Raw genomic sequence first — 144,179 nt, forward strand, 5'->3', positions numbered from 1 at the left:
ACTGCTGTTAGTCTACATTAAATATGTAATCAAGGTGTCTTATCCTCACATGAAGAAACAGACCAGTGAAGTTGCGTGTCCCAGGGAGAAAAGTAAACCCATGTTGTCTAATATATTTCCTTTCCCCTGCTTGTTCTTCCTAGTCTTCATTAACTGAAATGCACAGAATCTGAAAGCTAGCATAATCATGTCACTGTAAAAACTATTAACTTTAAACTAATGTTTAGATTGGTCTTATTCTTGCGAGTAAAACTAACATGAAGACTGGAACTGTGCAAAGTCCATCTCAACAGGCCTTTTGGTACTTTGTTTCAACAAGCATGACAGTATCAACATGGTTTTAACTGCATATATTCAAATATGAAACACTTTGTCAGAGATATTCAAAACTGTTTCTGGAGATATTCAAAACTCACCTGGATGCATTCCTGTGTAATCTGGTGTAGGTGATCCTACTCTGGCAGGGAGGTTGGACTAGATGACCTTTCGAGGCCCTTTCCAACCCCTGAAATTCTGTGATTCTGTGATACTCCAAAGCTTCAGAGGTATCACAAGTATGTTTAATTAGGAGTCGATTTTAACAGTGAACATAGAAAAGATGAAGAAATTATTTGAAATGTAACATACATCTTGGTATTGTTGTAGATCTCCATAATAAAAGCCTTTTAAAACAAACAAAACAAAACAAGCCATCTTGTGATAAAGCTAAAGAAACAAAGGTAGGCATTGTGGAAAAAGATTGTAATGGGAAACACATGCAACTTGAAGTTCAGTGTATTCACAGTGTGGTCACTTGTGCAACTTGGAGATGAGACAAATTGCAGAAGCCTACACCACTGATTGAAGAGGAATTGTATAGTGCTTGGGCACCAATTACATACCCCACTGAGATGATATAAAGAGCCTCAATTATATTGGAGTATTTTGTCAGTTAAAATAGCATATGCATATTAGAATAAAAAATAGTAAGATACTATTAAAGGTACAAAAGGTATTATACAATCCTTCATCTAACTTCCCATTTTCATGAGTACTGAATGATAATGCACTAACAATTGCTGTAATATACATACATAAAGGAGGCAAATAGGATTGTATGTAGTGTTTTTATTAAATTAAGTTTTAAGTGAGGTGAACTGATATACTAAAAACCATATAGAGATTAAGATCACCTAATCAATCTCAACATCCGCCTGGTTTGCAGGATGGCAATTCACAGACATTTCTTTCCAACCATAGTAGAAATAGCCCACCATATCAAATACTTTTAAAGAACAGAAAGGCCACCCTTTTATGCCAGTAGCACCAAATTACTGGTAAATAGCATAAATAAGTGCTTAGGAGATGGCTGAAATTTGTGCATGCAATCAATTACGTATCTGAGTATACAGAGCACTGAGTATACAGAGTGAATAAGTACATCATTAAAGTGGGCACAGTATATCATTTTTATTTATTGTACCAGTATTTATTTACTGTAACAGTATATTATATTTATTGTACTTCTTTCAATATCCTGATGCTAAAACTGAGTTAAGGTACCCTTGCTCTCTTTGGAAGTGATAAGAAGTGGCAGAAGGGTTAGAAGGTATGGAAAAAAAGTGGCATTAATACCTGTAGGATTTCCAAGGTACTACTGTCACCATCAACACTGCCTTAAGTCTTCCAACACATGGTGTAAGCACACATATAGACAGAGAGAGGACCAGTGAGAAGACACATGGGGGCTATTTCTCTAATCTTTAATTCAGTTTTGGGAGAAAGAGTAAGATCTCTGGTATAAGATCCATTCCGTATTCTGTTGACTTTCAGAAAATCACGAGTGTTGACCAAAGAAGCTTTACTGTTGGAACACATCAATATAATTGACATTGCTCTCCAAGAACACATATCAAACATTCCAACCATAAAGACTTTTTTTTTTTCCTTTCTTTTTTGTTAATGTATGAACAGCTCAGAAAAGTTTCTAATTTAGAATATTTTATAAACTATGTCCCGTCAAACTCAACAAACAGTTCTTAACATGAATAGGATGGCTGAAATACAGACATTATTCAATCCAAAAGCTCCCAAAAGGTCCTGATCATTCTTCACAGAAGCCATTCTTATTTTTTTTTCTAGAAATATGAGGTATTATGGATACTGGCTAGAACACTAAGTCTCAAATGGCACTGTCTATGCATTTAAAAGTTCTCTTAAATGATTACTTTGTCATAGTTTCAATGGTGAGACTTCACAGTGCACACTCAAGCACAATTTATGTCAGTTTTAACATCTTACCTCTAAAGGCCCACATATCCACAGACATGGTACAGCATTCAACAAATTTAAAACAGGCATAGAAAAAAATTACTGCATAAGACTGTGAACATGCAGTTTCTGCAGTATTAAACTAGCATAAGCATGTTCACAAGCAGCTTAAAAGCCAACATGAAAAAAACCCACTTTGCTTAAATCACAGCTGAAGCAGTCTGTTCCACATGTGCTTAACTGATTTTAAAAACATACCTTTCTTTAAAATGCTGTTACTGCATGTAAGCCTTTGCTTTACAGGCCACATAGGCCATTAGACCCTAACATCAGTCTACTGCAATACTGTGTAGCAACTACACTCTTGCCCACCTTGGTTTTAGCAAACTGAAGACTCTTGCTGTTGATACACTAAAGCAATTCTAATTTAATTTAATCATTGATGGAATTTCACCTCATTGATACAATATCACTAAGGAATGAACTCGCCCCCTTCATGACAAACGTTTTTACCTTTGGAGAGTCATGTTAACACAGCTTATACCACCTGAGCTGGTTTAGCTCCATCTGTAAGACAACTCACGTACACTGGCTCACCCTCAGTGCAAATCACCTAAAGGCCAAAGCCTTCAGGAAGTGTTATAACAGGGGAAAAAAAACTAATAAATCATAAATAAGACATTAAATTATCATTCAGAAGAATAACAGGTCAAGACCACACGAAGAAGACATCCCAAAGTTTCAAAATAGATCTTTATTTCAAAATAGTGTTTGAGAACAGCACACCCAGTTGATAGAAAATACAAATAGTAAGTTACCATTCTTCAAATGGACCAGTTTGCAGAAATATATACTGAGACACTGTACAAGTTCACAAGAATTATTATAAAATAGACAGCTAAGTTCTGATGTTTTTATTTTATTTAAACTATATTTTCACATTTGACTCCTAATTCTGCTTATTTTAATTACACAGGGTGCCTACAAGATTGCCTATATAGTAAAAATTACAAAAGAGAAGAATATAAATATAGAAAAGAATTCCTTAAACTACACACTAATATCTGTTGCTTCAAAGATACATTTTACAAAAGTGCTAATATCTCTATGACAAACAGTAGAAGATTACATTTAAATGTCAAACAATTCACACCATTTCAATTTTTTTTTTCAATTGTCTGTAATACTTTGATACTTCTAATCACCAGAAGGGTTAATAAACACTAACTTTCACTTCCTTGCATTTCCCGAATGAAGTGGGAAAAGAAATCATATATCTGCATATGCGCATGTGTGTGAGAAAGAGGGAATATGTACACATATGCATCTATGCACAAAGTTCTTATTATTTGTATCTTAAGAATACTGGAAGTGAATGCTTAATAGCAAATACATGTCCCAGTTTTTTGTCATTTCAATGCATCAAAAAAATCTCTGAGTTCCTTCAAGTAGGAACAAGGGTTTGTGCAGAGCAAACTGTATAGCTAAACTTTTACACAGAAAAAAAGACTCCCTAGGTTGGTATTTTTCCTTTCTCTAAAACAATATCATCCTGTGGTAAAAGTAATTTTTACTAACACTGATTATTCACTAAAGGCTCGACATGCAAAGGTGCAGTTTTCTAAGCACAAAACTAGAAGTGAACATGAACATTGGGGCAGGACAAGAGACTAGAAGTTCTCTTCCTTGTTCCAGAAAGCACAATAAGAAAAGAAACAACTATAATTCACCTCTCTGTGTCCAGCAGGACATGACAAAGGACATTTCATGATGCTGCCTAGCCCCAGGGAGCATGTCCCACTATCAGAGTTATCAACCATAGACCTAGAATGGGTGATGCCCAACCTAGACTTTTTCCAAGGTGCATTGAGTCCCAGTGCTCACTGTGATGCCCCCAATTTCCCTAGAGGCATTATGCTGTACAAAGGCAAAATGCCTCCAGGCACTGCCACTCAACCAAGGCACCTTTTCCTCCTTTCCAATGTAGTTCAGACTTTTAGGAGTCATAATTGAGCCCCATGGGCCTGATTCTGAGTTCTCAGAATTTATCAGTTTAACTATACAATTCCTTATTAGCCTGCCTATTATCGTAGCATCTTTGTGCTCTTTAGCTGGAGCTAAACCAATAACAAAATTCTGACATTAATGGAAATGTACCTTATGCAATACTGATCTGAATTTGGTCCAATATGTGGGGAAACAAAACATGGTAAGATCAATTCTTGTTGTAACTACCAAAAAATGGGTAAGAAACCCTGTGAGTAAAATCTGCATTGCATCAGAATACATCACAATATTGCATATGATAAGACAAAATGTAATACTTCTCAGCTTCCTTATAGTTGAGGATTTGGCTATGTTACCTTCAGTGATAACTTGCAGTAGTAGGCACTACTAGTCAGTGTTCACAGGGAGAAGCTTTGGTTAATATCAGACTATTTGTTGACTTAGCTTCACATTCCTGTGATCTTTAGCTTGTCACATTTGCATAAACTGAATTCACTACAGTGGAAAGAGACATTCATGGTAAATTCACTCAGCAGAAATTTGCTGTTGGCTACCAATGACTCTTGCAACAAGACCTAAATTTATGAGGTCCAACAATCTACAAAAGGAACATCTGAAGTGTAGGTAGGGAAGTTTAAGCATGTGAGATCAAGAGATGTAGGTGTTTCACACAAAAAAAGTCAATGAGCTACAGGAATGAAAGTGAGAAACTAGCAGATGGTAAAGAAAATGGGTACCATTATTTCCTAAGCCTGTGAATGCCACAAATCTATGTGCTGGACCGATTTAGTTTCTCAACTACAATGACAAAGAGAAATATTTTTATAAAAATATTAATTGTATAATAAGGAAAAAGTTGCCCACTGGATCCTAGCTCTATTTCCCAAACATTTTAAATCCCAGTCCTTTCATTTTTAAAAGATGTCACACATCTTAACAATTACCCAACAATAACATTTAAAATGTATGTGAGAGTAAGTATTTTTGCATTTACATTTTATGGTCAATGACAGAATTCCTTAATCCATTTTCAGCTGGCCTTTGTAACCAGTTTAAATTCTGCCATCTTCTGAGGATCTTTCTTACATAGTGATGAAATAAATACTAAGTTATGTGTCACTAGGTCTAAAGCCACGAACACTCGACAGGGCCCCTTAATGTATAGGTTTAGATTCTTGAATTAGACAAGATTTGAACATTTGTTAGTCTACTAACAGGTTGGACTTGATGATCTTTGAGGTCTCTGCCAAACTTGGTGATACTGTGGCACTAGTTAATCTGTCAGTTTTAAGGATATATTTCATGTCCACACATATTTCTAAAGTCTCTTTCTACAAAGAAGCATTTCAAGTAATATTAGTACTGAAGTAAAATAGAAGTTCTCTATTCTATCTTGATTGATAACAATGAAATCTTGGTACTCTAATTTATGGCAAAACTTAAATTGGCTTTAGTTTGCCAAATCTTCTCATAGTATCAATACTGACAATGGAAAATACAAGGAATCTCCCTCAAACCAATGAGATATTCAAAACAAAAGATATATTGCCATGGTGACCAATGCAGCAAAACCAACAGTAGATTCCTGATGCTGACTTTTGAATGAATTTTAAAATAACAGAGCAAAGTTCCTTCCAGCCCAAAGAGACTGAAATAAAGACATCTGACTTTTCAGAATGCCTGTAAAGGCATGTTATGCATGAAGGCATTTAAGCATTTAAACATTAATGTAGATAAAGGCAAATCCTTAAGGCTTCGCCCTGTAGTCTCTTCTCTGACCAAAACCTGTTACTCAATTCTGATGGCACCTTCGCCCTCATACAGCCTGAGGGACACGGCATATAATGTGGTGTCAGTAAGTCTTCCGCTTGCAAAGTCAAAACAAAGCTGGAACATAGCTTGAGTTCCATATATAAAACTATACAATTTGTCTTAGAATACATATTTGAGGATTGCTTTAAAAAAAATATATATAGGGAATTGACAGTGCAATACCAGTTGGTTGTGTGAAAATCTTACCTTGTCTTTCTTCAAATATATTTAAAGAAAAGCTCTCCAGTTATATAGAGAATAAAATAAAAAGGGATTAACATTTCATGATGGGAAGCAGATCCCACAGCATTCCATGCAGATTTCCAAGCAATCTGAAGATTCACAACATGCGTCCATTATGCCACAGTCCATATCACATGGGCAGTTACAGTCATCCCCCATCTCGTCCCCACAGCAACAGCAGCAGGCTTCCGATGTGCAGATGCCACACGATGCTTGTCCCAGAACAATGTTACAGAGGGTAAGAAATTCACAGAACAAGCAAGCTAGGATACAGTGAACACAGCAATCTTCATAAGCAGCAGTTTGGTAGCACGTCATGCAGGATCAAACATAACAAATAAACAAAAAAAAATACAAGAGAGAGAGAGAAAAAAAGAATAAATCATTATTATGTTATTTTAAATATATAGCACTGTCAGACAAGTAGTTGAAAGACAATGATTCAGAATAGACCTAATCTTACACCATAAAGTACACACCTGCCATCTTCAAAGGCACTTTTGCAGCCTAACTTGTCTCCAGCTCAGTAAGTACTGGGTTTGCTGCAAATTTCCTTTCCCTGCTTCATTTTATGTAAATCCCAAGTACCAAACACTTAGATCTATTTCTCCAGCCACTTATTATGTAAAATTTCCATATCTGTTATCTTTAATAGTAACTTTTCCCAGCAGGCCCACAAAGTGATTAAAAAATTAATGTAAAAGAATGAAAGAAACAATTTCCAGCTTCTCCCAGTATATTTTTCCTTCTGAATGTAATTTGTTGGCTTGATAGCTATGAAGAAAACTAAGGAAGTTGCCTTAACATTTTTGTTTTCTTTATAGTTTTATGCACACCTCAAAACCAGTATAAACAAGCACTTGAATGTGGCCAGAGAAGGGCAACAAGGCTGGGAGAGGTCTCGAACACAAGCCCTATGAGGAGAGGTTGAGGGAGATGAGGTTGTTTAGCCTGGAGAAGAGGAGGTTCAGGGGAGACTTTATTGCTCTCCACAACTACCTGAAAAGAGGCTGTAGCAAGGTGGGGGTTGGTCTCTTCTCCCAGGCAACCAGCACCAGAACAAGAAGACACCATCTCAAGCTGTGCCAGGGGAAGTTTAAGCTCAGGGTGAGGAGAAAGTTCTTCACAGAAAGAGTAACTGGCCAGTGGAATGGGCTGCCCAGGGAGGTGGTGGAGTTACTGTCCCTGGAGGTGTTCAAAAAAAGATTGGATGTGGCACTTGGAGCCATAGTTTAGTTGTCAGGTGGTGTTAGGTAACAGGTTGGACTTGATAATCTCTGAGGTCTTTTCCAACCTGGTTAATTCTGTGATCATATGAATTTCGGTACTTTTAACAATATATAAAACACTGAGTCAAACCAAAAATTTTTCTGTTGGTTTTCTACACAAATCTCCTGGCAATCCTTCTTACTTTGATCTTCAATAAAGCTTGTAACTACATCTGCACATAAACACTCTTCTTTCATAAGTACTAAACCACATGACATAACTGTGGTGTCTTGCGAACTGGCTGCACAAAGTATGGCACCCAAAGTATAAATATAAGGAATTACTTCAAACAGTTAGTACTTCCATGAGACCTGAAAACCTTAAAGATTAGAATTAAATGTGTCAGTGAAAAGGAGACTGCAGGAGTGAGGGATATACTGTGTACTTTTCATTCTGCTCCCATAATAAGCACATAACATGTATAACTATACATATAAATATATTTAACTTGTAAGAGACAGTGAACAGTCCAGAAATGTTGAGGATAGAAAATTACTTTTCTTTCCTAGGCTCAGTTTTCATTCTTCTTTTTACTATTTGCAAGCTTTGAAATTCTATACTCGCAGACAGTTGAAGACTATGGAAAATGTTCTGGGGAAAATACCCTGCACCATCTGATCCTTTCCCTGTCCCTATGGTCTATCACAGATATCTACTATGACAGGCCAGTGAGAAAGACAAGATATTGAGCTATATGGGGAATTGGTCTGACCATCTACAGATGTTATGTTTTTATGGTTCACAGGCTGAAGACTGTTCTAGAATTATAAAATGGTTTGAGTTGGAAGAGACTTTTAAAGGTCATCTAGTCCAACACCCCTGTAGTGAGCATGGACATGTTTTATCAGGCTCCTCAGAGCCCTGTCCAACCTGACCTTGAACATTCACAGGGATGAGGTATCTATTGTGTCTCTGGGCAACCTGTTAAGAGAGTTTCATCACTCTCATTGAAAAAATGACATCCTTATATCTAGCCTAAAACTAACCTCTTCTAGTTTATTATCCCTTGTCCTGTCACAACAGGCCTTACAAAAAGACTATCCTAATTTTTCTTATAGACTCGTTGTAAGTACTGAAAGGCTGCAATAAGGTCTTCCCTGAGCCTTCTCTTCTCCAGGCTGAACAGTCCCAACTGTCTCAACCTTTCTCACAGGAGAGGTGCTCCAGCCCTCTGATCATTTTTGTGACTTTCCTCTGAACCCACTCCAACAGGTTCACATGTTTCTTATGCTGAGGACTCCAGAACTGGACACAGTAGTCCAAGGGAAAAGCTCACAATTCGTTGCTACAGTAATACAATTCCTGGGCCTCCTAAAGATATTTATAAATGTCAAAAATGATGCAGTAACCATGGCAAGTATCTTGATTAAGTAATTCTAACATTGCAGAAACTTTCACTGGAGCATAGTGTAGTGATGACTTTACACAAGAAAGCATGCAAGAAGCAAAGTAACTACCTGAGCTCTTAGCTTACTCTGAACATCACACTGCTGGGGACTGATTTCTCTTACTGGCGAAACTACATAGATCCAAACTTAGTTTTGGAATACCTGTACTGTACTGTGGTCACAGTCATACATACTGAAAACTTATGAACAGAATAAAAAAGAGATAAAGAAAAAAAAGAAAGAAAGAAGGAAAAAAAACTCAACACAACAACAACAACAACAAAAACCAACCTCAAAAGCTCTCTACTACTATGCATGAAGCAAAACTGAGAGGAAATTACAGCTAAGATTAAGCTGTTTTTTGAAGAAAGTTGTTGCTTGTATTAAAAGGCTGCTTTTGCCAAAGAAATACTGTTGCTAAATAATTGACCTTTACAGAAACCCCAGAAGATATGTGAAATAAAGCTGGGGACTAGCAGTTCACTGAAGAGGTCCAAAGCCAGACTGATAGTGATTAATTAGCTGGTTGTCATGGAGATGGTGTTAAATTTGCTCAGGTAAAATCTCCTTTCAGATTTTCTTTTAATATGAAAGAAAAAGATAAAAAAGATGAGTTCCATCTAAGAAACCTTCATATCTGAAGAATTGATGTGTTTACTATGTTGCATCTTCAAAAAACAGTGGAAAGATGACAACATCACAACAAATTCTGTTCTACAAGTGTTTTTTTAAACAAAAAGTTAAAAAACTTTAGGTATATCAGTACTGAAAATAAAATACTCAAATTCTGCCTGCTTCATGTGAAATTGCAGGGAGATAAATACTCACAAAAATTATAATGTACATATTTATTGCTGGGCAAAAGAGAGACCTCATAGATTAAACAACAGGGGCTGCACTCAGAAAGAACTTTCTGCACCCACAGAAGAACTTTTCCCTTCTAATCTGAAAAAAAAGCCCCAAGATTAAAACAATAATTACAAGAAGAGGCTGTGTTAATTTAAATAAAAGTCATCCAAAGGTAAAAGCCATTAAAAATGGTCCAAGATACAGAAAGAAATTTTGGCTATTAGTGCTATGATGGAAACTCTGTGGAGAGTCTTTCTTTCCATCTCTTCTTCACTGACTGAAATACTGAAAGGATTTGTTTGCCTGTTACTTTTATTTCATTCCCTCCAGATGTCAAAACTATTTTTCTACTCAGAAAATCTTTATATAACATTTCACTCAAGTTAAACAAACACTTAACATAAAGTAGGGATACTTTTACTGCTCTCATTCTTCTGAAGACTCATTTGTACAATGAACATAAACTCTGATCCTTATTTCAAGGACAAACATGAAATAACCATACTTTTATATTCTTCATGTTATTGACTTTTAATAGCCATCTAGGCAGCAATTATTTAACACATGGCAAAGCATGCTGTTACCTAGTTCTACTTAGCTTGCTGAATTCAGAATCATGACTCTAAAGGTCTGTAACACCTTTGGATAAAATGGCTGAAGAATAATTTTTTCCATGTATGACCCCTACTTCTTAGCTTCTCATTTACAGATGTAATTGTAAGGAAAAGGAACAGATATAGTCACAATGTTTGTTGTTGTAATAACAAATCTACGTGCTACACAAACCTCATACTCTATTCTCTAACACCCATATTCCTGCAGCAATCTGTGTAGAAAAATCTACATAGCTAAAACTCATTTACTTTGGTCGCTTTTGCATGATGTCACAATCAGTGGGATCTATCCATGAAGAAGGTGCTACATAAAGCTCACTTCAAAAGGGATGGCCATGTTGTTCATGGCCGTGTTGTTCATGGCCATGTTATTCATAGCCATGTTGTAGACCACTAAAATGTATTTCACTGCTTGACCAAGATTTTTTAATAATCATCTTCTTCCAAGGCCAAGGAGACTATTTTAAATCACAGACTACTTCAAATTTCAGAACTATTTTAACATGCTAAGTAAAAAAGACTACACTTAACTTTCACATTAAAATCCTAATAGTTTTTGCAGATGAGTGAGCAGTAGAATACATTAATCCAATTGGAACTAAATTTGCTTTATGTATTTGGGAAGAATTTGGACAAAAATGCAAGTCAGAAGATCTTAATGTCTGCCAATATGTGTTCTGGAAATTTTGCACAAATTTTAGACTTTACTGATAAAGAAACTATATGGTAATATCAGTATAACACTGTATCACTTTAAGGATATGCTATCTTAAATGATTGATTCGTGTCTTGGTTTTGTTAGAGCATTAGAGATTTTGTCATGCTTATTTTCCCAGTTAAGAGCTAGGAGTGGGCCTTTATCAAGGACTAAACTCCATCTGTCTTGATGTTGACGATGCAGCGCTGTTAACTCCCAAGATCACATTTGTTGACTATAACCCAGGTTTCCAAAAGTCATGCTGAATAACATATGATATGATAGGTTTGTTCTGTAGATACTAATAGTGCACTTTAATAAACTAACTCACAGTTGGGGATGGGGAAGAAAAAAGATAAGCTTTCACACACTTAAGCTTATCTTCAACTACCTTTTCATTTGCCTGGGATGGAGGTTAGACCTGAAGTTAAAAAATGTTTTTTCTAAACATTTGCATGTGCACAATACTTTATATGTCTAAAATCTCTGCAAACAGGTATTACCCTGATATCAAATTCCTTCTAAATGCTAAGATATATATTTTATTTCAAATTCCTTTTCATTGTCTCTTCCTTATTTTTATGAAAAGGAAAGGCTCTACTTAAGAAACTGACTTTTAAGAGAACTATCAACATTGAAACTGTACAAGGGATGCAGAAGTTTCACTGAAAAATGTACAGAGAAACGTGCACACAGGCTGATCTGTGCTTCTTTTGTAATGGTTGACACTAAGCTGTCACAAACTGACCCAATAAGCTTTCATACCAAGCAGGCAGGTCAGATATGATAAAAGGTTTTCATGTCTGCAATGGTAAATAATCTCACTTACAGGATGGTGACCTTGGTCAGCTTCTTAATAACTATATTCACCAAGTTCAGACAACTCGAAACAAATCTCCAGGCACTCCGCTGTCTCACAGCAAGATTCAAAAAGGGCAAAACCGCAATAAAAAAAATGCAATCAAAGTGGCAGCTGAAGTCCTCAGCAGGGGTTTACTCGAGGCCCCTGCAGAGTGTGGAACAGAAGGCCCAGCAAGTGCTACATGCATCCCATGGGCTGGCAGCACAGGGCCAGCAGCAGTGGGGATGAACACAGTGCTCACAGTGGAAACAGGCCATGACCAGAGCAGCACAGCCAGGCAATGAGACAACACCTCAGCACAAGTTTCTTAAAGTCATGCATTGCAGAGAGGCAGGGTGTAAACTTACTGAGCAGTGGTATTCACATCATCACACCATGATTCCTACAATGTACATGGTTTGTGTGCAGCCCCTGCTACCCATTCTCTTCCAGAAAACTCACTCCACTCAGGAAAATGGTCAAGAGAAAGTAAGAAATACAGACAGAACTAACTGACAAGTCACATGCAGGATAGCTGCACAGTTCAGAGAGACCTACTAAGAAATGTGCTAATTTCCACTATCTAAGGCTTCCTTTGAATATGAAGCTTTCACTGACGTTGCTGATCACTGCAAATACTGAGAGTAGTTAGGCACAAGATAGACCATGACCTTATAAAATGCATACAACAGGAAGACCTTTTTACTACAGGCCCTGTTTTTGACCCACTCTGGTTACACAATGTGTAAGTCACCTCCCAAGACTTCTATGAAAACAAAAACATAATCATGCTTAAAATACAGGACTCTTCAAGATGTCTTCTTAAAAATCACAGGTTTGATGATGTTATTTGCCCATTGCTTGACTGACAACTGCATCCCCAAAATAAATAAAAAATCTGTTTTGCACTTCATGCTCAGACACAAATCCACTTTGAATCAATTTCTGAAAGACAACAGTGGATTTTTTTTGTCTAAGTAGAGAGATTTTCAGCATACTAATGAAATAGCTGCCTAAATGTTACTTAAGGTTATGAGATGGATTTCAAACATGTATGTAGATTTGAAAAAAATGAAGAGGGAGAGACAGATGGCCAGCAGATATTTCTGCAGTGTTAGGCTATTCATGTGAAGTGAACATTCAAAACACCACCAATACAATGACAGAAGAATTTATGAAAGAAAACTTATTGCTGCTCTTGTGGTATTTAAGGGGGAAAAGAAAAACAAGTTTTAAAATCCTATTCAAAATCACATGCCCAAAAGGAAAGTAAAATTGACTGGAAACTATTTTTCAGTTTACACAAAGTTGCATAAACCAAAGTAAGATGCTCCTACTTCAAATAGAGGTCTACTAACCTGCTTAGAGAAATACTCATTACCTTCCATACATAAGCACCTAGCAGTTCTTGAGACCCTGGCTTAACACAAAGGCTATTTGATGGACTTACTTTGTCTTCAGTTAAGCCATCAATATCACTTGGGATACTCTAATAAATTAATGTAGTCAGCAGAATGAGTTAAATAGTATCCATCAACCCTATGCTTTGATTCAACATCTAGAACAGAAGAAGTTACATTATACTAAAAAGAAGGGGTAGAAGGGAAGGTCTCAATCAAATGCACCCTGAAATGTTGAATTTTAAACACTGGATTTTAAAACACCGGGTGAGACTTATCACCACATGTCCAAGCTCAGCAGCACAAGATACACTGTCTAGAAGATTGAGGAAGGTTGCTTCAGGCCTTACTCCTGGAAAAGTACACATGGCAACTTAAATCTGGTGGCACACCTACATTGTCTGTCCCTTCTCAGAGCCTCACTTCCATGTTTCAAGTTCTTTTTTATCTACCTCTCTCCTATACCTAGCCTTGTTACACTTCCTATAGCCTATCTTGAAAAAAAATCCTTGAAAAAAAGCAGCTAGTGCCTCTCTAGTTTAGAGAGCCTGGCTAGGAATACAGGAAGATCTTGTACATACAGGATTCAGGCTTATGATCTGTTCACCATAGTTTAACAAGCTATCATTTCCAGACTAATGCAGTAATCGTGTATGCTTTTAGCCTTTTGAGTATGAAAAGTACCACGCTAAACTCAACTTACCATAAGTTGCTGTAGTTCTGGGAACTACCCTAACATGGGGACCAGTGCTGTTTAGCATCTTTGTCAGCAATACAGACAGTAGGATTGAGCACACCCTCAGCGAGTTTGCAGATGGCACCAAGCTGTGTGGTCTGGTTCACACACCATAGGGAAGGGATGTCATCTAGAGGGACTTGAGAAGGCTTGAGAGGTGGCCGAAGTCAAGCTCATGCAGTTCACCAAGTCAGAGTGCAAGGTCCTACAGCTGTGCCAGGGCAATACCAAGCACAAATATAGGCTGGGCAAGGAGTGGATCAAAAGTGATCACAGGGAGAAGGACTTGGGGCTGTCAGTTGAAATACTTAATATGACCCAGAAATGTGCAGGTGCAGCCCAGAAGACCAACTGTGCCTGGGCTGCATCAAAAGAAGTGTGACAAGCAGGGCAAGGGAGACATCCATTTCAAGTGAATTAAAATCTCTGTACCCTCTTTTTATAAGCAATTGCTTTGATTAAAAAAATGTGTAACACCAAGCTTCATAATGTTTTGGAAAGGAAACATTGTTTAGGAAGGAAACAAAGGAAAACTTTGTTTAGTTTTTACAAAATAATCAGTGCCCACTTCATTTTGCCCCCTGCACCTCCTTAATTAAATACCTTCTCCAACCCTCCCACTGCCCAGCTTCTTTCCTTTCCTCTTCCACCTCTGCATATGTCATTATTACCTTCCACTACTCAGATATGTGTATTTATGAATTCAGTTACTCATTTTTCTTCACGTTCTAACATCTAGATTTACTGTTCACCCACCACATCTTCACGTTCTAACATCTAGATTTACTGTTCACCCACCACATAGACCTCCTCCTATCTCCTACAGACCTCCTCCTGTCTTCAGGTTACTTTGGACAGGTGCCACTGCTTCCAAACACAGCAGCTGAACTGCCTTCTTTTTATTCATCTACTATTGCTTTTTCAAATTTCCAAGGTGTTTCTCTGCTCTATACATAGCAGGTGCAAGAAAGTGACAATTCTCATTGCCAGTGCCAACAGTTTTGGAAAAACTATGACAACTCTGACATCAATAATTTAAAAGATGATTAAAATTTCTTTGAATAAAAAAAAATATTTTATTCCCAATGTGCACTGAAACATACCCAATTCCTTTGAAAAATCTTTAGAACTGAAACAGTGTTTAAAAACTGCTTTTTAAGAGAGACACTCCTACTATTTCACAATTCCTTTAGTTTTCTGTAGTGTAAGTTATGGAGCTGAGTAAGATTTCTTCAGGGACAATATGGATTAATAATAGATGAGGGAAAAGCAGAACTGGTGAGTGCACTCACACCATCCTAAGCCTCATTGGATGTGAAAATGCTTCAAAACAGCATATACTCAAATGCTGACATGACTCTTCCATACAGGCTCATTTTAGAAGGCAGTTTTAAAAGGTTTTATACCACTGCTACCAAAATGTCTGTTACAGTTTAGGCATTTCCAATGCAACCCCAATTCCAAAAGCTCACAAGATATGATCTGCAGTGCAAATTGAGTTTGCAGCTGGAAAAATTAACAAAAGAATTGTTAACTATGGAAGCATGGATTTTGGTGGGGAACTAGGAGGTTTTACGGCTTGCATTAGGGCAGTCTAGTACCTTGGAGATGAAGAGGAGCAGTTCTGATCTTCATGGGAATATGTGCTGTCCTGGGTAAAGTAATACTGGACTTCATTTAGCTTTCTAGTATACATACTGGGGACTGCAGTATATGAAGCAGCAGGCCATATTTACTAAGCTTTTAAATAGACATGACCCCAAATATGCTGCTGAGCAGGATAGGTGGCAAACCTGGATGTTTCTTGATTCTATCCTGGTTCAAGCACAGGTAAGTTTTCTGTTCTGTCACTAGATAAGATGTTCTAGAGTAAAGTAACTACCATATCTGGACTTATTTTGCATTACAAATAGGTAATAGGTGCTCCAGAAATATGCAATTCTTGTCTTCATAGAACACAAGAAGAATGGCAGCTTTTGTGAGGGAATAAGAACAAATGTAAAATATTTTCTCTTTCCAGCTTGATGAACAGATTTTTCACTTTTCTTCCTTTGAAGCTATAAAATATTTATTTTCTCAGGCCACTTTGCTTCACTTAAAATCAGTTATTCTTCTGACTTTATTGATAGAGCAGAGCACTCATGGTGGAAGAGAAGGCAGACAAAGTAAAAATATATGTACGTTCAAGTTGAAAAAAAAAGCTGTAAGTGATGAGATCACAAAATATAAGATCACACATAAGGAACAGCAAATCTAAAGTGACTTGGAATACCTGAAAGTGGACAAGTTTAACTGCATTTCCTTTATTTCTTTCTGCTAAAATTATCTGGACATTATGGCCTTTAATGTATCGACATTTCTTGTTGTATATAAAAAAAATGTGTATTATCAGTTTCAGCACAATTAGATGTTGGATATTAAAATCAGGTTTCATGATTTAGAGCTAAATCTGCAAGTATTTTATTAATTTTCTCCCCAATCATTTAGTAAGTTGACATAATAATTACCAAGGCTATTATGAACAAACAAAACCTCACACTGACTGTATTCATTATAATATAATTTTAGACAAAAAAAAAAAAAGAGCAAGTGTTTGCCATAAATTCTATAGTATCATGAACAGGGCAAGCACTGCAATTGTATTTTTTTAAGAGGTTGAACTTCTTAAATTCAGGGGCCTGCACTTCATACCACTTATGTGAACAGATCTAGGTGTCTTGACTTACAGTTTTTTGATACTGCACGAAGGAACAATTCATAAGAAAAAGTATCAGGCTGGAGACTGAACTGGATTTCACATAAGAGAAAGAGATAAGGGGAATATAGGAAGTATGAAGCTGTGATTTTGGAAGGAAATGTTAGAGGACTGAAAGTGCAACAGAAAAATAACAGTAGGTTCTTGAAGATCAATATGAAAATAAACTGCAGCAAGGAGGACCAGCCCATGGCACAGTCCGAGTGAAACTGTTCTTGATATTACTACACAGATTCACTGAATAGGTTTGACTGAAGTAGTTGAAGTCAAAAGAAGTCACTCTACAGACATCAGTAGGCTTCATTCAGGCCACTACGTGCAGTCCTTCTGATCCCTCTTCCTTTCATCTAGGTTAAGAATCCTCCCCATTTCACTGAACAGTACTGTCTCCCATTTCTCTAAGAATCTGTGTCTGTATCCACTCTCCAGAGGTTTTTCTTTTAACCAGTTGCATCTATGTCTACCTCAAACCAATAAAATTTACAGAGCCTTTCCACCCTTCTTGTAACAGGCAGGAGTATGTTAGTGCTAATGGGAAGGCTGTGAATTGAGGAGGAGCTCAGGAACTCTGGGGCCATTACAGTAATTAAAAGCTGTGAAAAGACATCTAAAACATAAGGGAAATTATTTATTTTTGTTTATTTAAACTGTGCATAGGGAGCACAAAGCTTTTTCATGCAAATTAAGCATCTGGCATATTAAACATTAAGCACAGGTCCAAATTTGATTATCTAGCTTCCAGGCCTCATGGCTAGTAAAAATATCAAGTAACAGAACATTATCAAAAGCAAACTCTAGCTTCATGGAGCCTGCCATTACTGGATTTAAATATTTACTATGGTTTGAACTACTAATTTAACTTTTTTTTACTCCTGGTATACATATATATATATATATATATATATATATATATATATATATATGACAATGTTGACAGGAGTTTCTATCAGTTCAGGATACTAACTAGAATGACTAACACATTATCAGACTACACTGGCCATATGTTTGAAAGCAAGAAATGTCCCATTCCCTCAATTTTCTTCAAACACTTAATATTTTCCTCTGGGGAAGTAACTCATGTTTTATCATCATGATTTCTGTTTGTTTCTGGAGCATGAGTCATACTCTTCAATTATTTTCAGTTGATTGTGTAATTATTAGTGAGAACAGGGTTTGGCTGGTCTGTATTCAGTTTGAGGCTTTTTAATAAGAAATTCTGCTTACCTTCAGGTGAAGTACCTGGCTTTTGAGAAAACACAGAGCTTATCTTACTCTTCTTGCTGCTGCTGCTGTTGACAGACAAGGTAGACTGAATTTTTCTGTGCATTTTTTCTGAAACAGGAGCTGAAAGTTTTCTGTTGTCTGCAGGTGTGTGCTTGACCCCGTTGTGAATTCCACTTCCATTACTTAGACCCACATGGCCGTTCTGGATTTTAGCGCTTTCTTCCTCACCCCTTTCCAGTGCTGAAGTGTTTGGCTGAGGCAAACGTTGAGGTTGTGCTTAAAAGTAAATAAAGGATGTATTAATTTAATCTGTAAATTGATAACTGAACACTATAGGTTAGATTGGGATGCAACTTTCAACGCTTCTAGTGATCAAAGAATAGAGTGAAAAGTTAACATCTATCTTTATATTTCCATTTTTAAATAGTCAATGTACACCTAACCACAGTTAAAAATAAAACCTTTGGCAACATCAGGAATCAAAATTCTACTCTCTAAAATTCAGTGTTGATAGCTCCTCATAGCTATTATTATCCTGCTCACATGTACTATTAAGGAACAATGTCTCTCACATTCCATGTAACCATGTTCTCTCAAACTGTGATACCTATGATTCCCAACCAGCGAGTGGTACAGTTGCACCAATAACCTAGAATCAGTGGGGAAGGGTGTTAACCCTCTTTAATCAATAAACACAGCAGACTATGCTAAAACTTCTGTATGACTGGATAGGCAAGTTTCTATAACTGACAGCTAAATTGGTGGTGGCAGCTTGTAAGTTTTGGGTTATTTTTAGTGCTTTGCTACAATACAATAGCTTGACAAAATTATCCAAAATTCAATCTTCAACATTAGGTGTGTTTCTGTCATTATAGGTGAAGGGAAAGTCTTGCTGAATCTGAACAGTTGTATGTTTTGGCTTTAATTATTATAAGAGATTTGGATTTTTTCTCTGTGTGTGTGTGTGTGTGTGTGTTTGAATTTTTAAATTAAATAGTCTTCTTTCCAAAGTACTCTTAGTTCAGTCTTTTAATATTAACATACAAATTTTTAGCTGACTGGCTTCACAGTATTCACATGTGATACACAGGTCAAATCAAAATGGAATAAAACCCCAAATGTATTAGTTATCTCAATTTAAATTTATTTTAACTTTATTGATAATTTTGCACTAGGGAGACTTGAATCTTATGGTTAAAACACACTTGAAACCAATTAGGAACCATATGACTGCATTCCAGCATAAAGAACAAAAGCAATTGACAGTTCCAAGATTAAGCCACAACCACTCAGTTTAAGATAGAAATATTTTTACCTTATTTTTTAAAGGTTGTGTATATCTTAAAAAAAAAAAAAAAAAGGTAAAAAAAAAAAAGAAAAGGTGTAATGTGGGGAACAACACAATGCTTCTTAAAACACAGTGATACCCAGGGACTCTCACTCTCTCTTTAATGATCCACTGCTCTCATTCAGCTGTCTTTCTTTTTTCAAATCTTTACATATGTGACAGCTCTCAAAAGTAGACCATAGACCATCTGGCATTTTCAGAGGTGTAACTTGTGCAAATTCAGCTCTACTGGGAACACAATGCTATCTTCTGCCTGCGTTATAAAAGATACAATAGAATGTAGAACTTATGAGTTGTTTTGAATTATTCATTTTTTGCCTGTATATTCAAGAAATTTTACAAACTCTGCATTTTGTACTACATAATCACATGCGTTAAAGGTACAAAGAAACTTTTTGACACCTCTTTTCTACAGAAAGATGGCATTTTGTTTGATATGTGAACATTCAGCGCCTGTTATATCATTCTAAACAGGCCGTGTGCTGCTACAAAAGATCCCATTTTACACTCTATGTAGGAGCAAAAATTTTATTCTTGATATTCAGTAACTAATGTAATACACATCAAAATTTCGAATATGAGTTAGATGAACATTCAGCATCTTCAAATCAGGATGGCACTGGTCACTTACTGTATATCAAAGATTGAAGAAAAAAAAAAATAATCATTCCTCACAACATAGAAATGTTGCCATTTCAAACATCCACAATGAATAGTTTCAAATGTCCTAAGTCATACTGTGCTTTTTAGGTTAATATGTTTTTAATCTTTAGCAAAACCAGTAGATTTGAGTCAATATTTTATACAGTGCTAACACTAGTGGATTTGCAATAAGAATGATAAATATTGGATTAATGATTCAATAGACTGAGTCTTTTTTGATAGAAAACTAGCAGATAATGTAGCTAGTAATAACTATACATGAATCTGCTGCCTGTGGAAAAGCAATAAAAAGGCAATATATTGCTATAGCATATAATCTATTAGTGTACTTCACTGCTTCCTTCCTTGTCATTGGTTTCCTTACAAAGTGGGCTTTAATACAGTAACTTCTGCTGCTATTTAAATAACTTTACATAATAATTTAACTGCGAGGTTACTATCTGGTTAGTAAATATTCGAATACTAAACATTAACTATGGCTTTGAAATAACTATGCACATTCTCATTCAGACTCCAAAATCCTTAGCCCAGTTTTAATAACTATACAGACTGACATGTTGCAAAATAACAGCAACTCTTGGGAGAAAAATCCTGATGTATGCATTTAACACAAAAATGTATGTCAACACAAGGAAATTCAACCAAAAGGGGACATGTCTAACCAGTCATTAGGGATTTTAAACAAAACACAAAACCAAACATACAAGGAGTACAGACTCCTCAGAGTCAAAGTTAATCGGCAAAGCAACACGTATTTGTATGTATGTCATTAGTGTGGCCGCATGTGATTGGTAAACAAACTTTTCTCAAGATTCTTACTGGTTAGTGATTGCATTGCTATGGTTACATGTTAAGCTAGCCCAGGTGGCCCCTCTGTCTCATCTTGCAGTTTCTCATCCTCAAACATTCAGTTCAGGGACTTTCCAGATTCTCATTGGAACACAGTGGTGTTTTCAATGTCGAATTCTTCCTGTCTCATCAGAGGGTCCACAGATTCATCACAGTTTCCCACAGCCAGGAAGAGACTTTTTACAAGGGCTTATAGTGATAGTTTCATAGTTTCATTCAGGGTTAGGAGGGACCACAAGGATCATCTAGTTGCAACCCCCCTGCCATGGGCAGGGACACTACACACTAGATCAGGCTGGACAGAGCCTCATCCAGCCTGCTCTTAAACACCCCCAGGGACGGGGCCTCAACCACCTCCCTGGACAACCCATTCCAGGGTTTCACCACTCTCATGGTGAAGAACCTCCTCCTCACATCCAGCCTGAATCTTCCCACCTCCAGCTTCATTCCATTCCCCCTAGTTCTATCACTACCTGAGATCCTGAGAAGTCCTTCCCCAGCCTTCCTGTAGGCCCCCTTCAGATACTGGAAGGCCACAATTAGGTCACCTCGGAGCATTCTCTTCTGCAGACTGAACAGCCCCAACACCTTCAGTCTGTCCTCATAGGAGAGGTGCTCCAGACCTCTGATCCTCCTTTTGGCCCTTCTCTGGACACGTTCCAGCACCTCCACATCCCTCTTGTAATAGGGGCTCCAGAACTGGACACAGTACTCCAGGTGGGGTCTCACCAGGGCTGAGTAGAGGGGGAGGATCACCTCCCTCGACTTGCTAGCCACACTTCTCCTGATGCAGCCCAGGATCTGATTGGCCTTGCGGGCTGCAAGTGCATATTGAGATAGGATGAGAGGGAACAGGTTGAAGCTTGAGGAGAGCAGATTTAGACTAGATATTAGAAAGAAATTATTTACAGTAAGGGTGGTAAGACACTGGAATAAGTTGCCCAGGGAGGACACGCATGCCCTCTCCCTGGAGGTATTCAAGGTCAGGTTGGATGAGGCCTTGAGCAATCTGGTCTAGTGGAGGGTGGCCCTGCCCATGGCAGAGGCATTTGAACTGGATTATCTTTAAGGTCTCTTCCAACCTAAACCATTCTATGAATCTATGAAGCAAAAGAAAACATCAGGAGGAAGAGAAGAATTGAGACCGCTAAGTAACAGCTTGATCACAACAAAAGAAATACAGATGCCCGTGAAGTTTGCGAGGCTAGTCAATGCCACCAGTGGGAAAAAATACTTTCCAGTTTACAGCCTGAGTCATCTGACTGCATACCCAGAGAGGTAAGAATGTTATTTTCTTTCATTTATGACACAATAGTTTATGACATCAGGTCAGGCCACAGAAGCAATATTTTTGCAGGTGGACTAGGGAGGAATCAAATTTACAAATCCTGGGTAACCTTTGGTATTCCAAATACTGAGAACTTACAAAGTAATGATTTCATTTGAAAATAGCCTCTGTCGCCCAAAACATTTGCAAACACCACAAGAGGATATATTCTTCTTAAGAAATACAGAGGTCTTCTTTGGGCCCATTTAATGCTGAAAGCCAAGATCTACATGCTAATTTGAGCTGGGGAAATTGTTTGATCTCAGTGGTAGCTGATCCTACTGCTCTGCATGGATCACATGGAAAAGAGACTACTGGCAAAGGAGGTAAGAATCAGGCCTCTGTTTTTTATCAGTGCTTCTTTGTAACACAGACTTAAGCTTGAGGGGAAAAAATAAAGCAGATGAGAGATAGTCGTGGATTGCACAGTAAAACCAGAGGCTGCCTGAATTCTAGAGTAAAATTAAGGTGATCCCAAATTGCTTCTGGAAACTACATAATTTCCTGAGATATAAAAGGCAACATTTCCAACTGACTAGCAAAAAAATCCTACCTTTTCAAAAATATTACAAATTGTATGCATTCATATGCTCAATAAGCATAATGTTTCAGTGAAGCATTCATATGCTCAATAAGCATAATGTTTCAGTGAAGCTGAGAGAACTCAAATCTCTCAACCTCTCTCCCTCCCCACTTTTGTAACTAAAATCCTGACTAGTCTCTACATGGATCTTCAAACTACATCAACAGTTTTCTCTGCCTAGCTACTCAGAATATTAACATTCAGATTACAAGATGTACCTCTGAGTCAACCTGTGAAGTGGCTTTTGTCAGCAATTATTTTTGAATATTTTCTGGGACATAAATAGCATATACTGCAGCTTCCATATCACAGAAGGCATACATTAACCATATAACAAGGTACCATCAAGGTACAATCTACCTTTTAAAATCAATTTTTTACACTGAATTTTTTATACCATGCTGACTTTACAAGGAAAACAAAGTACCAACTAACAGCATCAACCACTTTTTTTAGAATTGCCTCTTGTAAGACACGAGGAGATCTTTAAAATGAATACAATATATTACTATGAAACAGGATGTCCTTTGTGATGAAAATACTGTAGCAAAATTGCTGGTATGAGTTTTACAGGACCCACACTGAGAACATTTTGTTAAAATGCGTCTGTGAAGACATCCAGGGAACACCAGGTATAACAGAAATGGAGCTGGCAGGGGACAAAAGGAAAAGCCATTTTATCCCACCAGCTCTCAGTCGGTGAAGAGCTGATGAGAATGGCAAACGCATGTGTGCATGCGTGTTTATAGGTTGAGAAAGCGACACAAGTGCACAAGAAGGTGCCAAGAGTACTCTTAAATCTGTGCAAAGACACCTGCAATTCCTTCCTTTGGAAACACTGCAGGACCTTATACACTCTTTGAAGGGTTGCAGGCATTGTATAAAGATGTCTTTGACATGCCCAGAAAGAAGCAGTTACCACAGGGAAGCATGAAAAGGGCTGGTAGCCAGAGGTTTACAAAGTTGATAGCAATTCCCACTGAAAATGTCGAGTGAATTTCTCTATTTACAAATTCTCTCTCTTGATGTGTTTTTGCAACATGAAGAAATGCTTGCTGATGTTTTTTTCTAATGATATCAACAGTAAATTTTTAATCATTGTTGAACTGAGTAAATCCTTAAGATTTTTAATTACCTATCTTTTAATAATTATCTCAAAATCCCAATATCTTTTTGTCTTCTAATTACCATTAGATTATCAGTAAATTTTCATTTATCATACACATATCTTGTCATCATTAGCAATGTTTTTTGTGAGACTGCATATACTAGCATCTATGATAAACTTTGCAGATAATTTAAATACTTGTTAGATCACAATATAGTTAAAGATGATTCACATAATGCAATGATTGTTAACCCATATCTACATAAAGTGGAATATAGTTCTTACTGTAGCATACAGTCTCACTTCTTGAGAACAGGCAGCATTAGCTCACAATGAAAAACCCAAGAGAAGAGCCAAACACAAAACAGGGCATTACAGGTAATGGGTACCCAGACACCTGGGGACTAAATTTCTGTAAGAAGCTGTGTGCAAAAGTGGAAAATTTTATTGCAAGCTTTCCACTTCTAACATTTATCTGCCCGTTTTTCTCCTCATATAGTCATACATCACAGTGTATTTGCTTTTATGTTTCATAACAGTACAACTATTTACAGTGGTAATTGTTGCACATATGTGTGCAATGAGAGCTTAACTCCTGGTCACCAGTTCAACATTCCATGGGCATATTTACGGTGCTTTACACATTCATTAAATACTACTGAAGTGGGGTTTGTTTTGGTTTGGTTTTATTTAAGGTGAAATACCTTGTTATTTCATCTTTTTTTTTCCTCAACATAAATAACTTTTCAAAAGGCATCTTAATCTATTTGATTTTCTTGTTAAATCTTGCTTTATAATGCACAGTGCTTTGTACAATTTGGATTTGAGAGTAAAATAATAAATACATTAAGAAATACATTAAAACAAGCAGTGTTCTTGTTAATTTCTAAATTGCTGAAAGGGATCCTTTCCTTCAACACAAATAATCTGTATTTTAATAAATGTGAGGACAGTCCCCCAAATTCTAAATGATACAAAGGGGTGCAAGCCCAATACAATTCCATTTCACTGAGGAATAGAATGCTTTGCTTCTGGATGTCTACTTTTAGAAGGAAGGTTAGTTAACTACTAGATGCAAAAAAAAGGTAATCCCAGCAATTACAGCAGGTATGCAATTAGTGCTTATTACAACATATGGTTATACCACTGCATAAAGACACACTGCTGTCCCATGGAATTTAAGACACTAAAATATTTGGAACAGGTTTGATGCCCCTCACCATTGTGTTAGTTATTCCCAAATCAAAAAATAAACATCAAAGAGAAGCTACAAACAACAGGATATCACTTGCTGGGTATTGTCTCATAAGCAGCACAGCAGGATGTACCAGGCAGGAGAGATAACCTCCATATCATTAACAGCTGTAACCTGGGCAAGTGAACAAACAGGACCTCTTGGCTCTCACATCTCCTGTTCCCTTCCTGAAAAATGCAGTGAACACTGAAAAAACAGACACTGTCTTACTGCAGGAAAGAACATGGTAGAGAGGGATGCCAAGGCAAATAGCTTCTCAGCCTAGCCCATTCACCATTCACCAATGAGTGAGAAAGTGCTCAAAGGTCAGATATAACATATATACTGAGTTTTCAGATGACAACATTACAGTGTTCAGTTAAACTCATATGAATATATACAAAACTGGCTGTACTTGGTTTGTAAAAGAACATCAAGGCAAATGTGTGTTTCCAGCAGGTCAGCTCCTAACCTGTACTGGTGCATGGGGTTATTTCTCCCCAAGTGCAAGACTACACTTGCCCTTCTTGAGGTTCACCTTTGCCTAACTCTCCAGACTGTCCAGGTCCTGCTGAATTGTAGCACAACCTTCTGGTGTGTCAGCAACTCTTCTGAGTTTTGTATTACCAGCAAACTTGTTGAGAATACCCTCTGTTCATTCATCCAGGTCAAAATTGGACCTGGTACTGACCACTGGGGAACACCACTAGCTACAGGCCTCCAGCTGGACTCTGCACCATTGATCATAACCCTCTGTGCTCTGACTCCCTGTTCTCGGTGCTCTGTCTTATGCCATCTCTATAATTCTAAGCAATACCCAATGTTACTATTAACAAGACTAACAAGATGTAGAAATGAAAAATAGGAATCAAAAATAGAATGTAAGCAACAAAGAGAGGGTGATACAAAAAGGTAACAGAACATCAGTACAACAATAATAACAGATACATTGATAACTGACTTTCTGACTCCTTTGTTGTGCTTATTTCTGCTCTGCTATTCTTTCTCATAACCTAGAGGTGATGCTAACTATGGCATCAGCTGATATAAACTACCAGAAAACCAAAGGAAGAAAGAAAGAAAGCACAGCTGCAAGGGAAATGGAACAGGAGAAGCAAACGGGCAGTAACCACAAGGAACAGCCTAAAAGTTGGGATTTTACATTATTAAAACAGTAGTAGGGCAAAAAACATCAGAAGAAAGAACATAGTAACCACCCAGAAGACAACAGCACTAGAGGGAAAGGAGACAGAAAAGGAAAAACTAGACAGCAAGCCAAGCCACTTCAGTCTGTGAGGGCAGAAAGGAGTAGAGAAGCAGCAAAACAAATGTATTAGTAAAAATCTCACTAGAGCTGAAGTATTCACTACAAATTTCACAAGACAATAATTAAATCACTCGTTGACAAGCAATGAATTGAAATCAAGATAAGCACATCATACCCTTCTGCTTGAGGTCACAGAGGCTCCTAGAGCCCAGGCCAAAAATCAGCCATATTCAGCAAAAGTAGCATGATGGAAAATGGAAATTATGTGTCAGGAGAGTGGGTGAGGACTTCAGGTCCACAACAATAACTCTTCATGACCCAGTTAGTTGTTAATATTACTTAATAGTGATTGTCAGTAGGAGAAAAAGACATGGAAACATAGCACAGGTCAGTAACTGTCCATCTATTTCCTGATTCTGTAAAAGCAAAGTGTGAGTAGAAAGAGAAACAATACATATCTGCATGGATAACATTAAACACATGAGGAGGTTGGTGTCTGCTACACGTCTGCTACAGGAATTCCCTCATGACAAGCAGGGTCTGAATAGTGGGCACAGGACCCCATTCTAGGTGGTTGAGACCCCGTCCCTGGAGGTGTTTAAACCTAGGCTGGATGAGGCTCTGGCCAGCCTGATCTAGTGTGGGGTGTCCCTGCCCATGGCAGGGGGGTTGGAACTAGGTGATCCTTGTGGTCCCTTCCAACCCTGACTGATACTATGATACTATAATACTACTATGATACTTTTATAAGTCAAGAGCTTTAAAAAGTCACAACTGAGGCAGTAGCCTCCTCTTTCCCCAAAAGACCCAAAGTACAGCATCAATCCTTTTCTCATCGCAGACAGCGACTATATCAGACACATGCAACCTTCCTTTGCTGCTTACACAAGCCTTCAGTCCCACAGAAGCATTCATGTCATCAGCAGCAACAGCAGTTTGACCAGTCTGGTGACGGGTGAGCCAAACTTACGTCTCTATGCCCTTGTGCTGTGCTACTGTTTCACACTTGCGAAGCACCTCAGCCTCGCTTCCTGCGTTTCTTGGCTCCAAACAGAAGAGTTCTTAGGAAATAACCCAGAAAACTGCCAAAAGGACAAAACTGAACTGTTTTTTGATACATACTTATCCACTCTACTAAAGAGTCATGCCATCTGCCATTTTATTTGTACTGCTGCCATATTCCTGCCACTTGGAGTTAATTTCAGTGCCCCCTTTTTACTGTTCCTTCAGTACAACTAGCTACATTTTATAGTGCCATAAAATTTTCTTCGGCTGTTGGAAATGACAGCTCACAATAGGCTCATCTCTCCATTGTATTATATTTAATTAGTGTTATATAATTTAGACAAAATTCCATGTTTCTGCAGAGTGCTACTTGTGTTTCTGTAAAAATGACACAAAAATCATCAATATTTTATTTTATAACACCCTTTTTATTGTGAGTCCCAATTTTGAGTCGTTAACTTTCAGATTTTGTCTCTAGCTGCAAACTAAGAGCAGGCTGATCTTTTGTTTATTTTATGAAAGTTTTAATCTTACTACATCATATAACTCCAGGAGTTAAGATTTTTGTAATGTGTTGTAATATTTAACAGTTGATTTGTTGTCTGGGTTTTTTTTCCTGAATACACATTATCTTCTTTGCAATGTTTTATTTACTGTTAATTCTCCAATAGTCGAAATCCTCCTTCTAAGAAGAAGGCTCATTGCTAGTTACAAAATAGCTTAAATATTTATATTAACGCAGAGAAGCTAAAGTAAACAGGTCTTTATACCAAAGTACTTTAAAATCATTTCCAGTCAGCCTCAAAGCACAGCCTTTATGTCACTGCTTAGAGATATGTAATAGACAAAGAAATGGGGAATGGGAAAAAGAAGTGTTCAAAAAAAATAATGAAAAGAAGGAAAGCGGTGGCTAGAGAAAATTCTGCCAACAAAAAAGTGAAAGAGGACTTACAGACAGCAGCTATAATAAGGATGAGTCAGTCTTTTCTGTCTCTTCTTCATTTATAAAATCAATAAGGGGAAGAGGATTTATTAAGAACAGGAACAAACCTTCAACATTCTTCCAACTCTGACTCCCACCGTGACAGCCACCACTTCTCTTTCTACCATATCACCACATACCCTTTGCTTTCTTTCAAAATTACCATATTTTCTAAAGAATTCCCTTTTTAATTATCAAAAAAATGTCTTTCCATTATAGTAATTGTGAAATAGATTTAAGTTTTGAGAGTAAAATGAATGATTCTACAAGAAACTTTCTGGTGCTATCAACCAAGCCTTCTGTCTTTTTCCATAAGGACTTGTTCAACAAATATCCAACAAATACTGATAATGAGACCTAAACTTCACACTCTGTTCCAGCTGTCCTAGCAGGATTCTGGTGTGGATGCAGATGTGATAACAAAAGAAAACTTTTGGCAGGTTATTTTTGGTTGTTCAAGGAGGAAGCACAGCACAGAAAATGAGAAGAATAAAGAAAACAAACAAACAAAGCAAAAAACCCCACCTTTTACTAGAATTCCTGCTTTAAAATGGTGCTGTATATTTTTTTCCCCCCTTCAATATCTTTCCACGGTTAAACACTGTCTTATTTGTTGTAAATATAAAACTTACACTAGTTTCAAGTTTTCAAGTCTCAATCCAGCACAGAACAATTTGCAGAATGACTGCAATGAAGACTGCTACAAAACATGTAGATCTTTAAATCTCCTTGAGATCCATGAACCTTCCATTGTTAGACACTGTATAACCAGTGCATAGTCCCACTGAAAGATCTATTATCATATAGAAATAAGTCTCAATACTAATTTTACATTATAAATATTATATTGACTATATACCACTAAAAAAAGTGAGCACACAGAAGAATATATTTTGAGGTAGGGAAATACTTCATAAAGTCATAGTTACAACGTGAGCTAGGAACTACTAAATTGCTAAATGCAATTTAATAGAATTACATATATGGAAATTACATGTGTGTTACATAAAGTTACCTTTGTATCCTGCCTCACATCCAAATATTTTTTAGACCACCACTGTGAAAACCTCAGTTTGATCACTCAGAGAAACCTTTCCAGGCAGGCTGATTTCAAGCCTTCTCACCAAAACTTAATGTGTTTTTCAACTTAAAATTCAAGCAAAAAGAGTACTGTTCATTAATTTCCTGTACTTCTGCATTGCACAGACCTAAAAGATGTTTAGTCTGGTTTGACATTGCTCTTATGGCTAGTTTTGGTGAGTATAATTTGTCTTTCATTGCTTTTCTGTTAAAAAGGTTATTTTATTTCAACTTGTGGTTTACAGACTGCAGTTAAGATATGCATCTGTCCTAACAAAGAAAGGAGATGGGAAAAGGTACATGCCTTCTAACAGCTTACACTGTCTCTCAGGGACAAAAACCTTGCCCTGAAGGTCAAATTTTTACAGGTACGCTTGACAGTTTGCTCTACTTGACTTGTCTCAAAAGCAAACTTCATAGCATTTTATGCAAACATTATACAACCTTAAGTTTGAGCTGTAAATCAATAAAACACAGTTAAACTTGAGGAATCTCTGCAACAGGAAATAGCCTCTTAGTTGAAATTCTACTGTAATTAACATTGGCATTGCTAAATCTTGACATTTTCTCTAAACAAGTATGGTAATATTTACAGCTTTGGATTAAAGTCAAAACATGATAATCTAGTTACTGCACAGAATTTGAGGCAAGCTGGTTTAGAAGCAAAATTTAAGCTTCTAATTTTCATTGGTCCAGACATAAAACTCAAAATTTGAAAGCTCCTGTATTAGAATAACACGGTTTTGCATTTCATGATCACAAATTTAATGAGCAGTCTCCACACAAAAATGTGTTTTCACAGAAACATTCAGAATACTAGTTCAGTTAAAAATAGTTAAGGCTCAGGTGGCTAATAATTCATCATTCTCATAAATCAAGCTTCAATATTTCTGGAGGCCTACCTCATCAGTATAATGAGTTAACAAAACCAGTATTAGAAATAGCCTGGGTGACCACAGCTGTTTGACATTTGAATGTTTTTCAAAGTGATCCTTTGGGTTTGGATCATGAAGAATTTTTTTTTTACAGGGAGAAAAAACCCACCACTGTCACCACCACAATAACATGCAAATAGGTCATAGGCTCTTGTTTTCCCTTGTCCTTTATAAAAATATCTTCAGGAAAAGGTACTTGTGGTTACTTTTGCACTACAGGTATCACCAGAATGCAGAACTAGTAAGCAGAATTCAGACCTTTCCTTCCTCTGGATAGCTATTTAAAGAAGAAAAATATTTAACCTTAATTACTTAGGTAAGCCTTCTGCTGGGACCAAGAGCTCCTCTTTCTTTCACTTTTATGTCAGTAAATACAAAATTCAAAATATTAAAAAACTGTTTTGGCTCTCTGCATTTTGAGGAATTAATTTAACTATTTTGATGTACACACAGCACACAGTACTACTTTTCAGCTGCATAAACCTAGTCCAAACATTCCACACAAGTGACAGAGAAAACAATTAAATTTCAAAATGTGCAAAACTAAAAACATTTTTGCCATTGTTAAGTTTTGACAGAAAACAGGGTCCTAAAAGTACAACTTCCATGACAATACTTTCACAGACTTTGTAATTTGGTGTTTCTTTGCTAAAATTGCCTAGCTGAATACTGTTAGTACTGAAAATAGCAGTATAAAATACCACTGACTCACAGGTTTCACAGCATATTATTTAATGTAGAACTCAGACAGCGTTCCTGTTTAAGGAGCCACTTCTTTCCCATCTAGACATAACAGCACATTCATTCTGCAGTGTAACCAATACAACAAAGAAAAATATTCTGAAATTAAGATACTATTTTCTTCAGGTTCAAACACAGCACAGTAATCTTCATATTACTTTAAGAATCTCATCTTTATCTGATATTGATGATTACTGCCATCCAAACTTCCCCAGCCTCAGCATAAATTCAGATGAGGTTCTGGGAGTCAGAAGTAAAGCAGAACAGAAAATGAAAGGCTCCAGGTAGTTCTGGATACAGGTGACATGCAGAATACACACATCTGTCTTATGGTCATCTGGTGCAGTGTAAGTTCTCCATGATGTTTGACTACTGTTCTGTAGATGGATCGACAATAGCAAGACTCCGCATGGAGCCAACACAGAGTATACAAATTCCTCATCTATTGCAATCCATTATTAACTGCATTGCTTCAAAACATTAATAGAACCACAGAATCACTTTGGTTGGAAAAGGTTATGGAGTCAAACCATTATCTAACTCTATCAAGTCTGGTGCTAAACCACATCTGTAGTATGTCTACAAGTCTATTAAAAACTTCCAGGGATAGTGATTCAACCACCTCCCCAGGAAGCCTATTCCAGTGTTTGACAACCAATTCAGTGAAGAATTTTCTTCTAACATCCAATAAAAATCACCCCGATGCAACTTGAAGCTATTTCCTCTCATCCTCTCATCCATTCCTTGCTATCTGGGAGAAGAGACCAACACCCACCTCACTGCAACCTCATTTTGGGTAGTTAAGTTCCCCCCTCAGCCTGCTTTTCTCCAGACTAAACAACCCCAGTTCCCTCAGCTGCTCCTCACAACACCTGTTCTCCAGACCCTTTACCAGCTTCACCACCCTTCTCTGGACCTGTTCCAGCACTCTAATGTCTTTCTTGAAGTGCAGGCTCTAAACTGAACATGGTACTCAAAGTGTGGCCTCATCAGTGCTGAGCACTTTGTGTTGTTAAACTTCGTACGGCTGGCCTCAGCCCATTGATTCAGCTTGTCCAGATCCCTCTGCAAAGCCTTCCTCACCTCCAGCAGATCAACGCTGCCCCACAAAGCTTGATGTTGTGCAAACTTACTGAGGGTACACTCAATCCTCTCGTCAAGGTCATCGACGAAGATGTTAGAACTGGCCCCAATACTGAGCCCTGGCAGCCACCACTGGTGACCAGACACCAGCTAGATTTAACTCCATTCACCACCACACTCTGGGCCTGGCCATTCAGCCAGTTTTTGACCCAGCAAAGAATGTGCCTGCCCAGACCATGGGCAGCCAGTTTGTCCAAGAGAATGCTGCAGGGAACTGTCCTGAAGGCCTTACTAAAGTTCAGGTACATGATATTGACATTTCCCTCATCCACTATGTGGGTGGCCTTGTCATAGAAGGAGATCAGGTTCATCAAGCAGGACCTGCCTTTCATAAAGCCATGCTGACGGAGTTTCATTTGCTGGTTGTTGTGGATATGCTGAATGATGGCTCTCAAGATGATCTGCTCTATGATCATCCCCAGCACCAAGATCAAACTAACATGTCTGTAGTTTCCCAGATCCTCCTTCTGCCCCATCTTATAAATGGGCATCACATTTGCCAGTTTCCAGTCAAATGGAACCTTCCCAGTTAGCCAGAGCTGATGATAAATGATGGAAAGTGGCTTGGTGAGCACTTCCACCAGCTGTCTCAGTACCTATGGGTGTATGCCATCCAGCCCCACAGACTTGTATATATCTAAGTGTGCAGCATGTCTCTAACATTTCCTCTTGAACTATGGGGGCTTCATTCTGCTCCCCATCCTTACCTTCCAGCACAGAGAGATGGGTATCCATTGAACAACTGGTCCTACTACTAAAGACAGAGGCAAGGAAGGGATTGAGAACCTCAGTATTTTCTTCATCTTTGACCACTGTGTTACACCCTATATCCAATAAAGGACAGAGATTTTTATTAGTCCTCCTAATGTATTTGTAAAAGGATTTCTTATGGTCTTTAACAGCTGAAGACAGATTAATTTACATTTGGGCTTTGACCCTTCTAATTTTCTCCCTGCATAACCACATGACAACTTTGTAGTCCTGCTGAGTGGCCTTCCCGTTCTTCAATGATCATGAACTCTCCTTTTTTCCCTGAGTTACAATCATATCTCTCTATTAATTTAAGTTACCCTTATTCTCTACTGGCTCATTTTTTGGCACACAAGGACAGCCTGTTCCTGTGCCTTTAAGACTTTCCTCTTGAACAGTGTCCAGACTTCCTGAATTCCTTGGCCCTTCAGGACTGCCTCCCAAGGGACCCTATCAACTAGTTCCCAAACAGGCCAAAGTCTGTTGGAAATCCCACTACACCACCCACAAGTCCTGCGCTGTTCACACACAGCAGGTCCAAGAGGACACCTTCCCCAGTTGGGTCTCTCACCAGATGTATCAGGAAGTTATCTTCCACACACTCTAGGAACCTCTGGGACTGCTCCCTCTCTGCTGTGTTATATTTCCAGCAAACATCAAGGAAGTTGAAGTTCCCCATAAGAACAAGGGCTACCATTCTGGAGACTTCTCCCAGATGTATTTCATCTGTCTCTTCATCCTGTCTGGCCAGTCTGTAACATGTTAGCTGCCTTACTGGTCTTCCCCTTGATTCTTATCCATAAACATTCAACCCTGTCATCACCATCATTAACCTCAAAACAATCAAAACACTCCCTGACATACAGGGCCACAACACCACCTCTCCTCCCTTGCCCATCCCTTCTGAAGACTTTGTAGCCATTGCCTGTGGCATTCCAGTGGTGTGAAACATTCCACCATGTTTCGGTGACGGTTGCTACATCATAGTTTTTCTGATGTAACCTAGATTCAACCTAGACTGATTCTAATTCAGATTTGAGTCAAAGGGAAGAGGCTACACAGAAAACACTGGCATCCCACAGCAGCTCTGTTTACAAGGGTCTACACCAAGTTCATGAGCACTTAGGTCTTTCCATAGGCAACTTTTGTAAACAGTGAAAAGTCAGTCTGTAACTGTACAGATAACAGCTAACTGCGAAAATGCCTCTCTGCCCAGGATAGGGTGGCATGGAAACTAAATGAAAGTGCTATGGCTGTACAGCAATGAGGTGTGAAATTCCCTGGATCTAAAAATTATCTCAGCTGAGAGGTTTGATTCCTGAAATTCCTAGGGGAAATAAAATTAGTGAGAAGATTGATACACTTTCAGCAAGAAAAGGTCTAGCTTTCTGAAGAAGTCTACCAGACAGAGGCTGGAAAGAGTGCATCATCTTTATCCATATTTGGGGGGAAAAAAAAAAAAAGCGAAGAGAAATCTAAACAACCCCAGCTGAATCATCAAGACCCAGGTGACCAGTAGCAAATATGAGCTCCAGAAGCTCCACTTGCTTTTCTGTGCATCAGCTGCAAAATCTGATTAGTTTAGTTGGACTACAGAAAATGTTTGATCTCTTGGTATCTTGTGTACTGATAGCACTGGCTTCTGATTTCTCACTTGTACTTCTGAGGCTACTGCAAAAGCACTATCATTCATTCTTTTCAGCTTTAACTGGTGTACCATCAGCAGAAGCAATTTCATAGGTCCTTTAGAGGTCCTGATAGGATAGGATAGGATAGGATAGGATAGGATAGGATAGGATAGGATAGGATAGGATAGGATAGGATAGGATAGGATAGGATAGGATAGGATAGGATAGGATAGGATAGGATAGGATAGGATAGGATAAACCAGATTGGAAAAGACCTTAGAGATCATTGAGTCCAACCTATCATCCAACACTATCTAATCAACTAAACCATGGCACCAAGCACCCCATCCAGTCTCTCCCTAAACACCTCCAATGATGGTGATTCCACCACCTTCCTGGGCAGCCCATTCCAATGGCCAATCACTCTTTGTATGAAGAACTTCTTCCTAACATCCAGCCTAAACCTTCCCTGGTGCAGCCTGAGACTGTGTCCTCTTGTTCTGGTGCTGGCTGCCTGGGAGAAGACACCAACCCCCACATGGCTACAACCTCCCTTCAGGGAGTTGTAGACAGCAAGAAGGTCTCTCTGAGCCTTCTCTTCTCCAGGCTAAGCAACCCCTGCTCCCTCAGCCTCTCCTCATGGGGTTTGTGCTCCAAACCCCCCACTACTGATGCACCACACAGTGGCCTGCCTGCAAGACAACTTAATTCCAAAATTTGTTTAAATTATGTAATTTTACATATCATTTTTATGAGATGCTTTATCATCAGTGAAATCTTCAGAAATGCTCCAAATATTCTGTACAACATATTTAGGTGGCTTTCTTCCTGTCTATATAATCAAAGTCACATTTCACTATTTAGTGCCTGAAAACTTGTCACAGCATAACCCCAGCAGATAGCTACGAAGAAAATTAATTCTTTCCCAGAAAAAAAATAAAAATAAAGATATGAAACTATTGAATTAAATCACATTTTACCTCCTGTGTTGTGCAAAGGGAACTAGCTGATAAGAGCATTTTTGGAGAACGTTTTTGAAAATGCATCTGTTGTTAGCCAGCTTACATCTGGCTGAGAAGTTAAAGACCCACCAGGTTCCCCAGTTAGCACAGAGGGAATCTTTTGAAAGACTTTTGGAAGAGAAGTATTAAGAGATCTGCCAGGTCAGAGAGAGACAGGCTAGTTCTCTGCTGGGGAATTAGAAAATCTCTCTGGGAGAGGAGTTCTCAGGGAGGACCTTCATGACTCCATTCCTTCTACTGGCCAAATTCCTCAGAGATTTATTTTATTTAAGAAGGATCTAAATAATAAAATACTGCATTCCTGTATTTATGTATTGAACTGACTGAAGTTTTGTTCATGAGCAGGCTCACACTATCTTATTCTTGGTTATATTTTGAATACTGTGCATAAAGTGCCTTTTTTTTTTTAACTAAAAGAATATATAGTTCAGACTCAGCAATATGTATTTTTATAATTTCCATTGATCTATTATGCAAAATTTCTGTACTTACAGTGTTATACTGCAAGAAGACCATATCTGTCCTAATTTGTAGGTTTGAAGAGAGCCATTTAAGTTAACCCACGCGCTGTGCACCATTTTTTAGACAGAATAAACAGTCATCTAAAACAATAATTGTAAAATGACTGTGCGCCATAAATTAGCCAAAAAAGATAAAAAGACATCTGGATTACTGTAAAAAAAAATAATTAATAATACAAACCCAAACAAATAAACAAAAAAAAACACACCAAAAGCAACACCTGCAACAATTCCAACGGTAGATTATCTTCCTGATGGGAAAAAAGTCCCAAACCCAAAATGTATGATTTAAACTATGAAAAACACTATCACTCACTCACTTAACCAGAAGGGAAAGGGAATACCTAGATGTTAAAATTAAATAAATAGCCATGTAAAGTTAAAATGTCAACCTAAAAAATACAAACAACAAACAGATAAAAATACCTAGTTTTTTATTTAGATAGAAGAAAAAGCAATAATGAAGAATGTAGTAAATAAACAGTGGGTGTAAGAACATGTAAAATTGTTTAATCGCTACACAGTGAAATGAAGCATCCCTTTCTCTTAAGAATCATGCTTATCAGGAGGGTGTTTCATGGAGGAGAAAGAGCCATTTGAAGCTTGGAAATGATGGATAGCAATGACCTTTCTATCTGTAAAACACGGGCATATTTTAGGTATTTAATTTCAAGAATTGGGTTATTATTAATCAATTATTCATGACAATTTGAATCTATGGTAGATGTTTTTTGTTTTCTTAAATATCACACGGATAAGGTCCTGCTTGAGAACTGGAAAGGAGATTAAATCCTCACAAGCAAATAGTGTTCAAGACTGGCATTTTCTTCCCCCCTAAACATTCCTTTCCCTGCGTAACAACACACATTGAAGAAAACCTAGCACCATCTGTAAAAATTCTGCCTAAAGATTCTGAAATTCACCTTTATAGCCTTGTTTTTCTCAAATCTTTCCCAAAGAACATAACCAGGTATTGTGGTAACACAAAGCAGCAAACAGTCCTGTAACTTAATTCCTATAGCCGCGGTTTGCTCTGTTGCATGTTTTAACATCCACTCTTCCTCTCTTGCCAAATGTGAGTGATAACAAGACAGAACATCTCCATTACATGACACCACATCATAAAAGAAAAACAAGCATGAGGTATGCACACATATTTTAAATACAGTGTTGAAGAATTAGGAAATGGAGATGGAGCTATTCTAAGACTAAAATCTTTTCAAAAGCAGAACCTCTACAGCCTGAAATACTGTAAAAAAAAGAAGTCTGTGTGTGTCTGTGAAGGGAAAGGAATAGTTCTCAACATTGCCTTGAAGAATACCTGAGCTGAAAAATACAGAGGTTATCCCAGTTTGAGGCAACTGCTATGGAAAAGAGACACTCCCTACGTCAAATTCTAAAACTGAAGGATATGGATAGAAATGGCCTCCTTGTGAAGACTAAAGCTGATATAACACACTTAAAAACACCAAGTATTTGGCAGTCCTCCTGCTCTCAATTACTCTGTTAAAAAACGTATACCTTATTTCTAGTCTAACCAAACTCTCAAACAGTGTTTCGACTTCTCCATTTGCTATGGTAGAAGAACTATCTTACCAAATTTCTGTTCATTGTGGTATCATACTTCTTAAGAACCAGGCAAGCCCCTCTTTGCCTCCCTTGTTAATACTAAACAGATTGAATTCCACAAGTTTTTCCACAATAAGGCATGTTTTCAACTACTCCAGTCATTCCTGAGATATTTGTGGTTCTCCACTAACTCTCCAATTGAACACAATATTCCAGTTACAGTTACGCAAGTGCATTAACAATTAATACAAAAAGGCAATATAACTGTTTTGTTCTTATTTAGCTCTTCCCTGATTATGTTAGTATACAGGGTAACCTTTGGCTCTCAAGTTCTCTTCAAAATTAATTCTGTGGTTGAAGCTTCCCCTAGGATCACCCATTTACCAGGGATATTATGAATGTTTTCTTTTGCGGGAGAAGGAGAGTTCCAAAGGAGTTGAGGGAAGGGCTAATCTGGGTGAAACCTCGTCATCTAGAGATTAAAAAAAAGGGATGTTAAGAAAAGTACTGCAAGGTCAGTGTAAGGTGAACTGAAAACGCCTTACTGTGGAAAACAGGGGCAGCATTTTAGTTTACTGGTGTCGCCTGGTAAACTGAGTTCACAAGTGCAAATGAGAAATCATGCATAATGAAGTCATTACAGAGTCTCTAACACTGGACTTTATTGTTGGTGTGCCAGTAAAACTGACAGATTAATCAACTTCCATATCACAGCAGGATAAAACAGCTGCAAACAAGGAAATCCTTGGAAATTAAATGCTGGAAACATTTATAAACTCAAAACTAAGGCTAACACAAATGGAGTATTTATCAACTGTGGGGGTGGAAAACAATCTCTATGGGGAAACAAAAGAGAGTAAATCATTAGAACAGTGGTGAATGGTTGCTAATACTTAAGAAACTGAAGTATGCCCTGCCTAAAAGAATTTAAAGAAACAATTTTAAAATAGATAGATTAATGTTCAAAAAACTGTGTATTTCTAACCTCAAGTTTCTCTCAAGATGCAGTATTCTGCAAACTGTAGTCTAGTGGGCTAATAGATCTGTAGAATAGAATAGACTAGACTAGACTAGACTAGACTAGAATAGAATAGAATAGACCAGACCAGACCAGACCAGGTTGGAAGAGACCTTCAAGATCATCGCGTCCAACCTATCATCCAACACCACCCAACCAACTAAACCATGCAACCAAGCACCCTGTCAAGTCTCCTCCTGAACACCCCCAGCGATGGTGACTCCACCACCTCCCCGGGCAGCCCATTCCAATGGGCAATCACTCTCTCTGTGTAAAACTTCCTCCTGACCTCCAGCCTAAACCTCCCCTGGTGCAGCCTGAGACTGTGTCCTCTTGTTCTGGTACTGGTTGCCTGGGAGAAGAGACCAACCCCCACCTGGCTACAACCCCCCTTCAGGTAGTTGTAGAGAGCAATAAGGTCACCCCTGAGTCTCCTCCTCTCCAGGCTAAGCAACCCCAGCTCCCTCAGTCTCTCCTCATAGGGCTTGTGTTCCAAGCCCCTCACCAACTTTGTTGCCCTTCTCTGGACACGCTCCAGCAAGTCAACATCTTTCCTAAACTGAGGGGCCCAGATCTGGACACAGTGCTCGAGGTGTGGCCTAACCAGTGCAGTGTACAGGGGCAGAATGACCTCCCTGCTCCTGCTGGCCACACTGTTCCTGATGCAGGCCAGGATGCCATTGGCCCTCCTAGCCACCTGGGCACACTGCAGGCTCATGTTCAGCCTACCATCAACCAGCACCCCCAGGTCCCTCTCTGCCTGAATCACAGCCATTCTTAGCTTCAATACTTGTTATTTAAGATGAAACACCCAAGTAATTTTTGTGTAGAAGCAAGCTTCTCTTTGCTCTGCTTGACGTAGATGAAGTTGCAAAACTTCTGCAAACTACTTGTCATTGAGCTAAACACTGTTCCTCAATGGTTTGTTTTTTTAAGTAGAACAGGCTTCTCTACTCATAGCTACAGCTACATAAAACAAGAAGCTTACTTAAGCATTTTCATTTCTTCCTTCTAGAGGACTTTAACATTAAAGATTAAAAAAATTAACGAATTTGAAATAAATGAAGATTGCATCATAGCACTTACTCAAACGTGTCTCATAATAAAACAACTCTACACAAAACTCAGTTATTGCAACCAGAATTTAGAAACTTTCAGCTTTCACCTAAACTTGCTCTTCACAAAGTCAAACTACGTGTGACTATAGGAGGACCATAGTTATGCACACTAAAGCAGTACATGATACCTCCAAATTTTCTCTTAGCCCTATTTCCTACCACTTTCTTAATTCAGCAACAGATAACCCTCCTATTGTAGAGACACGTAACTGTATGTAACTGTCAAGGCACTCTACCAGGACCTTGTGCAATGTGCTGCAACGTCTAATACACATTAAAAAAAAAAAAAAGTGTCTTTTCCTCTCCCACAGTGCAGCCACTACAGGATGGCTTTGCAGTGAAGAGATCAGAAGTAGTACAGTACCACCCTACTGTCCTTGGTTCTGTCCACCACAGCACACAGATGCTGCTAACTGCTATGAAATAAATCTGCTTTCCCATGGGTCTGGGAATAAGGAAGCCTTTAGGAAGAGGGAATGAGAAGGAGGCCTCTCCAAAAGCAGCAGATGCCACACACACCTTCACATGTACTCAACACAAGCACAAAGCAATTGCTTGTTCAGGGACAGTTAGGTCTACAAAATAATCTTTTGGAATTAAGTGAACTCTCAAGCTGTGCAGGACAATTCTTCTTCCTTGTAACCCTTTAAGAATTATTTTCAAATTGTCAGATTAATATATGACATGCAAAAATTAAGTTTCCTGTAAAAGATGTAGTTATCCAATACATTAATGGTATAACTAGTTACCTGGATTCATTCTTTAGAAAAAAGGATTAACTATGATTTGAAAAGAATGTTAACACAAAGATCAAGAGAAGTCGTTTGTATAGATGTGATTTAAAAACCTCACAAACCAACCACCAAAAATAAAAATGCACCCTAGAATGAAACAGGTGACTCTAGAGAAAATCACTAATTATGACAACAGCAGGTTCAGAAATATTAATTTAGCCCACTGTCTACAGATACATGTGCAGTGTAAAGACAGACTGATACTGAAGTGTATGGTCAGGCAACTATTTCAGAGCTGGAGCACCACTCAGCATTTAGTCCATTTGCTTTCTGAATACACCCTGTAATTAGAGAAGTTTCTCATGCTGCCCCTCCCTTGAGCAACTAAGGTTCAAGCATTCACAGAATTTTAAAGCAGTATTAGCTCTGGCAGTAGACAGAAATATTTTTGCCTCAGGAGGGTGCAGTTGTGAACAGCATATGATCTTTAAGGAAGAAAAATGGGAATAATCTTGCATACCTTTTTATGTTTTAAAGCACTGAAGACATACAATAAGAATGTGAACTTGTGAAAATGCATTTAAAAAGAAAACAGTTCCATAGCATAGGTGTAAAACCTTGCCTTACAGCATTCTTCTAGTTTTAAGAGGAATAACTACTGTAGGATTCAGAACTGTTCAGAAACTTACACCTGACCAGTATGCATTGCATTCGGAAGCAATTGCTTTTGGCATAATTTACTCTGCCACTTAAACATATAACCTGAGAAATCAAGGGTGATGACATCCAGCACAGTTGAATACTGCAACTAAATATACAGATCTCATTATAAATGGTGAGAGAAGCGTTTAACATTAAGGCTTTATAATATAGATGGTACAGAGTTCTGTATTACCCTGTACTACTCAAATCACACCTTTATTTGATGTCCTTGCTTACGCATGCTGCCAGGAGTCATTCTGGGAAATAAAATCAGTATACATGAATTATAGTTGCAACACAATTGCATTTGACACACATTTAACTGAGTCAACAGGCAGTATCCCGTTACACAGTGAAAGCAAGCCTAAATGGCATAATTTGTTCTGGAAATACTTACTTCTGATGAGGTCACCATCAGTGCAATTTCCCCAGACAGACCGGTCTTGTATCTCTGGTTGTATACTTTGGTTACTGGAAGGCTGTTTTATGTTTTTATCTCCTGCCACAGTATTCTCTTGGCCAGTGTTTTCTAAGTCAAAAGAAATTTTAAGATATTAGTTTCTATGGTATTTTTCCTCTATGTGAACAAAACTCATCTTTGAAAGTTAAAACCAAGAGAGCATAAAATACAACTTGTCTTAGCAGCTCATTTAGTTTCCTTAGAAATAATTCCTAATAAAGTTGGTTTCCAATTTGTTTTCTTATCCATATCAAAATGGTTCCATTTTAAGAAAGTCTTTCAGTGATACTGTGTTTAATCAGGCAAAATAATATTCAGCAGCTTCTGTAAAAACAAATTATAGTTGAGGTTGTTTGTATTTAGTTACCTTCCACAATATTTTCAGATAAAAGCTTTCAGTATCTTTTTCACAAAATCCCAACATTGTATTTTGCCAAAGTACACGGGGCTCTGGCATATAAAAGCCACAAAAATTCCACAATCATCTGTTTTGTATTATTTAAAATCGAACATATAATTAAAGAGAAATATTGTTGAAACTTCAAAATTGATTAATACAGAAATTCAGAAAATTTATTCTAACACAATCACCTATTTTTTATTGAAAAGAAAATAAACCCCTTTAAGTTCCATTCCTGAATAAAAATCAACATTTAGCCTATGATGAAAAGAAAAATTAACAAGATGCAGGGAAATTTCCATGGTAAGGTTATTTGAGGGATTCTTAAATTTATTTCACAAGATTTCAGTTCTTGGGGTTTTTTTTGATGATTTTGCCAGTTAACACATGCAGACCTGCATTTTCTCGTGACATCTTTCATTTTCACTGTCATTTATATTTTAATAGTCAAATTCAAACACATAAGCATTTCTGTTCTTGACTGCTACAGGTTTTTCCTACTGGCATTCAAGAAACATTTCCAAATCTGGAATTACTTTGTTCATTATTAACAGTGGCAGATTATCAGTTTATATTACTTACTCTAGGGATCAGTAAAACATTCAAAATTTTCAGACTCCAGTTTCTTGGGGTTTTTTTGTTTGTTTTTTTTAGTGTACATACAATATTTAATATTTACAGCAAAACTAAACAAGCAACAGTTGAAAAGTCTGTTTGCTCTGCTTCTTTGTTTCAAACATGAAAGTGTTTATCCTTATCACAATATAAGGATACCATATCCTCTAGTAAAGCAATGATTCCAGTTGGAAGATGCAGAAAAATCACATACTGCTACTGCAACATATTAAAGGTTGGTTTCTTTATGTAACCAACAGCAGTTTGATTTTAAATCCTAACGTTCTACTTTCGTTATCCACCCTATTAAACTGAAGCACTGAACATCATTCAAAATAATATATGCCATATTGTATGTACAGTAGCATGTTCCTTCAAGCACTGCTGCTTCCCTTCTATTAATTTACACTTCTGCAATGGCTGACCCAGCTACCTCCATGGTACTTCTCTCTCAGCCCTCACTCCTGTCACCATATCTTCAATAACTTGTCAGTATTTCCTCAAGCCCACCTGAAATGAATACTATTTCACTGTGAGTGGTGTAAAGTTACTGAAATGATTGGAAAGATGTCTATCAATGACATCTTGCCCTGATGACTTAATTTTACCTAGATACCCATCCTATCCAAAAACAACCCCAGCCAGAAATTATTCCTCCCTGATATCTATCAGATACAAATCTGACTGTACTGAAGTATGACAGTTTGCCCGTGCAGTTAGGCATTAGGTGCAGATGTGTTTCAAAAGTGTATGAGAAGTGCCCTGAATTAGAGTGAACACACATAAGTAGTGTCCTGGAGTTAGCAAGCATAAAAGCACTCTGTTTTCTGCATATAGTAAGCTTAAATGAGCCATTTTAAAAGATTTTGCTTCTAAAGTACTCTACTGCAGTAGCAGTAACAACACCAAGATTATGAGATCTACCTAGCAGCAATAGTACAAAAATGAAGAGCTATTGTATACAATTTTCTGGTATAGGATACAGCCTTTGCAGAGCCCTGTTATTTCATGTAGTGAACAACAAGTAACTCTAAGAAAAACTAATGTTAATATTATGAGGCCCTCAATGTTCTAGATTAGATTTTTATCTAAGAAATCTGAAGGGAGTGCAAAATACAAGTCATCACCATTATTCATGAGAATTTAGGGTTTATTCCTGGGATTATTTTTTCCAGTTCAGTTCTCTTTTCCTCTCTTATTTAATGTGGGTTGTCTGTGTATTTTCCATGTTTATGATTCTAGCTGGCTAGGGTAAATGGCCAGTCAAAACCCTGCAAATGATATTTGTAGTTAACACGAAGTAAGAGGCATTATTAAAAAGTAAAAGAAAATACAAATAAAAAATCCCATGCTGCAATTAAACACCAAACAATGTTGATAAGAAGTTTGCAAAAAGGAACATTAATTATTTGTTCTTTGATCTATTTGAATTCACAGGAAGATCTCCCCATGAACGTGCTTAACAGAGACCTACACTGTTAAATTTGTATTCGGTACCTCACTTTACGTTCCAAAATTACCTGCTGGAGCTGCTAATCTCCTGTCAAATGCTGTTCTGTAGATGTGATGCACTGACCCCAGGCAGCAGTGAAGGACTATATGGCCACTTCTGCCCTCCCCAGCTCCCAACAAGAAGGAGAGAACAGAAAGACCACTGAGTGTGGAAACTTGTGGGTTGAGATCTAGTTTAGTAAGTGAAGGATAGACGAATTAAAACAAGTGATGCAAAGGCAATTGCTTGTCACCTCTCACAAACAGACCAGAGCCCAAGCCAGTCTTTAAGCAATGGCTACTTCCTTCAGAACCTCCACTCCTCAGTTTCTGTTCCTCAGCATGGGATGTCCCTCTGGTCAGTCTGCACTAGCTGTCTGGGCTGTGTCCACTCCCAAGGTCCTGCCCATCACCAGCCAGCCCATTCACTGGGAGGGCAGAGTGTGAAAACACAAAATTCGATGATGTTCAAGTGTTGCTCAGCAACAGCCAAATGACTTATTTTAGTCACAGTCACCAAATACAGCACCACAGGGGCTAGTATGAATAAAATTAACTCCAACCCAGGCAGACCTGAGTACAATGGAGCTTTAGAAAAAGTAGACCTTAAGCTATGTTTATTTAAGATTCTCCTAGACACAGTTTCTGATGCATCAGAACTCTGAAAACAGGCAAACTGATAAATTGATTTGCTTTTTTATTGAATATGCACCAGGTCCCAGTTTTAGTATAAATGAATTTATTGATTACTCCCTTATAACAAACAGCTGATGCCAATCATGATTTTTTTTTCTCCTTTTTTTAAATTCTGCACATGCATACCAATAACAAGCAATCATGAAGACAGGCTCGAGAACACTCATGACTGTGTTTTGTTGATGCCATTATTTTTGTGTTAGGTGCATAAGAATATGGATAAAGGTAGTTTTTGAAACTTATCTATGAGTCCAGTAAGAACTGACATGAAGACCTTAATCTTCTCTGATATGCCACTCTTGTGACAGAACAGCCTTAATAAAGTCTACAGCTGGCACAAATATTAATGGCTGGATCTGGCCATAGGCAGGTATGTGTTTTTGTACTGTATCCTCAAATAAATTTATAACACGTCTCTGTTTTAATCAAGCTTAACCTTAAGAAGTTTTGTGTAGTAATTCCTTAGTATTTTAGTTTCTGCTTCCTTTAGTACTCCTTTCCACTCTCATGTTACTAACCTCCAAAGATGACAGCCAAGATGAAAAAGAGATGCTCTTTCTAGCAGTTCAAATAATGGAAAGAAAAGACTCATGTTCTGACTCTGGCAGTACTGAGGTAGAAATCCAATCTGTCTTCAAAACCACTCTAGCTCATGTCACAAAAGCAACGTAATCTTCTTACCTACCACAGTTCAGCCCCTAAACCAGTGGCCTGTGTGACTACACCCCTCTGCTAAACTAACAACAGTCCTCAGGCTGAAGAGCTTTTTATTCAAAAGCCCCACAAGAGTGACACCCACATAGAATACCCGATGATTTATCCTGAAGGTAAGCATGGGCATGAACTCCACTTATGTATGGAGATCAATGCAAGTTTAAAGTTTAAATAAGGAATAGATACAACATGTTGGTAAACTATAGAATTGAAATGGTTAACAACCCGAATCATATCTATATTACAGACAACTGAAATTTTAACCACATCTCAAAATGAGTGTTTTGTGAAAAAAAGAAAACAAAGTGAACTCCTATTTCTTTGTCATTTGGAATTATTGAACTGTATATAAATCAATTTCACAGTATCTGCATCAATTTTACTATGATTTTATAATATTTATTTCAAAAATTACATAGCAATATATGTATTTCATAGAATCAAAACTTGTTTGCCAAGAATTATCAAGAAAGACTATGTATAGTTAGGCAAGAAATGTATACAAGAAAATTTCTCCAGATCCCTCCCACTCTGTCTTCAATGCCTTTATAAAGCTGCTGGGATATCGATCAAACTAATTCCTGAAAATTTCTTAGAACCTCCCAATGAAGTATCCCTCTTCAGAGCTACATTTATTCTACCTTTATGATAACGTAGTACATATTGAATGGATGTCAAATACACACATCCTCAGAATGTGATTAGCAGCTGATTTCTATTAACTTCATGACACATAAGCCTAAAGACTGACTAAAGCCACCTCTTCCAAGCATGCGGACTATAAGAGTGCTTGACTAGGAACATGACAAACTGGACTTGAGTAACAGGTTTAGGGTTTGTAAATTGACATAGGGACACTGTGGATGTAAAATGAGTTGAAATCCTGTGGCTGCAAGAATAATAGGCTTTGTTGCTCTGACACATTCACTTTCTGTTTACCAACAATGTGATGGGCTGAGCCAAGTAACAAGTAAAGCAAGGACTTCTGGAAACCTGAGTCCATTGTTTTCATCAAGAAGAGGGTGACAAGCAAAATGCACTGGCACAGTATAGTCATTATGACCTCCAAAATTTGCAGTCAAGAACAGCAGAATAGTTTTTAAGAGAAGAGGAATGATGGAAGCATATGGTAAAGCTTACTTAGGTACCTACATTTAACCTAGCTGCTGAAATGCAATCATGAATCCTCAGAATGCCAAGGTTTTATCTCTGAACAAGTAGATATATATTTAAATGCACATGGGAAAAACTCAAACCATCTCAAATGGGATTTTAGCCTTCAAAGAAAAGAAAAATTACAAAAAAAACTAACCAAACAAAACCAACCAACCAAACCCCACCCCAACCAACCAACCAACCCTACCCCACCCTAATTATGAAAGTAGATATATGAGGAGCAAAAAACATGCAGAATGTTTCCAAAAGGAAAGATAACAAAACAGTTCTTTGTTTCAAGCCTACAGGAGTTGCGAGGGAGTGAAAAGCTTGTAGCAAACGCTGCACTTCTAATGTTTCCTTTGTTCGTGAATACCCTTGCTGTCAAGGAACCACTGAGGATGCTATTTCCTTCCTAAACTTCCACTGTTCACAGCACCACCACAAAGAAACCGTGATAATAATACAACCATTATCACACACTGACTACTTCATGAAATGCCTAAAACTTTTAGGCATGTCAAATAACAAGTAACTTCAGCTGCTCTACTCATGCAACAAAATTTCCATTCCAGCTCATGATTTGCCTGCAACAATCTCATTTAATCAATGACTAGTTGTACAATCTAATTAATATTGACAATCCAGAGAGTATGGAGTTGGAAACCTCCATTTAGATGTACAATTGTTTGAAAACTAAAATAACTGATTTGGTTTTATTTCATTTCAGTGGCTTTCACTTACATGTCTCATCACAACTTTCAGTGGCCTCAAAAATATCACTGTAAAAATCAGCCCCTTAAAATTAGAGCAATTTAACTTTTTGGAAACCTCTTGCACAGAATTTTCCAGGTGCAAGCTATGGAACAAATATGAATGTACTACAAGTTTTGACTGCCCTGGACAAATTTCAGTCATGATAAATTGAAAATTAATAGCAATATTCAAATAGATATTCTACATTTAAAAGTTAAAATATGTAAGTGAAAGCTTGTTTTCACAAATAATCACATTGGCACATGATCAGTTACAAGTTTATGTCGTTTATCCAACAATGTTTCACGTACGTACGAAATTATCTTCACGTTAAGCGCTAAGGAATACTCAGTGGCTATGGTTCCATTAGCAACACCATGAGCCAATAAAAGTGAAAAGGGTTGATTTTAAGGGGACATGCCATATTATACATTTTACAGGGTGTTCCTGTACTTTGGACTAGCTCTCAGATTTAATCTGAGAGACTGAAGGCTTATTAGTGGCTGGAGTGCATTATGCACATTCCTGCAGTGCATCTTTCAAATTATTATGTCCAAAAGGAATTCAGTCTAGGTCACTCCCCTGGATCACTCCATAATGTAAACCAAAAGCAGGGGAGAACTGGAGATTCACTTCAAAACTGCATTGCTGATTCAAATTAAAACACTAGCATAACACATTCATTGCTGGATGCTACTGATTAGTTAAAAATGAGTGTTTAAAACAAACATAAGTCTAACTTCTGAGGGCCTGAAGTTGAATTTGAGAAAAATTATTCTAGCATAAAATAGGTTTATGAGATGGAACAAAAGCATTTCAAATTGGATGCAAGACCTTTACAGTCAACTCTATGAAATAAGTGTATCACAACCATGTGAACATGAATCACTTTACTGAAGCAGCATGCATGTGAAACTGAAAGCAGAAGTATACTTTTATGACAAACCTAAAACACTTAGGAACATTTTGAGTATTTTAGTTAGTAACGTTCAATAAACACTGCAGTACTGACAGATAGAGAAAAAACAAATTAACACAGAGTTTGTCAACTCTTGTCAGATTGCAAGTGGGAACACAAATATAGAGGAAGTATTTGGTAATTCTAAGCAATCTGAGTACACTGGTTAACCGTTAAAATAAAAAATCCATTACTCATAACACTGAGGCATTGCTGGTAAAATGCAGTTATTCTGATGATAGTAATCAGTGTTGCCTCAACAATTTCCAAGCATTTCCTGCAGTAAGTCTTGTGTCACCCCACGTTCCTTTAGTGCTCCTCCTCATGAAAAGTTAAGCAAAGAAAACATGAAGAGGTTTGAATGGCACTCGCGAGGACATGCCTTTTGTATTCTTCTGAATGGAAATACTAGCTGATGTAGATGATTTCTTCAGACACCAAATCAGAACCATACCTCCATCCAGCAACAGTGACATGATTTGCAATAAAGAGAATGGTAGTCATTATTAATATTTGTAAATTGAGAAGCCAAATACTATTCATTTTTTCTAGGTTACATTCAGTTACCAACAGGCAAAGGTAAAAGAATTCCAAACACTTTATGTTTCACAGGCCTTCATTTTCTAAAATGTGGTCTGACTCTCTAAATATAGTTCCTTATCCACTGAATTTCTTTCTTGTGTTCTATGGTTTATTCAAATGCAGAGAATTTAATAAACAAGAAAGGGTCTACACACAGTCTAAGTAATAATCATTGCCTCTCAATGAGCTCTAACATATGAAACATTTTCCTTAAAGCAGAGAGGCTAATGGTCACAAATTGTCACATTCCATGCTTAGGGTCATTATTTTGGTTACCTACCAGTGAAGAAAACACTTGATCACAGCATAATTTAAAGTGGTTTGAGCATAGAGATGACACTGTTGACTGACTACCTTATACAGCACACAGGTAGAATTAGTCATAATTTGATTCAAAGGCCTATGGACCTACAAAGGACAGATGGCATGACTAGGATCTTGAACAAGAATGCAAGAGTAGAGCTACACTTTTGGGACCATGCGGCAGAAAATCAACTAGATGTTTGCTGAAATTAGGTTAAACCTTTCATCCTCTAGTCTGTACCTTAGAGTAGCCTACACCATTTAGCATAGAATAAATATAGAAAGCATATTAAAATATGCTGCTACTAATCAAAAATCCTTCTCACTAGAATGCACTTAATGCTTTATTGTACATACAACACAAGCCATTTTTCTTTACTTGCATGTGGACACAGATTTCAGGCATCTCACTGTAAATATATGGAGTCAGCACAAATACAATGAGATGATTCTAAGTAATGTAGTAACTATTTTAAATGATTGAAAATTTTTCCAAATGTCTCTAGCCTATTTCCAGCAATAATGTGAATTTCAACCACATCTTTAAAAGTTACCACCAAATTCTAGAAAAGTCAGTATACTTCAGGATGTCCTGGGCATAGTGCAGAAAGAGCAGAGGGTGTTGAAAGTTCCAGGCATATTATCTTAGCTCTTCAGTCCTGGAATATCTGGACTACCTTACCCTGTAACCACACACTGCAAAACTGACAACAGAAATGCTGGAATATAGACTGGAAATGTTATGAACTCACCTCTTCCTCTTTCCACCCCCATTTCCCCAACAGACTTAGGATAGAAAAAAGCAACAAATATCCACAGTTATCCTTAAATCTAAGTTTATTAAAGTAAAAATTATGTCTTCAAGTGCTGAATTCTGTAAAATAACAGCCTTGTCTTTCTGTGAACTATACATATGCTAAAGCAGAGCATGCACTTTGAAAGGTGGGGCCAGTGGACAAACCTGAATCAACACATTACACTTGTTTGTAACTCACTGATCCCTAACTTCATAATCCTCTGTCTCAATAGCTGTAAACTGTAATTGTGTCATTCAGATGCTTTGCACATAACTTGCCCATGGACAGATTTACTTACTTTTCATAAAAGGAAGAGCATACATCGAAAATGTTACAAAATGGAACCATATAAAACTTCATTTCATACTGCAAGCTTGGTGTAAAGTGGCACTGTAATAACAGGACCGCTTTCCAGGCAAATTAGATTATTGACTTGAAAATTCTGTAACTTCGACGTATGGCCTACATGCAGAATTTAAACAGTATGGCCACTTGATCACATGACAGCTAAAACCAACATAAAATAAACAAGTATCACAGATACTCATGCTTCTGGCAAAAACATGATTCTAGCAGTTCAGTCCTGCATACTTGATATTCTGTATCTAATCTTTCATTATTATTATTTTTTACTGTTTAGAAGTTATGAGTCATTCTCTAGGAAAGAAAAAACCAACCCAACAATAAGATAAGTATAAGCCAATTCAGTGTGTCTCCCTGCCAGCACATTTTTTACTTAGCTACAGATACTTTCTGATTTCTCAAATGAATCTTCAACTTTGATTTTACACAGCTATTGATTTCCCAAGTTACAAAACCAAGACTGAATCTTTAATCCACAACTGCAGAACTGTGTTACCAGGCTGTGCTCCAGTTAATCAGGTATGAATAAAGTTAAACTTTTTGAACAAGCTTATCTGTCTGTTCTTCAGAGACTTTTTAAATTTCTGTCAGAATTCCGGAATACGAAGCTGTAGCTGTAAACAACAACAAAGTCTCCTCTTCACATGCAAGTACTCAAGAGGCAAACATACTTCCCTGTTTTGAGGATATGCTGCAATACACCTTGTCGCACTTCTTGACATGCAGGTGATCAGGACATAAGCGTATCATGTGAAAATACAAGACATAACTTAAACAATTTTTCTTTAAGTTGAATGTATTTTTAAACAACATTTTGAATATGTGATACAAAACAAGTTAGTACTCCTACAAACTAGTTTTAGCTGCATCATCACAATCTAAGAGAAAGAAGAAAGGGGAAAAAAAAAAAAAGTGATCTCCAAACTGAACACCACTTTTGCTCCTGAATCGACCTTTCTCAGTTTACTGCAAACCCTGGAAAGACAGCTTTACAGGAAAGAGCTTCTAGACACAAAGCTGGGAAACAAGAAAGTGATTTTTAAGGAGCAGCATTTGCCTCTGAATCACTGCAGTTTCCCAGGTACTGAGAACCGATGCTGACATTGGTGCATCATTTTTTAATTATGGAGGTTTTATATATATATATATATATATAGGCATTTCTGATTAAAACAATAAAGGGTTGGAAGTGAAAGTGTTACAGACTTATACCAAAGAGGGGAGGTCGGGGGAGGGAAAAGAGAAGAGGATTTAAAACCCACTAAACAAATCAGTAAATGTATCATTCAAATAAAAGGCGCAACAATTACAGAGAAACTTTAAAGCAACTTACCTCGAGGGAGAGAGATCAAAGAGCTGTTTTCAGTCGAAGCTTGCTCTGGCCCTTCAGGCCCCGGAGGAAGAGGTTCTCTCACTTGGGACATCTGCCAGCTCTCTCACTGAGTAATAAAGAGCCTGCACCCCCTCCAACAAAACTAACACGCGACCCTGAAGGAACAAGCAAATGAAAAGGCTCGTTAATGTATTTTATGCAAAAAACGCACGGCTCCGGGGCGAGGGACTGAGAAGGGACAGGAATGAAGCGGCGGCAACTTTGCGGCGCGGCGGGCGCGCCGTCCGCCCCCCGCGGCGAGCACCCACGGGGACGGGGGGCGGCGGCCGCGGGGCGGGGGCGGCCGCGGGCTGTGAGCCGAGAGCCCGCGGGAGACACCCGAAGGGGAGGCGATGGGGGGAATGGGGGGTTCGGTCCGCCGCGGTCGGAACCCGTCGGCAGTGCGGCGCGCCCTAGCTCCGCATTTCCTCCCCCTCCGCTGCGGCGCCCGGCCCTCCTCAGCTCCCCGGCCGCGGGAACATCCGCGCTGCAGCCGCTCCGTCTTCCCCGGCGGCTGCCGCCTCTCCTGCCCCGCGCCCCCACGCTGTCCGCCCCGCGCCCGTGGGCCTTTCCCTCGGGCAGGGGCGCGCACAACCTGTCACTCACACCCGTTGTCCCCCCGCCGCTACAGTCACTCCTCCATCATTTCCGGACAATGAAACATCCCGCTCCGGCTGGCGGCGGCCGCGGCTCGGGGCGGCGGTTGTACAGGTCCTGCCGCCCGCCAACAACGGGCCCGCGGGCTGGGCTGGGCTGCGCGTGGCCGGGGCCGGGGAAGGGAGGCTAGCGGGGCGCCTTGGTGCCCCCCCGCCCCCAAGCGGGCCTCCAGCCACGGAAATTCCCCTAGGAGGCTGAAACCAGTCAAGAAGAAGTAGAGTAGAAGAGAAAAAAAAATAAAAAAGCAGCTCTGAAAGGGAGGCTTTCATGCCTGGACAAGGTTTGCAGCTGTAGCGCTTGGCAGCGGCGCAGGGGCACTTTTAATGGTGCAGTCACTGACTCAGAAGTTGTGCACTGCGGTTATTGTTTGCCTTCAACCAGTTGCGCCTCAGGAGCTGGGTAGGCAGGCACGTGGAACGGCGAAGGCCTCCACGCCTGTTCTCCCTGTCGTTCCACTTCTCTCAAAGATCAGTTCTCAACTAAACCCTCTCATGTACCTTAACGGGTAACACACAGATACATCCACAAGAAGTACTTTAAAGCAGGAATACAAAAGTATTCAAAGGAACACGAAAGACAGAACATTTCTCAAAAGTAAAACCCTACAATGCAAACTACTGCCTCCAGGACCATCTGATGAAGTGTTAAACTCTGCTTTCTCTCTCTATATATATCATGGTACAGACTTACTTGATCATCATCTCATGGTCATCTTAGGCCCTGTTCTTGCCTGCCCCATGGAGTACTGGTTACTGCTCATGTGTGTGCTGGTGTCCATAAGTTACATGCTTTACCTTGCTTACTCTCAGTATATCACTCTACGAAAGCGAACCATTTTTTAAACAATAGTTTCCTTAAAACATGATTTTTTTACTTTATTAGGGGTTATTAAAAATACCAGTATGTCTCATTACAGTGTACAACCAAATATTTCGGTGGGGAAATAAAACTACAAAGATAACATAGCTGTTATAGCTCATCTTCATCTGAATATAAGAGATTATAACTAATGGATATTTGCTTTGATATTGTAAGTCTTAAGGAATATGCTCAGGTATTAAAAGTTCACTTCTCAAAGTTCAGCATTTCCCTGCAGTTCTTGCAAATCATCCAGGAGAGTATGGAAACACCTGAGTAGGAGCCAGTTCTGTCTAAAATTACATGCACTTCAGGGCCTCCACTTATTTCAAAAATCATGAATAATTATGCAACACTGTATAGCTTTATTATTAGTCATTACAGCTGCAAAAGAGAACAGTATGGTGAAAGGTGCATATACTTTCCTCTGACAAATACAACTACTTTAAAGTATTTCAGTAACCTAAGATGTTCTTTGGTACAACATAATCTTTCTTTAACATTTTTCATTACAAAATGGAAAAAAATTGCTTTACGTGAGGAAGAAGCTATGTAAAAAAATCTATTTGGGGCACATAAGATTATTGTTGGACTGCATAATAATAATATTGGTCTCAGTATCTATACTTTTCATCTATGGAAAAACATTGCAAAACTTTCCATAGTTCCTTTTCTCCTTGCTGTCCTGGGGGCAGAGCGATTGAGACATAAGGTAGAATGACTTACCTCAAAGTCCCAAGTGAGTCAGTAGCAGAAGAGAGGTTATGACTCATATTCCACATACAAGCTTGTGTTTTTCCCTCTCAAACTGGAAACACAGCAGAGCACAGTGGGAGGAGTAATAAATTAGCCAGCCACACCCTGCTTTCAAAATATTTCATTGGATGATAAATGCAAATACTATCCACAGTTAATGTTTGGGTTTTTTTCTCAACCTTATCTATGAAAACCATATGGTAAACTCCATGACGTTCAGTTTATCTTCTTAAAAATTATGATAGGATGAGCTCACCCTGCCACAGTTCAACTGTGTGGCAGCCTACTTCAGAATTTAAAGCAGCTAAATGAATGGAAGAGGATCTTCAGCTGATACTGAAACCGATGCTGTGGGAGATAATTCTAAGCAAAATCAGATTAAAAAAGAAAAAAAGAAAGATAATCTAATATTAAAAAAAAAAAAAAGCAATTAATTGAAATAGAACATTAAAAATATTGTACAATAGATAATGTATTGCATACCAGACTGTGGTGATTGTGAAAAAAGATTGGTCTAGATGTGGTCACTATTAATGAGATATCACAGATGGGCAAAGTTCTTTGGCATAAGTCAACCATACAGCACTTCCTGGCGGTACAAATACACAGCTAATCTAAGATAATTGTTTTAATACTTTCTTTTAAAATATGTATCATTCTAAAATGTTGTTGAAAATTCTCAGGAAGTGGGAAGTTCAGACATTACCATCATCAGCCTGATAAAATCTGACATCAAGTAGGCTGCAAATATGAGATATATTGTGTCTTACCACAGCAACTGAGTTATAGGCTGTTGCACATACATATTCCAATATAATCTTTCATTTCTACGTTAGAAAATTCAGATATGGTATTCTAAACAATTAATACCAGATTGTGGGATGTGTAGAGAAGCTCAAAACATGTAAATGGACAGTAGTCCATGGAGCAAATCTGGAGGAGGGACTGGGGGTTGGAGCACCTTTGCTACAAGGACAGGCTGAGGGAGCTGAGGTTGTTCAGCCTGGAGAAGAGGAGGCTCCAGAGAGACCTAATAGAAGCCTTCCAGTTCCTGAACTGGGCCTACAAGAAGGATGGAGAGAGACTGTTTACAAATGCCTGTAGTGAAAGGACAAGCAGGAAACAGCAATGACTTCATACTAGAGAAGAGTAGATTTAGATTGGATGTTAGGAACAGGTTCTTTACTATGAGGGTGGTAAAATGCTGGAACAGGTTGCCCAGGGAGATGGTGCAGGCCCCATCCCCGAAGATATTGAAAGTGAGGCTCAACAGGGCTCTGGGCAATCTGATCTAGTTGAGGATGGCGCCTGCTTGCTTTAGAGGGGATTGGACTAGATGACCTTCGGAGGTCCTTTCCGACCCAGATCATTCTATGATTCTATGGTTCTATAGTCAGGTAAAAATTTCCTGAAAGCAAAAAGGAAAAACAACTCCAAAACACTCATCTGGAAAAAAAAGAAAATCTCTACTAAAAGTGCACAGAATGTGAAATATAATCATACATCTTCAGGATAAAATTAGTCATCACTATTTTCCAGTTTAAACTCCTACAGAAACCGTGCGATAGATATTACCTCGAGTCAAAATAGACTGAAATGAATGAAAGTGCTTTAGAAAGACACAAGTTGTTTATTTAAAGTAAACCCACAGTATCCCAAAATGAGCTGCTGCAAAGGTTATTTACTTATTAAAAGCTGGGGTTATATATCTCGTTTGAATTTTCCAAGGCAAACATTTAGTTTTTGAGGTTTTTTGGGTATCAGATAGTTTCTTGTGGAGGCAGTTTTGGATATCAGTCTTCTAAGTGCCTGAAAGGGGCCTACAAGAAGTCCAGGAAGGGATATTTTACAGGGGCTTCTAATGATAGGATGAGAGGAAATTGGTTGAAGCTTGAGGAGGGTAGATTTAGACTAGATATTAGAAAGAAATGCTTTACGGTAAGGCTGGTGAGACACTGAGACACCTCTCTTGCCCAGCGAGGTTGTGAATGCCCCATCCCTAGAGTTGTTCAAGACCAGATTGGATGAGGCCTTGAGCAGTCTGGTCTAATGGAGGGTGCCAACTTTTAATATGCATTTTTAACATATATGCATAGCTCTCAACTTCATAGTGCTTTTCATAGTATTCAGATCATAGTAGGATCTGTGTCCTAAATATTTTATACTGTGTCAATACTGAAATGGAAAGACTATTATAGTTAAAAGGGCTCAATAAATGAATTGGAGTTTAAATTGTATTATAAAATAACAGTATTACAAGTGGAGATCACAAACCGTTGTGTTTTTGGTTTTGGTTTTGGTTTTGTTTGACATAAAAAACAGAAATATAGCCAGGTAAACACAGTAAAAGGGAATTTGAAGGTCACTACCACTCCTGGCTTTAAAGTACTTTTTTTTCCCTTGGTGTTCATGGCTGTGCTTGTGTATTACTATTCTGTGAAACCTCCTGTTTAAAGCCATGTAAATTGTCAGAAGTCAGAGCAGAGCCAGATGCAGCTGTGTTGCAGGTGAGAATTTGTACTCTATAAAGCATAATTACTGAAGGGCTGCGGGACTGATGGTGCCTTGGACAACATCTGGTTCTAACAGAGCAACCAACCCTTCTAGCTTAAGGAAATCCACCTCCAAAGAGCACAAACATAGAAATAAGCAGTGGGATGACTACAGTGAAATTAGAGAGGTGCAGATTTAACCATAAATGGAATACAGGCATGTGTTCTCTTTTAAAGAATTGTTTTCCAGTAGTGCTATATGTTGCCCTGGGAGCAAGTTTTTCTGTCATAAATGCTTCTTGTCCAGGTTTGATGTTTTTCTGCCACAGGATGAACTCCACAGTAGAAAGAAAGATGTTTAATGACTTCGTCACACTGACTCAAGATGGCAATTGAGAAATGTATTTAAAATATGAAAAAGTATTTTTCTTAATTTTGTTTTTCTGTTTATAGTATGATAGTATAAGAAATCTTTTGTTTCTCTAAAGTGTTTGCTAATACAAATGGCAAAGATTTAATTATAATTGATGAATTATTAATTAAAACAAAATAAAATATTCTGAGATTAATTAATTCCGATGTAATTCCAATGAAGTCCAAGAAGTTGCATGAAAATGAATACAGCTCAACAAGCTTTATCCTACTTAGGGTGAAACACTTCACATGGCATGGTTTATGGTAGTTTCAGCTATTCTTTAACAAGCTCAGGCAAGTAGCTCACTCAAGCAGGTAATAGATCTCACACGAAAACGTAACAGATCATATATTGAGGCATGCAAAATGACGTTTCATCACAACAAAATGTCAACTAGTAATTCATTACATTCCTACAAATAAGTCAAGTATTCAATTATAGCTAAGTGTGCTGGATTGCAACAGTCAATTTATTTACATATATTCCCTTCAGTTATTCAGCCTTTCATTTTGCAGTTAATATTGCACCTTAATAAAAAACTTATTTAGTACTTCAGAAGAAACTTGAAATTCGGCAAATATGAATGTTTCAAACTCTGCACTGATTTTTTTAGTGCATTCCATATTATTTTGTACTTGTCTTGACATTAAAGACCATCTCATCTAAGACAAATGATGGACAATGGAAACTTTTGTGTTAACAGGAGAGGATGTTTAAGGAAATATTGACTACAAAGTGATGCTAACTGAGCACGGAATATTGTAACATGGACTATATAGAAAATTAGTAAAATTAGAATAATTTAATGTATTTATCTGAACCACTTAGTCATAACAATCCTAAAAGCTGTATTTATTTGTACCATGTAAACCCCCCCCAAACCCTAAGCCAGATATTTGTATTGCTTTTCAGGTTAACAAGTCTCCTTTTGCTTCTGTAGCCCAAGCAGTATCTGGATCTGGCCTTATTCTACATCAGTATTTTAGGCACAGTCCTTAGCAGCCAGTACCAGAACAAGAGGACATAGTCTCAGGCTGCGCCAGGGGAGGTTCAGGTTGGATGTTAGGAAGAAGTTCTCTACAGAAAGAGTGATGACCCATTGGAATGGGCTGCCCAAGGAGGTGGTGGAGTTGCCATCATTGAAGGTTTTCAGGAGGAGACTTGATGGGGTGCTTGGTGCCATGGGTTAGCTGTTTGGGTGGGTTGGATTGGTTGATGGGTTGGACGCAATGATCTTGAAGGTCTCTTCCAACCTGGTTTGGTTTATTCTAAATAAAGGTTTATTCTAAATAAAGGTTGTGAATATTCACAAAATTTACATTACCTTTTCTCAGCGGTATCAAACTAATTGCCAATATCAAATGATACCTGAAAAAATACAGTATTTAGAATTCCACCAAAATAAAAATATCTTCACATGAAAAGAATACCTGGTCAGTCCTTCCAAAAAAATGTTAAAATGAAAAAATAGTAAAGCATATTTTACAAACAGAATAAATAATGCACTGGATTAGAAGACTGTATGTCATATTGCTATATTAAATCATGGTATGCCTACAGATCTATAAAAATTTAGTTGATTTTGTGCATTTTCACTCTGAGTTCCTAATAGACAGTACAGTTGCTTCTTTAGAGCTGCCAGACTGTACACTATGGTTATTAAAAATATGATGCATTCCATGCTGTATTTTTATAATGTAGAATGCTTTTATTTATATATGATGTATTATTCCTAATACATATTCAAAGTATATATTATAATAGCTCCTTCGGAATCGCTAACATGTATGCTGTGAATGTGTATTAACAGCAGAATGCATTTGCATGTTATGAGTCGGTAACAATGTACAATCAAATTGTTTATAAAAAGTCATTGCTATACATGCAGGAAGAAGTTATTTTCTCATGCTTCTCACTCACAATTGTCTCATCTTGCACAGTTACTTCACATCAATATCTTTACAACTCACAAAGAAAAAGACCAACAGTACGGCAGCAATTCTGTGAATTATCATTTTCTTGAAGTAAAATATTTCATGAGATCTTTTTTTCCCCTCTCTTTGTTCTGTCTCATATTATTGTCTTTAATTTCCTGAATACATCCTCCTGATTTTTCATTTTGACATTGTTATAAATTATTGGACTAAGGTCTTAACATTACATGCTTATTTGGCCATTATGTGTGAACTACAGGTCATAGGAAAAACAAACATAAAAATAAACTCATTCAGTCCTACTAGTGTTTTTAACTATCATTATTTTGTTTGTTTGTAGATTTGCCTAAAATAACAGGGGAGTTGTCAGCCAAGAACGTACAATTCTTTAGGATGTAGAAAACTAAAATTACAACATAACTTTACAAAATAATATGATTGCAAAACTTAATTTGGGTCAAAAAACTTAGTATTTTTCTGCTAGATGAGCATCCTGGCAGCCATGCAAGTATGGGTAGAAAACTGTACTCTTACTTGTTGAAAACAGGGATTTAAAGAAAAATAGCCTTCTGTCTCAGTTTCTTGCTTAGCTGAATGAAAATAATCCAAATCTTGGATTCAGATCTGATATAATTTTCTGTGTATGCTTCTGAGAAACAAACTTCTTCATTTCTCTTTTCCTTTTTCTCTGGTTTACTTGTAATATTTAAAAGTGTTAATGAAATGCTGTAAAAGTCATAATGTTGAAGTATAATTTCATTTAACATTGTTTTGAATTAGATGAGCTATAAACAGACTCCTGTAAACTTATACAAGCAATTATTTTGAGGTCTGAGATTTTTTTCCTTTTATGGTTGTAAATAGAAGTAAGATCATTTGTACTGAGTTATCTTATAATTCTGATCTACTCTCTGCTCTTCCTCAGATATTGTTTCAAGATATGAATGCCAGCAGTTTGTAAATTGCCTTGACCATCAGTGATCAACAAAAACATGCGAGATTTGCATCTTCTTCATAAATTATTTGGATTTGTTATGATAAAAGTAAAGCTCTGATAATTGTATTTGACAACCAAGTAAAATTTAAACAATAGTGGAATGGGTGCTTTTGCTGTAGAATCTCTGGTGTTCCTGTCTTGGATCTCTGACCTGGTCCCTAATTTTTCCCACTGTTGTTATGTTAGTAAAATACATTTCTTTTAAAAGTCAGATTTTTAAAATGTAACAGTGGTAAACCAGTCCTGAGCTTGATCTAATATTCTCCAGAGCCTAGCTGAACTTTCAAGCATGCTTTTATCGTGGGCATGAAGAAGATTTGACATCTTGATTTTAGAATGTACTTTTAGTTAATTTATACCATGAATATAATTATTGAGTACATCAAGGAAATAGCAGAAATGCTACTGCCATTTTTTTCTTATATATTTGTCACAGCAGGGACAGGCAATGTGCCAGGCTGCTCTATTTTTCCACACCTATTCATCAGTCTGTTCTGAAGATGGGAATCAGAGTGCTTCTCCTCACATTTTCAAAATATACTTCTCACCAGACTGTATCTTGCCTCTTTCCACTACCATTTGTGGGTAATTCTGAAAAAGACCCATGTAAAATTTAGAAAGGGGTTATTGAAGTGCTCTCGCAAAATATCAGCAAGATCTTCTTTTCTTGGGGGAAAAAAAAGTACAGTTTACATCTGGAACTCATGGCCTATATTCATTGTAATAGGATCAAGTATGCTAAAAATTTAAAAAATAATAATAAAAAAAGCAACACCCAAAACCAAACAAAAATGTAAATAATTTTTGAGAATGTGAAAACTATACAGGATCACAGAATCAGCCAGGTTGGAAGAGATCTCCAAGATCAAGTCCAGCTGATCACCCAACCCTGTCTAATCAGCTAGACCATGGCACTAAGTGCCTTGTCCAGTCGTTTCTTAAACACCTCCAGGGACATTGATCCCACCACCTCCTTGGGCAGCCCCTTCCAATAGGCAATCACTCTTTCTGTAAAGAACTTCTTTCTAAGATCAATGTGAGGAGGAGGTTCTTCACCATGAGAGTGGTGAAACCCTGGAATGGGTTGTCCAGGGAGGTGGTTGAGGCCCCGTCCCTGGAGGTGTTTAAGACCAGGCTGGATGAGGCTCTGTCCAGCCTGATGTAGTGTGGGGTGTCCCTGCCCATGGCAGGAGGGTTGGAACTAGATGATCCTTGTGGTCTCTTCCAACCCTGACTGATTCTATGATACTATGATACTATGATCAAGCCTAAACTTCCCCCTGCACAGCTTGAGACTGTCCTCTTGTTCTCGTGCTGGGTGCCTGGGAGAAGAGAACAATCCCCACCTGGCTGCTGTAAAAGCTGGTTACCATATATAAAGAATTATTAAAAAATAAGTCTTCTGAAACATCTAAGTTATCACACATTTTATATTCTTGTTACAAAACTGTAGCAGGGAAAAACAAAACATGAAGGCAAGCAGAAACACAAAGGTATGCTATTATTTTTCCTTTTTAATATCAGAAAAGTGCTCTCTCTTGTCACATGCACCGCTTCTAATATGTTGTCACACTTTAAATTCTTTTCTTCTATGAGATTTATTATGGAATGAGAAGTGGTGAATAGCACCCCCAACAAGTTCCTATGACGAAGGATAAAGTATGATACTTTTTACAATAAAGCAGAAAATAATTGGTCTCAATGAAAATGAGTGAACTTGGGAACAATAGGGTGACTTTGGCCTCGCTTTGCTGCAAACAAAATCAGAATCTTGACCCATGGGTATAGGAATCTGCAAAGTATTGCATTAATTTGTCCTACAGTTTTCAGGGAATACACAGTTTGGGAATCTGATAAAATCAAGCAAAGGTTTGGGAAACACACAAGATGTTTCTGCACTTACTCATTAATGTTTGTCTAAGTATCTGTCTAGACAGTCATAGTTAACTACACTCACAATGTGCATGCATGAGGGATACGCTACAGTAGACCATGAGATTATACATTTATCCTCATTTGTGAAGCTGGATGCCTAGAACTCATGAATGGAAAAAAGATATGTTATAAAGTATTTAATCCTAATCAATATTTATTAAAGGAGACAAAGTAAGAGTAGGGCAAACCTACAGTACTTTAGAAGAAAAGGAGCAAGCTGGATTTCTTATCTTGCAATAGTTAATGAAGTTTTATGATTTATTTTAACCCTGAAGTGGAGTTTAAAAAGCCCTAATTACATTAATGTACTAAAAGAAATACAATTGTCACTTAGTTTCATTAAGCATGACAGGTGACAGTTCCAAAGATAAATGCTGAAACTTGTGAAAATTACAAGTTCAGTTTGAAATGACAATAATCTGTTAGCAATGGGGTGGAATTGTGCTGCTCACTGCATTAATCAATAATACAGTTTATTTTTTTAGTGTATGAAGAATGTTTAATTTCATTAGTTTATGACTGTGTTCTTTCTACTGAAGTCTTCCTTGTAGACTTTGGATTTTAGGTTCATTTTAAATCATTCTGTCTACTTATAAATCCACAGACAGTTTCAAAAAATACCGCTGTTGGGAAAGAATCGGTTTACTGCATGCCGTATTTGGGAGACTGGTAATACAACTAAATAAATTAAAGAGGATGTACCTCTAATAAGACTGGAAAAGTGGAACTGTTGTCACCTGTGCTATACTCCCTGTAAAATTAGATTATTTCAAAATTTTTCAGCTTATATCTCAGTGATTTTGCAAACCACAGGCTACACCTGCAATCCTCTATTGAAATGGAGCTTTTTTATTTCCAATTGTGAATACATACACTACTCTAACAAGTCTGTGTTATATTTAGATTAGCAAAGCCTGTATTGTACTGTCACAGATCTTATCCTCTCTAAGACTGAGATGATCCTACCATAAATATTTTCATTGCAACTTTATGATTCAAAACACAAATACACCCAACCTGTGCTACCACGTAAGGATGGGGTTTGCCATTATTGTACTTTGCAAAAGGCCACCTAGTTAAGTTTTAGTACCTTGGGATAAGCAAGCAATTAAAAACTTTAATTTCTAATACAGTTAATGAGCAGTGGTGAGGTGTGTGTGCAGTAGACCTTTACAGACAACTATCAACAAGAATGCTTCCAGCACATAGAATAAGCATATATTTGGAATATTTTCATTAAGTATGGATAAATAATATATAAATGGTCATTGATACATAAATTTAAACTTCAAAAATTGCAACAATGAAACCATTTAAGCAATCTCTTTCACAGTACTATAAAATCAACATGCAAAGGGGTTTTGTAGCAAACCTTGAGCTTTGGTTTGGGTTGCAAAACCCTTGCTAAGCAAAACCAGAGGCAGTACTGAATATCAGGCAGTACTGAAATCTGTCTTTGACACCATTAAGGACAAGAAATAATGTAAACATTTTCATATCAAATGTAAACAAATATATTGTCAAGTGGAAATGCTCACGAACCTGTTAACTTTATCTGCTAATATCATGTATTTCAGCTCTCTGCATATTGTATAAACTTTACCTTGCAGACTTACAACTTATATTGCTCATCATATCTCCTGTACACCCATCTTATAATTCTCATAACTTATCAAAATTCATATATAAGTTTGTAATGTCTCTTAAACTCTTTAATCTATTTCAATTAAGAGACAGTGTTCGTGGTGGAGGAGTATATGAGACAATCTATGACTTTTAAGGGTGATAAAATGCTGAAATGGAGCCAAGGCATTTGATAATCATAACAGCTATTTTTTGCTGGGATATTCCAGCCACATGTACCTTTTACCCATTAGCCAGGAAGAGAATCACCTTTAACAAACAATATTAAAAAGACATGTTTTTCTAAGTAATGAAAGTTTTAAGCTCTGTATGTAACTGCAATTGAGAACCTTTGTTCATATCCCCTGAGAGACAAATATAGATAAAGCAAATATGGTATTCATAAGAAATATGTTCTTCTCCCTAAAAGCAATGGCAAGGACAAATAATTGCATGAGTTACCTGTGTAGAAATTGAGGGCTGTGACTTGAAGTGTGAACATATATGATTTGAGTTAGGATTTATGACTCATTTTTTGTATTGCTACTGTAAATGAGCAACAATTATCATCTGCCAAACTGGCCTGTTAGCACATGTTGGAAACCAGTGCAGAGTGGCTGCAATTCTCCAGTCTCATGGGAACAGGCTTGTTTCATTTGTACTCCAGAAATATAAATGAAGAAAGGAATGATGCAAGGAATGACGCCTTAGGAAGAGGCCACTACAGAATTAGAAGAAGGGAGGTTCTGGTGGAAAACCCACATAAGATCTTGGAGAGGAAGTTGGAGTTGAGGATTTAGGGGATGGTTTTGTTTTTTTAGTTAATGCTGTGAGTCACAAGTAAAAGGCCAATGCAGGGATACTACGTCATATTTATTTATACAGTGAATGCCAAAAAACTCAAATCATTCACAGATCACATACAGTAGTCTGTTATACACAAAACAGCCATGTTTGGTTATTCTTTTCTTTACAAAGAAGGCATTACTGATACTCACCTAAAAACAAGGTAACATCTTCAGCAACTGAACTGCTAAGCCCAAGTATGTTAGGCTGCAATCTTATGACTTCCAGAACTGGGAAAAACAATATGTACATACCCAGTTTCATTTCTTATCATCCTATTGCATCCCATATGCATCATTGTAAAGCTGTATAAAATTCAATTTTCTCTTCATTTAATGCAAAGGAATAAGGAAGGTGAAAGAAAGATGCTGGAGAGTTGGACAGGAAGGTTTGAAGAGTCTGCCCAAGCAGACTACACAAAAAGTAGGCAACTGTTTCCATTGGCACGCTGGTATTGCTTAACTATTAGAAGAGAAATACCATGTGTTTGTCCTTTTCATTGACTGTTATGGAGAAGAAGTGAAGAGGGTTTCATTTGTCCCAGCAGTTTTCTGTCTTCAGCTTTGTTCTCTGTTCATATCCACCAGTGACGATTCACAGAGAAAACCTGACTTAATAAATGTACCTAATAGTCTTTTCCAACAGCATCCTGGAAAGGGCTGCAGATGGGCTATTACTGCACAGTAAATTACTGTATTTATAATTGCTAGATAGCTAATTTCAATGTTTAGTTTTTGCTCCCTAGGTAACCTCAGAAGTGAAAGAGGAAGTAGGTAGGAAGACCAAGGAATGCAATGTTGTTGTGTCAGGGCTCTGATTTTCATTCCCCTTTGCTCACAGATGCTCTGTAACTCCACTTATACACATGCTTTCGTATGGTGAGAGGACAGAACAATGGAACTCTCTTAGTGAGTCACTCTGGAGATTCTCCTAAGGGTAGTCCATCTCAGACAATAGGCAACATCAGGTTATTTCAGGGAAAAGTACAAGAAGTAAGTAATGAAAGTGTGGCATAATTTCTTCATGTCTACAGATAATTAGATCTTACACTGATTTGAAGTTGTTTTTTCTTTACCTCAGACATCAGACTTTGTCCATACAAGAGACCATTCCTACACATAAATGGCTTATACAGTTCAATCATTGCATTCCATGCTTCACAGAGAAATGTATGAAGTTTTGTTCTGATATGATGAGGGATTCTAATATCTTTCTGTAAAAATCACCCAAGCCTCTGAATTCTGATTTCCAGATGCATTTCTTTAAAAATAGTTTCTTCCGCTTGAAAGAGTCCAATGTAGAGCCACAAAGATGATTAAGGGAGTGAAACACCTCCCTTATGAGGAAAAGCTGATGGAGCTGGGTCTCTTTAACTTGGAAAGGAGGAGACTGAGAGGTGACCTCATTAATGTTTATAAATATGTGAAGGGCAAGTTTCAGGAGGGCAGAGCCAGTCTTTTCTCAGTGATGTCCAATGAAAGGACAAGGGGCAATGGGTGCAAGCTGGAGCAGAGGAGGTTCCACATGAACATAAGAAAGAACATTTTCACTGTGAGGGTGACAAAACACTGGGATGGGCTGCTCAGAGAGGTTGTGGAGTTCTTCTCTGGAGACATTCAAAACCTGCCTGGACACATTCCTGTGTGACCTACGTGAACCTGCTCTGGCAAGAGGGTTGGACTAGATGATCTTTCAAGGTCCCTGCCAACCCCTACTTTTCTGTGATTCTGCATCTACTGATGCTTGGTTTTTTAATGTAGGAAACCTCAGCTTGCTCCTAAAATCTAACACAAACTTTCACTGTATCTACTAGGAAAACAATATTTGCATGTCTTCTTTTTATTTAATACCTATGAACTAAGAATGGCAGTATTTGCTTCCCAGGAAGGTTATATTCACCTGAGATCCTGGGATGGCAGATACCAAATAATTCCAAGCAGTAATTATTTGTTTAAAATTATAAGACAAGAATTTTGAAAATTACATACACCTGTTAATCATCTTCCACAGGAGGCTACATTAGGAAGTCCTATTAGCAGAGGTTGGTCTCTTCTCCCAGGCAGCCAGCACCAGAACAAGAGGACACAGTCTCAGGCTGCGCCAGGGGAAGTTCAGGCTGGAGGTCAGGAGGAAGTTTTACACAGAGAGAGTGATTGCCCATTGGAATTGACTGCCCGGGGAGGTGGTGGAGTCGCCGTCACTGGAGGTGTTCAGGAGGAGACTTGACAGGGTGCTTGGTTGCATGGGTTAGTTGATTAGGTGGTGTTGGGTGATAGGTTGGACGCGATGATCTTGAAGGTCTCTTCCAACCTGGTCTATTCTATTCTATTCTATTCTATTCTATTCTATTCTATTCTATTCTATTCTATTCTATTCTATTCTATTCTATTCTATTCTATTTTCAGTCTTACCTGACTATCAGCATCCAAGTTTGTCCTGTGTGGCCTATAGTATTATTGATGGAGACAACGTGACCCACTCTTGCTTTCCTCAGGCAGACAGAAAGGATGTATAATAAAATTAGAGCTACCACTGAAATAGTAGGGTAGTTATCTCTGACAGCATACTGGGCAATGGTTTCAGAACAATCCCACATCACTATTTAGAAGTTGACTTACTTTTTGTTAAGAACATAACAAATCAGTCTGTTCATTCTTGGGATGATAATGCTGTTTCACTGAAGTACAGCTGAGTTCCTTTTACATTTTCTGTGTGCAGCAGAAAAAACCCATAACAATACTGTTGAGCCTTCTGACATGAATACCTATTTGTTTGAGGATTTGAACTTTCTTACTGCCTAAAACCTGGAAAAAAGTCCAGAAAGGACACCCAATTAGAAGGATATTGACTATCCTGACAAAGGGGGGAGGGGGAGAGGGGGTACAGGGAGGGGTAGGGAAGAAATGGAGGAAGGAGGGAAGAGATCAAGACTCACAACAAAAGACCTATTCATTTATAACAGCTTCACTGTGGAACCATTCCAGCATGCTTAAAAATACTTTATCCATTAGTTAGTAACTATTTTCTAAATGACAACATGCTGCCCACGTCTGACCACAGCCAGCTCCCTTTTCACATTGAGCATAGCAAGGTTCATGTTGTCAAAAGCGGCTTGCTACCTCTTCTGGACAGTATAGGAGGGTGCGGCAGAGTAAAGTAGAGGTGCCCTGTGTGAAACAAAAATCCCTGACCTCCAGCATATAGAGAGGGGAAGTACAATGCTGTTCAGTTCCTCCCAGGCTATTTTATGAAAAGAGGACAAACGAATACAACACTTAACCAGACTGCCCCTCATATGAAAAACAGGAGGAGTATCTGAAGTTAGTCGATTTATTGAAATGAAGATCATTTAATGACCTCAACAACAGTCTTTTATAATTTTATGTGAGGCTGCTTTATGTTACGCTCTGATCTCACACTTGAATAAAATCATTGAACATACATCACCAATGTTCCTACATATCAACCAACAGGTAATATTTTTTAATTACAAATACTGTGTACTTGTTGAACAGCAGGATTGTTTTAATCAAGTGAGTCTCTCCTATGAACACTTTCTCTTCCATTATAGAGTGGTACAGCTGAAATTATTAATATTTTATGCTAGAGACTGTGGATACAACTTCGTGTAAAAGGTTTTCTTTATCTGAAACATGACTATTGCTGTAAAGTTGGCATTTCTACCTTTTCCTAGTATTTTGCTGCATATGCTTTTGGAGCTTAGTTTGTGGAAAATGAATGTCTGGTTTAATATGTGTTTATTTCTCTTGACGTATACGTTGCATCCTTATGTTCGTTTGCATTGAAACTCTGGAGAAGATTCTAGGAGAATATTGTGCAGTTGATCTTCTCATCAAAGTATCAGCTTTTCTAAACATGTCAGTCAGCTACAGCAAAGAGTACTCTATATTACAATATATGCTATCTGATTCACCTTCTTATGGGGATCATCTTTGTAACCTTTTCTCATGTGGATATTCTTAATAACACCAGGCCTGTGTAAATGCAGAAAGACAACGTCTGTATCTACAGCATCTGTTTAAAGTAAAAATACAGTGAACAAATGCTTAAGTTCTTAAAACAAAGTAAGTATTTAATAATTTATAGGTAGGGGTTAGATTTTAGATATAAAGCAATGAGGTTTGTTAGTATTCCTTGCTTTCTTTTCTTAGTTTAGTTGATTACTTTCAAGCTAAGATGGGGAAGCAGTGATGAAAGTTGGCATTGGAAATAAATATTCATATGTGTCCGGTTGCTCAGGAACATGATTGTATTGTACAGAACTCAATGAGTGTACTATGGCTGTCTTTTTAACTTCCTGAGATGTTATCTCTTAACCTAAGTTTACAGGTACCTTGAAATGTTTATGAATTATACAATACAGATTCTAAGATATATCTCATTTTATTAATACTGGCACATTGTAACCCAGCTCCGCAGAAGGCCTGAGTAAAATGGCAGATCAAACATTTTTTCACATCTCACCTCCAACAAAATATAATTTTACTTTGGCTGACCTTTAAATATATGTAACAATTACATAACAAAGTAAGCCAAATAGAGAAAGACCACAGATCTCATAATCCAAAACATATGAGAAAAAAAATCTGGTTACAGTTTTATCATGAGAAGTACTATCTATGTTTTATATGCAATGCCGGACTTGTAAATGTCTCTAATTTCATGGGGAAATGTATCCAGTTTTTAATAGCTCATTTCATTTTCTAGGCTACATCAAAGAGTGAGATGACCTCAATGCAATACCAAGAAGGAAAAGAATTCCTGAATTCTGAGCTCAGCTGCAGGGCAGTTTCAGAATCCTCTCTCTTACTGCCTGACTCTGGTCTTCTGGCAAGTTGAGTAGTTGGATTCATTTATTTAAGAGCAACATTTACCTACAGTGTAGGAACAGTCTGAAGATTAATTCATTTGCATGCCATGTGAAATGTAAAATAAGCTGGGAAACAGATCTCAGTCATGAAGGTCCAAAGGGCGGTTATGGTGCTGATAGCATGCTGTCCAGGAGAAAATGCCTATCTGTCTCCATTAACTTTAAGTTCCTTGCTCTGTTACTCCTCAGAGAACACATCAGGGAAGAAAAGAAGAGGTCTCAGGGACTGACTTCTCTTTCCAAACTGAAGTGAAGAATGCTCTGCAGCCCTCAGGCCAAGCTGTTACAGATTGCTTCCATGTCCTTACAGCATGTCAGATGTTGAACTTTGCAACCTTGCTTAATGTATATGCAGAGCTACTAATCAACCAAGTCTGACTCTCAAGCAAAACAGGATGATCAGCTTGGCCACACAGGTCTAGTCCAAATATTATGTTCCACTTGATTATTGAATTCTAATTTCTGGGGCTAGTGAACTCCATATAACAAAGAAAGGCTTAGAAATCCCTGTCCACTCAAATATCATCAGTCTTAAGCAAGGTCTTAGAACAGCAAAAGCTAAATTTTACTAGTGATATAGTGTTTTTACAATGAGCATCTCAAACCCAAAAATGTTACTCTTCTCCATGTCTACAGTAGCACTGTCCTGTGCTCCATCTAAAGCAGAATTATCCTCACAACTTAAACTTATCTACAAAGAAAACTATGTGAAATACAAGTGAGGCAGAATAAAGCACTTGTGAATTCCGGTTTCAGTGGTATATAAGGAAAGCAAACTTTATTTAATGAAATATAAAAAATAAGTGCAGAACATAATAGACCACTCATCTCTGTGCCAGGTAAGATCAAGTCTTGACTCTGATATTAGCCAGCAGTGGATGTCTATACAAGAACAATTACACTTCTGAGTTTACTTTTGCAGACCACACATATTTGCAGTTCAAAACTAGCTGGAACAGATAAATTCTTCTTATTCAATAGCTTTTTGAGTACTTCATGGATTTTTCTTCCAATTCTTTTTTGAGCTTCTATCAACTTTAGACTCCACAAATGTCCTGTGATAGCTTAATAACAAGAGGCTTCTTGTTTCAAACTTTTCATATTCCAGTTTCATCTGATAGCAACTTTTTCTCCCTAGGAGAAACAGTACACAACCATTCCCTGTTTAACTCCTCCATAACCTTGATGATTTTATAAAGTGCTGTTACATTCCTCTTCACTTGTCTTTTTTTTTCTAGCCTGAAGAGTCTTAAGATGTTTAATTAAAAATAATTTTGAAACTGTTTCATGCTTTTGATCATCCTTGTTACCTTCTCTATATCTTTATGACTTGGGGAGAGAGGGGAGAAAAGGGAACCAGAAGTATACAGAGTGTTCAAGATGAGGGCACACTGCAGAGTTACAGAGAGGCATAATGATATTTTCTGGTTTGAGCTGACATTTTTGTAGAACTGCTTCTTTACAGTTAACCACTATTTATAACTTGAAGATCTCATTCCTGAGCAACAGGTTGTGTATGTTAAGTTAGAATTTATATATATAATTAAAACTGAGGTTATTTTTCCCTGTGGTCATCACTTAACATTTATTTACATTTCCTTTCACTTGCTTTTTAACTACCAAGTATGATGTTCTACAGCTTTTACCAACTGGTCCTCATCCTTCTTGTCCTGATTGACTGTAATACCAGCAAACTTCATCATCTTACTTTTGACCCACCTTTCTACCTCGTTTTCTATTTTGTTGAGAAGCACAGGTCTAACACATGCTTTTGTAGGTACACTTTTAGAATAGAATAAAATAGAATTAACCAGGTTGGAAGAGACCTTTAAGATCATTGAGTCAAACCTATCATCCAACACTATCTAATCAACTAAATCGTGTCAACAAGCACCCCATCCAATCTCTTCCTAAACACCTCCAGTGATGGTGACTCCACCACCTCCCTGGGCAGCCCATTCCAATGGACAATCACTCTTTCTGTGAAGAACTTCCTAACATCCAGCCCAAACCTCCCCTGGTGCAGCTTGAGACTGTATCCTCTTGTTTGGTTGGTGGTTACCTGGGAGAAGAGACCAACCCCTACCTGGCTACAATCTCCCTTCAGGTAGCTGTAGACAGCAAATAAGGTCTCCTCTGAGCCTCCTCTTCTCCAGGCTAAGCAATCCCAGCTCCCTCAGCCTCTCCTCATAGGGCTTGTGTTCTAAACCCCTCACCAGTTTTGTTGCCCTTCTCTGGTCTTTTGCTAGTATTCTCCCTCAACTGAGAATATTGACTATATAAACTTATTTTATCTCTACATTTTAAACCATTTTTTGATTCATTCAAAGATGTTCCTTCTTACTCAATGCAGCATAGAAACATTTTTAAAAGAACTGAGGAACATTTTAAAAAGCCTTTTGGAATTAAAAAATTACATTGGCAGCTAGATTACTCTTGTCTATGTCATTGCTGATTCCTCCAGTGAACAGTACTCACTTTGCTTTAGAAAACCCACACAGCTTCCCTTCACATATTATATCATATTTATTCCCATGTCTACTGATTCTCTTCTACTGTCTTCATATCTGCCCATTTCCAAAGGAAACAAACTTTCATCAATCATCCTTGGAAATTTTGGTTTGGTTTGGTTTAATTCAACATCATATATTTACTTTCCATACCTTAGGTATCAAAGTGGTTTAAAGGAAAAGCTTACATGCTTTAGTAAACAATCAGGCATCCTCATCTCTGAATTACTGTAAAGTTCTTGATTTCACACATTATCTTTTAATCAGGGTCTTCCATGAATCCTTTTCTTGAAGCAAATGCTTTGATGACAGAACCTGTTTTTCAAGGGCTTCAAATGCAAAAGTTACATAACACAGATACCTTCCCTAAGTCTTTTTTATGCATACCTTGATTATTTAATGTCTCTACAAAGTCTTGTTTCCTTGAAAGATTCTTGTTCTTCATGTGTTAGAAAAAAAATGTCTTTTTATGTATTTTCATTTGTTTTCCTTAATTCATTCTTAATTCTTCATTCTGCTGTAGTTCCCCCCTCCCCCTCCCCTTTTTTTTTTTTTTTGTTAATGGTATTCTTTGCTTTATTTTTTCTGGCAACACTTTTGAAATTAACTACATTATGGCCACTCTAAACTTCCTGTTTTGATTTCAAACAAAGATTAAAAAATTAAAACTTGCTATAGGTTTGCTTGCAAATGCATATCCACTAACACCCCTAAGTAGTCGGTGAGGGGTTTGGAACACAAGCCCTATGAGGAAAGACTGAGGGAGCTGGAGTTGCTCAGCCTGGAAAAGAGGAGACTCAGGGGTGACCTTATCACTCTCTACAACTACCTGAAGGGAGGTTGTAGACAGGCAGATGATGGTCTCTTCTCCCAGGCAGCCAGTACCAGAACAAGAGGACACAGTCTCAGGCTGCGCCAGGGGAGGTTCAGGTTGGATGTTAGGAAGAAGTTCTATACAGAAAGAGTGATTGCGCTATGGAATGGGCTGCCCAGGGAGGTGGTGGAGTCGCTGTCATTGAAGGTGTTCAGGAGGAGACTTGATGGGGTACTTGGTGCCATGGGTTAGCTGTTTGGGTGGGTTGGATTGGTTGATGGGTTGGACACGATGATCTTGAAGGTCTCTTCCAACCTGGTTTGGTTTATTCTATTCGATTCTATTCTAATAAATACCCTTTTGTTTTAGTGTAAAATTGTAATGTAATGTAAATTAACAAATGCTTGATGTACCTATAAAAGAGCATGGTCATAGTAAAGATTGTTAATCTTGGTACAAGACAATTAGGATAGCATCCTAGAATTCAGAATTGTTGACCATCCCAAAACCAGAGAAGGGCAGTAGCCAAAAACCAGTATGACCCAGTGCAACGGACCTTCACATCAGCACCAGCTAGTGGCAGTTGGACAACATCCCATGAGTATTGCTTAGCTAAGGACAATTGTCAGCATCATTCCACAGTTTTTTGGCTCAGGTAGAACAAATGATTGCAAGGTCTTGGATATTGTCTCACACTCACTTCTTTCTCAGAACTTCTTTTCTTTTTCACACCATTCTCTGGCTTTGCTTGTCTTGCCACGGGTATATTCAGGCAGTCAGGTTATTGTTGTAGTGAAGAGCAGTGAAAAGCAGAGCCCCTATATAGAGCTGATGGGTCATATGTGGTGCAGAAAGCATAGCTACTGAAAGGAAATAAGGCACAGCATGTTAGGAGTCCAACCACTATATAGGGCTTTCCATGAGTACTTGATGGCAGCCAACCTGCTCTCCAGATATCAAGATGTTTCTCTAAGCTAGACAAGTCTGCACGTGGCCTCTGATCCCCACATATGGGACTGTGACTCACCCCTGGACATAAGACTATGTGAAATAGACCAGAATATTAAATTGAATACAACAGGCAACACTGAATAAAAAGAGAAAATTGGGATAACACTAGCAAAAATAGTATTAAATGGGACACAGGTGGCAAGTGATTTTTATACAGAATGATTAAAGAAAACCAAGGCGTGCTACAGTGTGGTCAGTACTTGACAGGCTGGTGGTAAATTTTGTTTGCCTAATATGTAAGGCAGAATTTGAACACAGAGATTTGGCTAATGTGATAGCATTCAATGCTCACTGCTACAGAGCTGCTCCATATTGAGGAAGACTGTCATAGAGCAGTTCAGAGTTTGGTCAGCAATTGTGCATGTTTAGCATTTGGCTTATAATTTGAAGGATCCTAGCCAGATCCGCAACATTTAGGCTATCCTTGACTAATCCTTGTGTCCATTACCTGCAGCATCTGTAGTCTCAATCAGCTGTTAATGCTTCTCTTATAAGATTATAAAATAATTGCAAATAGCTCAGATTAGGAGGTGTGAATGTCACTTAAAGCTCATTTCTGTTTCATATGCTATCCAGTACTCTCTGTAGGCATCAGATAAGAGTCTACAGAAAAACAGGAGCCTAGAAACAAACAGTAATAACAAGCACTAATCAGAGTGTAATAATCTTTTGAGTTGCACTTATGTTAAAAGGTAATCACTGATATTCACACGGTACTGAATAAGTAGCATTTCATATGGACTTCATAGAAAGAAAATAAGAATTTGATTTCCTAAAGGGCATCAGGAACAAAATACAAAGAAAACAAAGCTTTGAATTTTAACACCAGCTTTCAAGAGAGATAGATTTTCTCCTTTATGGCATTATATCCTGTGCAAGCTTAAATAAATTTTACACCAGTTCTGTATTAATGCTCTGCTTTAACACATTTTGCTGTTGCAATATTGCAGCAGATGAGTGTCCACCAGATTAACAGTATGGAGACAAGTGCACCTGGTGGTAACTTAGCTGATGGCAAACTTCTATTGAAAAGAGTGTAAAACCCACTCTGATTAGATGGTATGTGAGGGAATGGTTTCATGACAAAGGGTCTCAAGAGACATCACCAATGTATGATGTTGCCCCCTCTGTGTCCCTTGTTCCAGTGGTAGCTGGGACAAGCAGGGTTTGCCATAGATAGGAGGGATGCTATTGCCACAGCCTCCACATGTAAGCATTTGAGCTGATATGAGCCTTGCAACACAGAGATGCAGTAAGACATCCAAATCTGTGCATCTAGCCATATAGTCCTCCCATAACTCACCTTTCACATTTTTAATACCTACTTCACTAGTGCGTGCAAACATCAGTTTCCAACATATATGAGGTACGTGAAGAAAGGGTGTTATAGATTTAGAATTACTATTTTTTCATTTTTGTACCAAACACAGGAACAATGACATTCTTCTAAGCACTATTAAGACTTCTTCACACAATGGAGGTGCCCAAAACCCATAAGAAATTAATAGCAGAAAGCTAAATACTAATTCCAAATACAGATGAACAGTATTTTTCACAACAAAATGAATGCAGAAAGAAACTAAGATTCAAACATCTACTTTAAGCCTTTTATATGCATGTAAACTTATATATAGATATACACACATACATATATACATATACACATACATTTTATACATGTGTGGGCATAATGCAGGTGTCCTAGCCACCTTTTCAAGCTTTTTATCTGCTTAAAAAGCAAAGTGTATCTGCAATATGATAGTGAATGCATACCTTTCATATAGGTTTATTTCTTTTTGATTAAGCTACAAAAATATGCTTTTGGGTCTACAATGTATCTATTATTAATATCTGAAAGGAAAAAATAGCCAGCAAATTATTTATATGTTTATCATATTTGATCATGTCATCTTTGCATTCATAAATATGGTAATCAAAAGCTATGGATTTTAAAATCAATGCTATAATTGCATAGGAAAAGTAGTAGAGTAGGTTTTCATTATAATAACCTTAGTGATATGGTATTCTTTATATACACAAATCTGATCTTCAAAATGGCTTAAAAAATGGACAGTATCTTGAAACTTGTTAAAACCAAGGTGAACTGTGGCACCATATCCAAATGCAGAACAAGACAATCACATTTTTTGACATTTCTACAGCTGATGGCATTGAAATGTCAGCAAAACTCAAAGCAAAAGTACACAATAAATTTGATATTACACCACATGTTTGATTAAGCCCAAGGGTGAAATTGTAACCTGCAATTTTACTCTGAGTCAGTAGATTTCTGACACATTTTGATTTTTAACAAAAGAAAAATGAGTCTTAAGGCTTCACAGAATTCAGCAGGATTGCCATTGTTTTATTCAGACTCTCCTAGAAATTGGGCTTTACAAGCCAAGCAGACACAAGTGCATTAATAAGTTTTATTATTGAAAAACTGTTTCCAATGAATTGTTTCAAATAGCAAGGCTATGGCTATACTCAAAACATAGACTATTAATGGCAAGTGTGTGGTGAAACAGCAGCAGTGTTTTCTGATGAAAATTACACTGTCTTCTACTTCAGTTTTTTAATATATTAAAAATAGCTGTATACATTTATACCTAAAGTTGTTCACATTTAAAATGCAAGAGCGTTGTCTAGGAAAAATTCAAGGAGTTTTTGACCCTAGTTGGTTATTTTTGCAAATCTATGTATACACATTACAAAGCATAGGATAATGACAATAATAGTTTTTAAAAGACCCAACTCTGCTTCACCATGAAGACACAGGGAAACTGTATCTGTTATTGTGACAGGTCTCAGAGAAGAAATGCTTGACTACAGATGAAAGAAATACAAATGCTGAAATCTGCTCTGGTTTATGACCATGGAGCATGGTAATTAACTGACACATATTCAAACACTTTTTAAGAAATAGCCTGTTCAAAAGACACACATTGTTTTTTGTTGTTTCCTAATTTTTATCACACTGCTGGATGGCTCAGAAGTGAGGTTGTCAAAGCAGCAGTCAAGGACCGAAGTAATTGGAACTGCTGGGTGAAAAGACAAGCTCCATACAGGAATTTTCTGCCACTACGGTGAATGTGACAGAAAAGCTCTGAAAATGCCGGTAGAGATTTAAAATGATGAATAGCTGTTATGGTTAGTAAGAAATCTTGGAAGTTCATTTTTGTTTTATTTGCTGAAATATTACCAAAGGTTTGAAGCCTGTAACTTGTAAAATGTGACTCCAGAGTGACCTCTGACAGTTGGGGTTGCTGTAGATGTTATGCTTGTATTTATCTGTGAGTATTGTCAGGTCCTTTGTCTCATTTCTCAAAATAAAAGTGCAACCTTTGTCCCATTGTTTGTCATTATTTATACACTACAAGGTCAATTCCTTTTATTTTGAGACCTTCTAATTTTCCTGACATTATTTGTTGGGGCTGTCATTTCTACCGTTCTTGATAATTATCCTTGTATTCCATCCTCTATTCTTCAGAGATAAACTAACAAGGCTATGTCTACTTAATGGACTTCAAAGTAAATTGTTGCAACATTGAACCTAATTACCCTACTGCTATGTGGAATCTGTAACCCCGCAGCAGGCACATGGGCTCCTGCTGCCATGAAGCTCCCAAAGAAACAGGCTAGTGAGAATAAAATCTGCCAAAGGCAGGGAAATGATAAAATGTAGGAAATGTGAATAAAGTGTGTGTGTGTGTGTGTGTGTGTGTGTGTGTGTGTGTGTGTGTGTGTGTATCCCAGGCAGGGAGCCACCCATCTCCTAGGTGGAGACTGATTGACTCTTTCCACTGCTGAGGTTCTCAGACGTGACCTCTCTTCTAGTTTGAGGTGCTTAACACAGTTTAATATGCATGATCACAGCAGAGAGCCAGGAGTAGTAAGAGAGTTTAAGTAATACAGAAGACCAAACTAAAGCATTCACCTGCAGGAAACCCACACTCAGATCCCAACTCTGAAAATTTAAACTCTTGAGCCTCTCAGGTTTTTGGAGAGCATTCCCCATAGTGCAGTGCTTTGAGCAACTGGGAACAAAAATTACCTCTGTAATGTCTCTTTCATGCAAGGAGTTATATGGTGAGTATGATTCAAGGATATCAACGTGATTAGAAGTAAAAGACAAAATCCATGAATTTGTGAAATCTTCAGGTATTTAACCACTGAACTTTATGGCCTCATCAGGCCTGTGGGTGTGCTATCCAGAAATGTATGTCAAGTACTTTATAGACAGTGCCTTGGACACATACAATAGAGGTAGAGCTTTGAAGATCTACATGAAAATATTAAGCACCTGCAAGTTATTGGAAGTGAATGGGCCTTGACATGATTTCACCCAAGTGGATCCAATTTCAGAAGCAGACCCTGGAGACTTCCCTGGAGAACATATTCTGTAAACATTAAAGCTTGAGATTGGCAAAAAACCCATCGGTACTGCAAGAGTGTCTGGTAGACGCTCTCGGATATAAAAATATTACCCAGAATAAATGCTAAAACAATTTTATTTTGTATATGATTTTCCAAGATAGCTACAAAACATCACATGAAGCAGACAAAATGAAAGCAATAATCTTCAAAGCCTGACACCACATCCTTTTCCTTCCTGGCGTAAGTACAAAAATGCAAGCTAAAACAAGATAACTTCTTACTGAATGAAACTGCTTTCACAGACTGGATCTAAACTGCTTTCCTCTCTTCTGCTAGTGTCTTTATGAAACAAAAATAAACTAATCTGAGGGAGCAGGCAAGAAGGACTCTGGCAAACCTAATACATAAAGAAAGAAACATGTTACACAGAAAATGTAAACTTATTGGCATGGATAAACATAAGGGTCTTTCAAAAATTTATGCTAGGAATTGAACACTTTCAAAAGGAAAATTTTGCTTCAGAGTTATAAATGTAAATATATACAACTTATAAGGTTAATTGCCAAATATTGCTCTCACTTTCTGTCCCAATTATAAAATATAGAATCCCACCAAAAAATATACACATTTCACAAAGACATGGTGAAATTAAATTAAATTAAATTGCATGCCTCTAAATTATTTTTCTTTTAGTTTCACTTATTTCTCTTGTGCTTTTCACATAACATTCTTTGTCCTACACAAATTCTTTCTTCCAGTCCTACTTCTGAGTACTATACTGTATTTTTGTTATAACAATGATCTTCTGAAAGATTTCAATAAGCCTCAAAAATCAGAACTAAAAAAAAATTATTAAATTATATTCTATTATTATTTATTTACTATTATTACACTGATTTAATTTACCTAATTATTACAGATGCTGTGCAAACAAAAAACCCTCAGACTTTTACCCACAATTAATGGCACAACCAATTCAACTTCAATAAGAAAAAACAGTGACAAGGATCAATGTAACTGACATTCACCATCATTAAAATAAATCTTAAAAAAAATCCTCTCTAAATTTAGGGTGCAACACATATTTAGGATGTGAGTTGAAGAATCAGAGTAGCACTGCTTCCAGGACACTTTCATTATGACAGTGCTCAGCTATTTGCTGAAACACCAGATAAGGAGAATATAAAGCATTTAAATACAAGACTGATGCTATTGTTCAAGCTACTAGTCATTCTCTGAGAATAATCTCTAACTTTACCACTGCTTTCTTTAAGACCCCTATCCTCACTCTCACCAGATTTTCCAAAATGACTCCATGTTTTCTGAGTGTGCTGAAATCATACAGAGCAATCCCTTGCCAGCCTTGAAAGAATTATTGATAATAGGAACACAAGTCTCACTTAGAGCTTGGTTGAGATTTTCATTTAGTTTGCCCAGTCTGACAGATTACCTAGGATTAAAACAATGCTATTGTCAGCATAGTCTTTTTCCTTCCCTTCCCCCCACCCCCAACCTCTTAGCCTGCTGGAGCTGCATTTTGGAGAGGAAGAGTCACAAAACATTCTGGCACTCTTATGAAGGTAAATGCTCCTTGGTCAGTGGAAGAACAATAGGCAGTTTTCTGTTACATTCATATGTCTGTAAGTTATTAAAAATGCTCTAAGGCATGCACGTCCCAGGAGAAGTGCCAACTGAAGGGAATATCGTTTATATTATGCCTATTTAAAATATATTCAAAAAAACCATTAAAGTTGAATAGCCAATGTTTCAGTCAGGATTCACATATTAGGGAACACCAGAGAAAAGGCTACCTACCCAAAATTCATATATATCTCCGCATGTTCTTGGATCTTCAATCATGCATTATTTTCCACTTCACAGAACATCAGCTGGACTTTGTGTGGGAGCTTTAGACCACCAACAAAAAGTCACTAGTCCTGAAGCAGGTATAATCACTCCTTGCCAATTGCAGAGCAATCTATGGAAAAAGAGTGAAATGTAGGTGAGTTCGCATCCATCTTCCAGGAAGAGGCTGATCTACTGTCTATAGCTTCTATTAGCTGATGAAACCAACCACATTGATTTGGCACATTCAGTCTGAAGTGCATTATGCTTATATTTAAGTCTTGGCTCTTTAATATTAGAAATCAATATTTTACTCTTTCTGCTAGATTCCAATTAGATTGATTCTAGCTGTCTCAGATCTATGCAGTTTTACCAAGACAAAAAGTTTATTTCAGGGTTATCTCACTCAAAATTTTATGATTTTTCCTAGAGCATATTCACACGAAACACAGATATCACTGGTGTGGTCAGCATATTAAAACAATCTGCACAGTGTCAGATACTCAGATGTATTCACTTCTGCCATTTCTTGCCCTCTTTGGCTATTTTAGGACTCTGGACTATCTGAAAACTCCAAACAATTTTCTGGTTTCATTCACTGTCTCAGAGAAAGTGAAATTCACATCCAGGTTATGCCACTTCTTGTGAATTGCTAATTTTAGCGAAGGATGTACACACTCTTGAAAGAGAGGTCACTAAATAATTTTATTAGATTTTTTCTCCTAATCATCCTTGTGCTGAGAACAGACCCAAAGCCAAAAAAAAGGGAATATGTAGAGAGATACAGGTAGCTTCAATTAATACATATCAACTATCATTATCACTCCATAGTTTGATAACTGTGGTCCTTTAATCATTTATCTCAAAATCCCAACAAGCTGGTGAGCATAGCTACACCTATGTGATTTCTGAATTCAGGCAGTCTTAGTAGATGCCATAGATCTTTATGTGGCCGTATAGATCACACAGCTGGAAACTATGAAAAGCCTTTACAATGTCCTACTGTACATTTTCTCCAGTCAAAGTGAAGGGAAATTAAATATTCATATGATATGAAGCTTTCTAGGCTGGAAATAAAGTTTTGCCTGCCAAAGGAAGCAAGCACCATCTATAGAATATTTTGCTTGCCAGCAATATGGAATAAGCATTACCCAACTTCTTAAAATCACCCTTTTATTTGACTTCTTACCAAACTGAAGTGAAATGTGAACTGTAGCTTTAAGGCCTATCCCAGACTTAATAAGCTCCAGATGTACTTGAAGCAGTTAATTGCTTCTAAAGGGAGCTAAGAGAATATTGTTCCAAGAGCCTGTTCTTTCTGAAAAGACACTAAGATCGGGGTTTGCTGCCTCAGTGAGTTCCTATGGTGAAAGTTATTCATGTACAGGAGCTATCAGGCTTGAAAGAAAGAGCTTTTATGGAGAACCTCTTTGTGGAAGGATGAATGTAAGGAAGATTCTCTACAGAAGGCTATTTGAATTATATGCATCTTAAACAGTGTATGTTGAACCAAACCCCTCTGAATTTCATGGAAATGGGCCCAAAGTATGAAGCTGAGCTCATGATCCAGATTTATTCCTAGTAGAGGGGGCTAAATTAATTTTTTACATAAGGCTGCTCTCAAATTCTATTAACAACGAACTCTAGATGGCTCTTTTGGCAACTGAACTGAAATCTCTTGGAGTAACTAACCTTCCTTGATAGTAATTCCACAGGTCTATTGTGTTCTGAAACAGTTTCTATTTTTCCAGCATTGTGCAATTAAAAATGCATCTGTATTATTTGTGTTAGCTAATAATAAAGATGTATACATGAAGAAAAATTCTTGAAGATCAATTCTCTCCTTTTTCTCTCCGCATTATCACATCCTGATAACAAGTATCACAGCCGAGAGATACCACAGCTACTTAGGTGTGCTCCTGTGATTTTACATGACTATTGTGTTTAAGTGTGGAGGGGTTAATATGAAAACAGAACTGGCAGGTGTTTCTTTTCAGGGACAAATATTTTTAGTGAATCACGTGGAATTATGAAGTACGCATATCGTTGATTTATAAAGAGGAGCTACCTTGTGACCGAGAGAGTACACTACAGTTTCTAAGGTGCAAGCTTAGTTCATCTCTTTCAACTTTCCATTGTGGCCCTGGATAAGTCATGGCATCTTTCAGTCTAATCTTGTTATTGGAAGAAACTTATCTATTGGGATTGAAATTTTCCAAAAATTCAATCTGCCTGGGAAATTTCAGAACAGATGTTTCAAGCTTGGCAAAATTACAAGTAAAGAAAACAAGCTTTTGTTTTGGGAAGCGTGAAGCAGTTTTAATGATAAGTTGAGTTCTTTTTATTTGAATGTAAACAGGTTTTAGTGAGCAATTTTAAAAAAAATAACTGACTTTGCCTATTTTTTTTTTTTTTTGTATCCCAAAAACTTATCCTTACTCTACTGGTTTTTTTTTTCTTCTTTTAATGCATTTGGGTTTTGAATGTCAAGATCTCTAACACATCCACATACATGAAAATGTCATCTTCAAATCTGGTATTACTCAAGTACTGTAATATTCGTGTCATTTTCTTCCTATTTAAACTTCCTAAAGATCTTCTCTGGGCACGAGGTGAAAAATTTCAGTGACATACTATCTCCATATCTACCTACACTTCAAGTCAATTTCTTCACACTTTTTGTCATGCTAAACTTAAACATTTCTGTCCAAATAATATAGCTGTGTTTCTGGGTTATTATACATGTGGTTGTTCTACACCTTTCCTTTCCACAACTTTCAACGCTACTTGAATTTCCATCAGTTCAGAAATCTGTTCATAATTCCAGGAAGGTATGCACAATCTCTTGTTTTTTCTGGCACTCAAGGGTTATTCATTGTTTGCAGGTGATTGGTGGTTGAAACATTATTTCTAAATCCAGACTACTCTTGAGCATTAAAGTGTCATTAAATATTTTTTAATGTACATAAAGTGCTGGCTATGAACCTCAACCATCTGGCGTTGCTGTGTCCTAGTGGTTGGTAAGACAGTAAAAGAATACATTCAACCCATTTTGCCCCTAAAACAATAGCAACAATCCATCAGAAAACCAGGATCTGTTTTCCAGAGAAACATCATTTCAGTGCTGCTGAATATTATTTTAAGATCATTATTATTTTTATGCAGTATGAATATAGCTACATCATGGAAGGCCTCAATCATGCTACGTAGTATCAATAGTTTAATAGGGCATACCCTCCTCTCAAATGATACTACAGCTAGCAATCTGGAACACTTTGGATTTCCAGGAAGATCCTTAAAAGGCTCATTTGTTTATTTAGTTTTATATCTAGTAACACATGAATGTGTTCAAGATGCAGGGAGAGTGTGCTTGACAAGGAGCGTGTAGATGAAGGGGACATGCTTCGATGTCACAGCAAAGCAGCCACGTCATTATGCATGTCATACCTTAAAGCACTGAATGTTGGAGCAGTGCTCATAATCCCCTTACTTCCCCCTGAAGAAATTAATTTAAAATATATTAACTTGAGGGCCTCACCTAATTTAGACATCTCTTTATCTTTTTTTTTTGTTGTTGTTTGTTTGTTTTATCTCAGTAGACAATTCCTTAGATGTTTCTTCCAAAACATATAGAAAGGAAGATGATAAGTGATACAATACATTTTTTTTTTTACTTAAGGAGAAAAGAAAAAAACTACCAAAAAATCCAACCAGTTCTCTAGCATATCTTAAAATGCTGTTCCACGTAATAATTTGCCTTCCTCTGTTTCTAAATAAGATTTGGGCTTCTTGTGTTTCCTGTAAACTGGTCTGTTTAGACTATTTCAGACCACGGCAACAAGCCAGTTTGAACCACTTTGGAGAACACCAAGTACAAATCTCACGCTCATATTAACAAACTTTACTTTAAACATCCTTCCAATTGCAGTTTTGGAAGTGCAATTCTCAGAAAGAAATAAAATCCTCACAAATTTTCCAAATTGTTTATGGTTGCATAGCAGAAAATTTTAAATTCTACCCAAATTCAAGTAGGAACCAGAAACCAATTAATCTCCTGCTTTAATTAACAAGTTAATTTAAATTTTATCTCACCTTTGAGACTCTGAAATGTTCCATAACTGAGTTGATCAAAGCATAGGCTTCAGTAACATCTGAAGCAAAACAAGTCACATTTCCATTTCAGGAACTCAACAGCGTGGACACCCATCCTGGCACTTTTAATTTAATTGACAAGTATTGTGCCCTTTCTAGCAGCCTTATACCCTCACATTGCGACAGAACGTTGAAATCTTAGGATGTGGCAGCTCTGTCCTCGTCATAGTATTTCTTAGTATCTCTAAAATTATGCCATCTCAAATTAGTCATGAAGCCATGAATGTGCCACCCAGGAGAATTATATAATTTTTTTTAGATAGTCATCTTGTTCTCCTAAGATATTTTAAGCCCTCCAGCAAATTATTAAAAAATCTCATTGCCTTTCCATTCTGCTGAGGCTGTATTTAAATGCAGGTAACTGAACTGAGGCAAACCAGTGTGCCCAGTGGAGTCAGGCTGTAACTTCTAGCAACAGCACTGACCAGATGTGTTACAGGAATTTTACAATATAATGTTTGAAATCTATGTTACCATTCAACTTGCTCTGTCAACGCTCCAATTCCACTGAACAGTGTCTGCTCCCATCATGAATCTTTTTTCTACATGTCCTGTAGTGAGGAATGGCAAGAAAATGAGCACGGTCTGTTATGCTCATGCTATCGTACACATAATAAAGGACAGTCTGTTTGCCAAGTTGGATGGGGTAATATTCTTGGCATAGCACAAGAAGCAAGCTCAGAAAGTGTTTTATGGTGGTAAAATTTATAATGTACTCATTTCCATCCATGACAGTGGCTAGTAACACTTTGGGATTCCCTATGGGTTACCAGGGCATGTGAATAAGAATGGAAATCTTTGGGGTGAGGTGATTCATAGGCATTTCTCAGCATTTGCTAAGGGTCTTTCTATTCTTCCATTCCAGGGTGCAAGAAATAAAAATAATTCACACAGAAATCAAAGAGTTACACTTTCAAACAAACAACAGAAACTGTTTTTCTGTAACAGTAGCCATATCCTAAAATGCCATATGAAAAAGCTGATTCAGTGCTAGTATTTGTTACCAGTTTATTGTCATAGAAGGGACACATAGAAGCTTCCCGTTCCAAATTTGGCTGGTGTCCAGTTTACAGGTCTGACTACTGACTGTCTATTCTAATACCAGTTCTGTAGTTATCCAATTAGGTAGAGCTGGGAAACATACATCAGACATTCATACCCACATCTGTATGTGACAGACAGAACTTCTGATAGTCAGTGAAGCACACGGAAAGTGGCTGATTAAATTCTTCCATCTGAATTTGTAGGCTGAAAATCTGATCTCAAGTTTTTCCACTCTTTCTAAAATCTGACAGTTCGACATCCACCTCCCCAACTTCAACTGATTCTTAATGTGATTTAGAATGACATGAGGCTGCATTTTTACTCAATGAAATGTGCACTGTAATTTGTTCTAAATGTTAAAGGAGGAAAATTAGTGATATTTCTATATTAATAACCACCTGCACTAAGCAAAAAATCAGTGTCTTCTACCTGTTTATACTTAACAGGAAAAATATGGAAGGTTTTTTTTTCCCCCCTATAATAAAAGCATTATAATTAATCTTTCTTTTAACAATAGTTAAATTAATAAGCATAATTAATACACATCAGCTTTCATATGTCTTGTTGTGAGAATGTACACCCCTATCCTCTTATTGTTTTTGTTGAGGAAAACTGAGGAATCCTTTAAGAGGATTAATACATGCAACGTGCTTTTAAATGATAAAAACCCACAACATTTGAAACATTCTGAGCAGAAAGCACTTAATAAAATCTATTAGAAGTAGTAACAAAATATTCAAAAAGTCAATTTGTAAAGCATTTACTTGTATTTCCTATGTGCAAATCATTTTGTATGGACTACAAGGATCAGAGAATGAAGTGTCAGCAAATAACTTCTGAAATACAAGATACCCTTGTAGTTAAATATTTCATTTCTGCATGAGTGGTCCTGAACATCTATGGATTTACCAGCCTTTGTAGCCTATATAGCAAGATAATATGAGAATACCTTCTACAAGTGAAATTGAATTTTAAGATATTCAGATAAAGTGGGTCAGAATAGTATGGAATTATCAACAAACTTAAAACACTTCATGTCAATTTTTATTACATTCAGTATAACAGAGCTCTCAAAAATGATATAATCTAACCTTTTCAATAATATAAAAAGAATACTCCTTCTTTAAAAATCTGATCTCACAAGTATTTTTCTTTAGGGAAATACAGCTCATCTCAGAAATATCCTTCTCTTCCTTTCACTGTCATTTATCATTGAATTCAAGTGAATCTCTTTCACTGAGACTTTATAATTTCATCTTTAATACCCCCCACTAATCTCCCTCATGGTGGCCTTCAGCCAACAAATGTTCTTTACATTACAATGCCCTCATTTATTCAATTCCCAAGAAACAGATCTGTGAAAGGGTTAACCATTTGATTGTCAAAAGCTTTGGGTTCTGCTGAGATACTAAATTTCATGTGCACTTATTACCCAGGTTAGGTTCAAGTCATTGCTGGGCTGGCACAGCGTTTGCCTAACAGGGATAGACCCCTGTAGGGAAAACTAGACAATTAGATGACACTCTGCACACCTAGCATTTACTCAGCCTAAGCCATACTGGTATAAACTCAAAGGTAAACCATCTTTTCCTGATTACTCACTGGGAGTGCCAGTCCACAACAAGGGGTTGCAACTAAATCTAAATTAGAAGAATGAAATTAGTTTATCAGATCACAGCTATTGCTGCCCCTCCACACAATGCCAAGATGACATTCTGCTTTATTTCAAAAAGGGAGTGGAAGAAAACATTTCCAGCTTAAATGGGTAATGTGAAAAGGCTTATTTTTCACCATTTATTTTATCAAAAGGAAATTACCTACTGAACAACCAGAAGCAATATCATGGGGGCTGAAGTGACAACAGTAATGCATTTTCCTCCTGCTCAGTCTTCCCACTTTCAGTATGTTTATCTGGGAGATTTATTAGTTCAAACTCAGTCTCTCTACCATTTCATATAAACAGTTAAGCATTATTTGGAACAGGTACGTGAATCTAAGTTTCCTGTGTCCCAGGAGAATGTCCGTGCTTGCTCCTCCCTTAACCTTTCTCGTAATTCACATTTACTTAATACAGCATTTAATAGCCTTAACAGGAAATACTGAGGAAGCTCTACCTCCTTTTCAAGAAGCCTGGTGAATAGGACATTCCCACATTAGATAGGGTGGATTTGGGTTCAGATTTCTATTTCAGATTACACTAATGGCAGGATCTTAAGGAGGTCCTGTGCTATATATTGATACACATGCCAAGTCGGTGTTTCTTTTCACCTAGTTTCCGTGACAGCGTCCAGTTCCTCTAAGGTTTGGGAACACTTCTGAGGCTTCAACCTGTGTCTTAGACTTAATACAGAATTTTTTTTTATTTAGGCTGATGATACATGTCCAAACTCAATAGTACCAGCTGCCCATCCTGCTCACTATCTGAAACTTAGGTACTTGCACAGCTAACAAATATCTATCTGGGCCAAGGATCCACATAGTGCAAAATATTTCTGCATGGATTGGATTTAAGTAGGCTGGTACTCTCCCTATTTCTTTTACCCAAAGACAGGCCTTCATAATTGGCCACCCAAAGCCAAATGAAAAAAAAAAAAAAGGAAAAAGAAAAGAAAAGAAAAAAAAAAGGGGGGAGTTACTTTTACCTTCCCGAAGAAATAGCCTGAAAAATGTTCTTAACCCCTTTGCAATGTGTCTTTACTGAGTTTCTGATGGTCTCATCACTTTGAAATAAGAATGGGGGAGAGGGGGAAGTCAAAAAAGAAAAAGCATCCTGTGGTTTATTTACCAGTCTGTGTCATGGTATTATGAAAAACTGAGTATACTGTCCAATTTTACTAAAACAGAAGACTCACTTGGAGAAGACACTTGGAAACACAAGGGATAAAGTTCAGGCATTATAACATCCCGTTCTGTGAGAACAAGGGCATATCCCACCCACTCTTTCAGTGAAAATGAAGCAGAGAAAATGTAGAAAAAGGATAAAATTTCCTTTCTTGTACCAAAAGAGGGCATAAAGAAAAACTGCTACTTGTGATACCAAATGGCAGATAAAGGTTGTTTGATTGCACGGAAGAGAGACTAACAGCTTTTCCAATCTTAAAAACAGTGCTATTAGAGACAAATGAAGGAGTTCTAATCATCATTGAAACAACTCTTTTTGATTAAGTCAGACAGAAGAATCATTTAAGATATAGGAGACAATCAACCATGTTCAGCTTTGAAGAGAGTATCTAACTGACATAGTACAAAACAAAAGAAAGGCATTAAAAATTTTATTTATGAAATATTTCTTATTAAATGCACATTCACATGAAGTCACAGCATAATAATAATTGATATGTAGGCCAAGATGGGTAGGAATTAATATCTCTATAATATAGGTGGTGAGTTAATTAAGACAGAGAGGAGGGAAATGATCCATTATAGTTAAGACAGAAAGCTGTTGAAAATAGTAGGAAGAAACACCAGCTGTCCTGCTTCTGAAAGCTCTGTTATAACCATTAGATCAGTAATTCCCGGTCTGGCAGCCTGTAAGGTCTTCTGGCATGCTTCACGCCAGTATAGATTAAAAAGATAAAGCCAAAGCCAACAGCAAAACACTGCCCACAACATGTTACTTGCTTACTGTTTGGCTAATAAATGGAGCCAGTTAAAGGTCATTGCTGAAACTGCCTATTTCTGCTTTACATGTCTTATGTGTAGAGTCAGGTTTAGTCCAGTCTGTAAACCTGTCTTTGTTGACTAATTAGAGAAAAATAAAAGGCATAAAACGCAGACAGCAGTGATGCAACAAAGGGAGGCAGCTGCTGCTACAGTAAAAGAGTGGCTGGAGTCATACGCACAAGCACCACAGCGCTGAGAGGTGGCATCACCCACCGGCTTCAGCTTCAACACTGACCCTAGGAGCCAACCAACCTGCTTCAGTAGCAGAGGGTCATACTCTGACCCAGTCACCACTCACATATGACGAGCAAATTAGTCACAGAGATTGTCAAATGAATGTGGACCAAATATAATAAAAAGCAAAGCAAATATGATTGGCTGCTGCAAACTCCAAGAACTATTTCATGCCAACTTAACATTTTTCAGGCTGATTCTTTGTATGTACTGCAGTGTCACTGCATTAACATAGCTAAATCTACTAGCTTTTCCTTAGAACTTTCTTTTTTTCTTTTTTTTAATTAGATTGTTGTAGTCATCAGGGAAATATTAATCAAAATTCATTGCAAGAGAACAAAGATAAAGAGATGCAAAAGTGCTTCTCTTATGAAGCTATACATTGAACATTCTTGATATGTGAAATTAATCACGGCATTGTCAGGGTTGGAAGGGACTTCAAGGATCATCTAGTTCTAACGCCCCTGCCAAGGAAAGGGACACTTTCCACTAGACCAGGTTGCCCAGAGCCACAAGATCAGGTTGCCTATTACATCACATCAGGGTAGCTTTGTTATGTGGATTGGCATCTCTCAAGAATATGGAATTCCTAATATGGAAAATAACTACACTTTTCACTTTATGTTGACCATAAATTTGATGGGGGGGAAAAAAAAATAGGTAAACCCAGAGAGAACAATTTTTCAATCATGGCTAATACAGTAGAGTTTAAAATCATGGAATTGCCAGGGCTGGAAGGGACCTCAAATATCATCCAGTTCCAACCCCCCTGCCACAGGCAGGGACACCTCACACTAGATCAGGTGCAGGCAACACATGTCAAGGTATTTGATTTTTAGAACAATCATTTTGAAGCAATACAAGTTATGCACAAACTTAATCTCTCAGACTTCAATTTTTCTTACCAGAGTATCTGAAAAGAAACATTCTGAAGCAAAATCAACTGTACTGTGTGTTTGGGTTTTGCTGATCTTGGTAATTGTCCTACTACAATATTAGCTTCATCAGGATTCATCCTATTTCACCCAAGATTCCAAATCTCTAGTAACATCAGAAAGGTTGAAATGTTTTGGGAAATCACAGTATTGTCAGGGTTGGAAGGGATCTTAAAGACCATCTAGTTCCAAGCCCCCTGCTATGGGCAGGGATGTCTGGATGCCCAGAGCCACATCCAGACTGGCCTTAAAATCATGCAGGGATGGGGCTTCCACCACCTTCCTGGGCAACCTATTCCAGCATCTCACCATCCTTATAGTGAAGAACTTCTTCCTAATGTCTAATCTAATCTTCCTTCCTTTTGGGGATCAGTGCTGGGCCCCATCCCATTCAATATATTTATTGATGATCTAGATAAGGGTATTGAGTCCATCATCAGTAAATTTGCAAATGACACCAAGCTGGGGGCACATGTTGATCTGTTAGAGGGTGCAAGAGCTCTGCAGAGGGACCTTGACAGGCTGGACAGATGGGCAGAGTTCAACAGCATGAGATATAACACATCTAAGTGCTGGGTTTTACATATAGAATCATAGAATTAACCAAGTTGGAAAAGACCTTCAAGATCAAGTCCAACCTATCACCCAACACCATCTAATAAACTAAACCATGGCACCAAGTGCCTCATCCAATCTTATTTTAAACACTTCCTGGTACAGTGACTCCACCACCTCCCTGTGCAGCCCCTTCCAATGGCCAACCACTCCCTGTGAAGAATTTCTTCCTAACATCCAGCCTAAACTGCAAAATTGGTTTAGAATCATAGAATTGTTGGGGTTGAAGGGGACCTCAAGGATCATCCAGTTCCAATTACTCTACCATGGGCAGGGACACCTCACACTACATCAGGTTGCCCAGAGCCACATCCAGCCTGGCCTTAAAAACTCCCAGAGATGCGGTTTCCACCACCTCCCTGGGTAAATTGTTCCAGTGTCTCATCACCCTCATGGTGAAGAATTTCTTCCTAATATCCAATCTGAATCTACCCATTTCTTTTCTTTCTTTTTTTTTCTCCATTCCCCCTAGTCCTATCCTTACTTCATACCCTAAAAGTCCCTCACCCACCCTGTTTCTGCCCTTTTTCCCCTCAAATCCCAGAGCACCTGGGTTATGTTGGAGTCTCCTCCCACTCCAGGTGTGGCCACTTGGCCCTCCCCACCCACTCCCCTTTTTAATCCCTGCCAGGAAAGGGAGAAACCCTAAGCTGAGCCCATCTGGGCTGGAGGATCCTCCTCTCATCACTGGTGAGTGCCCATGGTGCACACTGGGTGATGGTGGTGGTGACAACAAAGGCCGGGGGGCCTGGTGGCCCCCCGGTTGTTAGGAAGGGAATTGATTGCTACTCCAATGTTATCCACAGGTGCTGGCTGGGCTTCCTTACTGGGGCTGAGCTCCTCTGTGTGGTATCTTGGCTGGTGAGGGTCTTGCCCCTGACTCTGGGAAGGGTGAACCGATGGTGGTGGTGGAGCAGGAGCTGTTTAGTTGTATTACTAATTACTTTTTTTTTTTTATAACCTGAAGGCCCCTTGGGTCTGCTCTCATCATTCAATAAATTTCTGCTTTTGTGCCTCATTTACAGACCATTTCTTCCCCCTCACTGTTGCTTTTTCAGAAATAAGGAAGGAAAGGAGGACAAAAAAAGCAATAAACTATATCTGGAAAATGCATTCACATATCAATCAACTCTGAACAGGAAGCCTTCAGGAAGAGGGGCAGGTTGGAAAGTATCACTTCTTATGAATCACGAGGCATAAAGAACAGACAGAAAAAGACTGCATCTTCTGCACTGTGGTTATGCTTCATGGTGGTAAATGCAGAGGGAATAAAAGTTCCACCTGGCTTGGAAATCTTAGTCACACTTCTCTACAGAAATCTTCACTGAGAAAGAGACACTGTGACAAGTGAATACCCAACCTTCACACAGAAATACAGAATTAACTAGGTTGGAAGAGACCTTTGAAATCATTGAGTCCAACCTATCACCCAACACCAACTTCTAAACTAAACTATGGCACTAAATGTCCCATCCAGTCTTTTTTTAAACACCTCCAGTAAAGGTGACTCTTCCACCTCCCTGGGCAGCCCATTCCAATGGCCAATCACTCTTTCTGTGAAAAATTTCTTCCTAACATCCAGCCTAAACCTCCCCTGGTGCAACTTGAGACTGTGCTCTCTTGTTCTGGTGCTGGCTGCCTGGGAGAAGACACCAACCCCTACCTGGTTACAGCCTCCTTTCAGGTAGTTGTAGACAGCAATGAGGTCTCCTCTGAGCCTCCTCTTCTCCAGGCTAAGTTTGACTTGCTGTCAATAAACCAAAAACACTTTTTAAACTACTACTAGGCACAGGAGAGTTACAGTGGAGTTACCATCACTAGAGAGAGACTGGATGAGGCACTTGGTGCCATGGTTTGGTTGATTAGATGGTGTTGGGTTAGGCTTGATGATCTTGAAGGTCTTTTCCAATCTGGTTAATTCTATTCTAGTCCTCCTAGTCCTATCTCTACCTGACACCCGAAAAAGTCCCTCACCAGCTTTCTTGTAATCCCCTTTCAGATACTGGAAGGCCACAGAAAGGTCTCATTGGAGCCTTCTCTTCCCCAGACTGAACAACCCCAACTCTGAGCCTGTTCTTGTAGGAGAGGTGCTCCAGCTCTCTGACCATCCTAATGGCCCTTTTCTGGACACATTCCTGCATTTCCATATCTGCCTTGTAAAAGGGGTACTAGAACTGGACACAGTACTCCAGATGAGGATCTCATGAAAGTGGTGTAGAATCCTACTAGCCTAATGTAATCATATAGCTCTTCAACACTCAGAATAAAAATCAGACTCGCTGCTGGTAAGATAACCTGTATTTCCACAGGGGGGAAAAAAAAAATATCCCACCAAAAGACAGCAATCCTATGCCTAACTGTTCAAATACTGCCCCACATGCTGCTGTGTAATTCAGATCTAGAGTTTCTTTCCTTGTATGACAAACATACTGTCTATTTGCCTCTGGGAGTTCGCCCACATTATCTTGCCAATATGCATTAAATCTGAACCAGAGACAGACTTATTTAGCTTCTGAGTTAATTCATTTTAATATCTTTCCACTGACACTGCAGATATAGGTGGCAATCAGACAAAAAAATAGTAATAGGCTGTCCACATGATATGGACACTACCATAGGAAGAAACTAATAACAAAGATTGATATTCATTTCAAGGAGTCCACCAATGGTTCTTTCTCTTAAGATAAATGCAGTATTAAACCATTATTGGTTTCTGAATCATCTTTTCCTTTTGTCAATAGATATTTTATATGAGATGAAAGACAGTAATAATGAAGAACCCTGAGAAAAATGTATTTGTCCCTCATTCTGCTGCTGCCCTCCAAATATTAATGGAATATTAACAAGTAATTGAAATTATCTAAATGAAAATGGATTTCGAGTTATCTGAGTCTAAGCTTGAAACTACCATTAGTTTTGTTTTCATCATTCCCATGGAAAATTATACTTCTACTTATCTTTACTACCAATTACCTGAGAAGTGTTTTTTATACATTGCAGATGCTTAGTAAGTGAATGCTACATGTAGGGACAACTCCCTTTTCTGTATTTTAGACTGCCTATATTTTGAGGCCATTCTATTCTCATGTATCAGGAACTATTTGAAAATTCTTATAGAAAATAAATCGTCATGGAAAGGATACCAGCAGGTGGAGGATGAATGCTGCCAATGATTCAAAACATCAGTCATTAGATTTAATATTAGAATGTACACATTTAATACCAGAGTGTAGAGGGGACAGAAAGATGGCAAATGTGGACTTTTCAGGGAATTTCTACATGGTTTACTTACAAAACAAAGGTCAGGTTGGAAAAAGAATAAAATATGTCAGAAGTGAGCAAAAAAACCCCAAACACACAAACAAAAAACAAACTCAAAAACAAACAAACAAACAGAACCACATGAAAGCCCAAGTTTTTGTTACCTGTGGGTATAATTTTATAACTTTATATATATAATATGCATGTCCAGGCTTTCATATATTAAAAAACGTGTTCTGGTGACAATAAACTAGTGCAGGAGACATAAACCAATTTAAAATAGGATTGGAGCAAGTGTTCTACAAGGAACAAAACAATGCAGCAAGTGCTAGAGATAAATAAGGCATTACACTTGCCAAATCTGACACAGAGAGAAACTGTTCACGGGATCTCCAAGGAGCAGTTTGTGCTTGTCAGAAGCACTGAATTTATATTTCATTTGTTCGTAATGTTACATTAGGCATGTTCAGCATTCAAAGAAATAAATGTTTCCATCTCCTTTTCAAATGAGTCCCAGGTTGACTCAATTTGCATGCACTTACTTCAAGGTAAGTCATCAAAACTTATTTTTTGTTGCATTTAAATGAAAACTAATTTGTTATTTCTCTGTTTACAGTACTGGACTATTTACAATCAAATACATACCACATAGAGATATAACAAATACTTATCCAGCTAGAATCTTTTACACTGAAAGCAACATTTAAATATAATCCCTGCTGTAAGAATCCTTTAGTTGCTGTCAATAAGCCAGAAAAACTTTTTCAACTACTACTAGGCACAGGGGAGTTACAAAGTCACAGAATTATTGAGGCTGGAATAGACTTTTGAGATCATCAACTCCAGCCTATGACCTAACACGACCACATCAACTAGACTGCCACTAAGTGCCACATCCACTCTTTCTTTAAACATCTCCAGGGACAGCAACTCCACAGTTTTGGCTCCACTGCATAAAGGAGCTGAATCAGGAGCAAAATTCCCATACTTTGGTGTTGAACAGCCATCATAAGTAATGGCTTCCACTGCTTCAAGTATGCAGTCTGTGAGGAATAGCCTTGATGATATCATTGTGATATCTAACACAGGATCCCCTGGTTATTTAATTAGTGTCTAGGGTGAGTACCAATGGCACTGCTTACAGCATCTAGCTACCCGCAGGACTAGCTAGCAAGTCCAAGCTTTGTGAGACCTCCAGGACCACTGTGTGTACAGGGGCTGTTTTCTGGGCAGAGATAGCATTGCCAGTTTGTTTTAAATTGAGATACTGTTAAGCATTGCCACAGATGTCTGGAGCACATTAGTGAAGTCATCAGCAGGGATGATGGAATTTTTAATAAAAGGTACAAAATACAGCTTAGAGCAATTGTGTGGGTCACACACAGCATTATGTTTGCATGGTATCTAATGGCATTTGGCTCTGTAGTCACTTTCTTGTAGTACTTAGCCATTCAAAGGGAAACAGCTGGCAATATCAAAAGAAGTGTCGAGAGGAGCAGGATAAAGCTTTCAGGACATGGTAGCAACCTTTGATCTCCCATCATATCGTGCTTCTCATTCTTCCCTTGCATGTTAGGATTAAGATCTCACTGCTTTCTTGAGCACTCAGGTGGAGCCAAGTTAGGGGTTCAACAGGGCAAAGGGAACATGAACTCAGTGCAGCACTGCTTTGTAGTGACTGTATTGAGCAGCTGCTGGTTCTCATCCCCTGACACCAGAGGGTAGGATGGAGCTCGGGGACAGCAGGAGGGCTGGCAAGCAGTGAGACCAGGTGGCAGGCAGCAGTACTGTTACTGCCCCATGGTAGAATTGCTTTGCTGCTCCAACAGCCTGTCTAAAGAACTGTCTGCTCTGCCTTAAGCTTCATGTTCTCAGTCCAAAACACTGAAGGAAAGGAAGGGTTAGATAGGAGACAAGACTGTGATACAACTTCAAATATGAGACATTTGCTTCTCATTGCAAGACCATCTCTGCAGTTGGAAAGAAGCATAAACTCCTTCCTAGCCTCACCAGGAAACATGAACATGTTTATGTGTATGTAAACAGATGAATTGGCTTCAACATTCAGAGTTCTTCAGTTCAAAGCAGCACTTCCTTGCAAACATTTTGAGCCACAAAAGCCAGCTCTGATAACTTTATTTGCTCACCATTTAGTAATTATATATTTCAGTCACCCAAAGATGTTCAAATGCTGGAAAGTGGAAAGAAGTACCAGACATTTTTATAAATACAGTGACTGGTTCCATGATTTATTCATGAGGTTATAAGGTACATTTGGGTTTAGCAATCACTTCATAAATAGGGCAATAAAAGCACAGACCAACACCTTTCACTTACCCTAATAAGTAACTTCATGGTCAGATTTGTATGGTATACTGAGCAGAAAGCCATTTTCTATCAGATAATGAAAATATTTAGAAAACCTCTAGAGCAGTGAGGACTATAGAACTCCTAAAGCTGTAATTATTTTATACCATTATTAGAAATGAAAATATTGGGAAATTATTGAAGTTTCCCAGTAAATAGGGTTTTACACCAAATAACACTCAGGGTGCTAAGAAAAAGCCTTTTAGAATTGCATGAAAAAGAATGTGGTTACTTTTTAACCTATCTTCTGTTGCATACCAATAACTATATGTATAACAATACCTTTGTTGTAATAAATCTGGCAGCTGTTATTCATAGTACAGTGTATTTTATATAATTCAAAATCAGGAAAAAAATTGAAACAAGTTTTCACAAATGTAATTGTGTAAGGCTCAACAAATGCAGTCACACACACTCTGCAATAGCTCTTTAGCATATCAACTAAAAAAAAGTTAAAGACAGATTATAACATTATCTATTAAAAATGAATAAAGTGTTCAAGTTCATTTAAAGTTTGGGCCTGTTCTAAACTGATTTTTTTTTTGTTCACAGTATTGGATAAGAACACTGTGATAAGAATGGTCTAAGTCATTCTCCTTCACATGGGAAAGGGAGCAGAATGCATGAGATGTGCAGTTCTGATTTTGAAGAGTTTGTGTAGGCTCTGCTTGATCAACAGCTGAGGCATCTACAAGAAAAACCTGGGGAGGCTCGAGTGACAGGAGCAATTTCTCTGGCTGATAGAATCCCACAGAAGTGCTCTAAATCACTTGTGTTTATTACACATTAGAAACCTATAAGGAACAAGATTTTGCGCTGTAACCAAAAGTACAACAGAAACTCCAGATGTCAGACGACCCCAAAAAGCCTAAAGGAAATCAGAAATATGTATTAACTTGGCCAAAATGTTCTTAAATCCCCTAAAAATAAGCCTCTGTTTTTCTGTGCTGTATTCCACCCTACTAAAATTATATATACTCAAACATTCTGCTAAACCTTTCTTAACAGATTCAGATCAACAACTCAATGTAATATTCATGTGACATAATGGAAGCTGTCTGACATTATTAAAAACAAATACCCTTTGTAATAATTTATTTTACCAGTGCATTAGATAATATAGCTTGGTTTTTATCCAGTATTTCTGTATATTTTTAAAATGTTATCATAAAGTTAAATTACTTATAAAAGATGAGTACATGGCATTCAAATAAGTGGCAGATTCACTAGAAGGTACATTGATGACAGCAAATCCTGTTTAAGTGGTGCCATTCATTTGAGCCTGGGAAACAAGGCAGAGTTAGCCTTGGTAAGTCCCACCTGGTAAATAATCACAGTCCTCACAAGATTTGACTTCCCAAGGACAAATGGATTTGCTCTTGAATACAGGAGTAAATTTACTTTTAAATTTACTGTATTTACTTACTTTATTTTCAGGGGTACAAAAGAAGAGATTCCATCTGCACTCAAAGCCATGATAGTGGCACAATTACCAGCGTAAGCTATCTCATACCATTTATGTGTGGAGAGCAACATGCTTTATCTAAGAACATCATCCTGGCTAGGCAAAGCCAAGTAGATTGCTAGTTGCAACTGGCCAAGGCACTCTAATGGGTGTAAAATATTCTTAGTGATGAGATCCAGTGTGATTCCAGGGCTAAGGAAAAATCCTAACAAAAACCAAATGGTCATACATTGGCGGTTCTTGCTCTATCTGTCTTGCTCTTAGCAATCTTGAGCAGCAGGCTCAAATGCATAAACTCTACAATATTTTTTTTCTTGTTAAAATGCAGTACTTCAAGATCTGTATCTGATAGAAGGGATTCTTCTTTCCCTCATCTCCTCCTCCCCCAAAACTATAAATAAAAGCAGAAGTTAAGTTCATGCTCAGCTACCTCCTTCCAAATCTTTCTTCTAGCAATATTTTCTTTGATTCATATGCCAAACACCTGCTTAATCAGACAAACCATTAGCGATGTGAACTGGTTTGCAACAGGTAAAACTAAGGAGGTTGCACATGATTAGCCTAAAATCACAAAAGCAGCCTGTGTCTGAGGAAAATATAGAGCTGAGATAAAATAGCTTCAGTCCTGCTACCTGACTGCCTTCAGAAGGCAATCAGCTCTGTGCTGGGATGGAAGAAAGCTACCATTTACACTGTATGTTCAAACATATTTATATACTTTATATTGTTATGTCAGAAGTAGTTCTGTCAGCTTTTAGGAGCCCATTTGGGAATTTTTCCACTATTATTGGCTGCCTCTGCACTTCCTGTTTTTGCAGATGATTCACTTCAGGAACTGCTGAGGCCACAAAAAATATTCAAATTCATCAAAATAAACCAAATCTGACTGAATTAATGTTTTTTTCAAGTAAAATCAAAGCTCAGTCTTGTGACTTTTCAGAAAAAGCTTGAACTTTGTGAAACTTCAAGAATATTTTTCAGCCCTATTTCAGAACCTCACAATTTCCTGTGTTTCTTAGCTGTAAAGTTTGGCACCAAACTTAACAAGTTTGAAAAAGCAGATTAAGAGGGGGAAAGATAAGATTATTGTGCACAGTGAAAAAGAAACTCACTGCTCTTCACCAGCTTTTCCCAGTATTCAAATAAATGTAACTACAAATAGTTATTTTGCAGCAAAGTAATTCACACTCTCCACAACTTTAGTATACTTCACGTAAAATAATCTGCTCCTATATAGTAACCTGATGAAACTTCAGTGAGAATGTCAAAACTGTACTTTCTTAATGCAGCTGTGTTTCCTTCCTGAAATAGATTTAGGAAGAGCCAAAAATTTATTTCCTCACTTATTACATTTGGAATGTTACAACATCCTCAGTGTGCTCGCATCTCAGGAGTAAACTGTTCTGCTGTGGTTTGGGGTTTTTTTGGGGGGTTGTTTTGGGGCTTGGTGTTGTTTTTGTTTGGGTTTTTTTTGTTTGTTGTGGGTTTTTAAGGCAATCAACAAAAATAATCATTATTTTGGCCACTTTCTAACCATTTAACTGTTGCCCTCACTACATGATGACTAGTGTCTTTGTCATAAGACTTCTGTAAGAATCACAGAATTGTTGAAAAAATTATTTTTACAGTGCAGTAGAACTGCTAAGCTTTTGCTTCGTTTTTGATTAATTTCATGCCTGACTCAGTCAGAGATTAGGCCCTGACACAGGTTATAATTAAATATTGAAATCATGAAGTGCAAGAATGTTTAATTTTTAAAATATGAGTTTTAATTTACCTCATACAGAGAATAGCTCTGGTCACCTGCAGAGATGCATTACACACTACATTGCCTAATGTAGGATGCCTGAATAAGGCTGAGCATACAGTTAAAGTAAACTAATGCAATTTACTGAACAGCAGTCAAATATTTATCCAGTTGATGAAGCAGACTTTATGTGAAACTCAGACAATAATTAAAGAGAAGCCTTGCTTAAAACATGCTTATTCCAGTTTTCACAAATACGTTATACCAAAGCAGCATCTTCCTTTTCTCAAATATTGATGTTCTCCTAACACATTATACGGTGAGCTTGTCCTTGGCATTCTCTTGACTATTTAATGAATACATTTCCTAGCATTTGCCTTTTCTTTGCTGTGTTGTTCTTCAGAGAGCTAAAACTATTAGTTAGCCCTTGACAGAAAAACATCAGAGCAAGGTAGTAAAAGGTCTTACAGTATCAGAGTTATTAACATTGTATTTGATTAAAACATAGAAAGATGAGGAAGAGATACTACAGATTATGTCCCTTGCACTTAGACTTTCACAGCCTTGGATGTTTGGTGGTTTGGTTTTTTTTAATAGAACTTTCACATCTGCTTTTGTCATTTTTCTGAGCAATATTCTGAATAGTCACAAGCTGAGTACTGATCCTGTGACCATTTTGTAGTGCTGTATCTCTCATTCCAAACAGAACTGTGTATATCAGATATTTCCAATTCTTCAGAACAAATATTTTTGCTTCAAGTATCAATTTTCATAGTTAAAAAAAAAAGTGTTTAAAATTCTTTTATACTAACAACCTAAGATACACATTGAGGAGATGCATGATTTACACAATATAGAATTAAGATAAACAGTTAAAACACAGATATTTAAAAAACTGTAAATGGTCTCAATTTTCTAATTTACAGCATGCAAGACTGTGTGCTGCATAATTTACAATCATCATTAAATCTTTCATTTTACTAGATATATATTAAACATTCCAAGGAAACATTAGAATTGGGAAGCCTTAGTGGCTGCTCATCAGAAATACCTAATACTGACCACAGTAACAGAGGAGACAGAGTTTAGACCTGATCAATAGTCCTGAAATAGATGGAAATGTGTTTCTATAATGGTCTACTAGCCAGTAGGTTGTGAAGAATATGTACTCATTGACTACTAACAAACATTAGGAAATTCCCAGTTTTTTCACTAATACAAAACCAATGAAATGTTTATGACCATCACCTTCAAGACACACCATATTTCAAAACAGACCCTACAAATGACAGTTCACTTAACCCAAAGACTGCTAATTTTTGCAACACAGGTGGATAACTCGTCATAAACTGACTAAATGACGTTTTGCCTTCACTGAAGTAGCATTTATGTTTTGACAGTTTTTGTTTTACCTTGATAATGTCACATGTGCAAAGAGCCTCTGTAGCATGAAGACTAGTATTGCAGCTTTAAGAAATCAGGATTATCTTATCTAGATCAGAGGAGAAATAAAGACAAATGCCAACAACACCAAGTTAACACATCAGAAAAGCTCTTGAGTTGGATCCTAACTGGCATAAACTATCACAACTACTTAAGAGGAGCTATGCCAGTATATATCATGTTGTCGGGGTTCTGGCCCATATTTAGAAGCTGCGTCCAGCCACACTTCATTTTCAGCTTCAGCTTCCAAACCAAACTAAACCAGCTGCATCTGCAAGCAGCTACGAGGCTGCCTGGCAAATAGTATCTGTATTATGTCTATTCTTAACTGTGCATTATCACCTCAGTCATTGCCTTGCTTAAAGACAATATATTATAAACAATTACAGATTTAAGCATAATGATGCTGTTCTTACATGTACTAGGGGGTCAGGAAAATTTAGAGGATTTCTGAATGTATGAGCTCAGTAAAGTCAAAATATTAATGCTTATTAGCAATAAGACATCACAGCAACCAGTTAAAGCTGCAGAGTCTTTGGTATTGTGTTCTGCCATTCTGTCGCCAGTATTTATGTAATTGCTCAAATCATGTCAGAAAATGGCAAATCACAAAGTTTAATAGAGATGCTACTCAGCAGTAAACTCATCTGGGGATTGTCAGCCGGTAGCTTTTGTGGGGTAAGGCAACAATCCACCTAACTTCTTTCCTGATGTCTAAATGAGGGATCTTGCTGTCAGCCCATCTTTCTACCTGCCTTCTCACTGATGACTGAGGAACTGAGAAAAGGCAGCTGTTTTAATTTTAAGTCAGATATTAACAAGCGCAGTCCTATTCATCAGCTTCATTACTCTTTGTATGATTATGGAAAGAATCTCCTTCCTAGCATACAAACAACATATAATACTAAGTTAAGCACCAAGAGCTCAAGCAAAGCAAAGTGCTGTCATATGGTATCAGATTTTGTGGTGATTTTACAGTCTGCTGTTGTGGTCAGTTTGAATAAGATCTTCATATTTGTTATGTCATGACTTAAGGGTTAATCTGATCCTCAGATTTCCAGGATTTAAAGACTAGAATCATAGAATTGTTTAGGCTGGAAAAGACCTTTAAAATTATTGAGTCCAACGAACAGAGTAGACCAGACTAGACTAGAATAGAATTAACCAGGTTGGAAGAGACCTTTGAGATCATCATGTCCAACCTATCATCCAACACTATCTAATCAACTAAATCATGGCACCAAACACCCTATCCACCCCATTAACCTAACACTACCAAGTCTGCTGCTATACCATGTGCCTAAACATCACGTCTACACATCTAGGGACTATGATTCAACCACTTCCCTGGGCAACCTGTTCCAGGGCTTGACAACCACTTCAGTGAAGAATTTTTTCCTAATTTCCAACCTAAATCTCTCTTGGCACAATGTGAAGCTGTTTCCTCTTGTCCTCTAACTTTCTGCTTGGGAAAACAAATACCCACCTTGCTGCAACCTTCTTTTGGGTAGTTTTAAAGAGAAATAAAGTCTCCACTGAGCCTCCTTTTTCCCAGACAAAACAAAGCCAGTTCCCTCAGTCATCTGTTCTCTAGACCCTTCAGCAGCTTTGCTGCCCTTCTCTGGATCCACTCCAGCACCTCAATGTCTTTCTAGTAGTGAGGGACTCAATGCCAAACAGTACTCAAAGTGCAGTTTCAATTAAAGGGTGACAATTACATTTATAGTCCTGCCAGCCACACTATTTGTGATACAGGCAGCAAATGTTTATCTTTATTACAATACTGGTTTTCAGTTTTGGGGTTTTTGTTTGTTGTTTTTTTTTTTTTAAGCAAAAACTGATTAAACTATGTCTGCAGTACTTTATATGCAGCCATATTTGAACACTTCAATGTTTTTCAGTATGGCTGGGTTTGTGGGATCTTCCCTAAAAGGTTTCAGAGCTAGTAAAAATATTTGAGTAACTATTGTGCACCACCAAACAGATAAAAACCTGACCTGATCTAGAAGTAAGACAGGATCAGACTGTAGGACATCTGCCATTTTTTGAGGATCACTTTTTTTTGTTTGCAAACAATGTTGAATATCTATAGACTCTGGGTCTTATTCAGAAACATCTCAGTGGTGATTCACATTAGATGACATTACATGATTTTTGTTTTTCTATTCAGCTCTTTCCCTTTAAAGATCACATTTTAAAATAATAACACTTTTTTAAATGACATAGGAGTTTTATGGCCCATCTGCATCCCAAAGTCACTGAGGTAACTCCAGTCTCTACCTCTCTGTCTGTAAACACATTCAGACAATCCCAGGAAATCACATAGTAGCTGATTAATCCACGAAATTTCCACTCAACATTACTTTGTACTACGTCTATCGAACATTTCCCAAGACCATTAAAAAACTCATTACAGCTCCCAAAACTATGACATTTACTCCAGCAGGAAATATCCAATACATGCAAAACACGTGAAAATTCCCAAAGATTCTTGTCATAAAAGATAACCTTCATACACTTTTATACCTACTTTGTGTATATCTAACACTGATGTACTCTCCTTATACCATTTACCCACAATCTGAATGAGTCTAAATGGTGTAAGAGCACCTCATACCTCATGCTTTACTGGCTTTCATATCATCTTAGGTATTACTGTCTCACTTTGTTTACCAAGATCTAAGATTGTGTCAGTGAAGCTGTCACAAGATTGATTTTGTGTTGTCAAAAAGGAAAAAAAAAAATGCTTGAAGGGCTTAATAGTGTAGCCTTTAATTACAAGACTAATTGTACTTAATGGATCCACTCATGGGGGCTGTTGGAAGTAGGTCTGAACAGATTATGTATTGCTTCATATAAACCTCTATTTGCTTGGCACGCACCCACTAAAAGCGAGGCTGATTCACATGCCAGAGCAGATGCCACTAACACAGAGGGCCATGAGTCTAGCCTGCCAGAAAGGATTCATTTTCACATTTAACCATTCGCTGCAGCAAGATACATGGGTACACACTGGCTTGTGACTGTTACAGCCCCATGCTATTTTACAGTGCATAGAATCTGTAATGGAAGAAATCATTCCACAATAAAAATTATTTAAGATGGCCTTACTTAGCCTGTATGCATCATAGGGCATCAAATTATTTTACATGGTGCATAATGACCAGCTATTGATGTTCTCCACTCAGGCTTACCAAGTGAATGGAAAACTTCACCTATGCAAATGGAAGGTTCATCATGCTATACTGTACAATGTCTTGCCTTCATCACTACTACTAGAGATTAAATAATGTCTAATGGCTACTTAGACTAATGCCAATGTTCTTACAAGTATTTCTTCTATATACTGCTGGGCATGTTTACACACGTACATATGTGTGTGCATACAAATCTTTACATGTAAGTACTAGTGTTGGGATCACTTCAGCGTAGCATAAATATTTGTTTTATCTGAAATGTCACCTTAGTACTAGAATCCTTCTGATAATTGCAATTAACCATCATTTCTCTATTCCAATGAGTAATACTTCTTAATAAATAAATGAATGGAGCTTTAGAAGTTTTCATATTTCCTTCAAAGTCTGATTTTGTACTTTTTAATGGAAATGTGGCTTCTTGATGCTTTGGAAAGAAAATATCCAACCCCCCCCAGCCATTCTTAGTGCTGATCAATTAACAGCTACATTGGTGTCCTATCTTCCTGTGTATGCATACCGGTGCAGATACAAACACTTTCTTTCACCTGAAATGTAAAAATAATACCAAACTCTCTTTTGAAGTTGTTAGATGACAATTGTTCGTAGAACTATAACCTTACTTATGCATATCACCAGAGTTCATGGTAAGTCTGACATTTAGTGAATTAATGAACTAAATAATTAAGTGACCTGGTAAGCGAATTGGTAAACCAGAACTATTAATCTTTTAATGAATTCTTTACTACCATTTAAATAATACATTTCTTGCATAATTTTAAAGAAATACAGTAAAGAAACATTAGAATAGAAAATCCATTATGTAAAGGAACGTTGCTTTTATAAATCTGCCATTATGTCTCTTTTTATTGAATTCATTTCCATTCAAGGTTTAGAGAAGTGGCAATTCCTGCACTGATGACTAACAGTCCCCAACATTTTAACAGCAAAATTTTTTTCTTGCTAAGACAAAAATTCTAGGATCATTTACCACTTCAGACAAACCACTGCCTAAAGTGAGTAATTAGCATACAACTGTAGTTTAAGAAATCCCCTATTTGATGGTGTGCATCACACATGTTTCAGATTTGCAAAGCACTAGTAAGTTAACTAGGCACAGTAAATGGCGTTTCTGAATCAGTTCATCTTGGAGATAAATTTTTTTTTCTCCATGTTACTAGCTTTCACCTTTCTACCATTCCCATACCACATCTCTCACTTTTTCTTGTTAGAGTATCCTGAATTCTAATACTCTCTTAAACTCCAATATATCAGTACTCTTCATATCCTGTCCTGACTGGTAAGTGAATGTGTCTTTCCCCATCTGTAGGGGTTGGGAGGTACCTCTGGAGATCATCTGGAGATCATCTAGTCCAACTTCCCTGCTAATGTCGGTACACCTAGAACAGGTTGCACAGGAATAAACTGACAGAAAGGATCTTCCTCTATGTCAATAGCCACAATGGAATTAGACATATCAGGGTGGAACTTTGGAAATATATGCTGCTCTAGGTACCTTTTTGTAATAATATAGATTTTATATAGATGTTATATTTGCCTCGACCATAGCTTTCAGGACAAGATGTAAGCAGGCAAAGACCTTTATTATGTTATACAGCAAAGTTATATAGTCTATCAGAAGGCACATGTTTCACATCTCAGTTGGTAATTTTCTACTGTCATACATGTAATTAAAGCATACAATAGGTCACAATAACAAAACAATATTTTAACACATCCAACCTAATTCTGCCTACTTTCTCTCCTTCGGTTACAAGGTGTTTATATTCCCCTCAGAGTAAAAGATAAAACACAGCTTTCTCTAGCTTGAGCAAAGGCAAGTCTTCCCTATGGCCTTCTGTGGTGGGTTAACGCCTCTTTCTGAAAACAAAAGAAGAAAGCAGGGTGGAGGGCTTGCGGGTATTTTACACTCCCTGAAGGGCGTTTCCCCCCTGGGAAAGCTGAGTCTGTTCCACTTCCCCCTCCCTGCCCAGCTAGGGTATAAAAAGCAGGACATCATAGCAGTTGGGTCTCCTTTTTGGCTCCTGCCTCTGCTGGATGAGAGCTACTGCAGCTGCCCTCCTGCTCCTCAGCCACGTGGCCGGACCTGATCCTTTTCCCTGCTGCCTCTGCACCTCCTCAGAGAAAGACTGGTTTTGTATTATTTTTTTTCTGTCCCACTCCCATCCATTCGTGTTCCTTGCCCTTATGAACCTTGTTTTTTCCCTGTTATTGTTATATATATATATAATTTGAAGAAAAAAAATTATTTGCCTCTCTACTTCCAAGCTGACTCCAGATTGTTGCTTAGTGGATTTGCTCCTTACCCCTTTTTTTTTCCTCCTCTCCCTGTTTGGAGGGAGGAGGTGGGGGGGGAGTGGGGAAGAGATTCTCAGCCTTTTCCCATTTGAGCTTTTAACTCTCAGCTAAGGCTCAAACCACTACACCTTCCAAAGCTGCCCAAAAACAACCTCTTTCCACACCTTTTCTCTCATTCAGGAAACCATTGTTTTTCAGATTTGAAGTCCTCATTCTTTTCTACTGTATCTAGATACCTGTAAGTGCCTGAGGTAGCTTACAGTAGCATAGTGTCATGCATATGCTTTTTCAGTATTATTTTTTTACTTTATCTGATTTGCTAATGTGGTGGTTTTAGGCTATGCCTTTAAAAATTAGTTACAAACCACCACAGCTAAGAAGGACAAAGATTTCAAGAGACTTGTAGAAACAGCTTTGACATTTGTCCCCTTTTCAACTCTGCCAACACTGAAAGCAGCCAGGTAAAACCAATAACATGTATCTAAAACTATTAAAGCACCATTTCAAGTCATTTTTACAAAATGAATACTTACACTTAATTTTCAATATGTCTTCTTTGAAAGATGCTACACAGTGTCACTTGTCTCAAGGTTACAAAACACTTCAAGCTGATATTGAAATGTCATAGGATGATAAAAGTAATAAAGAAAATAATGAAATTAGCTTCTGACTAGAATCTTCCTTTTGAAAAATTGTCTCCATAACATATAAAAAAGTAGAAGAGTCAACTATTATGAAGAAAAAAATAGAACTTGATGGCTCAAGAAATAAAAGAATGAGGTTCTGCACTGTTTCATACAAACAGTATGGAAGATACTAAAAGATACTAACATATCTTTCACTGAAATTCAGTAATTAGATCATGTCCACACAAAACCACTGTGAGCTATCTGAGAAACAAGAAACCACACAAAATGTCTATAATATAACACAAAGACTTTATGTTTTTGATCTTGCAAGCACTTCTAATGAATTTCCTTCATGAGTATAAAGGAATGAACCAAAGGTTGGCCAGGGCTGATGTTTATTCTAACCAACTTTAGTCTTTATAAATGGATCCAGATATACAACAGTAAACAAAAGGGGCAAGGCTACATGAATACACTACTCTTACAGGTATATATTTGTGAAACAAAAACCTAAAAATGAAACTCCACAGCCACAAAAATCTTACTAGTCGAAGTGAGTTTGACTTACTTTCAGAAGACTGCTGAAACTTCATTAGCAGAAAATCTAATTCTGTTGACCTCTACTGCACCCACACAGTGGGGCTTTTGCAGTTCATTATGCAGGCGCAGCAACTGCAGCAGACAGTAACACCCACAAAAAATTTCTGAAATCAGAGAGTACTATTCTATTTACACAGAACACTCTATCATCAGGAATAAAAAAAGCTGTAAGAAAGCTAAAAGAAAATAAGAGGCAGTATTCTGCAAGTTGAGTTACTAACTGTAGATGGTCAATTTTTTTCAACCAGACAAGACAAAAACATACTAAGAAAATCCCATAAACTTAAGTTTTGAACATATTTATTATGAAGAGAAATATGCAGGCAGCATTAGTGGGGCAAGGTAGAATAAGTTCAGTTCTCATGAGTATTTTGTATATAAGCCTGCACATTTGTGGTTCATTAACTTCTCTGAACTAACATTTGTGCAGAAACTTGCCTTGTGTTAAATCTTGGACAAGCTATTCAACTTTTCAAGTAGAATACCATGCCTAGAACAAAATGTATAATTTGATAGAAAGATAGCCAAGGGCTAGAGGATGCAAGGGCTAGGGGAAATTGGAAACCGAAGGAAAGGAACTAAGGAGTTGTGTGAACAGGAGAACTAAGACAGACTACTTTCAAAAGAAAATGTGTTAGTTGACATTTTTTTACTTAATTATATTAAGGCTGTAGGATCAGCCAAGGCTTAGATATCAAATAATCCATATGGGAGAAAATAGCAAAATGATCTAACCATAGCAAAAATGCACATTGATATGTGATCTCAAATAGAAAACAAAAACTACACAGAACAGAGAAATGTAGCTGAAGATTGAATTGTCTTGTTTGTAATACCATGCAAACTTCAGTTTTATAGAAGTCCTCCATTTTTGGAAAGAGTTCTTTCCTTCTTTCCCATAGTTTAGTTGTTGATTCTCTGATGTCTAATACAAATTAAGATTAGCACTGAAACTATTTCTGCAGTACAGGAATTGCTAGGATCTGTCTGGATGATTTTGCTGAAGATAGTATACATTTTCAGAAATGCATTGGAATTGTTCAGTAGGTTTTAAAGTTCCTGAATCTCTCATAGGTGTAGCAGGAAAGCAACAAAGTTGGTGAGGGGTTTGGAACACAAGCCCTATGAGGAGAGGCTGAGGGAGCTGGGGTTGCTCAGCCTGGAGAAGAGGAGACTCAGGGGTGACCTTATCACTCTCTACAACTACCTAAAGGGAGGTTGTAGACAGGCTGATGATGGTCTCTTCTCCCAGGCACCCAGTACCAGAACAAGAGGACACAGTCTCAGGCTGCACCAGGGGAGGTTCAGGTTGGATGTTAGGAAGAAGTTCTATACAGAAAGAGTGATTGCGCTATGCAATGGGTTGCCCGGGGAGGTGGTGGAGTCGCCGTCATTGAAGGTGTTCAGGAGACTTGATGGGGTGCTTGGTGCCATGGGTTAGCTGTTTGGGTGGGTTGGATTGGTTGATGGGTTGGACACGATGATCTTGAAGGTCTCTTCTAACCTGGTTTGGTTTATTCTAATAAAGGTTTATTCTAATAAAGGTTTATTCTAATAAAGGAACATGTACAATGTGAACTCTTCAGAAAACAAGGTGAATGAGGCGGGGAGGGAAAGGGGTGTGTGTGTAAAGCTAGTATATAGTTGAACAGTGGAAATCAAGACTGGCACACAAATAGTCAGTGGAGATTTAAAAATGCATAAGTATATAACAAAAGGCTTATTTAAATTAAAAAATAATAAAATTCTGACCCTGAAACAAAGAGAGGATGAGAAAGTCATAAAAATTTTGCTTGTATCCCATTTAAAATATGAAATTATTTCTCCAAATGCAAAGAAACTGAAGTAGGGAGTAACGGTAATGTTGAATCATACATTTTTTAGTTGCCTATGTAGTGCTGACAATTACACTTTGTCTCTCTAGCAACCTCTGCAGGAGGCTCCCAGCCATAGCAATCATACCAGCCTTTGGCTTATTTGGAATATCAGTAACAAAGCATATAGGAGTAGAGAGACCAAAGTAAGAATAATTTGTTAGAAAGGCACTGAAATAATCTTTTTGAGCTCTTTGCTTTGAGATCATGGATAGAATGGCTCCAAAATGGTATCAGTTTAATGTGCACTGGCAGAACCCTGTAGTCAGCTCTTTGGATTGGACACAGACAGCGTGTGGGAGGATTCCCTGGGCTTCCATTGCTTTCCAACAGAAGCTCTTCAGACCTGCAGCATGGGAATACTCCCTTTGAACAGCTGAGTGATATGCAAAAGATGTAGAAACAGATATAAATGCTAATAATTAAAAACTAAATGAATAATACCCAATGTAGAATTTTTAAGAAGGCTAAGAAGACTGAGAAGGCTTTGGCATTCAGAAGCAGTGTCAGCCAGCTGCAATAATCATCTTTAAACACTCAGTAAGAAGGAAGACATTATTAGCATTATTGAAACAAAGCATGTACCCGCATGAACAAAGATGTGTTTCTACAGTAAAAGCTTCTATAGTAAAGCTTCTGTAGTAAACTGAAATGATTATACAGTTGAATCTCATTGCTCTGAGGGAGCAAAGCAACATTACATTTATTGGTCTGAAGAGACGTGCTAGAAACATATGGTCTTTTATCTGAGCCCACCAAGAACAATAAGCTTTGAAATACTGTAGTTGTGTCTGTTACTTTATGGGTAATAGAGTGTTCAGAAACAATTTTACCACTGTACTTTCATAAAATTGAAAGCATTCAGTGTCCACCTAGGCAAGGTTTTGCTTTCTTTTGTGACGGTGCATATCCTGATTAAAACCTTTGCTTAAATAAATTTGACATTACAAAAAAAAACCCCTAAAATAATTTATCTCGAAACCTGTGAACTAAGCACACTTTGTGTGATCTCTAGGATAAGTATGATTTATGAGTTTGCTGTGCAATTGTGTCAGCATATCTACCCTGCAGCTTTTTGGCTTGTGTTCTTCATACCACTTTGTATGTGTGAATACCAGGAGCTTCTGCAGGCTGTCCAGTCCATTCCTAGTTACAATGCAACTCTTTACACCATTACAATCAGCCCAAGTAAATGTCCACTGCTTTGGACATACAAGGAATAAAACAAACTTTTACATACATATTACTGAAATAAATTAAAACAACGACAACAAAGACACACAAAAACACATTTATCTCCAAAACTTGAAAAGAACTGTGGGTGTGTTTTGATGTTCATTTTATCCTTGCCAACAAAGCAATCATACCACGTAAGGAGCAAAAAGAAGCACAGCTATGTCATGTTTTCTCAAATTATCTAGGGATTACCTGACTGGGAAATTGCTAAGAAAATCACACCACAGCTGATCAATGGCTGCAGCATAAATGTCACAGCATTAATAGCTACTCACTAGAAGCTAACTTTGCACTGTATCGTAAGTGTAACATCGTGGTAGAAACTCTCTGATCTGCAGATTCCCTCCTGTAGCTGGAAGATGACAGATTTGGGTGCTCAGATGGTAAAACAGAGACAAGGGGGACAGGAGACAGAAAAAACACCTCTCAGGTCCTCTTTTCAAAAGTTAGTTTTCACACTCGTGGTTTGCTTCCTAACCTTGATATCACTGGGAAGAGGGAGAATGTGTGCCTGGTCTTCAGCCCAAGGCACTGTCATGAAGACACAGCACCAATGTCTGTGATGCAAGGAATTATTTCTACTTTGTATCACTAGTACTGTAGCCTCTTGTTGTTGATGTACAGCCTTCCCTCATGGAGTTACAAGGAGAGGAAAAGAAAGAAAAAAAGCTTATTTTCATTTTGTTAAGGTGTTTTACTAAGAGATGGCTAGGAATAAGGAAAGTCTGGAGAGCAGCAGTGTTGGGAACCAGCTGCGGTGCACTGGTTGCCATACCGCAGAGAAAATACACACCAGGAAAAAAATGAACCATTTGTATCTTGCCACTGACCTCAGAAACATGAACTTCTATCTTTCCTTTGAAAAAAAAAAAAAAATAAATTTTTAGAAAGCCAAAACAAGGAAAATGAAGGGGAAAAAACCCCAGCCAACCTCCGTCATTCTTTACTCTTAAATTGATAACATACATGAGAACTCAGGGCCATGAAAAATACAGCTCCTCAGCTCAACAGACCCCACATGGCACTCTACCAATAGAATAGTGTGAGATTCTTCTTTTTTTTTCCCCTGCAGTAGAGAACACATATGGATATTTCTATAGTGCCTGAAGTGTAAGAGGGCCAAAGCTCCCCTCAGTTTACATCATGCCTTTCAATCCCAGTAAGACCTGCAAATTCAGCCAGCCTGGGACTCTCGGCAAAGTTCCTGCATGAAATGTGTAGCTGACACCTGGGCAGTGGCAGGGAGGTGTGTGGGAGTACTTTCAAAGATGATGAGCAGCCTGTTTGTGGGTAGTAATCCTTCATGTTCAGAAAAACACAGGAGCGGAGAAGTGCATCTGAGGATGTGGAAGCTCTCACCTAGCACAACAATACTCAGTTTTTCATTCTTTTTGGAAGCCCCGTGCAGATCTGAACATAAACTAGTTTTCCACAAAACCATAAAGCACCTTCCCAAGGTATCTGAAAAATGCTTTCAAGATGTTTTCCTGCTGTGGGCATGATTTTCTCTTGTGAGAAGATCAGATGGTTCAGAACAAACACTGTGCCTTCCCGTACTCCTTTCAAGTGTGTGACTTCAACAGGCACCATCATGTCTCAAAATCAGTACAGACACCATACATTCAAGGCATACCTCCTTACCTTGCTTAAGTTTACTGTGATTGTAAGATGACAGCCCTTGCAAAAACTCTGCCTTCTCCTTATTCCTTCAGGAAAGCCATATCCATATTTCCATCATTTTGATAATATAAGGCCATTATTTTTACAGGGGCTTATTTTATTTTGGCATTCAAAAAAATCTATTTTCGTCATCATTGTGGATATTTAATTTACTTTCACAAATGAAAATCCATAGTCATTTTTACATTATGAAACCTAAATCTGACTGCAGAAAATTTGTCCATGATATAATATAATGATTATAGGAAATTTCATCTAACTTAAATGGTATTTTCTTCTTTATTTCCAAAATCTTCAGAGAGTTTTCTGAACTACTGGAAGAGGTCCCTGAAGAATTTCCAATGATTTAGAAGACCTAAGACAGTGTTTCCAGTGTCAAAAGGCAAATGAAGGGCTGTGATGACTAATGGCAACATTGTGATATGAAAAAATAGTGTACAACTTCAGACTCAGATGAAACACATTCTGACTTGTCTGGCAGGTCTAAATATTTTAAAAGCAGGAGGCATAGCTGGCCTGCTGGAAAGAGTAAATCACATCCTACTGGGAATGAGTAGACCTATGTTTTATCAGTTTAACATTTTGGACAAGAAAAAAGATTTGGGGGTTCAGTGTAGTACAAGGACAATAAATTAATGCTTTCTCATACCATGGTCTCCTGAAACCCTGACCAAAGCTGAACTCTTACTCACCCAAATGGCAGCTCCCCTGATGTTTTCCTTTAAACATGCATTGTGAGGCAGACAATGTCCTGTAACACACAGACTGCAAATGTAAGGCCATCTGATTTACTCTCTCCTGTCTTTTAACCCACAAATTCTGGTATACATTCCAGCTCCTTTATTGTATCCCAAGCAAGAACAGATATGTGCTTCCCTTTAAATTCCTTTTCACCTTGAGCCTACCTGCCAGACACCAAAGTCCATACTCTACAGCTAACTCTTCTGGACAGTGCAGAAATTAGTAGTATTGTCTTTGAGGCTTTTCCATACCATCATCACCCCTCACAGTAATGGGATATACTGATATTTTGGCACTGTCCATAAGCCATCAGTGAAGTAATTTCTCAGGGAGGTATGACAAAGTCCACCCACTGGTGCTTTACTTACAATCTGATTTTCATAGTTTTATAGTTTCATAGTTTCATTCAGGGTTGGAAGGGACCACAAGGATCATCTAGTTCCAACCCCCCTGCCATGGGCAGGGACACCCCACACTACATCAGGCTGGACAGAGCCTCATCCAGCCTGCTCTTAAACACCCCCAGAGATGGGGCCTCGACCACCTCCCTGGACAACCCATTCCAGGGTTTCACCACTCTCATGGGGAAGAACCTCCTCCTCACATCTAGCCTGAATCTCCCCACTTCCAGCTTCATTCCATTCCCCTTAGTCCTATCACTACCTGATATCCTGAGAAGTCCTTCCCCAGCCTTCCTGTAGGCCCCCTTCAGATACTGGAAGGCCACAATTAGGTCACCTCGGAGCCTTCTCTTCTGCAGACTGAACAGCCCCAGCTCCCTCAGTCTGCCCTCATAGGAGAGGTGCTCCAGCCCTCTGATCATCCTTGTGGCCCTTCTCTGGACACGCTCCAGCACCTCCACATCCCTCTTGTAATAGGGGCTCCAGAACTGGACACAGTACTCCAGGTGGGGTCTCCCCAGGGCTGAGTAAAGGGGGAGGATCACCTCCCTCGACCTGCTGGCCACACTTCTCCTGATGCAGCCCAGGATCTGATTGGCTTTGTGGGCTGCAAGTGCACATTGAGAGCTCATGTTGAGCTTTTTGTCCACCAGCACCCCCAAGTCTCTCTCCTCAGGGCTACTTTCCAGCCAGTCACTGCCCAGCCTGTATTTGTGCCTGGGATTGCCTCGACCCAGATGCAGGACCCTGCACTTGCTCTTATTGAACTTCATGAGGTTGGCTTGTGCCCACCTCTCCAGCCTGTCAAGGTCCCTCTGGATGGCCTCCCTTCCCTCCAGCGTGTCTGCTGCACCACACAGCTTGGTGTCATCAGCAAACTTGCTGAGGGTGCACTCAATGCCCCTGTCCATGTCACTGACAAAGATGTTGAACAAGACAGGTCCCAGGACTGATCCCTGAGGGACTCCGCTTGTCACTGGCCTCCACTGGGACATGGAGCCATTGACAGCCACTCTTTGAGTGCGGCCATCAAGCCAGTTCCTTATCCATCTAGTATTTTGGTCATTAAGGATACCAAACACGTAAGAGCTTGTAATTAAAGTAACATACAGAGCAAAATTAGTATATTCTGTAGATGGCCCTTATCTTCTAGAAACCTCTATGGCAAGGATGAATAAAGGAGTACACACTCCTAAACTTAAAACTGGTACAAAATTCTCTGTATTCAAAGTTTCACCTGTGGTTTGATGCATGAATTTGAACTGCAGCATATTTCTTTACAGAAACATTATGTGAAGAATGTAGTCCTCTGTTTCTTGCTCAAACTCCCCATGTAAAAGAAAAATATCAACTTTTGCCGTTAAAGACAAAATAAGGGATTTAGGATTTAGTGAACAGTTTACAAAACTCCTTTGATGCAGCCAAGATATTATTTGTATTTCCAAAGTGAAGTAGCACATGAAGTAGATATTTTTTTTAATTTTTTAAATCCAATTAATTGTTGTAGTTACAGTACCACTAATTTTTATCTAGCTGATTAACTACAGAATAATCCAAATACATTTCAAATGATAAATCTTTCATGATTTGGGAGATTTTATACAAATGTACATTTGACAGTGCTAATTTAAAGCAAATATCAAGCTTGATTAAACATTCCCAAGATAAGAAGGATAAACGATTGAATTATTTTATAGATTTAACTACCATTGATATGATGTTATAAACAGAAATATTTTGATGTTCATCATTAATTTTTAAAAATAATTATTTGGGAAACAGCCAAGAAGGAGTGGGGAAGTAGGTCAGAATGTATGCACAAAACATTTGTATTCTTTACTATATAAACACTAATTTATTTATTGAAATAATACACTGTTAATTATTTATTAAAGAAATTATAATTTTGCTGAGCTTCCCTCTGAAAGGAAAAAAAAAATCATTAAAACCTGGTTAATGCAATAGCCAAAGCCATGATTATTTCACATCTCTGTCTCCCAACTGTTTGCCAAGTTTTTATTCACAAATCACTCTCCATTAAAACATAATCTGCATTAGAGCATCAGCAGCATCAAGCAAGTGAATTACAAAGTGTTTTTAGCAAGCTTTAAGCACTGTAAAAATATTCAGGATTCCTCATCACATTTTCTGTGTTCATGTATGGGAGAGTATAGTGAAAAGGTATAGAAGAAAACCTCTTTAGGAGTCTGTTTTCTGGAATTGTTACTAAGGAAGGTAGATTTTATAATACCACTGGCTATTAAAAGCCCCATGCCCAGGCTTTTAAAAAATGCAGATATATCAAACACTATTTAGTAATATGGGAAAGGGAGGGAACAGATTCTTTGTGAGAAGTGTTCTACACACAGGTTCTATGCATTGGCCACTACAACCCCATGCAGTGCTACAGGCTGGGGTCAGAGTGGCTGGAGAGTGGCCAAGCAGAAAGGGACCTTGGGGTACTGGTTGATAGGAGGCTGAACATGAGCCAGCAGTGTGCCCAGGTGGCCAAAAAGGCTAATAGCATCCTGGCCTGGATCAGGAAGAGTGTGGCCAGCAGGAGCAGGGAGGTCATTGTGCCCCTGTACTCTGCACTGGTTAGGCAACACCTTGAATACTGTTTCCAGTAGTTCTGGGCCCCTCAAGTTTAGGAAGGACGTTGACTCTTGAATGTGTCCAGAGAAGGGCAATGAGGCTGGGGAGAGGCCTCAAGCACTAGCCCTATGAGGAGAGGCTGAGTGAGCTGGGGTTGGTTAGCCTGGAGATGAGGAGGCTCAGAAGGAACCGTATTGCTGTCTACAACTACCTGAAGGGAGGTTGTAGCCAGGTGGGGCTTGGTCTCTTCTCCCAGGCAACCAGCACCAGAACAAGAGGACACACTCCCAAGCTGCACCAGGGAAGGTTTAGGCTAGATGTTAGGAAGAAGTTCTTCCAAGAAAGAGTGATTGGTCATTGGAATGTGCTGCCCAGGGAGGTGGTGGAGTCACCATCATTGGAGGTGTTTAAGAAGATATTGGATGAGACACTTGGTACCATGGTTTAGTTGATTAGATGGTGTCGGGTGTTAGGTTGGACTTGATGATCGCAAAGGTCTTTTGCAACCTGGTCTGGTCTGGTCTATTCTATTCTATTCTATTCTATTCTATTCTATTCTATTCTATTCTATTCTATTCTATTCTATTCTATTCTATTCTATTCTATTCCCAGTGTAGAGACTTTCTTTTGTTTGTGGGGTTTTTTTGAGGGGTGGTTGTTTTGTGGTTTTAGTTTCTTTTTTAAACAAAGGAGCATGGCAAAAGCATTTAGAACTCTTCTGAGCACAGTGAATCTTCCAAACATAAATTATATAAACTTCACACAAACAGAGGTAACAGAGAAAATAAAAGCATGCAAACAACCATTACCAACAAAAAGCTGAGCATGTTCCCAGCTGGAGAACGAGTGGAACCATAGTCAACAATGGAGAAATATGCGCCAGCATTTTATTCTCCAAGGCAGTGCTGTAAATGAGACAGTGTCCGGGGATGGCTTGCCTAACTAATCTCAATTGGCCTCTCTAGTTAATATATTTAAACAAAAACATGGATTTTGTGCAATCTATTACTATGCTCAATTAATTTGGGCACTGGGGTAGATGACTGTTTTTCTCCTGTTTTCCATATGATGCACTTTAAATGAACATATTTTTCTAATGATGTAATTTCATTTAGTTTCATTAATTTTACTGAAAAAACACAAGCAATACTGTGTCCAGCTAGTGCATTAATAAATATAACATGAAATTGCTTAATGCAACACACATTTCTCTCAATATCAGTTAAGTCCATGTTACAGTGGAAAACAAAATTAAAGTTTGATGGATTTAGTGTTCTTTTGCTTTTACCAATAGTATCACCTGATTCAGTTGGAAAGGGAGAACAGATTTGCTTTTGTGTCAGATTCACTGATAGATTTTTCTTTCTTTTGGGGAGCCTGGTTACCTGCATTTTACTAGGCTTCATTGAATCACTTTGCAACTGTCACTAAATCAAATTCTTTACTGATCTCCAGATATGTTAGACCATCTGCATTTCTCTTGGTTAAGAAACCAGTTATCAAAGAAACAGTCTGGCAAGACATGCCTTTAGAAAGTCCATGTTTCACTTTATGCATTACCCTTGTTTATTAATTTTTCTTTCAAGACTTTCCCTGTAACCTTGTACAATACTGCAATCGAACTAATGGGCTTCAGGTGTTTAAGGTCTTTTTATGTCCCTGCCATCATATAAAATATAAGGGCTCTGTTTTCTGATCCTTGTCAGCAACTTCATCACTCCACCTGACAGATGTGCCCAGATAATTGCCACTGGCACTTACTTTTTTGGGGTATTTTGGGGATGGAAATGCTTAAGGTTGTACGACATATATTTTAACTTTGCTTTCAGCCTCTATATTGTAATTTCTAGTCTGTCCTCACCTCCCATAGTCAGCACTTCTGTCCTCATGAAAAACAGTGTGTCTGATTTAAGTTTGATATCACACATCAACCATTTTATTCTTGACTCTTTATTCACTATGCTATGGTTGAGCTTCTCTTTCTGTGTTCTCTTTTATATTTACACATATATGGTTGGGGAATACAAACCAATTTTTAAGATGGTTGTTTTAATTTGCAAGGTCTAACTCATCTTAGATTTTGGCACTTATACCTACTAATCTATTTCATGGCCTCTCAGATGTAGAGTACCAAGTTATTTATCTGGTCAGCTCTGCAGCCCTTCCCTGCAAGATTTTGCCCATGATTAAGATGCAAGTTGCAGACAGTTTTCACACCTTCAATTTAAAGAAATTTCACGCCTTCTCCACATTAAAATCCCTAAGCTCTGTAAAGCAGTTGACCTCATTAACTAGTTTCCTTAATTTTTTCAAAATATATCCTTTTGAAATTGAGATCCTTACAAGCCTGAATGCAGCTGTGCTGGTGGGGGTGGTGGCTGTGTCGTACTGCTGCCACTGCAATGTTGACACATGAGTTGGTGCCCATCCTGCCTTGGCTGGTGATAACAGGAAAGGATGCAGCCTTGCTGGCCCAGATTTTACCCGGTGCTTTAAAAGAAAGTTCAAACACATTTTGTAGTTGACAATCACTGTATGATCAGGAAAATTTCTCACTTATCTGTTCACAGAAGTTCTTTGTCTTATGACCCAAGACAGTGAGGGGTTTTGTTAGAAGTCTGTTCAAAGTGGAAGTTGTCACAAAACTAATGGTGCATCAGGAACTGAAAGGTGAATATTAATGTTGATTTGTAATTCACCTACCACTACTGAGAAAATACAATTTATCCTTAAGAACTGATTGCTAACAAGATTCCTAAATCTAGAGATACATGAATAGGAGCTAATATCATAAAAGAAGATAGGGAATAGTTGTTATGGCATCAAGGTCTTCTTAAGACTGATTCATTCTTGCACAAAAGTGCACTGTCAGCAGTATTGCTGGCAAAACCATGCTGAGTTGTGTGGTTGACATACTGGAGGGAAGGGATGCCATCCAGAGGGACATTGATAGGCTTTAGAGGTTGGCCCATGCAACTGGCTGATCTTTAAGGTGCCTTTCAACCCAAACCATTCTATGATTCTGAGATTTTGTCATGTTCTCTACTTTCTAAACCTACATGTTGCAAGCAAAGAGACTTTTATTATTTCTTTTGGGAATCTACTGTAAAACATAAAACTCTCAGTATGCACAAATTTTCACCATCCTTCAGCAATAGTTTTACTTTTTTAACTTAGCCCCAGCCTCCTAACCCAATGCAAGAAAACAGAATGTAAGCAGTCATGGTTTTGTAGTAATGGTAACAGCAGGAAAACCTTGCAAAATTCCCTTCCCTATTGATAGCTTTTAAATGGCTCAGCCACTAATACATATGTGTTTTCTGGATCAGACTTACGAAACCATAATGTACATCATCCATTAAATGTCAGATTCCCCTATGTTATCTTCCAGTCCCAAGGGGCTAAAACACAGCAGAGCCAACCTAACAGCAAAATGAAACATGTTTGTGCACTTGCCTATACAGATGGGCCTCCAGTTCAGTGGGTGTAGCCCTGTGTGGCAAAGAACAGGGTAGTGACATGTCTTTTATGTGGGGAAAGCAAACAAGAACACTGTATGTTGATGCTGGTCTTGTTCTGTGAACTATGGTGGAAGATAAAAGTACACAAGGCAGAGCATGTGTCTGCTAGACACAGTCATGCTGTGGAGAGAAGTAATTTATCCCTGCTGGGTACATCCATCATAATCCAGAGCCAGGAAATATCTGTTATAGTGCATTCATTCCAGAGCTTATGCTATGCATGTTTGCTCTTTAAGTTGATTTGCTGCAATGCTTGTGTCATTTGGCTTCTGAAATCCCTTCCTATGATGTTGCTGGTAATGAGCATGTTCACCTGAATAAAGTTAACAGACTAATATCATAAACACAGCCAAGTGAAAAAGTTGCCCCTACACACTTCAACATAAAGCCCAAGCCAAAAGAAAGCAAATTAGAAGTAAAATGGTTTCTAATTTGGAGTTAATGCCTGCCTTACCTGTAATTCCTGAAAATTCAGATGATCACATCATGAAAACTGAGATATACACAACATTTAGCTAATCTTACCTGTTGATGATTTGCCAGATATCATTAGCATCTTTGGCAACTGAGTGTTTTTACTTGAGTACTAAGTGGGAAACAAACATGCTACTCCTGAATTCTTAGTTATGAGTTACAACTGTAGACAGGCAGTATGTCTGTTAAATTTTTTTCACATGATCTCAAATAAGTTCAGACCTCAACATATGCTGGGAAAGAAAATAAACAAAAAAGCATGAAGACTGAAGATCACCATTTATGTTTTTAATTCCCTTGTTTCAGGAAACCAGTGTGGAATTAGGTTTTTGGTTTTTGTTTTTTTAAATCAGGAAAATGTTAAGGTTTTGAAGCAAAAGGAGAAAAAAATTACATCTGCTATCCATTAAAAAAAAAAAAAAAAAAAAAAAAAGAAAGATTCCTGCTTATTCTTTTGCACTATGAAATCTAGAAGTGAAGTGTTAAGTGCAAGTAATGATGGAAAGAGACCAGTTAATTTCAGAAATTCTGAAATCATAGGTAATGATCAGAGCAAATGGCTCCCTTCTGTGCCTAGCAGCAAAGAGGAAGATGCCACTGACTTTGGACAAGGAAATGGTGAGGAGGGAAACAGTGATTCTTGAATAGCATTCCTTGCAGCTCTGAATTTGCAGAGCTCAAGAGATGAGCAATCTGCTGAATGGGGCTACTGTCAGCATGGGGATTATTCTTTCTAGTACACTGTCTTCTTGTTTGTGAAGATCACAGAATATCTTTGATTGGAACATGCCTTCAAGCTCATCTAGTCCAACCTTCAACCCAGCACTGATAGGTCAGCACTAATCCATGTCCCTAAGCTCCAAGTCCACACACTGTTTAAATACCTCCAGGGATGGAGACTCTCTGGGCAGACCATTCCAATGTTTGATAACCCTTTCGGTGAAGAAATATTTCCTAGTGTCCAGCCTAAACCTGCCCTAGCACAGCTTGTAACCATTTCTGCAGTCCTGTCACTTTGTCACCAGTGAGAAGAGGCTATCCGCCTCCTAGCTCCAACCTCCTTTCAGGTAGTTGTAGAAAGGGATAAGGTCTTCCTTCAGCCTCCTTTTCTCCAGCTCCCTCAGCTGCTTCTTCATAAATCATGTGCTCCAGGACCTTCATGAGCCTTGCTGCCCTTCTCTGGATGCTCCAGCATTTCTGTGTCCTTCCTATTGTAAGATGCCCAGAATTGAGCACAATACTTGAGGTGTGACCTCACCAGTGCTGAGTACAGGGGGGTGATCACCTTGCTGTTCCTGATGGTCACAGTGTTTCTAAAACAAGCCAGAATATCATTGGCCTTCTTGGCCACCTGGACACACTGCTGACTCATATTTATTCAACTATCAACCAATACTGCTAGGTCTCTTTACAAGTTGCAGCTTTTCAACCAAACACCCTAGGTCTGTAGCTTATCATGGCATTGCTATAACCCAAGTGCAGGATCTGGCACTTGGCCCAGCTATCCAGCCAGTTTTTTATCCAGTGCAGAGTGCACTTATCCAAGCCTTATGTTTCTGAAGGAGAATGACATCAGAGACAGTATGAAAGGCTTTACTAAAGTCCAGCTAGACAAGGTCCACAATCCTTCCTTCGTCCACTAGGCAAGTCACCTTATTGTAGAAGGAAATCAGGTTAGTCAGGCAAGACTTGCCTTTCATAAACCCATGCTGGCTGAGCCTGATCACCTGGTTGTCTTGTAAGTGCCATGTGACAGCACTCAGGATGACCTGCTCCATAACCTTCCCTGGCATTGAGGTCAGACTGACAGGTCTGTAGTTCCCAGGATCATCCTTCCAGCTCTTCTTGCAGATGGGCATCACATAGTCTCCAGCCAATTGGGACCTGCCCAGTTAGCCAGGGCTATGCTCAGAATGTGTCAAAGAAAAACAATCAACATCATCATTATCCTTATTTCTTCTTTTTGGGAAAGTACAGTCAGTCCTTTCAGAGCTATTCTGGCCAGATGTCCAGTGATTCAAATGTTCTTGAGTTTACAGATGACATCCACTGTTCTCCCTTCATCTATCTATTTGTTCATGCCTTTGTAGAAGGCTATCAGATTAGCCAAGCAAGACTTCCACTTAGTGAATCCATGGTGGCTACTCTTGATAACCCTCTTCTATTTCATGTGGCTAGAGATGGCCTCCAGAATGAGTTGTTCACCTTTCCATGGATGGAGGTGAGGCTGATTCATCTGTAGTTGCCCAGATCTTCCTTCTTGCCCTTTTTGAAGATTGGAGTGACATTGGCCCTTTTCCAGTCCTCAGACACCTCCCTTGTTCTCAATGTTCTTTCAAAAATGATGGAGAGTGGCATAACAACATCAGCCAGCTCCCTCAGGGCCCATGTATTTGTGCATTTGTATTCCATCCAAGTGATCTCTAACCCAATCCACACTGACCTGAAGTTTCCTGCCATGATTCCTACCAGGCATGCTGGTGTTTTCTTTAATGTACAGTATTGCTTTAATACTGACTTTAAGTAGAGGAAACATTTGTAAGGCTAAGCTTTTGATAGCATGATTAATATTTTCAGGATGACAGCGCAGAGGAAAGCATAACCAATAGTTAAATAAACGACTGAAGCTCCCATACACATGCAATATTCTATCACAGCTTTTAACTAATCATTAAATAAAACAGAGCTAGCACATTGCTGTGAGCAAAATAATCTTTCTAACATGACTTTTAAACAACTCAGTAAATCACTCTTCAGTAATTTCTTTATCTAACTGGCTCAATATCCTTGAGAGATTCCCGATAGCCCTAAGAAATATTTGATCAGTGGGTTGCCTATGTGTATAATCTTTACTTATTTGCTACACTAGTTTATCTCATTTTTCCCTAACTGAAACCTCATTTTATTATTTCATTGTGAAACATTTTCTCTGTGCAAAGGGTGAATTTATTAGACAGCTCAGACTCCTTCAGCCCTCTGAAGGACTGAGTGTTCTGTGGTGATTATGTGACAAAATAGACAAGAAAAATACCTTTACCTAGTACTGAATAGTGGCTAAATAACTAAACAGTACAGGAGTAATCATGAAGCCCTGTCTTTAAAATAATAATATTATTTATGTTCCACTTTACACAGTGAGTAGGAGGTACTGGAGTGAGGGGTATGTGGGTTATAGTGTTGCACCGTTTACAAGTTAGCATGGCTGAAGCCTTTTTGGAGACAGCATGTTTTTAAAAGAATTGCCTAGATGGAAAACAAAACAAAACAAAACAAAACAAAACAAATAAACAAACAAAACCCACTACCACAAACCCTTGTGGCTAAAATTCACAAACGTGTCTAAGGAGGTTAACCCTTTGTGTGATGAAAGATTTCCAGCCACTACAGATCAAACAAAAGGACAAGCCTGTGCATCTGTGCACACAGAGCGCATCGGACTTTGCCCCTACAACTTTCTAATGACAACATTCTAAGTCAATACCTTAAAGTGGCTACCCTAAGGCACATCTCCTATGTGGCAGGAGAAAGGTTAATGTTGCATATAGTAGGTTCTGTCTTCTGGCACTACTTAACAGTTTACTCTCGCTAAAATTAAACAAAATCGGCATTCAATTAATGGCCTGAGTTTCAGATTGCCTCTGGTATTGCATTTGTTTTAGAATTAAATCTAACTACACCATTAAATCTAATATATGGCTGATCTGTGGTTCAGAGGGAAATAATTTGCTGGAAGACTGGTTGAGATTACTCCTGGAAAAATAAAAATAAAATTAAAAAACCAGTTACAGCATTTAAATAGTTTATTCTTAAAAGTACAGTATTTTCTTTGGAAGTGTAAGCATAAAGTTTCACGCATCAAATCAAAGGTCCTTAAAAAATGCATCGCTTCTAAAACTCAGAAGACCAGAAATAAGTGAATATTCTAGAACATTTTCCTGCACTTTCATGTCATTAAAAATAAACACTCCTAAAGTGTTATGTTAGATTAGTGAAGTGATTAAGGTGATTAAGGACCTGGGTTCACGGTTTTGGATGTATTCTTACAGTGGATAGATGTAGATTAGACAATGTAAAATGTGCTGTAAGGGGAAATTAGTGTGCAAAACATACCTATAGTTTCAAGTAGAAAACCCTACATTTCTCCATTAACTGTAGTTCTGCCACTGGGAAGTTATTAGCAATAAAAACACTTGGTACATAAGCATCCACAGGGTTTTTTACCATTTTTTAAAGAAGAATAGTGCTTAGGATTCATTTAGCTGAAAATGACTCACTCACATCAGTCAACAGAGCTTTTGACACAAAAAGGAGCTCCTGGACTAAGTGACATAATCTGTTACCTGAAAAAAAAGTGTAAAAATGCAACCAAAAACTGAAAGCCACCTCTACTTCATTCTAATTTTAGCAACATTATTTCTAAGGCTCTTTTCAGATAGATTTTGCTTCCAACAAGAGGAGAAATTAATGGAAATTCCAAGTTGCTTCGAAAGGAACAACACTCCAAATCAAGTTTAATTTTTCATATGAGGTTATGAATCTCAGAACTTTCTCTCTTAGAGTTCCTACTGAGTAGATTTCAATACTGCCACCATCTGAAGAACTCAACCCACATTAAAAAAAATGTAAAATATTGATCTTTAATGGAAATCCACAGCTATGTCGTGCTACTTCCAGCAGTTAATACCAAATCATGTGATATTTGCCTTTTCCATAAGAGTTCTGCTTCAGACTTTCACAGAACTACAGAATGTTAGAGGCTGGAAGGGACCTCAAAAGATCATCCAGTCCAACTCCCCTGCCAGAGCAGGATTACCTATACCAGGTCACACAGTAATGCATCAAGGAGGGTTGTTAACATCTCCAGAGAGGGAGGCTGCACAACCCTCCTGGGCAGCCTGTTCCAGTGTTGTATCACCCTCACAGTGAAAAAAATTTTCCTCCTGTTTCCATGGAATTTCCTGTGCCTCAAATTCTACCCATTGTCCCTTGTCCTGTCATTGGACATCATCAAGAAAAGCCTAGCTCCATCTTCTTGGCACTCACCCTTTACATATTTATAAATAGCTATGACATCACCCCTTAGTCTCCTCCAAGCTAAAGAGCCCCAGTTCCCTCAGTGTCTCCTCACAAGGGAGATGTTCCACTCCCTTAATAATTTTCATGGTTCTGCACTGGGCTCTTTCAAGTAGTTCCCTGTCCTTCTTGAACTGAAGGTCCCAGAACCAGACACAATACTCCAGATGCAGCTTCACCAGGGCAAAGTAGAGAGGAAGGATAACCATTGTATTATATGTGTGTACAAATTTTCATCCATAAAGGTAAGTTTTCTGCTTTCTGTTCCTTCATTTCATTGAATAATCTGGAAAACATGAGTTGTAAAAGCTCATGAACAGAGTAAAGATGAAATACACTTATACTAGTAAAAAACATTAAATAAAAAGCAATAACCAGCTCCAGATTTGGGGCTGTCATTACTACTTTTTCCTTTCTTCTATTTCAGAGAAAACAAGCAAAAAGTTGTCCCTGTGTTTTTAGATTTGTACCTGTTGGTTTAACAATCCCCATATGAGGGAATTGGCTGTATGTCTGCAGCGCCTCACATGTTGAAGGGATGCTATATTCACAAGAACTGCCAGATACAATTGCTTCACAGACTTTATGTTGTTGAGTTTGACGTTTCCTGATGGTCGAAAAGGAACCATAAAGGCTGAGTGTTCAAGACGGCTCATAGATTGATGGTGTCAGCAGTGGCTTAGGAAGTATGAGTACATGAGCAGAATGTGAAAGTACGCCGTGCTCATGCCCTCAGTCTACCACCTCATGGCTACCACCATCTTTTCCAGTGCTCTGTGCAAGGAGTGAATGATTGTGACTAATTCTCAGCTGTCTTTTCAGTGCTAGTTTGCCTGTTCTCCTTACATTTCATGTTGGTCACCTTTCACAAAAGATGAAAAAATTAGTAAAATATTGAAATTGGACAACTGCCTTTGTGTTTGGCATTCACAACAGTGGATTATAACAAATCAATTTCTGCTTTACACAGACTATTCTAAACATATGTGTCTCTATGTACACAGAAATGGAAAAGAAAAAACCCCAACAATCTACAGACCAAAGTAAGTATCATCTTCAAAAGCCACACTAATAAACTAAAATCTGTATTTCTCTTTCCTTTCAAATAATCAAATCATAATCACATAGAAAAGCCTTCTTTGTTTAGTCCTGGCTGTGCTTGTAAGTTTTATCTGACATTTAGATCTTCAGAGGTGTTAGGTGGAGTTGTGTCAAAAGGACGAAAAAACATTCAAAATGCTGTCTTCAGCAGTATGAGTTCCAGCTTTTACAAATCTGTTTCAGTTAGGCTTTTCATTTCAAGGAATAGACAAACTTTAATTCTGACATGTAGAGAACACATGTGTTAGCACGTTTATACTTGCACTTGCGGCTGTAAAGCTACTGCCATTGCAATGAAATAAAAGCTTCTAAACAATAAACCAGAAAAGAGTTATTAATCATTTGACAGGACAAATACTGCATTCATTGCTTTAGTGCAACTAAAACCTGTCTACTCCTAGTAATGCTATATTTAGTTATGGCTCTCAGCTTAAAAGACCCAAATATTACTGTAGCATTGTAGGATGAAGCACAGAATGTGTTCATTTCAATATTATTCTGCCATAAAACATCTAAATCTCCTAATAAGGTCTGATTTATAATGTGACTGTACCTTTCCTGGTGCCATTCTTGTTTACTTGCTAAGATTCGCTCTTACATGCTATTTTGGTCTTACTGTACATACCACATACATACCACATGTGTTTTCCCAGTTTCAACTGTGCTGAACATCATTGCCTGACACATTTTTATTACTGAGTGTGCCTAACTTTCTGGGAAACATAATGATGCTAAGTCTTCATGCTTTAAATAAATATCTCTATGGGTAAAAAATAAAGAGCAGGTATTTCTTGCATAGCCAAATATTCCAGAGAAGATGCAACAACCTCTTGGATGGGAGTAAAATAGCTGACAGAGCTCAGCAGTTTTAATACAGCACCAGAAGCAAATAGACTGACAGCAAATGCCAGACTGAGGAAATTATAATGTATATTACTTTATTGCAACTAACCAAGTTATTCTGAGTAGGAATTATAGTTTGTCAGAAAGATATACAGTATCTGCACTTTCGTATTTTCAGCCATTTTAAAACAACAAAATTCAGTGTAATTTACATTTCAACAGAAAATAAATGAAATCTCAACTTATGGGTATTTTTCATTAGCTCTTAGATACAGCAGCTGTGCTAGAAACCATTATCTAGTACATTTTGCTTTCCAGATAAAACTTTCAGATGCTTGCATTTCATTGCATGTTGGTTGATTGGATAATTTGAACATCAAAGGAACCTTTCATTTAATTTAAGCCGTAAAGTTGTCTTTTGCTTTATTAACTTTCGATCAATAAACAAGCAATTTGGAAATGTAATCAGGAAATGCTTCCAATTGGCTGACAATGTATCAAAGCCAGTGCTTGAAGGCAAGAGCAAGCTGTAACAAGCAGTTTATTACCAGTAGCTGTTACTGACATTAGTCAAAACCAAGAAAGATAAAATGGAATAAGAAATGTAATGCTGGAAGAGCCTTGGGCGCTGTGTTCTCTTCTTCCTTTTGAAAACTGCAAGCCTGTCTTTGATATGATAACAAATATAAACTGTTTAAAAACACCAAATGCAGAAAAACTGAGACTAGCCTGTCATGGAGTTAATCCATTCTAGAGTGACATACAAATAGTGTAACATCCAGCGGATATATGTTATGGAAATATTTTGAATTGGATTTACATGTAGTGAGCAAATTGGAACTTTTGATTTTGTGTGATATTGTAATGTGCATGTTCTCATATTAACTGAGTGTAATCCTATTTGAAGATAATGAGTTTTCAATAGGCACTCCAGTATGAAACTGCGTCAGAATGTTTTGATTTTGGCTGGAGAAGATCCAAATGGACTTAGAAAAGAATTACATACCTCAGACTTGGAGGTACCCTTCCTTTCTGAGGGGAGTTTATATACATATATATATATATATATATAAAATTTATTTTTTTGGCTAACACATCATCCATAAAACCAACAGAATGGTGAGCTTTTCTAGTTTGTTTTGACATTGTGCTATTTGTTTTGCTCTATGTTGTCTATAGCCCAAAGCAAAACACTGGGTTGGATTTCACCTCTGTTTTATTGAACATGTCACTGAAGGCATCTTCTAGCTATTTCACAATTATCTATTCACATTTTTAACTGAACTGACAATAAATAAAAAGGAAAGAAAGGAAAATATACTTGAATGGAATCGATTTGAGAGGTGAGTAATGGACATAGATGAATAGATTTAATCTGCCTGTTCTACAATGAAACAAATTTGTAGAGACTTAGCACAAAAGGATGCAGAAAAAGAACAAAGATAGAAAATGTTTGGGCTGCTCTTTGAGAGTTCTGTGTTGGCATAGTAGGCATGCTGAGCACATCACAAGGCATGTTTCATCAACTCAAAGGTATGCAATATTCTTGTGCTGGAGGACTATTTTTCTCTTTCTTCCAGATTTCATAAAAGTAGCTACTCCATGTGGAACTACAGCTGTAGCTGTACACAAAACATTAACAGGTCTTAATTTTATCTCATTAGTAGATCCCAGTAATGTCTTATAACTCTCCTTTTCTTTTGACCATAAAATCTGAGCACCGGTTACTGGCTTTGCTGCCAGTCCTTCCTCTGTCAGGAAGTGAAGTGCTGGTGGGTGGGAGCTTCATACCTCACTGCTCACATCTTTAACCTCCATATCCCTCAATAACCTTGCCCTTGCCCACTACTATAATGGTTTTCTTTGCATTCCACCATATTTAGCCCATGAACAATTTGAGTTGGTATCATTGTTGAGTCCTGAGGAATGCCAAGTAGCCCTACCTCCTAACTGGACCAACATAATCTGTAATAATACTAATGGTCACTTTTTATAAGATAAGAAGCATTAAAACTGGCATTTCCTGGCCAAAAAATACAGAAAAGATAAATTAAAATGTTGTCTTTGGGGAAAGGAACCAATGATGTTATATTTTATGCCATCAGAGGTCCCATCTAGAGTTTCTTAGCAAAACTTTCAGCATTGTTCACGATATATGCTTGAACCCAGAACTAGAAACCTAGTACTAACAGACAACCACTCACTGAAATCAGAAGAATTCATGTGTCAAGCATGTATGCCTATGACTACATCAAAGTTTCATATCATCAGAATTTGGCCTAAATTATATACATTGACATCATACTGATATGAAGACATGAAGAGGTGGGTTTTAATGAATTCTCATTTGTAACCAAAGTTAAAGCGAAGAAGAAAACTCATCTCATTTACAGGTAATCTCCATTATAACAAGGTTTTGCTCATCAAAAACAGTTCTGAAAAGTTATGGACCTTAACACCCATATGAAAGACTGGGGAAAACACTGTAATCACCCTGTTACGTGGTATCAAGTGTTATTTCAGTCTTTTCCTTAATCCTTTACTAGCATTAAAAAAAAATATCCTAGGAAAAGAACAACTACTGTTGTAGGGATAACAAGAAGAGAAGAACTTGTACTTGAAAGAAGCAAGAAGAAAAAAGGTTTATAATGCCTGTTCTTATCTAATTGCACTCAAATAGTCTTCTGCTTCATTACAGAGAATGTCAGACAGTTTTGTCAGAGGAAAAAAAAAGTTTTAATATTAATGATAACACATTTAATGTTCTTTGGAGTAGAGGAAAGATGAATATGTAAATAACAGATTTAATTTGCCTGTGAAAAGAAGCAATGAAAGTTTTTCTTAACTTTGGGTTCGTTGAAATATTTAATTCAATCTGAAAATAATAACTGTTTTCTTTTTTAGAATATTTTTTCCCCTTCTTTTCAGTGATATCAGCTCAATTGATTCAGAATTTCTAAAAAATTCAACTTCTGGATTTTATTTTTTCTTTTTAACCTTTAAAAATTTCTAAAAGTCTTTATAATTTCTTTCAGTGATATCTTATTCTTAATAAAAGCAACTTAAAAGAAATAAAGGATAAAATATAACTAGAAATGGGAAAATTAAAAGCATACAAGCAAGAATGTTACCTATGTTTAGGTGTTCAAGAGGGGATTGGACGTGGCACTTGGTGCCATGGTCTAGTTATGAGGTCTGTGGTGACAGGTTGGACTCGATGATCTTTGAGGTCTCTTCCAACCTTGGTGATACTGTGATACTAAGACTATCAACATAGTCTTCTAGAAAGAGAACCAAAGCAAATGCAGGAGTATGGCAGTAGTATGTTCTTGGCTTCCTTAGAGTAGATTAACAAAAACAGTGAGTGTGGATAACACTGGAATAAAAACACAAAGAAGATCATGTTATTTTATCCTCATCTACTTTCTGCATGCTTAATAACATATTTGAGAGTGCAATAATTCATTGTGAAATATACAACAGATATATTAAGGCCTTTTGAAAAACAAAACAAACCAAAAAATGGTCAGGAGACTAGTTCAGGGCAAGTTACACTATTCAAAATAGTGGATATAAAAATTTACTCTCAGTGGACCCCAGCACTGCAATTCCATTTAGAATTCTCAAATACAACAGCTTTCTCTGCCCTTATATTTACATAAGTGTGGGTCTTTTAAAAGCAAATTTCATAACTTTGTGCATCAGTAGAATGATCAATTCAAATGAGCCTTGCTTGCAATTCTAAACAAAATATCCTCAGCCATTAATGTAAATTGTCTAAATACACAAAATTGAGAAAGATCCATAAATGCTTCTTTGCTAATTATTGTGTCAGGTATGTCTGTTAAATCTTTGCCATGTAGTAATAAAAAGGTTTGAAAAGAGATTTTCTCATGTCCACTTTTGCTACAGGATCTTGGCCTGGCCTTGTCACAAAGTCATAGACTCACAGAACCATTTGAATTGGAAAAGAGCCTTAAGATCATCAAGTTCAACTGTAAATCTAACACTGACAAGTATATCAGTAAACTGTTTCCCTAAGTGCCATGTCAAATCAGCTTTTAAATACCTTCAGGGATGGTAACTCAATCAATTCCCAGGGCAGCCTGGCCTAGAGCTTGATACACCTTTTGGTAAAGAAAAGTTTCCTGATGTCCAATATAAACATCCCATGGCACAACCTGAGGGCATTTCTTCATGTTATCATCATGATAGGAAGATAATGGACCTTCCTTAAGAGAAAACAGTTGTGTTTAAATGCTGTGAAAAAAATTGCATTCTAGAAGACAGTGACATATATAGTGACCATCATAAAGTCAGAACAGTATATATGGTTTTCTCACAGAGACAAATCAGTAACTCTTCAGTTTATCAAGGACACCAAAATAAAAAGTGAAAGGAGATGCAATATTCCTTATAAATAACTGATGGAAATGAACACTAAGAAAAAATAAGAGCTATCTGACCATGTTAGCATGAAAAAAAATAGGCATAATCCAATAATGAATACATGTAGACTGGAATAAGAGAATGGAGCAAAACCACCATACTTGGTGGGTACTGAAGCATTACCCCAACTGCAGCAAGGCAGGCAAGAAATCTAATCAATTGTAAGGTGTTTCATTAGGTATTTGTAAAGAAACCTCAGATGGGGCTTAGATGCAGATGTAGACATTTGAATATCTACACAAGAAAGTTACCTAATCTTTCAGTGCAGATTTAGGCTTTGAATCAGTTGATTCTAGCATTACTTGACATCCTCTGCAGCAGTACATTTGGGCTTTAGCAAAGTAGCCAAAAAGACACAGGCCTCCTATGGATTTTGTATCACATCTTTCAGTCATGAGTGCATGTTTTAGATGCTTTGGCACAAATTCAATAGCACTGTATGCCTGTGTGAATCAAGACTTTAAGTCATCCCAAAGCAGGTATTTAGAATTTGATTTTATTGTTTAAACACAGACATCCAGTACTTTTTAAATAAACCTTAGAATATCCTCCTTCATATCCTTCAGCTACTCCAGAAAAATATTGTCTCTTAGAATTCCAAAGTTATACCTAGAAGCCATTGTCTTTCCTATCTTTATGGCATCTCAGGTGGATATAGATGATTTAGTCAGCATATCATATGTAGTCCTGCTTAGTTGAACTTCTTTCCAGATTGAACTGGCTATACTGGCAGCTAAGTTATATAGCTCATGTAGACAGATACAGGAATGTAAGTATTGAATCACATCCTACTCATACCTGTGGTGGTATGATTCTCCTCAAATCATGTGCTACTTGATACAGGGTATGACTCCCCTCCCTTGGTCACACGACAACCCACTGGAAAAGTAAAATATGGACTGTGAAAGGCAGTGTACCAAAACATTAAGGCATGTCCTTAACATACCTGCTTTCTACTTCCCCTACTCCCTGGGGATGACGACAACAATGATCTCCTGTACTGGACCAAATTGTTGAGGTGCTTTTTTGATGCATGGGCTTTGTGTACCTTTCCTTATCACCTGGGAACAAAAATAATGATCAGTCAACTTTCAAATGGCATGGTACACCTGTACATGGGTTGTGACCCAACGAGGAGGATACCAGAACCCTAGAATCTAGCAAGCTCTGGGCATGTGCACCTGGTGGGAAATACCAAAACCTTTAAAATCTATCAAGTTCTGGACATGAACAAACCTGAATACTGCATCACTTGGGTTTGGCCAAAATAGAAAAGTACCTCACAATATTCAATTATCTTGAATCCTAGCACAGGGATCCTACATGAGACCCTTTGAGCACTCCTGGATCACAACTGTCTCTGTCCATCATCTCCAAGCTGGGACATTTCTTAAGATTGTCTGCCCTTGAAATTGACAGAAGGCTTGGGAGAAATCACCTCCTCAAGTCTCAAATCCTTCCCATTGAGAAATACTGATGTACTCTGAGTACTTAAATTTGAAGGGGGGGAATTTTAAACTATAGGCTAGTTTCTTTTACCCACTTTTCTACATATCTGGGTGTTTGGTTTTATGCATTTGGTTTTATTAGTGAGCATCTCTATATTTTGCTTGATCCAAGTATTTCTGTCTCTCTGTATATCTCTCTGTTTTGGTGCGTGTATATATATGTGTGTGTGTGTGTGTGTGTATACACACACATACATATATACATAGATATACATACTTTGATTTAAAGTACCTTACAGTCAGTTAGCATGAATCCTGTACCTCTTACATCTGTAATTAAGCCAACATTCTGTTACAACATGCTTTACTAAATCACTTGTTAATCTTCAAATCGATTAATTATTAAGTGCTGCTAAATTCAACCTTTGATTTATCTCATTTTATGAATAAATCTTAAACTGATGCTAAATCAATGTCAAACATATCCAGCTGTAACAATACCACAATTTTGTCAACAGCCAGAGAACAGATTACATGATTTTACATGTGTCTTTGAACCTTACACAGTAATGCAAACATTCCTTTTTAAACATTTAAACTTAATGATGATCACAGATGTTTCAGAATACATCTACATGCATTTTGAAAGAACATTCAAGTTCACTTCTGGTTCATCAAAAAGTGGTGTAGGTGTATCTACATGAAGCCAAGCCTATCCACAGACTTTATTGCCTTGGCCTGAACATTGCACCAAATTCAGCTTTCACACTGGGGCTGGTACCTGCTTAGCCAGTTTGGAAAATGAGCAAAGTAAATTTGAGTAATCCTGAAGAATACAGAGTGGATATGCTCCCAGAAATAGTCTCTGAGAAAGAATCAAGATATTAAGTACTTAGATCACAAATCTACCAAATATTTTTGCTTCAATTAGATGAGAAATTAGTGACATGATTTGGCTGCCATGGAAATATATTTGGTAGCTATGAAAAAAAAGTGGCATATGTTCACATTGAAATAATATAAAAATTCTATGGTTAACCACAGGCTATCTTTAACAAGAGTAATATGAGAAATATATAGTCATGCATAAGTTTGCCATTCAGATATGAAACCTTTTCATGGATAAAGTATTAACCAGAATGAGCTACAGACAACTCATTGATTTGGAGTCATGCTATTTGCTTGGCATATATCAAGAATAGTGTGACCAGCAGGAGAAGTCATTGTGCCCCTGTATTCAGCACTGGTTAGGCCACACCTTGAGTACTGTGTCCAGTTCAGGGCCCCCCCAGTTTAAGAAGGACATTGAGACACTGATACTGTGTGATCATGTCCAGAGAAGGGCAATGAGGCTGGTGAGAGGCTTCGAGCAGGAGAGGCTGAGGGAGCTGGGATCGTTTAGCCTGGAGAAGAGGAAGCTCAGGGGAGACCTCATTGCTGTCTACAACTACCTGAAGGGTGGTTGTAGCCAGGAAGGGGTTGGTCTCTTCTCTCTAGCAACCAGCACCAGAAGAAGAAGACACAGTCTCAAGCTGCACCAGGGGCAGTTTAGGCTCAAGGTGAGGAGAAAGTTCTTCACTCAGAGAGTCATTAGTCATTGGAATGGGCTACCCAGGGAGGTGGTGGAGTCACCATCCCTGGAGGTGTTCAAGAGGGAGTTGGATGTGGCACTTGGTGCCATGGTTTAGTCCTGAGGTCTGTGGTGGCAGGTTGGATGTGATGATCTTTGAGGTCTCTTCTAACCTTGGTGATTCTGTGATTCTGTGAAAGGCAACTGATGTTTAAATTCAGTAGAATACAGTTTTTCTCAGTTTATGGATCTAACTGATAAAAAAATGCTTAAAAAATATTTTGGTCAGTTTTATAAGCTTGTGGTGGAAAAGCAATTGTACTAATTGCAACACGAATGATAAGTCTCCTGTATTCACAGAAGTATAAGCTGATACCAATATAATTTGTTGTGATGTGCTGTTACCTTTCTTATTTTACCATCAATATTACCATTCCTTATCTTGATGACTTTGGAACCTGATTTTGGTAAAAGTGAATTTCCATCTCATGACTACATTTTTCTGGTAGAAACACAGGAACAGCTATATCAGCAGATCATGCTGTTTGTACAAACCCAGTGCATACCTGCATTTAGGTCAGGAGCTGGGAAAATCCTGAAAACATCACAAAATCTTCACAGAGTCATAAAATATTTTAAGTTGAAAGGGACCTTTAAAGGTTATCTAGTCCAACCCCCCTGCAGTAAGCAAGGACATCCAAACTGACCTTGAATGTTTCCAGCTATGAGGCACCTACCACCTGTCTGGGCAACAGGCTTCAGTGTTTAACCATCCTTATTGTAAAAAGAAAAATAATCTTTTATATATATATATATATATATACACACACATATTTATGTATATATTATATCTGGCTAATTCTTTTTCCGTGCACATGGAATGAAGAAAGAATATTCATTGAAGGTCTTTCACACAAAAAAATGCCAACAAAAATGCAGAGTATCCATTTCTAGTATGAGAAGAAAATTACGACAGCACTTGCTCAGACACACTCAGCTAAGTCTTCATTGGTTTGCTTGCAACATCAAAATGCTCCTTAATAGAGAAAACATGTCAATTATCTATCTAATCATCAGCATTGATTTTTAGCAGGTTATGTATTTAAAGACTCATGTTAAATATATATTTTTAGAAGAGTGATTTCAATGCCTGATTTCAATCAGTATTTCAGTACAAACTTCAATAACCACATCTGTATTTACCATAGAAAATTTAATTTCAATGACAACACATCTTGAGAGCATAAGTCCTGAGATTGCTTAAAGACTTCATTGGTCATTGTACTTCTTTACATAGATCTAATACACCAGTCCTCCACACTGGGGATGGTGGATTACATCCTATGGAGAGTGTAGGTGATGACTTCCAAATTTCTGTGCTGAATTGTGGAATAGTCTTGGTGAGTCAGCAGTATATTCTTACATCACATAAGTTTAACAGTACATTACAAGATCAATAAAAGCCAAGGAGACCTTATTGCTGTCTACAACCACCTGAAGGGAGGTTGTAGCCAGGTGGGGCTTGGTCTCTTCTCCCAGGCAACTGACAGAACAAGAGGACACAGTCTCAAGCTGCAGCAAGGGAACTTTAGGCTAGATGTCAGGAAGAAGTTCTTCACAGAAAGAGTGATTGGCCTTTGGAATGGGCTGCCCAGGGAGGTGGTGGAGTCACCATCCCTGGAGGCGTTTAGGAAGAGACTGAATGGGGTGCTTGGTGCCATGGTTTAGTTGATTAGATGGTGTTGGGTGTTAGGTTGGACTTGATGATCTCAAAGGTCTTTTGTAACCTGGTTAATTCTATTCTATTCTATTCTATTCTATTCTATTCTATTCTATTCTATTCTATTCTATTCTATTCTATTCTATTCTATTCTATTCTATTCTATTCTATTCATCAAATGTGATCCCCAGACAGTTGTAAGAGTGGCCAAATTCTGCCTTGGTTACAAAGAGGCTGTGCAGGTAGCTGGAACCATGCATGAAAAGTACTTGGAGCAGTGGGAGTGGGACTGCTCTGAAGGCAACAGGAAGCCAGGAGTCAGTGGTGATCCCAACACAGGCACCTTGCTTTTAACACTAATGACTGGAAAGATGGGATGTCATCCCTTAACATCAGGGCAGAACAAGCAGAGATGGGGATAGTGACAAGTCCTGTTGATAGCTCAGTAATATGGCAATGACAGGGCAAAAAGTCACGTCCAAAGTCAGCCAAGGAGAGCCAAACCAGCAATTCAGGAGCAGCAGGTATTGGCACAGGATACCCTTGTAACATCCTTGTGGAGGAGGCTGATGTCTCTAGGATGAGCTGTGCTGTGGTTCTGGACCATTGAGCAGGGGTTGGGGAAGCCCTGGTGGTCAGGTCTTTTCTTTCCCTCAGAGCCCTGACCAAAAAGCATGTTTTAGTATTTCTGCACAGTACAGACTTCAGAAGCAGATATAAGATTTTCAGAAATGTGAGGAAACACAGAAAAGGAGAGGAGAGTGGTTGAAACTAAACACAAGCAGATAAATACACATGCAGATAATAGGGTCAGGGAAATGGCTTCTGCAACCCCCACCCACATTTTGCTCCCCTCACCTGGGGGGCAGGGGAAGATTTGCCTTAACATTAAGTAACCTTTAAAGCTATCACCATGCAATTGTCACCTCCATTTTTCAAGCACCACCTGACAACTCTGAGACCTGTTACCTATCAAAAAAGGAACAAGATTTAACAATAACAATAAACCAGGGATAAAACAATCAGGTTTTAAAACCAAAGCCTTTTCTCTCTTTTTTCCTCACTCTGTCTCCAAGTATACCTTTCCAGCTCATTACTGCAAATCATTTGAATTCCAGCACACAATGTCACCTGCACTGTAATCTGATTACTTTATGGAGGAATTAGTATGTATATTTAATGTAGAAGGGTTTTAATCTTGATGAAAATAATCCTAAGGAACTGTGATAGGGCTGCTCATATGTCTGGCAGATATGCCAGTAACGTGCTAATAAATGACAGCTGATTTATGTATCTGGATTCTTTTATTTATAAAAATAGCAAGTGGACTGATTTTTGATATTAATAATACAAGTGAATCCACTTTGATTAGACTTCTGTAGAGAGCCGTGCATATTCGGCATTACAATTAAATCTTATGATGTGGAATGGGAATGACATGCTAATGAAGCAAGCCAGTGAGCCTGAACCAAGAATGTCCAACATCATTATGGGATATCTTAGATGAAGAGTAATTATAAGAGGAACACTGAAATGTCATTAAAAATCTTCAGTAAGAGATTTAACCTACTATTTCATACTAATGCTGGATTTTTACAACATAACTGAACACAAAGTTCCTTTTCAGAATTTACAGAAAAGGCTTTTAAATAGGTCTGGATTTAAGAAAAAGATACAATCTAGTGTCCTAATTTAATTTGGTACATCAAAATTCAATGGTAGTATGTAATTGAAATCTCTTTTTAATAATTTCAGATGAATTAGCAATTAGGGCTTGATCCGATTTCCATGAAATTTATTAAAATTGAGGGCTGAAGCCCTTGAAAAATTTTATTCTTTTCACTCCATTAGCACAATACATCTAGTCTAAGTGACTCTGTCAGTTAGTACTGTGCATTCCTTGTTTATTTATGAGAATTTGTTTCATGGAAGTTCAAAAGAGGTAACCTTATGCATATTCATAGCAGATGGCTCATAATGCATGAATCAAGAGAAACCCTCAGAGCCTGAATAGGTTCTTACTTTCTGAGCAAGTTTACTAACTGTTTTTACCTTCACTGCTTCGTACAACCACACTGTATCTGTATGCGCTCTGCCTGTAGCGGTGACCTTTTGGAGACTGGTGGCAAATTGCCAAGTCTGTCTTTGAATATGACACAGGAAAGGATCAAAAGCTGTGCTGGCCTCTAAAAACTATATAGAGAGAAAACATGGACTTCTGAAGACCACTATGAAACAGGAGCCCTAGATAAAGGGACAATGAACCAGAAAAACAGTACCGATCGTACTACCTCAATGCCCTAAAAATAGCGTTTTTCTATGCCAACAATAAATTACACACATAGAGATAAAAAATATGCCATGCTGAGGTATTTTAGGGGAGGTTGGCTTAGTTTTTCCATAGAATCTTTATGAAAAGCAATTGCACTTACCGGGAGCAGGCTGGAGCACGATGGCCTCACTCCATGACAGCCGTGTGTTTCAGTTCAAAGTGTGCAGCATTCCCTGGCTGTTTGTCTGCGTGGACTTTATTAAAGATGCCATTCTGGGAAAGGCTGGCCCTCGATGTGTCATGATGAGAGAGGTAAACAATATTTCTTGCGAAAGAAGGGCTATTTCTTTGGCTAAACAAAGGAAACATCACTTTTCATAAAACTTAAAAATAATATGTTGCTAGTTTCCTGTCGTCAAGAGTCCTTTATTATTAAAATAATGAGACTCCAGAAGGGAACTGCAAGGAGAAAGTAGAACATTTCTTTGTACATTATTATGACAGGAAGTAATCTGTTCTACCTCTAAGGCCAATGGGACATCTCATGACAGGCAACCCCAGCTAGTGACTTTCAGTCTTTATGTTTATTATTCTAGATAATACCTAAATGTAGTATACCAGCATCATTAACTCGAAGTATAGATCACGCTTCTAACATGTAAGGCTAAAAAAGAATATTGGGTTAAAAATCAGTGTCAAAAATGTGAATAATGATCTAACAGAAATTTATATTTTTTTTTTTTTTTCAGTCAAAAGGGATGTGAGATTTATTTCTACAGAATTTCATGAATCTTTTGCATGTTTTGACTTTATGGCATTTTTTTGTTGATACTAATAAAGAACCTAGTTTTTTCATCATCCACTCAGTATTTCATTTAGCAAAGATATTTCTGAAGTACTTTGGGTTAATATCTATTTTTTTTTTAAATGTGAAGAAAGAAGTTCTCCTTTCAAGAAGCAAATACCTAAGAATGGTACCTATTTTGGCTTTTTTTTTAGAAATGTTACCCCTTTAAAGCTTTCAAGAATAAACCTGACATATTGGATGTTTGCTGCTATATGTGCAACTTACTGCATTCATAATTAACACATCAGCCTTTGCCCACAGCAGGAAAGGGGGGGAAATGGTAAATACATCACCTCTTAACCAGCTTAGAAAGTAAGGTGGAATTGCTGTGGTTTGTTAGTAATTGCCAGTATTAAGATTGATTGTTGAATAAAATGTTACATGGGCAGTATCTCACCCTGAGGAACCTGAACAAATACTCTAGTATTGCATCCAACCATCTCCCACTGGCAAAAATCTGAATAAACAAAATCGATGAGCCTTATAATGTGACCTGAAGGTGAACAACCTTCTGCTGGTGAGAGATCAGCAGGGGACTGAATTAAGGGTCCAATAAACCATCGTTAAGAACACATTGCTTCCTATTCCCTGTAGTTTGAAAATAGAAGCTGTTAACAGAAACTGCCCCAGCAGACTTAGTCTGTAACTACTCATCCCTTAATAGTTCTCCAGTGCCTTGTGAAATGTGCAAACATGCTTGACTGTACCACAGGTCTGGAGAAGGCACAAAACACTTAGTAGAGTTGTGATCAATCTGAGAGGCAGGAATATGTGCGGTGTCTGCTCAAGCGGCTTGTTGTCTCATTTCAGATGAGGAGCACTGGGGACTCTACAAGCTTTGTTTTCTCTGCTGTGTCACTTCACACTTCAGGATCTGAAGATATGCAAATGGTTTAGACAAGCAAACATGGTGCTGAAGCTGTATTCATAGCAAATCATACTACAGAACACCAGTTACCACTGCATCATGATAGATTCTCTCAGAAGATAAGGATAATCAGAGAAAAGTACTAAAGGCAAGCAAAATATTTCACACAAAGTTTGTCAGCCGGTTAAGGGAGAGCAACCTCAGAGGCAAAACCTATCTATTTTAGAAACCATATGACTAAGTCAGCAAGGTACTGTGTGCAATGTAACACGTCCCTGCTGGCGGGACTGGTTAGGACCAACTGCATATGCTGAAAGACAGGGTATATTACATCAAATACAGCACAGGGCAAATGCAGCTATGTGGCTGTCGGCATGGAGCTCACTTCCATCCAGACAGCTTGGATCATGGGAACTGAAGCTCAGGTCTCTATGTACCCATCTGTATAGGCATTTCCCTAAATCCTCATTTGCAAGTCAGGAGTAATCCTTCTGAGGTTTAAAATTCTACTCATGTTCTCAAATGTCCTCAAATATCAGAAAATACTGGCATTGGTCAGCCATGACTGAGATAAAATACAATTTTCCTGGATGTCTTGTGTTTCAACCATGAATTGTAATGATAAAAATTCAATTTCAGTTGGGGCACTGCAATAACCACAAAATAGTTTTGAATATGCACACCACTTCAAACATTTGGTTATAAAAATACAAGCTTTTCCTCCAAAATGTTCCAGGAGAACTGCTAATTTCCTCCTCCAGGCTATGTTTGTACACTTTCACCCATTATGCTACTTAGAATGGGTCTTTCTTATCCCTCTGGAACCAAAACTTGTCATTGGAAGTGTCCATAGCAAAGCCATCTCAGACTTCTTCTGCTCAACAAAATGGGTCTCTGTCTGAAGGACATTCCTCACAGTCCTGAAATGCCTTTCTGTTACATTGGTGAGCTCAGGTCTTCTGACATCTGGTCACAAATCATTGTCTTGCTCTAAAAAGATAAACTTGATTTTTTTTTTTTTAATAGTTGTCTTTCATTTCACACTTTTTACTAACAAGTGCTCAAAGTGGGATTAGATGTTATTTTACTTCTGTTGTTTTAAAACTTCAAACCATGACTGCTTGTCACTTTAGAATCATATAATGGTTTAGGTTGGAAAGGACCTTGAAGATCACCTAGTTACAACCCCCATGCCATGGGCAGGGACATCTCTCACTAGACCAGGTTGCTTGAGGCCTTGTCCATTCTGGCCTGGAACAACCTCCAAGGAGGGAATGTATACAACTTCCCAGGGCAATCTGTTCCAGTTTCTCACCATCCTCACCATCAAGAATCACTTCTGAATATCCAGTCTATATCTACCCTCTTCCATCTTAAAGCCATTCTCTTCCATCCTATCACTGCAAGCCCTTGTGAAAAGCCCCTCCCCAGATTTCTTGCAGACCCTCTTCAGGTACTGGAAGGCTTCTCTAAGGTCCCCCGGGAGCCTTCTCTCACCCAGGTTTGCAGAATGAAGAAGAAAAGATCAAGAAGAATTTTTCTCTGTTAGCATGGAATGCAGTTTAGCCATTGATTTCAATGAGCTTTGAATTTCACTGCTCAAACCTTTATACACGTGTTGGTGTAAGTACAGTAGTCAATAAAACCAGTTAGATACTTGTTTAGCAGATTCAGGATTACTTTTAAAACAGTTATGGTTCAAACCAGCTTTTCCTCCAACACATTGATTCCTGACTATATTAATGCACAGTTTGTCAACTTAATCACTTGAATACTGCATAGTATAATATATTTTTTTTAGTTAAAAGAAGCTGTTGACAATATCTATACACCTGCATACTAACAGAATATAACTAAAATCAATGTCACGAATAGGGGCAATTTTGCCAGAGCTGACAACACCTGATAACGTCTGGCCTAAGATCCATTCATACACTGGTTGTTGAACACGAGCAGCTTATGGACACACCGTATCTTTACATATGAATCTATAATGTATCTATAACCAATGTATTCATAAGGAACTGTATTTTGATTTGGTATTAAAAGATTTGGTAAAAAATAATATAGCATCTCCAGTAAGTCTCTCTAATTCACAAAGAAATGCTACTTCATGCAAGTGTGACATACATTTGCAATTTCTGCAATAACTTTGTCAGTAATGTAACTAGTTAACATTTCACACTGAAGGGTGGGTGTCAATAAGAAGGGGATAGTCTCTTTTCAGTGGTGCCCTGCAGTAGGATGAGAGGCAATGGATACAAACTTGAACACAGGAAGTTCCGCTTGAACCCGAGTGAAAACTTGACTGTAAGAGTGACAGAGAACTGAAACAGGCTGCCCAGAGAGGTTGTGTATTCTCCTTTACCAGAGATTTTCAAGGCTGGTCTGGAGGTGTTTCTGTGTGACCTGCCCTAAGTGATCCAGCTTTGGCAGGGGGCTTAAACTCAGCGTTCTTAAGAGATCCCTTCCAACCCCTACTGTTCTATCATGTTCTTTAAGTTAACAAGAGTGAGAACAATAAGGGTAAGGACAGGCAAGGAGGGAATTTACAAGGGAACATCAAGAGTTCATTGCCTCTTCTTTACCACAGAGACATCACTTTGAAACAATAGTCTTATGCATGGCCACAGATTCTGGAAACACTTTGATGAAGAGCTAATGCACCTCAACTGCCTGTAGTTTCCTGGTCAATACACTGCTACATTAAAAAGTGAAACCTTAAGCAGGTTTCTCAGGTCACACCTGTACCTTTTAGTAATCTGTACTAAACCCAGATTACTTTCCCTGTGTAGAGTATATTAATATATCTATGACCAGCAGTGTCTGCCCCCAAGAAGGTCTTTTTGGTAATCTCTTCCCCACCAAAACTATTAATAAATAATTTTATAGTTTCTGTTGGTCCTAGCGCATTTTCAGTTCTCTGCAGTCATTTAGTTTCTGCTTACCATGAATCTGCTTCCAATAACCAGCTTCAACATTCACGTCCAATTTCCCTTAGCAGCTGATGCCTCCTGTCATATAGTGGTTTTTCCCTTGGCTCATGTTGTTTCACAATCTTAGCATTGAGGCCAACCTGGACAGTCAGAAAAGATGAGGTAAGGTGCTTTTTCCTTAGCTGATTCATTGCACGTCATTATCAGGTAGGAAAGCTGAACTCAATCTGATATTTCTCCAGAAAAAAAAAGCAAGATAAAATCTTATATATTAATTGTCAAAGTCACTCTGTCTGGATGGATGTCTGAGTTATAACAAGAAATGGAAAATGTGTAGTCAGAACAACGAAAAAAAAACACATTAGGCAAAAATGAATAAGGTGCCAAGTTTATATAGGAGGGAAAATCATAACCAGTGTTCAGAGTACAGTGGTTTGGGATATTGAGTAATAGGAAGATAAGAATCTAAATACAGATATTTAACCTCTGAAGGCCTTCAGGAGGCTTGTTCTGTAGAAGCTAGATTATAGCTATATAAAAGCTTAGACATAAATGAACTCTGGCATTGTCAGCAGGTTCTCCTCTCCTCTCCTCTCCTCTCCTCTCCTCTCCTCTCCTCTCCTCTCCTCTCCTCTCCTCTCCTCTCCTCTCCTCTCCTCTCCTCTCCTCTCCTCTCCTCTCCTCTCCTCTCCTCTCCTCTCCTCTCCTCTCCTCTCCTCTCCTCTCCTCTCCTCTCCTCTCCTCTCCTCTCCTCTCCTCTCCTCTCCTCTCCTCTCCTCTCCTCTCCTCGCCTCTCCTCTCCTCTCCTCTCCTCTCCTCTCCTCGCC

At 38.0% G+C, this 144,179-nt stretch overlaps 1 protein-coding gene across 3 annotated transcripts; it reads right to left on the reverse strand.

Moving 5' to 3' along the window:
* Positions 1 to 2,985: 2,985 nt before the first annotated feature.
* On the reverse strand, positions 2,986 to 54,421 carry MDFIC (MyoD family inhibitor domain containing). 3 transcript variants are annotated; one of them, XM_068169886.1, is made up of 5 exons: positions 54,316 to 54,421; positions 52,036 to 52,190; positions 41,810 to 41,941; positions 18,086 to 18,361; positions 2,986 to 6,599 (listed from the first exon to the last, which is right to left on the reverse strand). In XM_068169886.1, exons 2-5 carry the CDS (start codon positions 52,124 to 52,126, stop codon positions 6,352 to 6,354), a joined length of 747 nt encoding a protein of 248 aa, XP_068025987.1. In that variant the 5' UTR covers positions 52,127 to 52,190; positions 54,316 to 54,421; the 3' UTR covers positions 2,986 to 6,351. The 3 variants fall into 3 exon arrangements, with proteins under 3 accessions (XP_068025987.1, XP_068025989.1, XP_068025988.1); XM_068169888.1 differs by lacking the exon at positions 54,316 to 54,421 and adding an exon at positions 52,683 to 52,772; XM_068169887.1 differs by lacking the exon at positions 54,316 to 54,421 and adding an exon at positions 52,670 to 52,760.
* Between the last annotated feature and the right edge of the window lie 89,758 nt (positions 54,422 to 144,179).

The sequence above is a fragment of the Melanerpes formicivorus genome, unplaced genomic scaffold, assembly GCF_026170545.1.
Source record: "Melanerpes formicivorus ecotype bairdi unplaced genomic scaffold, bMelFor1.0.p_v2 SCAF_3, whole genome shotgun sequence".
Taxonomy (NCBI): domain Eukaryota; kingdom Metazoa; phylum Chordata; class Aves; order Piciformes; family Picidae; genus Melanerpes; species Melanerpes formicivorus.

What these genes read in the sequence shown, in the direction of transcription:
- MDFIC (XM_068169886.1), bottom strand. Translation starts at nt 52,126, where the DNA reads ATGTCCCAAGTGAGAGAACCTCTTCCTCCGGGGCCTGAAGGGCCAGAG. An exon ending in TGATGGTGACCTCATCAGAA is followed by an intron (nt 18,362 to 41,809) that starts GTAAGTATTTCC and finishes TTTACTTTTAAG; the next exon opens with CACAACCTCAACGTTTGCCT. An exon ending in GCCAGGTACTTCACCTGAAG is followed by an intron (nt 6,600 to 18,085) that starts GTAAGCAGAATT and finishes CTGCTTATGAAG; the next exon opens with ATTGCTGTGTTCACTGTATC.